Genomic DNA, 137,309 nt, shown 5'->3' on the forward strand with positions numbered 1-137,309 from the left:
CAGAGTCAGAGGAGGAAGAGGAGAAGGAGGAGGCTCTTGGATGGTTTCCTCCTGCCCTGAAGGCAAACCTTTCTCTTCAAGATGGAACACGCCGGAACCTGCAATAAGCCCTTGAGATTGCTTTCCCAAAAGAAGCAGAAAAGGGTGAGTGAGGAGACAGAGCTCTTCCCATGGGGATAAATACCCAGTTGAGTAACCCCCATTTGAGTAACCCTAATAACCCTCTTCCATTAACGCTCAGTTCGAGCTGAGTCATCAGCAGGAGAATGTTCCTGCATTTTCAGGAACAGCCTGGGATTTTAGAGCCCAACTGGATGATGGCACTTAGAAAGTAATCGGTTCCATATGCTCATCCTCCCAACCCCAGGGGGCTGGAAAAGGTCTTGAGATGGGCACCCCAAAAAGCCCTTCTGCTTTCAGCTGCCATGGAAAGGCTGATGGCAAATCCAAGGAACGTTCTCATGGAGCAATTGTGCAAGAGCAGGCTTGTCCATTAGCTGTCAGATCTACCCATGGTTATAAAGCCTGAGGTGAAAGGGCTGGGATGGAGCAGCCAGCTGAGGAAAAGGGGGGATGATAAACCTCACCAAACACCGCGGAGGAGAAAGGCTGCCCCGAGTATCAGATCGGGCATGATAAACTCAACCACCAAGGGAACCAACCAATTACTGGGAGAAAAAGGACATGATGTAGAAGGTTGGGGTGGATTGTCCTGCTGTGGATGTGCCAAGGTCAAGGAGAAGGAAAAACAAGCCCGACCAAGGCGTGGCGGCAGCGAAGGAGTCACCGGCCTCCCCTACTCCTCACATTCTTTGAATAGCTACAATAATAACAACAATAAAACCCAAACTCCACCGAAGACACTGATGTCATCTCTGAAAATATTTTAGAGACCTGCATTTTTTATACTAATAAAATAAAGGCAGTGATTAATCCAATCCCAGCAGGCCTTAAAAGGCATTGCTCTGGCCAGCGTGTCTGCTGCCCGTGAGGTGGTTTGTGTGACACAGCGGGCGGGAACTGGCTATTCCTGCACGGGAAAGGAGGTCACGGAGCTGCGGAAGGGCGAGCTCTGGGAAAGGGAGGTGAGAAACAGAGGCATGTCTGTGTCATGGAGGAGAAAGGGTGATGGGGGGAGGGCAGCAGAGCGTCATGGAGTTGTGGAATCATTTAGGTTGGAAGAGCCCTCTAAGATCATTGAGTCCCATGGTTGCCCAGCACTGCCAAGGTCACCACTAACCCATGTCCCCAGGTGCCACATCCACAAGATTTTTGGACTCTTTTAGGGATGGTGATTCTGCCGCTACCCTAGGCAGCCTGTGCCAGGGCTGGACAATCCTATCCATGAAGAAATTTTCTAAAACCCAACTTAAACCTCCCCGGCACAACTTAAGGCCATTTCTTCTTGTCCTGTCACTTATTACCTGGGAGAAGAGGCCAAAGCCCATCTGGCTCCACCCTCCTGTCAGGGAGTTGTAGAGGGTGAGAAGGTCCTGCCTGCACCCCCTTTTCTCCAGGATGAAATCCCCCAGCTCCCTGAGCCATGCCAGGAGTGGGATCTCAGTCAGTCTCAGCAGCCTGTAGAGACTGAGAGCCCAAAGTGAGCTGGGAGAAAACCAGCAGGGGAGACAACCCACCCTGCATGTGCAAAGTCAAGCAGGCAGGGAAGGTTCCTTTGTACCATCCTTCCAACCATGGGTCATGTTGAGAGAAGAGAGGAGCGTGGTTGGGCCACCCAGCGAAGCCCAGGCGGATGTGCTGGGACCACCACCAGGACCTGTCCCAGCCCTGTGAGGGTGGCTCTCACCGTGGGCTGTCCCCACACCTGCCCTCTGAAGGATGCACTCCAGCCCAGCAGCAGCAGAGGAGCCTCTGCCTAAATTGCTTCATTTAATCTATTGTTCAGCTGACTACATTGAAAATGGAGCATGTAATTGTTTCCCCGAATAGAGTCGAACACCATTAAACGTTGGTCTGAAGCTTTGCCATCCAGCAAATATTCCAGCTGGCTGGGGATCCTCGGGGATCGGCTCTGCGTCGCCATGGTTACGGACTGTCCACGGCTTTATCCCTACGGTTAATTAAAAAGCCCGTTTTACGAGGTGGCCGTGCCCGGGGGTTCGCTGGCACTCGGCCCCTCTGGTGCCCATCCACGAGCTCCACATGCACCACGCTCCCACTGACAGTGGGAGATGCTGCCAGGGCTGGACATCCCATCCACAGCTGTGGGCTTTCCAGGGGATTTGGTGTTTGTCAACAAAAGGTTTGTAACCTCAGGTGAGGGACTGCGTTGTCTCTCCTGTCTGCTTGTCCATCTTCCACGGGTGTGCCAGAAGTGGACCTGCAGCAGGAGTGGGAGAGAGCTGTGCCCATCGGGTGTGGGTAAAGGGAGAAAGTGGCTCTTGAAAGAACTTTGTGCCCTCAGAAAGCTGAGTGGGAAGCACAGCCCAGCTCCAGGAGGAGGTTGTGGTGTCCTTGGGCATGTTCTTAGCAGCAGAGTTGTAAGACCACCTTCCCAGGCAGGGAGATGAGTCCCAGGGAGGGTCTGGCTTTCATAGAGCCATGGAATAGTTTGGGTTGGAAGGGACCTTAAAGCCCATCTCATTCCACCCACTGCCATGGGCAGGGATACCTTCCACTGGACAAGGGAAGGGAAAGGAAGGGAAGGGAGCAAGAGAGAGTGAGGGAGGAAGGGAAGGAAGGAGAGGTGAGAACAGTGAAGGAAAAGCCTGCACACAAATGAGGCTTAATTATCCTAATGGCCTGTAGCTGATTATCAAAGCCAACATTTAGGGCTGGGTATTGGATCCCATCTGGTCTCTGCACAGCCTGGGGAGGGCCGGGAGAGAAGGAGCTCTGGTGAAATCCCTGTGAGTGCCAGCTGGGGGGGGGCTGTGCCGGGGGCTCAGCTCTCCCTGGGCCCCACAGAACATCTCCTGCACCCCAAAATCATCCTCCAGGGCTGGACCCTCAGGGGCTGAACCCCACCAGCCCCCCAAGCTCCCAGACACAGCTCTGGGGGCTGCATTTCATCCTCAGGTTGTTCCCAAAGCAGAATTCCTCATTGCATGAAGGAATTCAGCACTTGGATTCGGGGAGGGAACCGTCTGCTTTATGAAAGAGAATTTTTGAATCCTTTTGTCAACAGCTAAATGTTTCAGTTGACAGAGTCAATGCAAGATGCGATATTATAAATATTAGATTAATTGTATTGTATAGGATTTATATCACATAAAGATCCAAGGAGTTATTTTTACCTCTGTGAAAGATAAAGCAAGGGAGTTAAAGTGATTTGTTCAGACACATTCCTCTCAAAAACTTTGTCAAAAGCAGCAGATTCCCTGGGAACACTTTGATTTCGATAAAACTGCATTTCTCAGTAGGAAAACCAACCTGTCAACAACTCCAGGCTGAGCCCTTCCACAGAACCGAACTGGCTCCAGAGAGGCACTTCCATAACTCTGGAGGCTGTTTTCCTTCCGAGGGGCTGTGAGAGCTCAGTAGTCCCCCCAGGGCCATCCTGTCCCTCCAAGGGGCTGCACACCATGACAATTAGGGGGGTACTATGAATTCCATCACCCCACAATGCCATGTACATCCTGCCCCTGTGCAGGTGAAACCTCAGAGCTGGTGCTCCTTGCTGTGGACGCTCCCACTGGGATGGGACACAGCAGCCAAGGGCCTTCCCAAGCCCCAGTCCTGCCCCGGCCCAGCCCTCCAGGACCCCCAGGGATCTGTGCATACCCCAGGGGAGAGATGGTTTGTGAGGCCCTCCATGCACGGAATGGGCAGGAACCATCAGTGTGGCTCTGGCTCATCAGCTTTGCTTTCCCAACAATAAAAAATATCCAGCCTGCAATCCCTCACTGAGGAATCAGCTCCAGCCTGGAGGAGCCCACGTGCCCACCCTGGTGAGGTCAGGGTCCCGGTGTGCCAGGCTCCCCCAGCTGTCCCCACGCCCTCTGTCTCCTCTCCGACCCATCCCAGGTAGCACTCCTCGGATCCGAGGCATCCCGGGATGCACAGGGGGGTTGTGCCTGGCACTGCTGAGCTCCGCTCCAACCGGCACAGGGACGGGATGTGTCCTCCTGGGAACGCAGCATCCCTGCCCAGGGAACATGGTCCTGCCAGCTCCTGAGAGTCTCCACCCTCCACTTAAACCCTTCACAGGTGATGGACCTCAAACACTCGAGCCGTGTCCTTGTGTCCCTGGTGATGCTCTCAGCCGGATCCACATCCCCGGTGTGCACGTGCGTGTCCGGAGCGTCTCCAGCTGCTGATGGATGCACTTGGAGCAAAGATTATTGTGTGTTTGCTCTATTTCCAAGCAACCACTTTGCTCCTTGTGCTGAGTGTTGGGCTGGTGATCCAGCAGCTCCGTGGAGGGGGTGCCTCCCTGCCTCCTCTGCTCCCACCTCACCCCGGTTTCCCACAGCCCCTTCCCAGGGCTGCCTCCGCTGCCTCCCCTCCCATCCCAGCTCCGGTGGCTGCTGCTAAATTTAGTGAGGAGCTTCTGTCCATTCTAATACTAATAGGCCCATTTTTAATAATGATGTTTTCACAGCAATTTCAGCCCATCACGGTGTCACAGGGGTATTGATGAAAAAAAGCCTCTAATCCCTGTTAATAGATTCCATTTGACAGCGAACGTGTCTCAATGTTCATTCCCAAAGGCCCCAGTGGTTTCAGTGTCACTTAGGGCTGACCTTGGAGGGTAACGAGACCTTCTCCAGAAGAATGGCCCAGTGTCCATCTGGAATGGGGCTCCTGGCCCCCTGACTCCCTTTCCCCACTTCTCAGATGACAGGGCTTTCTCAGAAGGTCTGTTTTGGGAGGTCCCACGGGGTGGGTATTTTATTTGCTTTTTCTTCTCTCCTGGACATGAGCTGGGCACAAGGGTGGGTGCTCCTTCCTTCACAGCTCAGGAGATGGGGATTTTCTCCTCAGCCTGCCTGCTGGGAAGGGGAAAATCCTCCTTCTCCATGGTAAGAGATGGGGAAAGAGGAGATAAGGGGAGTGGAGCGGTGCCTGCTCTGTGGAGCCAATGGGAGCTGCCAATCCCTGTGGTCCCAACTCACCACTGGAGGGGCACAGGGTGGGTGTCCATGCCAAGGAACCATCCTGGAGCCTTGCAGCTCTTCCAGAGCCATTCTGTCTGACCTGTGTATGTAAATATCCCAGAAAACACCTGCTGGAAGGTGTCAGACAGCACCTAACGAAGCTGCGGGTCCAGAAAGCATTAAACAGGGAAGAATAATTGACAGTTCCTCTCCAAGTGTGGGGAGCTCAGACAGGGCCCTCCAGCTGGGAGTGGGTCTTACCCACTGTCCCACTTGGGGAGGGGGAGAGAATCCATCCCCCACACCTCACAGGATGGACACACAGGAGGACATGGTGTGATGGAAGTGCCCCGTGGCCAGACCCCCTCCTGCCGAGCTGCGATGGGCCGTGAAGGTGTGAGAGCTGCCCCCAACCCCTGCACAGCCCCCCACCAGTCTCCCCCAGCCCAGAGGTGGTCTGGAAACGGGCAGGTCATCCCTGCCTGGCTGTGAGCCCTGACCCTGCCAGCTCCCAGCCTCTGACCCCTGCTCCCCCTCCACGCTGTCCAGTTCCTTCCCCTCCTGTCCCCTCCTTTCATCCCCCTCGGATGCAGCAGCTCCATGTGTGTCCAGGGGCTGGAGGCATGAGCCAGGGGCCCCTGGCAGTGGTTTGGGGGGCAGGAGGAAGGGCAGAGCCCTGCTGTAGCTCACAGCTAAATGCTGCCTTTCACTCCAGCATTCCCGAGGAAAGTAATGAGAATAATTAAAGGTAATTTCATTTATTTCAGCTTCAGTGTGTAAAGCAGATGGGGGTGGGGGTTTTCAGCCTCTCACTGAAGGAGGGGAGGGCAGAAAGCAGAGCTCTAACACTGAACTGCCCACAGGGACTGCAGGGACCCCCTTTCCCTCTTGGGCCCACCTGGCTGTTTGTGGGGCTCACCTGAGAGAGGGGGACCCACAGTGGTGTGGGGGCACTCGGAGTCTGGTTCTGGGGGAGAAAGGTGGTCCCAGGGGGGAGCCTTCCCTTCGAGAGACCCGTGCTGGATACACCTGAGCCCTGTGCTAAAATTACCCTGGAGAAAGGTGTGGAGCAGGGAGAACTTCCCTGGAGCAGGGTGTTCCCAGCCCCTGCACAGGGAGCAGAGTGATGCTCGCTGAAGCAGTGCCAGCTCAGCTCAGCCTGGGGAGGTGGAGCTGTGCCTGAGAGCCCGTCTGAGGGTGGAGACAATGGTCCCGGGGAGCCAGACCCCCCAAAGTGGTGACAAGGGCACTACCAGCACCCTGCATCACTGCCTGACCCCAGGGAATCAGCCCCGGGATCCAGGAGCAGGACTTTAATGGGCTGTTAGTCACAGAAACACCCTGACTGAAGGGACCTAATTGGATGGTGACAATGCTGAGCTGGGTAATTAGGAGACCATAAACCACACAGGTCACAGCTCCTCTAGCAGCACATTCCATCACTGCTCCATGAGCAGGGTGATCCTCCCCGAGCCCTTCTGTGTCACACACAGACACTTTGTGGGGACTACAGAAGCTCCTCCTTCGTCCCAAGCCTTCACCTCTATCCTCAGCACCACAGCAGTGGCCCTGGGTGGCTCCTGGCGATGGGAGAGCTGACTAAACCCCGCTTTCCAAAATATGATCATTCCCTAACACATTCAAACGTAGGGAATCGCATCCCAGAGCAACCCAACCCACCTGCCTGCAAGAGGGGCTGGGTGGGGACAGGGTGGCAGCACTGCCAGGAGGTGATGGAGCAGCCTGAGCAGACACCCACGTCCCACAGTGCCAGCTGTGACGTGGGGACGCCTCGACTCACCTGAGCTCCTGACCCCATTGTGTCTCTTCCACATGAATTATGCCAGCGCTCGAACTTCCCCGGCACACACGCTCATTAAATATAAATTTTATCCTCAAATATTCAACAGCAGTGTTGTGAATGGCGTGTTTGGGTGCGTTTGAAATGTTCCCTGTGCCAGGAAGTGACAGGAGCTATCCAGCTGTGGGAGAGGAGGAACACCAGGAGCTGCCCGTGGCTGGGTGACACATGCAGGAGGTGCAGGATGAGCTTCTGAGCATCTGCTCTGCAGGGATTCATGGACAGGAGCAGATGTCAGGGAGAAATTTGTAAATTGTTCCTTACTCTAAATGTGATTCAGAAAAGTGTCCTGAATCATAGAATCACAGAGTGATTTGGTTTGGAAGGGATCTTAAATATCATCTCATTCCACCCCCTGCCATGGGCAGGGACACCTTCCACTAGCCCAGGTTGCTCCAAGCCCCATCCGACCTGGCCTTGGACACTTCAGGGATGGGGCAGCCACAGCTTCTCTGGACAACCTGTGCCAGGGCCTGCCCACCCTCATAGTCAAGAATTTCTTCCCAATATCTAATTCTGAAGTGCAATCAAAAAACAAAAGCAGGGAGAAAAGCAGGAATCCCAGCAGGAATGCTTTCTCTGCATTTTTCCCTGTCTTCACATCACCAAAATCACAGTGGCTTTCTGACATGAAGGCATCTGAATGTCCTGTGGGTGTATCCAGTACAAGAATGGGGTCTTGCCACTGATACCTGTCCTTGCTCATCCCAGGGGCTGTGAAGAAAAGCTCAGAGGGCACCACGTCACCCTCCTGCCCCGGTGCCTCTGGGGTGCTGCTCACCCTTCTCGCTGCTCCCGGCTCCCGAGGTGACTGTGTGAACCTGCTGCCCTTTCCCGGTGCCCCCAGCCCGGGGGGAAGGTGTGCGGGGGCCGAGGGCTGGCAGGGAGCCCGCGGGTCCCCTCGGTCCCAATCAGCTGTGATTGAACGCAGCCCCCAGCCCCCGGTTCCTCCGCACGTTTGACGACGAGCATCCGTGGAATCTGCAAGCCATTAGCTCTCTGTTATCTTTCTGGAGATGCTGAGGTGAGCCATATGGAAGCACTTACTCGTCAACAGCCTGGGACAGAGTTTGGTGGGGTGGCCAGGACTCAGCCCTTTGTGAACTGCAGAGAAGCTGGAACGCGTCCATTGACCCATTTAATGAGCTCCGGCAAGGGGAATTTCACACTGTGCCTGGAGCAGCAGTAACCTTATATGTAGAGAGAGGGGGAGATAATTTCTAATCTTGTCAATCACGCCGTTGTGAAATCCGCAGCAGGGTTTCTTGGAGCGGGAGGGCCAAGGAGAAGGCGGAGGGCCTGATCCAGGTTCTCGCAGAGCAGGGCTGCACAAGAAAGGCCTTTCATTATTTTTCTTTGCAGTCTCCTCATTTCCTCGCTGAAAAAAACAACAATATATTTATTAACTAGACAAATATTTGACTGGGACAACATGCTGAAATGACCTGCAAACGCCTCCTCGTTCCCACCAAGAGGGGTTCTTGCTCTCACCCGCAGCCCCAAACCCTGCAGGGCCTCCAGCAGCTCCGGCCACCCCCTCCTCCCCCTCATCCAAAGGAGGGGGAAGAGAGGAAAATGCCTCCCCCAGGTACCCCACTGGCTCAATCCCGCCTGCCACATGCCAGAGTTACTTGGAGGGGCTTGCAGGGGCTGCTGGGGGGCCATCCTTGTGATGGGGGCACAGCTGGTCCAAGCTCCATGGTCCTCAAGGGAGGACAGAGGGCACAAGGGTCTGTATTTAGGGGACAACGGTGTTACCCCAAGCCAGCCCTTCACACATCAAAGAATCACAGAATTATGGAGTCATTTAGATTGGAAAAGACCTCTGAGCTCATTGAGTCCAACCACTGACACCAGCAGGACCCTCTGATGCCACGGTGCTGCTGCTCCATCATCTCCACCGCAGGGAACCACGCCAAGACTGAGCTCCAAGCTAAAGAAACAAACAGAGCCTTTTTTCCCTGTTGTTTTTCCTGTTTGCCTAAGAAACATAATCTTTCCCCAAAATGAAAAAAATAATAATAACGCACAGGAAGGCCCCGAGCATGAGCCGGTTTGTGTGTGATTTCAATCAAAACAGGCTTTGAAAAACAAATTCCTTCGATATTCATCACATGTGTAAAACACATTAAAGGGGGACAGTGGACTGGGCTGGAGGACCCGAGCCCTCCGGCTCCTGCCCATGCTGGGAGATGTGGCCAAGCATCAGTGAGAGCTTCTCCAGCCTGGTGGGACCCTGTCATAGGTCTGTTTAGATTGGAAAAGCCCCCTGAGAACATTGAGTCCAATGATTCCCCCAGAACTGCCATGGCCACCACCAACCCATGTCCCCAGGTGCCACATCCACAGGTCTGTTAAATCCCTCCAGGGATGGGGATGTTCTGGACAAGGGGACAAGTTGCTGCTCCAGGAAAAACTGCTCACATTCTGTGTGAGCAGAGAGCAGGAGAGATCCATGTTTCCCTGGCCTAAATGGAGCCTCAGAGACGCAAGATTTTAGTTCTGCATCCTGGAGTTCATTTTACAGAATCAGTGCTATAATTCCCATCCTATGTTCTGCTTTGAAGCCCTGATGTCCACCACCCTTGTGGCCCCAGGGATTGCCATATTCCTGGGTTTGATCCTTGCAGATCGGCCAGACACCACAGTGCTGGGCTCTCCCTGCCCTTGGCAGCCACATCCTTGCAGATCCCAGCTCTGTGTGACCCCACAAGCCGCCTGCCTGGTGCCTCTCACACCTCTGTCCCACACCGGGGTACATTTGAATTCTGCTGTTATTTTTTCCTCTCATTACTCTGGATTCTGACTTATTTGCACATAAACTAACGCAAAGTGGTGGACACACAAACAAGCCCACACGTCCCCCACTGCCTCTGGCAGGGTCCCTGCTCTCTGCTGGAGCCCCAGCCCTCGCTGCTCCATGCCCTGATCATTATCCTGGAGCAACACAGCCCGTTTTCAGTGGGTTCCTCGTTTTTACAAGGTGTGATGGGGAAGGAATGCTGTGTACAGTTTAATTAGGGACTAAGTGCCTTGGGGGAGTGGGAAGCAGCAGATACCCCGTGCACCAGCCCCAGACACTCAGCCCCCCATTACAGCAGCCCCTTTGATGTCTCCAGTCCCAGTGTCCCACCTTGCAGCCGAGGGCGAGGGGAGGAACTGGGAGGCTGCAACGGCCTGGAAGCCCCTCAGTTGGTCCCTGCTCTGAGGGGCTGAAACTCCACTTTTCCCCAGCTCCAATTTCTGCCCTAGTATTCTGTCCAAACATCTCTGGGAGTAGGAACTGAGGGTGAGCACAGACAAGCTGCAGAACAGCCAAGGATAACAGGATGTCCTGGCCAGAGGTTTACCTCCATGGACAGGGCAGAGTCAAGGGCTTGACTGGCTTCTACTCTCCCAAGAACCTGGGGCTGGGTCCTGCTCTTCCCTGCCTAAGTGTCCCTATTGTCTCTCTGGATGCCCCTTTTCCCTGCCTGATGCAGAACAGTGACTCAGAAATGGGATATGGCCTCAGGAATATGTAAATTCCCAGCACCCTCCCCAGAGGATCCCTGGCCCCAGCAGGGAGGCTGTGGGCTGACCCCTTTTTCCCAGCTGTGGTCCCTGCAGTGAGGGGCAGCACCCAACGTTCATCCCACCCAGGGAGTGCCCGGGAGCCCAGCGGGTGCCAGGCAGGGATCCAGCCGGGCTGGGAGCTCTGCTCCCACATGCTGGGGAGGAGCTGCTCCTCACCCCGTGACTCACGGCTCGGTCCTGGGAGGCTGAATCAGCACCCCGAGGGCAGGAGGGGGGCCTTCCCTCCCCCTGCTCCGGGGAAGACGTGGTGACCTACCCCTGCTCCGTCTCCCGACTTGTTGCGGGCTGCAGGCACATGTTGTGGGAACTCGGGCTGTTGTGTCAGCGCTGGCTCATCCCGCCCGTCGCAGCCCCGCGGGGTCGGGGCTGGGGCGGCCCGGGGGGTCCCACACGGAGACACTGCGGAGCCGGAGCATCGCCCACGCCGGGGAGCCGCGGCCGTGCCGCGCCCTGCCCAGCGGAGCAGAGGGGCACCCAGCCCCGGCTCTGATCGGGGATCCGCGCCTCGGGGCGTTCCCGGGGTGCAGGGGGGCTGAGGACACGGCGGGAATGGGATGTTGCTGACGTTCCAGTGAGCTGGGACCCTCCTCCTCCGCGAGCCTTCCCCCAGCGCAGCCCTGACAGCTCCGCAGGGAGCGGCTGTCCCAGGCTGGGCTCAGCGGGAACCAGGGATGAATTCAAGGCTGAGTGAGACCCCTGTCCTCATCCTCATTGTTTCCCATCCCCACAGGGCTGTCACCGTGCAGGGCAGGACAGTGCCCTGCCTGCACAGACACCCAGCACCGCTCTCCTGCCTCCTCCTCCTCCTCTCCCACAATGTGACTCCTCCGTTCTGTAAATAATTTCCATTTTCATTTCTGAGCACCAGGGTGACACATGGAAGTGGAGATGTGAACTCGGCACACACACACACATGCCTCCCCTGATTAGGACAACTTTTAAGTAGGTCAGAGCCTGGACTGGAGATGCTTGACAGCTCCCCTGTAAAACATCCCGACTTTAATGCCCTGGATGTTTTTGTGATGTGAAATGGGAGCGGTTTATAGGGGCAATGTGGGGGAGCAGATGTTCCTCCCATGCTGGGGGAGGGCAGCGGTGGGGAAAGTGACTGCTGTAAGTGAACTGGTGATTAAGGTCATTAAAGAACCTTAACCCAGGGGCACTGGGGGGATGGGAAGGGGACAGCCGGGCTCCATCACCACTAACAAGGCACTAGCCAACCATCCCATCCCATCCTATCCCATCCCGTCCCATCCCTGTGCAATCCTGCTGGACAGCCCTGGCAGTCACAGCTTCCCAGAGTCTCCACACACCCCTCAGTTTAGGTGCCAGTGGGCACTTCTGACTATATTTCTGTATTTCCTTAAATCTCCAGCTCCCAGAGTCCTGTGATTTCAGGAGAAAGGTCATTTTTAGCATTGCATTTCCTTTTTATTTTTTTATTTTTTTGAGGAAAAATAGTAGGTCACCCACATTTGTGGCTGGGAGAAAACCACATTTTGAAGGAAGATCCTTCACCTGGCATCTCCCAGCTCATCCTGCAGTGCCCACAGGCAGCTGCCCGGGGGCTCATCTGCCAGTCCCCAGCCCCCACTCCCCCCACACATCTCCAGCCCCTCAGCGATGCATTTGCTGATGAGAAAGGAAAGAGGCACGATTTAAACCTGACCTCTCACCCCAAGCTGTGTCTGTAATCTGACGAGCAAACCTTAATAGGCCGAGCCAGGCAGCGGAGCCCAAAGCCCAGATAAAACCCAGCCCCAACGACAATTCAATTTCCTTCCATGAGATCAACTTGCAGCTTTAGCAAACCCGCTTGTGCGGGCGCTGGGCTGAAACAATCTGGGCTGGCAGGCACGGCCACGCTGCCTTTGGTGGGCACCACCTGAGCCCAGCACCCTCCTGGGGCTGTGCTTCACCCCCTCCAGCACCCTCCTGGGGCTGTGCTTCACCCCCCCAGCACCGTCCCAGGGCTGCCCACCCCCACCAGCACCCAGCACAGCCCAAGGACCCTGATCCTGTGCATGCCCTTGGACCAGGAGCACATGGAACTTGGTGCCTTCAGGGTTGGGGGTTATTTCCAGGGAAGGTTCTTCCAGGCACATGTAACCCAGGGGGGATTTTGGGCCACCTGGAGGATGCCAGGCTCGTCCCCCTCCCCAGGGCACCCATGGGCACCACGAGCCAGGTTGGCCGAGGTGTTGGGAGGGTCACAATGTGCTACTGGGGCCAGGACAGTCCTGCCTCCAGGCTGGCCATGCTGATCCCTCCACAGGCACAGAACCCTCCTCCTTCTCCTCCTCCTCCTCCTCCTGCTCAGCCTGGTGTGGAGGCTGGAGGCTGAAGTGCAGAGGGGGATGTGTTTTCTGTGCTGAGCAGCAAATAATGTCCGCATGAAAGGCATGATGCTTTTGCTTTCTCTCCTATTTTTTTTATTGCTGTTGCTAATCTTTGACCTAGATAGCAAAGGAACTTGCTGGGAGAGGAGGAGGGTGCTGGGCCTGGGGCTCAGGCAGGGCTGGAGCCAAAAGCCTCCTAGAAGGGCATGACGTGGGGGCTGCATGGGTGGGAAGGAAGGCCCCAAAAACAGGGCCCTTAGTGACAGCAGTGACAGCAATTTTTGAGAAAAAGCAAATTAAAAAAACCTATCAAGCCAAATGTTCCTGAAGAGCATTCACATGGATGGAGTCCATGGAGTATTGTTGCATTATATCACAGTAATGCCAAGTTTTCAGTGAGAATTGGAGTTTCTTAATGTCTTTGTGTGTGTTCATTGATGCAGTTCACATATATAGAATCAGAGTCACAGAAGGGTTTGGGCTGGGAGGGACCTTAAAGCCCACCCAGTTCCACCCCCTGCCAAGGGCAGGGACACCTTCCACTTGACCTGGTTGCTCCCAGACCTGTCCAGCCTGGCCTTGAACGCTACATATATATTTATTTTCATTTCACATTTCCATGTGATGCGGGCAGGAAGCAAATCTCTCCCAGGAACCAAACTCCACTTTATGTCAAGGGCAGGAGACCAGAGCATCCCCTTCCACTCCTTTCCCACCCCAGCTGCCTCCATCCACATCCAGTTCCCCCACTGCCAGGCAGAATTGCTTTTATTTCTGAAACAAGCCCTACTAGATGCCTCCAGTTTACAACCCTCTGCCACCCATTTCCATCCCACTGCCACCAGTTTGGTCCCCGCTCCTCTCGGCTGAGCGCACACAGAGATCCTTTATTAGCAAAGCAAATCTGCAGGAGGAGGCTTTTACTTTAAGCATGCCCCTCAATAACCACAGAAAGACCAAATGTAAAAATAATCATCCCGAGCCTCAGTCCTGCATCTCCTGCGTCGGCACTCGCTGGCTTTGCTCGGCGATCCCAAACTCCCCCGAGTGCCCCGTGCACAACTCCAGCAATCCCAGTCTCAGGGAAAAGATTAGCTCTTAATTCCCCGAAGCCAAATCAGGACACGACACAGCCCATATTGTTCCAATTTACACCTCCTTATGAGCTTCCTCAGCTCCCTTTATAGTCTCAGTCTCTGTGCTGTGAATCTTCCCCATTGCCAGTCGCTCCAGTCTGGGGGCCCAGCAGCCCTGGGGTCCCACGGTCCCACAGTGGGGCCTCTCTGGAGCCCGACGGCTTCCCCTCCGTGGGCTGCACTGATGGGACCCCCAACATCTCCTGGACAACTCCTGGGCTTCTCCCATCCCCTGCAGGAGGCTCTGGGCAGGATAACCATCCCGGTGCTGAGATGGGGTGACTGTGGCCATGCCACAGCTCCCGTGGGGACACAATAAGAGCAGTGTGGGGATCAGTGTCCCTCGGGAATCTCTCCGTGGTTCGGCACCCGGGGCCCTGTGGCTGAGCTGGGCTCAGGAGTGCCCTGGCCAAGAGCTGGGGCTCAGCCTCGCTGGGGATGCTCCACACTGGGAATCACAGCTTCAGGGGCGAAGGGGTTTTCATGCTACGGGCTCTTGCTATTCTGAATTGGAGGATTTCTTAATTTTTTTTAATGGAACATGAGGATCTGATGAACAAGGCAGCAGCCTCAAATAACCTCTAGCTTGGCGTGAAGGCAAGTCACGGCTGTTTGGGATAAACACAAACCCTTTCCCAAGGCCAAAGCAGGGATGTTGTGGGAGGGGCTGCAGGGGCGGTTGAGAGGGATCCATCCTGCTGTGGGCTGGGTGCCCTGAGCACCCATTTCTGCTCTCACAGCACTTTCCACCTCTGTACCTGTCAGCAGGTCAGGTCTCTGCTTCCCTGCACTTCCATGGTCCCCACACACAGTGCTCCCTGCCTGGAGCAAGCACCAGCACCAGCCCTCTGTGCTGAGGACCCTCCAGACAAACCCACCAGTGCTGAGCCACACACAGACACAGCGAAACCCCTCTTTGTGAGAGGCAATTTATTCCCAGACTCAATCTGCTGGCTTAAGGGATCTGATCTGGCACTTTCTGCTGTTAAACAATGGGATGAGAACCGGGAAATGGAGCAAAGACTGGGAGGCTTTGGTGAGCCTGGGCTGGGCTGAGGGCAGAGCCCTGTGCCCTCATCCATGGGAAGAAGCTGATGGTCTTCCCCACGTACAAGGCTCTGCTTCCCACAGCTGCCGAGTTCCCACGGGATGATTTTCCCTGTGTCCTTCCCCTCTCTCCATCTCCAGAAAGCCACCAGCTGCTTCCCACAGCTGCAGTGCCCTGGCCACAGCTCTCAGCAGAGCCTGGAGCTTGATGTGGCCGTGGTGGGGTTTCACCCTCTGTGGTGCATGAAGGAGTTAACGTGCTGAAAACCCCACATTCTCCTCGGGGGGGTTTCCAGGGATGTGGACCAAATCCTATTACAGCAACACTTACCTGGGGAGCCGTGGGGAGGGCAGCCATGCAGCAAACCTCAGTGGTTTGCTACTTGATTTGTTCCCCAGCAGCGGAGAGCTGATGGTGGAGCAGTCCAGGAGCAGCTGGAGAAAACCCTCACTGCCCAGGAGCTGCTTTTCTGCTCTAAATATCATAACAGGGGCCTTGGAGGTGGCACTTCCAAGAGGACATGGCTCCCCTTGAGCCAGCACCCTTCTGAGAGTGGGGACTATGACTTGACTAAGGCTGAAGCCACCCTTCAGCCTCAATTTTGGAGGGCTCTGGACATCAAACTCACCGATCTGGCTGGCACCTTGCCCAAGGGGCACCAACCTCATTGAGGAGCCACATCTCAGCCCAGCCGAGCAGAGAAGAATTTTAAAAAAAGGCAAAAAGAAGAAAAATGAGACCGATTGCCCCAAGCAGAGGAAGGGGGAGGCGAGAGCAGCCATTTGCCGCAGCCACGACCTGGATTCAGCCGGCACGTGGGAAAGCGCCTCGGCACGGCCGCGGCCGCCGGGCTGTCAGAGCAGGGGACGGCCGGGGCTTGTTTTGTGCAGGCTAATAGAGACCTAGCGGGATAATTGGCATGAGTGAGGGAATGACACAGCCCTCTTCCGGAGAACGGAGCCCTCCTAATGGGAGCCAGGTGGCAATGCCCCTGCAGCCCTGACCCCGGGCTCTCCGGAGCGGAGCCGCGAGCACGACCCCGTCTGCGGGATGAAAGCGGCCGTCCCGCACCCCCGCGTCACCCCGCGAGTGCAAACAGGTGTGGGAATGCTGCGTGTCCCCCGGGATGGCTCTGGCACAGGCAGCAGCTGTGTCCCCAGGCCGTGGCACGTTTCCTAATGGACGGCAGGACGAGCGAAATCGCCGGCGGGTCCCAGGCGGAGAGCGGCGGAGCGGCTCTGCTGGAATGTCAAGGACGGAGGGGACAGATGGTCTGTGTCCGTCAGGGAACGGAGCGGTCCTTGGCCCTTTCCCCCCACACTGCCTGCGGGAATTCGCTTTGTGCTCGGGGGCAGCTGCCGGGAAGAGGCAGGCGATGGGATCGGGGGATGTGCCGCACGCCGCGGACGTTGCCACCTCCGCCCCGGTGCCGGATGCAGCCAAGCCGTGCAGCTTCTCACATAGCACCAGCCAGAGGGGTCCTTTTTTGGGAAGGTGGGTTCTGGGATCAGGCTCACTGTCTGGACACCCCAGACAGCCCCACCGGGAGCTCCCTCCTGGCACTGAAGCCCATGAGATGGCACCAACCCAGCCCCTGTTCCGCTCCCCAGCCCTGGGAACAGTGGGTGACTGGAAAGTGCTTTTTCCTTTAACTGCTATTTCTGGAGGTACAGCGATCCAAGAATAGAGTTTATGCATAAAATTGGACTCCTCAGTCAGGGTATGTAACACCAGCCCAGCCACCGGCCCATAAATCATGGCTCATAAATCCCGATAATGCATAACCTGCGTGCTGGCTGCACAGCAGCTCCAGGTAACTCAGCTCCAAGAGGAACCAAACTTGGCAGCAACATGGAAATCAGAGACAGGGCAGACCTATGGAGTCCCCCCAGCCCCAGCATGTTCCACACTCTGTGCTGTTCTTCTCTGGGCTACCCCAAATGCAGATTTTAGGGATGGGGAGAGCGGAGGGGGCAAACCTCAACCTGCCTGGGCTCCAGCTGCTTTTCCAGTGAGAACCCAACACTGGCTGCAAAAGCAGGGAAGGGAAGGATAGTCTCCCACGGGCAGTCTGGCAGCTCATTAGGAAGAAATGCCTCCCTGTGAGGGTGGGGAGGCCCCAGCACAGGTTGCCCAGAGAAGCTGTGGCTGCCCCATCCCTGGAAATGTCCAAGGCTGGGCTGGACAGGGCTTGGAGCAACCTGGAATAGTGGGAGGTGTCCCTGCCCATGGCAGGGTGTAGAACAAGATCTTTAAGGTCCCTTCCAACCCAAACCATTCCAGGATTCTGTGATTCCTCCATCCAGGATCACCATTCCCAGACAATGAGCAACAGCGCCCTGTGTCAGGGGAGTCTCTCTGTGTTTGGTTAAAGCATTCAAATGCAAAAGTTTTTATCCAAAGCTTCTTCTAAGCCCATTTAAGCTTTCCAGCTGAGCTGGAAATCTTGTGAGATCCCCATTACACCCGATTCCCATGGGGGTATTTTCCTTCACAGGCATTTCCAGTTCTGCTCATGCTGCCATGCTGCAAACTGCTCAGAAAATAAAGGAGTCAGTTCATCCCTCTGTTTGGAAAAAACAAGACCCCTCTCCTGTCTGCTCATCTTAGCAGTATATAAAGAGCACCTCCTCTTTGATGCAGCCTCCCCTGTGGTCTGGTGCCACGCACAGGCAGGTTTCCTGCCAGGACGTGCCCGGAGCTGCTCTGGCAGCCTCGCACAGGGTGTGCAGCACAGGAGGCTTTGCATAAGCACCAGTTGTTATTTATGCTCAGATTTCAGCAGCTCAGCACAGCGCTTGCACTCCCAGGTCCAACGTGCCTCCCATGCACAGCAGCACGAGGGAGGAATCACCCTTTTCCAGCCTGAGATGCCTAAAGTATCCCTGTGAAAAATGGATGTGCCTCTTGCTATCCGATAGAAGGGAGGTGGTTGTCAATCCCTCTCAGTGGAGCACATCCCACCCAAACCAAGGATAACATCCCACCAGTTGTAGTGAGGAGAAGAATCCCAGACATTCCTTCTCTGCAATCGTGCAGGGGCAGAAGCTGACACCAGCCCCACCATCTCCATCAGGAAAGAGGAATCATCCCAAAAAACCATGTAATGCCAGGCTAAGGCTGTCTGAAGCCCGTGCATCCATGGCCATGCCATGAAGCTGGAGAGTGGAGCTCACAGCACCGACATCCCAGATGGAATTTCCTTCTCCCGCTGCCTTGCACGTATTTATTGTTTTTTATAATATGAGGTGAGACTGTTTCCATCCCGGCTTCCAAAAAAAATCCCATTAACATCGGTCCCGTCGCAGCAGGGATGAGTGGAGCGGCATAGCCAGCGAGCAGCTCAACTGGAGCTTCCCAGAGTGGGAATGGTCACGTGGGCAGGGCTGCAGCATGACTCCAGCTATGGCACCTCTTCCCAAGGCCCTGGAGCAGAAGGATTGGGGCAGCCAGGCATTAGTTAGATGCAAAACCGTGCCAACAGCACAGGAAGAGCACTGTGATGGGAACCTGCCACCCCGGGGTGCACCAGCAGGCCCAAGGAGGTGGATTTTATTCTCCCACCAGGAAAGTAAACGGACACTGGGAGTGCAAAAATCGCAGCTCCTTGGCCAGATGTGCCCCATTGCTGTTATCATGGAATATTAATCAGCAAGGCCTGCGTGTAATTTTGGAGTTTTGATTAGAGAAATCTCCCTTACAATAATAATCAGGTTGGGGCCTGTACAAATACCGGCGGCTCCGGGTTTGTTGGCGGGATAAAGTGGCATGTTGATTGCTCCGCTCGCCTGTTCATCAATCATTCAGCATTGCCCCCACCTTCACCGTCCTCCTGGACAGCCCCTTCTTCCCAGCTCCCCTGGTGCCTGTCCTTTCATTAAGAGCCACCTTCCTCCTCCCCTTTCTCCTCCGTCCCCGCCGCCGTCCCCTGCACTCACTCTCGGCCCCTTTCCTCCTCGCCTGCTCCCTGATCCCGGCATTCGTCTCAGATTATATAAAGTTTGGCTGCCTTGAGTAAAATAAATTGCAGGCTTTTGAAGGGCTGGGGCTCTGTATATTTTTACGGTTAATGAATCTTCCTGTTTGAGTTTGGGAGATGGGAACGTTGCTTTCCAGCTGCCACGGGCGGCTCTGGCCAACTGAGTCAGCGGGGGCTGGAAACTTCACCCCTGTGTGGGAGAGTTGGGTGGGAGAGGATTGAGTGGGAAGAGAGTTGGATGGGAGAGCACTGGGTAGGAGAATGGCCAGTGGGAGATCAATTGGTGGAAGAAGGGCAAATGGGAGAGAGTTGACTGAAGAGAGTTTGATGGGAGAGCATTGGGTGGGAGAGAGTTGGGTGGGAGAGTACTGGGAGCAGCTGGGTGGGAGAGCATCAGGTGGGAGAATGGCAGGTGGGAGGGAGATGAGTGGGAGACTGTTGGGTGGGAGATCACCTGATGCAACCTCTGCCTCCTTCCCCTTGTACCCTTGACCAGCACCCTCCATCAGCATGATCCAACCCACAGCCACACCAACCCCTCATCCCAAGCTGGACCCAGATTAAATGAGACCATCCAAAAAAAGGGGATAGGGAAGAGGCTGCTGACAGCCACAGGGATGCTGCCTGGGTGGCAGCCACCTGGGGTCCTGTGCATGGGGTGCAGCAGGTCCTCCTGTGCAGCTGCTGAGCACAAACTGCTTTTCTTCACCCACCCAAAGCCCTGAAGAGGCAGCACAAAGCCTGCCCAGCCCTCAGGGCCACAGGGAGAGGTTTGGCTCGGAGGAAAAGTGAGCTCTGGGCAAATAACTCGCAGCGAGCCGTGTGCGTGCTGCCTTTTTCCTCCTCGCCCTCCCCGAGCCGCCCATGGGCAAACTGTTACAGCCCCTAATTTATTCATCATTGCAACTGATTCATCATCTACTTTTTATGTCTGGTTTCTTGGCCTGTAGATTATCCGCCAGCAGTTTGTTGAGCATATTTGACATGTGAAACTCAAGCTGTGTTTACTTGTAGTTCATGTACCATGGCGTTTGGATTGGCCGCCTGCCATCAGGCACGTGGTGCCTGCGCGGGGCCGGGGTTGGCGGAGCGCGGCTCTCCGCGGATGCTCACACGCACCGGCCCGGCCCCGCGCATCCCCTGCTGCTGGTAGCGCTCGCTCCTCCCGGCCCTCCCCTGCGTCAGCCGCTCGCAGAGCGAGCACGGAAACCGTATTTCTGCGAACATTCGAACGCATGAAATCCCATCAAACCTGGGGGCAGCGCTGGAAGAGGAACCGGGGAGGGCTTGCCAAGCCTGGAACGGCTTCCTTCCTCCGAATTTTCCGAGCTACACGGAGCACGAGGGAGTCTCTAAACGTGAATTTCCACTCTTGTTGCATCTCCGTGACCTCAACTGAAGTAAAGGAAACCCTTCCCTGCCCCGGGTGCCAAGAAGGGCCGGAGGGGTGCCTTGCCCTGGGTGTGACCCCATGAGGGAGCGCTGGCGGGGGCGCGGGGGGATCCAGCCCCTGACACGGGCTGCGCTCGGCTGACCCAGACAGGGGAAGGCGACTCGGTCTCCTGCGAGCGCTGGAGTCACACCCCGACCACAATAACCCCATTAACGTCCGCACACATCAGAGACGGGCACACGCCGAGGGAGAGGTGGAAAAAAAAGAGCCTTTTCTGTCTTGATAGGCTTCAAAAATATGTATTTGATTTTCAGATGTGAGGCTGGAATTGCATCCAGATGGACTCGGGGTCACACTCCCTGACACTGGCTTCCCATTACACTGATATTGGATGCAGATATGTTTTATACAGATAGCTGACAAATATAGCATGGGGTTGTTTCAGCTGAGTTTTTTTAAGCCATTTCCCCCGCCGGTCCCTGTGGTGCCGTCACTCCCATGTCTCCAGTTCCCCGTTGCTGCCTGCTTGGTGTCCCCAAATCCATCCCAGCAGGACAAGGACATTTGGGAATGATTCCTTCCACCATCCATCTCTCGTGGTCTCGCTGTTTACACCCCCTTGAATACACAATATGCTCCCCTCCATCGCTGCCGGCGAGAGAACAGAATTTTTGGGGACAAATCAAACGTCCCATCCACCGACATCATCCTCCCATTGTCCTGAACAACATAGAAACGCAAACATAATGGAAGCAGGATAAAAAGCAGCATTTAATAATATGGCAAGATTTGTGGGGCTTAATGTATAGTGTTAAATGTGGCCATAAAAATGCACAACTATTAATTGGGTCGTTCCGGCGCTGAGGCCCTCGGGCGATTTCAAGCCTTGCTCCTCTGTTTTACGGTGTCACTGTGATCTGTTGATGGAATTACTGCCATCTTATAATAGCAATAGTAATAATAATAATAACAACAATAGCAGTAATAATATATTTTCTTGCCTCCCGACTCTCCCAGGGTACTTTGCAATTAGATCCTTGGAGAAGCCACAACACATAACCTTCTATTCAGCCTGATTTACTCGAGGAGGGATGAGCCAAGTGTCGGGGGGAGCAGTCAGCATGGGGGATTTGCCCTTTTCCTATCCATTTCCATGACCTGCTCTCACCAGGAGCCCCATGGGACCCTGTGGAAGGGGATGTGTGAGGCCAGGTTGGCGTTGTCCCCGCAGGAGGTGTCCCGTGTTGACCCTCATCCCCGTGAGAGCTGCAGCCATGGAGAAAGGGATGTTGTGCATCCCACAGCTCCCACCAGGTCTCTGGTGGCCGGGGAGGAGCAGATGCAGCGGGGGCGAGACACTCTCAGGTCGTTATTTACAGCCCGTGACTTCTCTCAGTGAAGTTTTGCTCCTTTTTTTCTGGTTGTTGAGTTATCTGGGAAAGGATCACTGTTTTCTCAAATGTATTCATTATCCAGAATTATTTGGGGCCTAACATAGGGGGATCTTTCCACTGACTTAGCTGGGTTTTGGATTAGGCCCTTAATGAATAATTTCTGCAAATAATTCTTGGCCTGTGTCTTGTTCACAGGCAGTTTACTGCAAGAATTCAAAAGTCAAGCTGCTTTATTGGCCGTATAGGTCATTGGGGATTGTTTCCGTTCCCTGAGTAGATGACTCTCTGCACCGGGGCTTCAGCACACACATTCTGTATTAATTCAAAATTTGCTTTCTATGAATATTTTACAAGAGAGCCTTAAAATTCACTGTTTCCATGGACATTCCTCCTTGTAACTCATTCTGTTTGCTTGAATATTAACTGAAGGCAAACAGAGCAGGGCCGTGCGGGGATTCCAGCCGAACGCACTGGAGGAACGGGCATGGAGGCTGGGGGGGAATTCCACTGAGGAGTGCTCCACAAATGTCAGTGCAGATGAAATAAATAATCCTGCTTGCTCCGGCCCTCGCCTCTGCTCCCTCCTGCCTCTGCATCCCACCGGCTGCCAGCGCTTACTCCAGAAGAAAGGGAAGCAATCCATTCTCACCTTGTGATCCGGGCTGTCCTTCCTCACCAGGATGGAAGGACTTGTGGTTGGAAGCATTAATGAAGTGTGGAAAGTGTGGAGTGGTGGTTGTATGTAGCTCACAAAGCACCTGTGAGCAGTCCTGCCCACACCACGTGCTCCGGGGGACCCTGGCTCTGGGACCCTGGGACCCTGGCTCCTGGGACACGTGTGCTGGCAGGGACGGACAGGGCGACCTGCTGAGCTGCTTCTGCTGGCAGCAGAGCCCCAGGCAAGGCAGTGATTCCCATCCATCTCCAGCTCCAAGGCTGGAAGACACCCCATCCCTGGAAATGTTCAAGGCCAGGTTGCACAGGGCTTGGAGTAACCTGGTCAGGGGAAGGTGTCCCTGCCTGTGGAAGGGGTTGGACTAGATGACTATTAAAGGTCCATTCCCACCCAAACCATTCTATAGCTCCATGATTCCACGTTTCTCAGATGTGTTACTGGGAGGTAGCAGGGAGAGGAGCCCCTGCCAAAGCCATGAACTCCCCTCAGCCTCAGGCCTCCCTCTCCTTTGAGCTGTTCCTGCAATCCCAAAAGGGCATCCTGGGACCTGAGTCCTGCACTAAGTTCTGGTGGAGGAAGACCAGTGGGAATGGAGTCTGCTGGTGTAGACTGGAGGGGACAGGTAGGATTTGACCTGGGCAAGTTGGTCCTGCTCCGGACCTGGAGGGAAAAACAGTTCCTGGGGGATTGCACTGCAGGACCAGGAGGTTTGCACCATCCCCTCCTCTGAGGGAGCCAGATCTGAAGGGTCACATTCATCTCCTAGTTAGAGAGAGGGAAAACCAGAACACCCTGGTTGACCTCAACCCCTCAAGTGCCTATTTCCACCAGTGCACTCCAAGGGGGAATCTGGCCGGCAGCTTCCAGGCTGTCAGATCCATCACCTTCCCAGGAAGCTGGAGAAGAAAGCACATGTTTCCTGGCTGTCATGTATCAAGGAGCTGAGGAACGGGGAGGGCTCTGCCTGGCGGAATGTGTGCTGCATTTGGGCTGAGATTCTAATGGATTCTGATGTGATTTTTTTCCTTATTTCTACCAGGCCATCTGGATTTGTTTCTGTGAGATGCTGGTTTAATACACTTAAAATTTCCCATTGAGTCTCATGCACCAAAGAGGGGGGAGGAGGCGAATGAAAAGCAAATTTAATAACAGAAAGACCTGAAATCTATTAAATATACATTAAAATACATTTGGTTTCCCAGTGGGTGCAAAGTGCCATAACGTTTTACTGGGTTTATGACGCTGGCAGAGGCTCTGAATGAAAATGGAGGAGAGAGTCCAGGGTCCCTGCTCAGTAGTTCACGGCGGAGAGAAAGAGTCGTCTGCAGTTTGCTAACGCAGCAAAAACGGAAAAGGCTTCTCGGGTAGATCCGCAGAGAGCGCGTTCCACATGTGTTTCCGTTAAGGATGTTCGCAAAACCTGAACAGCAAGAGACGTTCAGGTTCTCAAATTAGTTGGGACTCTCATTTTCCCTCTCGTGCTACAGCTCTGGCAGGGCCCCTCCACGCAGCCTCCCCCCGGCTCCCTCCTGCTGCTCCACAGCCACGGATTTGGAAAGCCGTGCAGAGGGGCTCTGAGGCTCCAGGCTGCTGCTCTGCCCAGGGAAAAGTGTCACGTCCAGAGGCAGGGCTGGATCCGTGGGCTCAGGTTTTCTCACCCCTGTCGTGAGCAGGGAGCGGGTCAGTGACACCGTGGCTCCTGCAGCCTGTCCCGATCCATCAGGCAGAGAGCACATGGCAGCCCTGTGGGATGGCACTGGGAACCCTGGGATTGTCACAGCTCTGTGCAGCACCTCTCATTTTCAGAAGATTAAATCCCCCTGTGTGTTGTCATGTGGTAAAACACCAGCACAGGCTGCCCAGAGGGGTGGGAAACATCCAAGGTCAGGCTGGACAGGGCTTGGAACAACCTGGTCTAGTGGAAGGTGTCCCTGCCCGTGGCAGGGGGGTGGATGAGATGGCCTTGCAAGCTTCCTTCCAGCTCAAACTGTTCTGTGATGGTGCCCTATGCACCCAATGCCCATTGGTCCCATTTCCACAGAATCCCATTTCCCTGCTCCTGCTCCCACCCCGTTCCCCCAGCACCCGACCATCCTCATGAGGTGGCACTGCTGGTTTATCTGGACCTGCTGGTCTGGCTGCTCCATGTCCCACCCTGTGCTGTGCCTCGCTGGTCAGGACCAGCTCAGGGGCTGAATTCCTCCCTTCACTGATTCAGGCTCTAGCACTTCCATCCAGAGAGGCCAGTCCTCACAGACCAATTTGCCAACGGGCTCAGATGAATCCCTGGATCCTTCCAAAAAGGACAAGGGGACATCCCAGGTGAATAACCTTCCCCTTGGTGAAGGCCATCCCGTGTAGGCTCAGTCCCTCTGCATTACAGGCATTTGCATCCAGCACAAGGGGCTTTTCTTGGCACATGTGTGTGCACATATGTGTGTGTGTGTGTCCGTGTGCATGTATGGGCTTATGGCTGCGTGTGTGTGTGTGTGTGTGTGTCTGTGCATGTCTGTGCTCCTGTGTGCACGTATGTGAGTGCACATATGTGCTCGTGTGTGTGAATGTGTGTGCACATGTGTGTGCTCCTATATGTGCACGTGTGTGTGTGCACATGTGTGTGCTCCTATATGTGCACGTGTGTGTGTGCACATGTGTGTGCTCCTGTGTGTGCACGTGTGTGTACATGTGTGTGTACATGTGTGTACTCCTGTGTGTGCATGTCTGTGCACTTGTGTGTACACATGTGTGTGCTCATCTGTGTGCATGTATGTACATGTGTGTGCACATGGGTGTGCACGTGTGTGCTCATGTCTGTGCATGTGTGTTCATGTCTGCACGTGTGTGTGTGTTCACGTGTGTGCATGTCTGTGCACATGTGTGCGTGTGCACATGTGTGTGCTCATGTGTTTTCATGTCTGTGCATGTGTGTGTACATGTGCGTGTTCATGTGTTTTCATGTCTGTGCATGTGTGTGTGTGTGTGTACATGTGTGTGTTCATGTGTTTTCATGTCTGTGCATGTGTGTGTGTGTGCACGCCCCTGAGCAGTGCCCGGACAGGGATGGCAGAAGGGATGTGGTGGGATGCAGAAGGGTCGGTGTGTGCCCATGGAGCGTGTGCTGGGGCCGGTGCCGGGATGGATTTCCCAGGGACTGTGGGGTCCTGGAGGTCCCCATCCCGGGCTCTGCCTGGTGCCCCAGCCCCAGGCATGGCACAGCACGGCACGGCTTGGCAGGGCTTGGCACAGCGTGGTGAGGCTGTGTGTGTTCCCGGCCCCCCATGTCCGTGCCAGCCCCGCTCCCCACCAGGCCGGCAGCAGACGTTTCGGGCAGAACGAGTCATCACCCGGCCAAATTTCTATGCTGGGAGGGAGACTCCTTCCTGTGCCAAAGGCAGGACGAAGCTCCCCCAGGCTGGGGTTAGCCAGCAGTCCGGAGATAATGGGAAGATGTTAAGGCAACACAGCTGGCAACCATCAGCACGCGGCTCCATTGTTCCAAGGGAAGAGGAATACCGACCTCTGGCCGGCAGTGGGTAGGGAACAGCAACAGGACAGGCTCTGGAAAGGAGACCAAGACACAGCCAGGATGGCTCACAGATGATTAATCTCGCAGGGAGCTGCTCCCACAGCTCCAACAGCTCCAAGAGTCCTGGCGCTAATGAGCCAGTGGATGAATCCCACCACGCCGACTTTTAACGATGAGCTGGACAAGATTCAGCCCTTCCTCTCCCCCTCCTCGTTCCCACAGCCACCCCTACCAAACCCCACCGAGTTCTGCTTGGCCCTTATAAATCCCTCCTCGTGTCAGCACCAAACTTGGGAAACTGGGTGAAAAGGACAGTGTTTGGAGGGAGTTATGGGGGTGGACATGGGTGGTTGGGTTCCCTCTGCTTGTCCTCTCCTGGGCAGCCCTCCAAGCCTCCAGCAGAGCCAGCGGTACAGCTCAGCCTGAGCATCTCTGGCTCGGTGGACCCGAAACAGTCGGGTCCTGCAGACCTGGCAAGTGCATCCACGGCCAATCCGCTGCGTCCTGCTCCCAGAGCTGGCAGCCACGAGGCCAGAGCTGGGCTCTGGCTCCCCATACCCTGCCAGCCAACACCACTGAGAGGCCCCGCAGCCCCAGGGACGCACTCCCGGGGTCGGGAGAGGAGTGTCACCCTTGGCTGCAGCCACAAAGGAGGAGGGAGAAACGCCATTCCCCGGCCACATGGCACAGGGAGCCGGCTGCAGGGATGCTGCCTTCAGTGCTCTCGTCTGCGCTTCCAACCGGAGCAGGGGAACTTGGAACGGGTTCAGAAAAGAGCTGGGAGTGAGTCAAGGCAGTGGAAAATATGCATTACAGTGACAGAGCGAAGAAGCTCCGGCTGTTTGGTTTATTGAGGAGACCAAGAGGTGGCTTGCTCACGGTCCACGAGCATATGCACGGCGAGGAGATTTCTGATAGCAGACGGCTCTTTAATCTAGCAGGAAAAGGCATTACTACATCCCTCACTGGAAGCCGAAACAAGACAAATCCAGATTAGAAATAAGAAGCACATTTTTAGCAGTTAGAGCAATTAAGCGTTGGAACGGATCCCCGGGGACAGAGTGGGATCTCCATCACTCAAAGTCCTTTAATGGAGACTGAGTATCTTTCTAAAAACTAAGTTCCAGTTTGAGCATAAGCGATGGGTTCTCTGCCAAGGCAGCGGCTGTGGAATGCTGGAGGTCAGCCTGGCTGGTCACAGTGGACCCTTCTGGCCTGGAAATCTATCGGCTGTGCTGTAATTTTCTGAAATGGGCAAAAAATAACCCAGGACCGGGTTGGTGCATTTCTCGCCCTGTGCACTGGGGTTAACATGGAAAGCTTCAGGGATGGGGTTCAGTCCCACTGCCCAGGGAAGAGCTGCACACACTGGGAAGGTGAGGATGAGTCAGGGCTGGAGTAACTGGTGCTCCAGAGTCACCACAGCAGATCCCTTCTGCTCCACTGCGTCCCCATGGCCAGCAGCCACGAGGAGTGTTGATGCTGGGGGACAACCACCATCCCCCAAGACATCCCTACACAAAGAAACTTCCCCTGGGCAGCTCTGGGAGATGCAGGTTCATGCCCAGCCCAAGGTGAAGCAAACACAGATGGGAAACCTGTCAGGGCTAGAAGGAAGCCAGCTTTGAATGGCTCCCTTTTAAATTAATTTAATTCCATTTTTAATGATTATTTTCAGGTGCTTTTAGTCCCTAACAAAAGGAGCTTTAAAGTCTCCAGGAGCAGTGAGTGTTGCAGAGGGGGCGAGGGAAGGTGGGAAGCCCCTGGGACTTCGTTAGGAACGCTGGTGCCGATCGGAAGCGGCCGCTCAGCACGACACACACCAGCCTGAGCAAAGCCTGGCAATTAGGACAAGTCCACCAAAACCCCCTTATCCCTGTCCTTGCCCCCTGGAAAGGCTCGAGGAGCAGATCCAGGCGATACAGCGTGGTCAGACACAGAGGCACCGTGCCCGAAGGCAGCGCTCCCATGCTGGGAAGCTGCCTGATCCTGAGGGGATCCTGCAAATCCAAGCTGCCCATCCCACAGCCATCCAGAAGCACCACTGATTCCCTTACGTGATGCTAACGCTGGCCCATCATTGCTCCAGCTGGGTACTGGGTGTCCTCAGCTCTTCCAGCTCCTGCAGCCCCGTGTGTTTGGCCATCGGTGCCATCACAGCCCTGGGACTGGGGGAGATGTTCTGTGAGCACCACAGGGAGTCACAGACCACGGAATCATAAAATGGTTTGGATGGGAGGGACCGTTAAAGACCATCTCGTCTGACCCCCTGCCATGGGCAGGGACACCTTCCACTATCCCAGGTTGCTCCAAGCCCTTGAGGGATGGGGCAGCCACAGAATCTCTGGGCAACTTGTGCCAGTGTTTTACCATCCTCATTGTAAAAAGTCTCTTCCAGCAAACCACTGGAGCTTCCCAGCTGTGGGATGATGCCCACAGTCAGCTACTGGATGTCTCATCACCAGGTGGGACGAGGCTCAGCCTGGCAGGGACAGCAGGGGGAGAACACATGTTGGATATCCCTCTCCAGAGGGATTGGAGGACTTGAGGTTACCTGGTGCTGCACCTCTGTGCTCGATGGAGGTGTGAAACAAGGTCAGGAATAGTCAATCCACACCAGAATAAGCAGCAGATGGACAGAAGGATGAAACAAGAGCTCTAGGGGTGGAAGACAATCCAGCAACACCTGCCACTTGCCTACAGAAACCCAAGAGATGGTTATGACCCCATCAGCTCAGAATCTTCGGGCTTTTGATACTTTATTTAATTTAAAGCTCCTCTCTCTCATCCTTAATTGCATTTATCGTCATTAAAATATCAACAGAAGATCCTGGCTCCGGCCCAGGCTCTCTGGTGCTCCCAGGAAGTTTCCCATTTATTTGATGGATTTAGCCAATGCCCTGCCACCTGCTCTTGGCTCTGCCCTGCTCTGTTTGCAGAGGGCAAAACATAGTCAGGGGTGAAGTGTGAGCCAAAAAATAAAAGCAAATCAATGTGGGCACAGAAATTAAGCTATTTTGGACCAGTTGGGGTGGAGGTGAGGCAAGATTCAACCCAGAATTCACAAACCCCACCCTGACAGGCTGAGGGATTTCTGGTGGCATCAGTCCATCTCTCTGAGCTGTGAGTGTTCAGTATTCATGGAGTATTCATGGAGCCGTTTCTCTCTTTCAAAAGGAGTAATAAATATGAATTAAGTCTCCCAACCACTTTGGCACGACTCAGATTCTACAAATGGCAGAAATTAAAGGCAGAGCAGAGAGTGGCTGATTGGTTGCTGATGAAGGCAGGGCTGAAAGGAGGGGGAGGTTGGTACCAGCACCTCCCAAAGCCAGTGCCTGGAGCTGCAAACCAGCCTTTGCCTCCTCTCTTCTGCCACCTCCTTCGGCCTCTGCCCCTCTCTGGATTCCCACAGATGGGCAGCAAGGGCTTTCCTGAGCCCAGGAGCCAGAAAATGATGGGAAACAACTGCCTTATGCTCCCTCTGGAACCCAGGAGGTGTCTATGTGTGTGTGTTCATGGTCCCTGAACTCATCTCACAGACCAGCCTCCATTGAGGCCAGGTTGGACAGGGCTCAGAGCGACCTGACCTAGTGGAAAGTGTCCCTGCCCATGGCAGGGGATGAAATGGGATGGGATTTATGGTCCCTTCCAAATCGAACCTTGGTGTGATTCCATGATTCTAAGGCTGTCCCCTCTCCAGTGGTGGGGAAGAAGCAGGAGGTCATGGGGAGGCTCTGCCTGCCCAGGAAAATGTGCTTTACACCACTGAAGTGACACAAACTGGAGCACCAGCTCTCCAAGAACACAGAGTAGATCATCAGCTGGTCACTGTGGGGAGACAGGAAAAATCCCATGGCAGTGGAAAAATCCCATGTCCTTTTTGGGGATGTCCTCGGGGGATAAGAGACCCAGAGATAATGCAGAGACTGACAAAAAGACAGCACAGCTCCCCCCTTCCCTTTGGGCAGGGCTTTGATTTCCTCCAAATCACAAGTCAGCTGCTCCCTCCTGTTTTCTTCCCAGAAGAAAGACAATACATGTCTTCAGCTTTCCAGCTCTGCCCAGGGCGGCTCTGTCAAACAGAAAATGGGAGGCACAGAGTGACTTTGGGATCCAAAATGGAAGCAAAACCCAGACACATTTGCATGTGAGCATTTTTGCCGTCTCTGGAGCAGCAGAATTGCCTCTCCGTGGACTTCTGTGGTTCCACTCCGGGTTTGTGATGAAATGTGTGGCACGGGGAGGGGTTCATTAGCAAAGCCTCGGGAAGGTCTTGCAAAGCCCTCAAGTTCTCCAGCATGTTACCACAGGGAGAGCCAAAGAAAGCTTCCTGGCTCCAGTTCAGGGCTGTCTTTATCACAGGAGGCCTTGGAACAGGGCAGGGAGGAGCAGAGCTCTGGGTGCTGCCCAAATGCACAGTTAGACGTATCCATCACGTCCTGCCCCACGGTGAGACACCCATGGGATGAGCCATGGACATCTCCCAGGGGCAGGAAGGTGTGGAATGATGCTCTCAGTATCCAGGCTCTGAGTGATGGAGTCAGACAGCCAGAGCACAGCTTTCCCTGGCCAGGGGAACCCACCAGTGCCCCACCAGTGCTCTTGGGTCACAGCTTCAGCCCCAGGCTGAGGGTGGGGTGTGGGCTGCACCCACCACATGACACACAGACCCTCTGGGTGCTGTTTGTCTTCACTGTGTCTTCCAAGCCCTTTTATTGCCCCTCTTGAAAGGAAAACTTTCAGACTTTGTACTGGTGATGTTTGTCAGACAAAACCCCTCCAGAGAAGTCCTCTGAGGGAAACAAGACTCTGGTTGTGGCTCCCCTCCCACTCCCTTGGTGCTCTCAGGTGTGTCACCAATTCCTCGTGTGTGTGGAAACATCCCAGCCTGCTGAGCAGGGAGCCCACCCTCCCCAGGCACTCACAGGGGCTGAGGGGAGGTGAGGTGGTTCCCCAGCCCAGGGAGGGGGACAGAGAGGATGGGGTTGGCAGTCACGTGCCTGATGGTATTTCTGGAGCGTGGAACAAGGTGAGTTTGAAGGTGCCTCCCAAACCAAACCCTTCTGGATACTCTGACTCTTCGTGCTCTGTGATAGCTCAGGTCGCTTTGCACCAAGGATGGGTCCATGGAAGAGCTTTCCCTCCACAGCCTGGAAAAAGGGATGAAGCAGCAAGTAGATGCTTCCATGCCTCCTTCTGCAGCCCAGAGAGTGAGAGGTGCCCGGGGCGAGATGCCAGAGGAGTTCTGGGCTCCAGTGAGGGCCTCTACCAGCGGCACAGGGCAGCTGGCTGGTGGGGGACACCCAGCAGACAGTCGTGTGCCACACAGGCAGATTCAGCACTCCAGATGGCACAGAGATAACTAATTACTTGCTAATTAATAATCAGTTCCCTGTGATTTTATCTTAATTGGGCTCTTTGCTATCCAGCCTTCTACAGCATCTCCCTGGTTTGGAGTGAGCGGTGCTGGGCTGTGGCCCCCTGGCCGCTGGAGTCCCCATTCCCTGGCTGGGAATGAAGGGAATGTCCCCATTCCCTTCCCAGTGTGGGAAGGGGGTGAGTGGGACAGCCCTGGGAAGCCCTGGGAGCTGTCAGAGCTGTTGATGGGAATGCTGCACCTCGGGGCATCACCACAGGCTTTGTTTGCCTATAAAACCCAGAGCACTTATGGTGGAGTATGAATAATAAATACATTAAAATAATCGATAGCAGGAGAAAAGCTGGGTCAGGGCTGCCAGGGGTGTGCAGTGACATCCTGCCTTTCCTATCCATGCCTTTCCTATCCAAGCCAAGGCAGGACATTTCCTTGCCATCCCCAGTGGAGCTGACACCACTCCACCCCCCCTGCCTCCCTCTTACCAGACCCCAGACTCCCCCAGATCCACAGGCCCCCATTCCCTGAGATCCCAGCTGGCACAGGCTGGTCCAAGCAGTCCTTGCCAGCCTGGCATATGGTGACTGTCCCCCTGGACCCGCTGCTCTCCTGTCAGCCCTGGCCTTCCCCAGGGGAAGCAGCATCACTGCCCCGGATCCCTGACTTGGAAAGTTCAACCACATCCGCATGGATCGTGAGGGGAAGAGACACAAATCATGGACCACTGCTGGGATTTCCTCCTGGGAAAGGAGCTCCTGCACAGTTAGCACACACGGGCTGTAACGATCCCTTGCAATAATTGTGGGTGGGAAGGAGGCGTGTGAAGGCAGGTGCTGAGTGATCCAGGCTGGGGGGTGTCCTGTGCCAGAGGGGTTTGTCCCCCAGCCCTGGGTGCCAGCAGCTGGAGGGGATGGAGGGGCTGGGAAGAGGAGCACTGGCTTCCAGAAAACACGGATTGTGTTCAGTCTTGCCACTGCCTCCGGGCACAACCGAGGGGCAGGGGATGGTGAAGCATCACACCACAGCAACTCTGGGCTGGTAAGGGTTGACAAGTTCCCCCCCAGGTCCTCCCTAACAAACAGCCCAACATCTCCAGGACCTGTCCAGCTCATGGCTCAGTGGTATGTCTGAGATGTGCCGGCACCCTCGGGGCTGAGCTGGGTCCCCACAGGGACCCCCGTGTGTGGCATCGAGGTGGGGAGAGCTCGGGGCACCGAGAAGCCCTGGGAGAAGATTTTACATGATTTATTCATATTCCAGGTATTTTGGTGCTTTGGCTGTAATTAAAGTTCAACATCTGAGGCAAAACAAGAGCAAAAACCTTCCAACCACTTTAAAGAGCGACTTTGAGTGAGGAAAGTAATAAAACACACCGTGCTTAAACAAATCCTTCCGACCTTTCATCATTCCCCTTCCCAGCCCTGGCTAATTATCAAAGCTATCTGTGTTCGAGAATGGGCCCCTTTCCCCCTCCACCCTGCCTTGCAGCCCCAGTCCTTCCTCCACTGTATCCCAGTTCTTCCCAGTAAGCACCAGCAATGCCAGGCTCTGGCTGGAAGGAGCTGGGGGGCTCCCAGCCCCGGTGGTGCTGCCTGGGGTCCCCCCAGCAGTGGAGGGGAGGTGACAGCATCCCCCAAGGAGGGGACATCCTTTTGGGGCAGGACAGGGTGCTCAGCATCCCGGGAGCTGCTTTGCCTGTGGCTGCCCCTCATCCCCATGGAATAACGGAGCCCTTATATCCCAGTCATGGTCGGGCTGGCATTGTTCACTGGCATGGAATTCACCCCAAAAATGATTTATTTTAAAGAAGGGAACAAAGGGGGGGTTCTGACTTGGCTGCGGGGCAGGGCGAGGAGGGTCGGGGCGGGAGGGACTGAAAGCTCCCATTGAGAGCTCTGGCCCCGGGCCGTGGCTCGGCCGTGGGGACGCTCTGGGTGCACGGCTGGGCTCTCTGTGCCCGCCCCTGCCCGCCTGCTTCCCAGGCCAGAGGGCTGCCTGCCCCCCACACCAGCTGCATTTTCCCAGGAGAGCAGCATCCAGACAATGTAACGTCCCACGGCAGCCCTTGGGGAGATCCCACTGCTCCCACCCACCCCAGGACCACCACGCTCCTGCTGTGGGCCCCGGGGAGGGAGAGGCAGCCCTGCCCCACAGTGGGAGCTCAGCCCCGGTCCCTGCCCCACACAGGCTGGTTGTGGTGGTGGGATAGAGCAGCAGGAGAGCAGCTCTAGGGATGACAGAGGGAATGCCCATCCCTCTGGGGATCCATGCAGGTGTTGCTGGATCCAGTGGTCTGTGCTTCAAAGCATCCATCTGATCCCAGCAGCACAGGAAAAGCTGCTCCCACACCTGCTCACAGCACTGATTTATCTGCTGAGGTTTCCCCTAAAGCCTGGCAGGAAAACAAAGAGGGAAACATGAGCACGATCGCTAAAATAACAATCGCTTTAATGCATTATCAGGCAGAATGATTTCCTGGTGGCAAAAGGATGATGGAGTGAAGCCGTCAGGGCTTGTGGGAAGGCAGCACACAGCACTCCAAGAGGCAACAGCAGAGCCAGAGCAGCTTTAGGAAGACCCATGGAAATGGGAACTACCTTGGGAAGAACTCTGGGCAGTGTGCTGCAGGAGGGGCTGAACCAGCTTTTGGGAAAGAAACACCAGGAGAGGCAGTAAAGTGAATTTTCTCTTCCATTTGGGAACACAGGCAGAGAGGGAGACCTACTCCTCCATGGAAGGAAAAACAGCCTTCCTCTCCACACAGAAGGTTCCCAGAGCCAGCTGTGTCCTCTAGAGCAGCGGCTGCTCGCCAGCAGATGAAGGCAAAAACATGGAAAGAAGAGAAAACTCCGCGAAAGCCCTGGAGTGCAGAGCTCACAGTGTTCCGGCAGCATCCACACAGCCTGCCAGAGTCCGGGGATTTCCCTTCCCAGCTCCGAGCCAGCTCCTCAAAGAGCTGATCCCGGCTCAAGCAGCTGCTCCTGAGGGAAAGCTGGATGTTCTCCACTTGAGTGCTTGTTGGCAAGAGGGATGTGCAGCAGGGGAAGGGCAGAGCACATGAAGGGAACCTGCCAGTGCCCTTCCCGCTCCTTACCGGGACCAGCAGCACGAAGAGGATGGAGCAGGGATCAGAGCTGCTGGCACTGGCCTGTGTGTGGCCTCTGTCCCAGTTCTGGTGGCTTGTTCAGCCCCCAGAGGCCCTTGGACCTGCCGGGAGCCAGGATGGGAACTGGAGAGGTAAAGCAGGAGGGGAGAGAGGGCAGGCACGGAGAGGGCACCCAGTGCTCTCCAAGCCAGCACGTTTTTGGTCTGGGTTTTCTCCCTTCAGTGCAGCCCTGGGAGGCTGTTGGCAGGTCAGGCCTGGGCCGTGCCAGCCGTGCCAGCCGCCTGCCAGCTGCCTGTGTGCCACCAGCTGCCTTCTGGTTCCAGTTACCCGGCTGGGCACATTCCAGTGGAAAGTGCATTTTTTGCCTCTCTCCCTCTTCCCCCTTCCAGGAGCCCCCTTTGATTTAGTACTTGTGAAAAGCTGCAGGACACGGCCCCGAGCTGCGGTTCAGGTACAGAGCAGTGGAGTGGAGCACAAATTGCTCGGGATTAACCTGCCTGGGAATGGGGCCCGACAGCCAGGCTGGGAGCAAGAACACCTGCTTCAGATCCTATGCAAAAGGGTTGGACACCCCAAATTCCAGCGGGGATGTGCTGAGAGTGGTGTGGGAAAAGTCACCAGCAAAGCCTGTGCCAGGAACCCCAAATCCCAGTGAGGAGAGAGGCTGTCCCAGTGCCGCTGTTGGAGTTGGACCACGAGCACCAGGGAACATTTCCCCCAGGTTCAGACCTAATTTTTCCAAGTTCCCAAAGTTTTCTCTTTGTTAAAAACCTTCACAGAGCTCATGCACATGCAGAAAGGCAATAAAATAAAATCAGCTACACCTGCACCAAGGGAGGAGGGGATGGACCGCCTGGCCTTACACAGCCTCCCCTGCAGCAAGTGGAATTGAACGGGATCGGGTCTGGATTTGGAATTCAACTCAGGAAAGCTGGTGGTAACAGTGCTCTGAATGTGTCCCCCACCTCACTGGGGCTGCAAAAAGTCAGATGCCTGAGATCCAGGAGCTCCCAGATCCCACAGTGCTGTCGGGATGGACAGGCAGCAGAGCAGGGAAGGATGTAGTGCAGGAGCACTCCTGCTGCTCCATCCCTGTTGCTTCATTCCTGGGCTCCATCCCTGTCTCTCCATTCCTGCAGCTCCATCCCTGGGCCTCCATCCTTGATGCTCCATTCCATTCCATTCCATTCCATGATGCTCTCATCCCTGCAGCTCCATCCCTGCCTCTCCACCCCTGTGGCTTCATCCCTGCACAATCTCCAGCCCAGCTCTGCAGCTCAGAGGGGTCGGGATACTCCTGGGATGAAGCCACACATCAGGATGATGCTTCGGAGCGTTTGAAATTTGACCACCGCTAAGGAAAAGATGAGGAAACTGAAAAAAAGGAGGAGGGTTAATGTGAAAATAATAAATTGCAAACATTCCTGTGGTGGAAGTGGATTCTCTTCTCCTTTTATCCCTGTACATTGTCCTCGCAGCAGCCGTCTGTGAAATTGCACTGTTATTGAAGTAATTCTGGGGGTAATTAGAGTTAATAATTCAGTATTTTATTTCTATTCTCCAGTTACTGCAGGGGGAAAAACACACATATATATAATCCAGGGAGCAAAGGCGCAGTTTTCCTTTTCATGGCAAAAAATAGCTTTGGCTGGGTCCAAGCCTTCCCTGCGCCCACCCACATCCCACAAAGCCACCTCCTGCCTGTTCCCTGCCCGGGGAACCCCCGTCCCATGGACATTCCACAGCCTTTGCACCGTCCCCAGGTGGGACTTGGATTACTGGAGCAGGGAGAGAGGGTGATTCAAGTGCTCATCCTGGGGCATCGGGGTCCCTGTGAGGGGCTGCCCGACCCCAGTGGGCACCCACGGGGTGCCAGGGGCCGTCACCAGCTCCTCACATTTACCCCTCTGAAACATTAAAGGACTTTCCTGTTCAATTATTTGGAATGAAGTTTGGCAGTGGAGCCCTTTGGGAGGGATCAGGTTGATTTCCTCAGTGAAATGAGTTTGGAGAGGGCTCGGGCTGGTTCCTCGTGCTAATTATCCCAGGCAATAATTAAGCCGTCAGCAGTTTGGGGGCTGGAGGTTTATCTGGGGAGGGAAGGGGAAGGTGAGCCCACCCCAGGGGCTCTGCTCGGGCCCAGGGCTGGGCTCAGCCTCTCCAAACAGGATTAGGGCAAGAGACAGACCCAGCGCAGGAGTTATTAGAGCAGGAAATTTCAAATTATATGGAAATAATCTTCTGAGTGAGAGTTTATTTTGGAACTTTAGACTTAATAATTCAGCACTTCTGGGATTTGGCATGTGAAGTGACAAAGATTAAAGGCGTATTGTCAGGTTCACAATTCGGTGTTTTCAAACACCACGGGCCTTACCTGGGTTACAGACCCAGCGGGACGTGGCTGATCCTCACGGATTCCCACGCTCCCTGTGTGTGGAGCCTCCTCTGCTCCCCGTGGAGCCACGGGGATTTCAGAGCCCGGACAGTGCTGGAGCGAGGTTTCAGATTACCAAGACTAAAATATTCCTCAGAACATGTGCGAGCACATTATGAAGTATAATCATAAATAATTAAAACTTAGCTACACTTGTCAAATAAATGAACAAAGTACAGTTTGTGCTGCATTATCCTCGCCTTCCCCCGCCGCTGTTTGTCACCAGCTCCTCGAACCGGGCAAACTATTTATAGCAAACAACTTATTCAAAGCATTTTGCCCTTTTTTTCTTTCTTCCTGCCTGGGAATTGTTCAGGAACAGACTCTGATTCTTTACTAATTTCTTCGCTCTCCATAATTGCTCAAAATACGTTTCATGTGCATCGGCTCCAGCGCTTGGGCTGATTGCAAACAGCTCCCAGCTCATCCCAGTGCTGGCTTTGCTGCTTCCAGCCTTGGAATTGCTCTTTCAGCCCCCGATGCCACAGGCAGGGACCAGAGCCAGGGTTTACCTGGAAAATTGGAGTGTGCTGGGGGGAATTAAACTGTTTAGCCTTATAGAGGTTTTCCATTTTCATACCTGACCCTAATGACCCCACAAATTTTATAGATGGGAAGGAGTGGACTCACATAGGTGAGAGATGATATTAAGAGGTATCGTGGTTTATATCATAGGTGTGTGAGGGAAGAGAGATGTAAATTCATGTATTTATTTTTTAATAGTTGTGAGGATTGGGAGGACTAATTCCCACTTTGTGTGGTGTTTTATAACAGGGAGGTATGAGAGGAGGGCTCGGGAGAAACATAATTCATATTTTTGTGGTTTTTACGGAGGAGGAGTTGGAGGGTAAATAAGTCTGTTGATATTTTAGACTTTGGGAGGAAGATTTCAGAAGGGCTTGCTTATATAGAACCATGGAATCATAAAATGAATCAGAGTGAATCACAGAGTGGTTTGGGTTGAAAAGGACCTTAAAGACCATCCAATCCCTCCCCCTGCCACGGGCAGGGACACTTTCCACCATCCCAGGTTGCTCCAAGCCCTGTCCAACCTGATCTTGAACACTTCCAGAGTGTATAACCTGTATCTTACAGGTTATATTTGTCCATATTTGCTGCTGGGGGGACGGATGGGGGTCCCCATTCCCACCAGCAGGATGGGCAAGGACCCAACCTCAATGGAAATCCCTGTTCCATCTGCACCAAGCTCAGCCTTTACATGAGAAGAAGTGTTTTCACTGGCCTCAAAGGATGGGTGCCCCTTGTCCACCACCCAGGAGCCAGGGGTTCAGCTCTCCCAGCCCACTCCCCACCCCTCCAGGCAGCTCTGGGCTCTGAGGAAGGTCCAGCCTGCGACATGTCCCGGGAAGCACGTCTGGGATAACACAGCTCTGGCCACTGGTGCAGGATTTTACATGAGCCAACAGCTCTTTGTGGCTGCATCCATGGCAAATATGCAGAAAAAGCTACTCAGGTGGGGAAAAAAGGAGTTCAGAGCAAGCCTGAGCCTTCAGGTGGTTCCTTGTTCCTGGGATGGGTTATTTTCCTACAGAATTGCTTTGCTTTGGTGGGGGATTTTTTAATAAAGGAGAAATCACCTTCAAAGCAGTGTTTCCGTTAACCCCTTGCTGTCTGTGAGCCCAGAGCTGCTGGTAATTCCAGCCTGGAACAAGGCAGTGGGGCAGCAGGGGTGGCTTGTGCAGGAAAAGATAAGGGAAAATCCCCTCAAGAATTCTCCTGACCCCCAAAATTCAAGGGAATCCCCCAGCCCCCACACTGGCTTCTGCTGCTGGGAGACCAAGACAGGGACAAGGAGGGTCCTGGCCACACAAGGCGAGATGGGGCCATGGGGAGCTGCTGCAGTTTTACTGTCAATTTTAGTCACAATAAAACGTTGTATATAACATTTAGTAAAAGAAAATAAAATATTAAACCAATCAACAGACACTTCTGAGAAGGCAGAAGAGGAACAAACCAGTGGCCAGGGAAGAAAGCTTTGCCATTGCCACGTTCCAGGTGCTGGATGCTTCCCTGGTGGCAGGACGGGCCGGTGCCAGCGGCGACGTTGGGTGTGGTGGCAGTGCCAGCACTGCCCTCACTGCTGCCAGTCCTGGGGTGACTCAGGGGGTGGGAGACAGCCGGGACCCCCTTGGCCAGGGGGAATGTCTGGCACCTCACCTCCTACGGGCGGTGCTGAGCCCATCAACCCCCAGCCAGAGGCCCTGAGAGCGGAGCTGGGGCGGGGGAGATGAAAGTGGGATGACGGGAGGCACCCACAGACGGCGGGATCCGGACACACCCCATGGCTTCCTGTCCAATCCTGTCCCCACCCAGGTGAGCACAAAGAGCCTGAGCAGGAATTTGACCGTGGGCTGGTGTCTCGTCAGGGCATCGTCATGCCGGCCTTGTCTGGGATGTGCACAGCTCATGGGAAATCTCCACCTGGATCACCAGAAGCACGTGGCACCTCACATGTTCCCACCCGGGGGGCAGCTGCCCTACACCTCCCTCACCCTCCAGGATGCTCCGTGCTGGCTCTGCATCCTCTGTTACCCCTCCTTGGCAGCTTTCCCCGCACCTTTCCCCTCTCCCCAGCTCCAGACAGGCAGCTCCCCGGTGCAGCCGTAATTCTCCTGGTATTTCTGATGCGTCCTTGCCCCGAGGGAGCTGGGGACCTTCCAGCTCTGCTGCTCCCGATGTGGTTAGTCAGGAATCGCAGCCCCGTCATCGCGCCGGAGTCACGAACCAGCTCCCGGGAGCAGCAGCGCCCGGCCCGGCCCCGCTCCGGGATGCAGCAATGCCAGGGGATTTGGGAGGATTTTAGGCCTTTCTGTGTCTTTCCTAAACGCAGAAAATGAAGAGGCACTTAAGAATCTGCTGTTTATATTGAAAGCCAAAATCCCTTTAGAATTTAATCTCCCGGTGATGGATTTAATACTGTTACAGACAGTCGGGTTCTTTTTATATCTCGGGAGTGGTGGTAGCTCTTTGAAGCAGGATTTTGTTGCAAGCAGGGTATTTGTCCTCGAGGCCTCTCACTGCGATGGGCAGATCTGAGGGTGACAGAGTGGCCGGGGAGGGGAGGTCCCACAGGGGACATTCCTGTGCTGTGGCATATGGAGGTCACGAGATGTCACCTCAGGGTGCATGGTGGCACCTCAGGATGCACAGTGGCACCTCTGGGTGCACTTCAGAGAGCATTGCTGCCAGGCCCAGACCTTTGCTCTGCCCGAGGCCTCGGGAAATGCCAGTTTTCCAAGGAGATGGGTGATGCTCTGGGCTCAGCACTGGCACAGGTTGCTGCCCAGCACTCACAGGGATGTGCTGAATGTCTGGCTGCCACTTTGGGATTCTCACTCCCTCTCTAACATAAAAGCAATCCTTTAAATTGCAAAAGATACCCCATCCTTTATTTTTCCAAGGAGAAGGGGATGGCCCAAGGGCTGGGCCTGCAGCAGCAGAGCACCCCGGCCCTGCTGAATCAGCCGTGGCTCGGCGGGAGCAGCCGTCACCCTCTGAATCACCGGCCGGTGCTGTGAGTGCCGGCACCCGGCTCCCAGCGCTCCCACCGCTCCCAGCGCTCCCAGCGCTCCCACCGCTCCAGCTGACCCAGTTCCCACCCACACGGAGGAGCTGGGGAGATGATCCACCGTTGCCATCGCTGCCGACACCACGCGCCCGCGGGCGAGGAAAGGCTGAGATCATCCCGAAGTAATGGGAGGAGAAGGATGAGGGAGAGGGAAGGGGAAGGACCCACGGGGGGTCACTGACCCCACCGTACCCACCGTGTCACCCCTCGCTGGGCTGGAGGCAGGCGATGGTGCTCCCTCTCACCACCACGGGGTCCCACCTCTCTCGCGGGTCCCTGTGTGGAGGAAAGCCCAGCGATATGGAGGGATGGAGGGAATAAAGACATATCCAGCCCTCCATCCCAAACCAGCCCCATCCCTCTGCAGTGAAACACTGCTCCCCCTCATCCTAGAGCTGTGGGGAGGTGCAGGGGTGTTTCTGTGTGTGCTGTTGGAACCTCGGTGAGTGTCCCCGGCAGCGCTGGCAGCTGAACCTGGGGCCGAGCTCCCTCCCCTCCTCAGCAATAAACCTGCCGGCAGGAGTCACTGACCTTGTCCCCATCTTTCAGCTGCTGTTTCAGGAGACCGAGAGGGGACACACAAGGTCACTGTCTCTCGCCCGGCACCGGCTGAGTGGCCGTTTCATCACCGAGGAATAGGCTGGTGCTGAAGAACGCCTGGGCCGGGGAGAGGAGCTGACAGACGGGCGGGGGCCGGGACAGCGGGGAGGGGGGGCTGCGGGGGCTGCGGGAAAGCTGAGACCCTTTGTCCTTATCAAAAGACCACGTTTAAGTTCCTGCCCTGTGGGGGGGCTCTGACACAGCCCGGCCGTGGGGCACAGGGGGTCCATGCCCGCACAGCTCCTTCCCTTGCATTGAAAAAGCAGTTTTAGCCTCAAATCCCTCCCGACGTTTCCCTGAGCACTGGAGCTTCCCATCGGAAGCTGCTTCGCTACCAGGCGTCTGCCTCGCTGGAGACTTGCTGGAATGACGTGCTCGAGAGAGCTGTCAGATTCGGTTAAAATTAGGCAGCAGACTCCAAGTTATTACTGGAGGACAGATGGACACTCTGGGGGTGCGGCGTGTTCCCAGCAGCGCTGGAAAACCGAGCCCCAGCCACCGCGGAGAGGCTGGGCTGGGAGGGGACGCGGGAGCGGAGGCTGAGCGGGGCCGTGAGACGCGCCGGGCCGGGCTTGGCAGATGGTGTCTGTGGCAGAGGGGCTGGAAATTGGGCTAAAACTTGTCCTGGGGGGAGCTGGCCCCGAGCCGGCCCGGCGGAGCGTGGGGCTGCTGCTTTCCGCAGCCGGAGGAGTTTGGCTCCAGCACACAGGATGCTCCTGAGATCCGTCAGAGAGGAGCGGGAGAGGGAGAGTGGCCACCACCCAGCCTGGCAGCCCTTTAGCAGCCGTCATCGAGGAGAGAACAAAACGCTCAGCAGAAAAGCCTGTCATTTGAGAACGAGATGATAACCTTCTCCTGTTCCCCCGCGGCTGCAGGACCAGGAAGGACAAATCCCGTGTCCGGGCAATGCCCTTGGACAGGCAGCATGTCCTGACCAACCTCCTCTCCAGGGACTGAGAAAAGCTGCTCGGGAGGCACAAGGGAAGAACCAGGGGAGAGCCAGAGCTGACAACCCACCCCAAGGCTGCCCCTCCCTGCACTGGGGCTGTCAAAGATCCCAAAAGTCCCCCCAGCATGAGCTGCAGGGGTTCTGGGTGCTGGGTGCAGCTCAGGCTCCTTCTCAGGGGGTCAGTTCTCCCCTTTCCCAGACCCTGAGGTCTGTCTCTGCACTGGCTTGCCCCTGAGCCTGTATCCATCCCAGCAACCATCCCTGGTACTGGTGAATCCCTGCAACCCGGAGCCCATCAGCCAGTGCTGCTCTCCTGGCAGGTCCTACCCCTGTTCCCTCACAGCCAGGTAATTACCATCTCCTCGTTGTAATGAGCCCAGGTGCTCACTTTGCATCCAAGCAATTTACTCAGCAGATCCTGCAGCAGGAGCCGAGTCCCAGCGAAGGGCCCAGAGCGCGGCTGGGCCTGTGATGGATGCGCAGGACACGGCAGCAAAATTACCTCCTTGAGCAGGGAGGGAAACAGAAGGGAAGGAAAAGGGTGGGGAGTGAGGGGAAGGAAGAGACAAAGGAAAGAAGGGTAGTGAAGGGGACAGAGAGTAGTGAAGGAGTAGTGAGGGTCGGGGACCATAACTGGGGGCTCTGAGAGAGGAAAAGGAGAACCAGTACCTGCAGCTGGGGCACTGATGCTCCACATGCTTTGACTGAGGGATGCGATGACATTCCTGTGGGTGACATTCCTGTGGGTGACATTCCCTGTAGATGACATTCCCTGCAGGTGACATTCCCTGCTGCCCCACAGAGACAGCACAGCCCAGCTCCCAGCCTGGATGCTCAGTGCACAGATAGCACTGGTGGAGCAATAAAAAACCCACCATAATTCACACAAACAGTGAATCACCTCCCTCCAGATCCTTCACTCTGGCTCAAATTCCAGTTAAACTTCTCCACGTTTGTGGGTTTAATGCCCAGCATCACAAACCCCTCTGTAAAATGACAACCCTTAAATAAGGGGGGCCTATGAGAAAGATGGGGACAGGGATTTTGGCATGAACTGTTGCAATAGGACAAGGAGTGATGGTTTTAAACAAAGAAGGGAAGATTTAGATTAGATATAAGGAATGATTTTTTATGATGAGTGGTGAGGCCCTGGCACAGGTTGCCCAGAGAAGCTGTGGCTGCTCCATCCCTGGAAGTGTCCAAGGCCAGGTTGGACAGGGCTTGGAGCAACCTGGGCTAGTGGAAGGTGTCCCTGTCCAAGGCAGGGGAGTGGACCAGATGACCTTTAAAGGTCCATTCCAGCCCAAACCAGTCTATGATTCCATTCTTTGAAACCATCTGAGCTCCCCACTGGACCCAGCCAGGCTCCTGGTCCCCAGCTGGCACATCCCTTTCCCCAGGGGCTGCTCCAGACTTTCACTCAGCTGGTCAGAACTTTTCCCTGCTTTCCACCTTAAATTAATCCTTCACTAATTGACAATCATTTGATCTTACACTGATACAATCTCTGGAGTTAAACACCCTCCCTCCCTCCTTGGCTCCTTCTCCCTCAAACATGTTTACAGGGAGTCATTACATCCTCTCCCAACCTCCGTTCGGTGGAGCTGAGCAAACCTCTCTCCCTCCGTCTCCGGTCATGCAGCAGATCCGGGGATACAGAGCCTGGAATCAGCTCCCTCAGCCACAGGCAGGCGCCTGCAGCCGCCCAGGCTGAGCAAGGTCGGGTCCGACGTTGCTCTGAGCGTCGCGCTGCCCTAGTTCTGCTCTGCACATTTATCTCATTTGCAACCGGGCAGCTGATCCAAATGTGAATGTGCCCAAAACGGCCAGTTCAGCATTCCCAGTCCCTGAAACGGGGCTGTTCCTCGTGACTGTGCTGCAGAATGAGCAACTGGGGTTAACAGGGGGGAGGGGGAGGCCCAGGCAGAGATAAAACACTATTAAAAAAACCAAATTATCTAAATGTTAAGGGAGGAAAAACTTAATAAATTAAATGTAAATCTATTTTTGTTACATCTGTTCAGATCCTTTAAGGAGCTTTAGGACAGCTGTTCCTATATCCCATTTAATCTTGATGTTATTGTAATGTGCTAAGGCTTGGGGGCTGAGCTGATTGTCTCTCCAGGCAAATTCTTGAGCACCAGTGAAAACGCTGCTCCCAGCCTGGAGCGACATCCCCAGCTCCTGTCCTCGTGATGGGGGCAGTGGGGGTCCCACAGTGCCCCCTTGGCACAAGACCTTGGCAAACAGTGGTGCTGAGCACTGCTGAGACCCTGAGCTGGGTTTCCTGGGCAGGGAGGGGGTTGAGTGGGCAGCGGCCCCCAAGCACAAGGGTCCAGTGGGAACACACCGTGCCAAGCTGCTGGAAGTAGGGACCCCCCGGCACTGCCCCCTCCCACCCCTGCAGCCCCCCCCAGTGCCCGGGGCTGAGCTCCTGCCCCCTCCCGCTCCTCACAGACAGGGAGGGAAGGCAGAGCTGCACCCAGGTGCCTGTCCCAGCCTGCACACCCCACACACCCCGGGGGGGCCGGGCTGAGCCCCCTGCCCGCCAGGCCCCCTCCCTCCCTCCCTCCCTCCCTCCATAGTCCCCCCCGGCCTGAGCTCGGCCGCTCCTCTGATTTCCTCGCCCCAAGTTGTCACGTCCCCCTTTGCTCTTCATCTCTTCCCCCTGTTTGCTGGCAGAGTTATTCCTCTGACATTAGAGGCTTTGTTTTTAATTTCCTAAATTACAGCATAATTTAGGCTAATTATTGCTTTGTCCCTCTGATCTTATTAAACCTTTAATCCCTCGGTGATTCCCCACCCAGAGCAAAGTCTGCTTTTCTCACATTCATTCCTGCTCTGGGTCTACTCTTGCCTCTTGCCCGGGGCAGCCTCACCTCCCAAACCGGCTGCCGATGCCCTGGATGTTCTCTCCTCAGCTCCCGTTCCCTCCAGTGCCTTGGGATGCTTTTCCATAGGTGGAGAGGGGCTTGGCATGAGGGCCTGAACCCCTGGAGGGAGACATGCCACCCTCCTGGGCCAGGCAACATTCCTGTCACCAGTCCTTAAACCTTCCTGGCTTTTATCCTGCACGATGATGTCCAGTTTCTTTTGATCCTGGGCTCTTTGGAGTTGCACATCCCACAGAGCATCATGGTGCCCTTGCTTCTCCCATCTCCAGCTGGTCAGGACCAGCTTGGACTTTAAGGTCCCTTCCAACCCAAATCATTCTGAGATTCTATGATGGGCAACCTGTGACAGGAATCAGACCTGTTCTCTCCTTGCCAAGCCTACTGATGACTTTTAATTATCCTTTCCTTTCCCCCACTCAATTATTATTGACTTCCCAAGGCCTGAAAGGCTCCTGTGGGCACCATCTCCCCAAGAAACCCAACATTCCCTGTGCCGGGATGTGCAGGGAGTGTCACCCATCCCTGGGCACTCGGCAGCCCCCTGAGCCACCGCTCCTGTGGAGAGCCCTTGGCACATCCCAGCATGTGGGTAAGGACCTCACCTCAGCATCCAGAAGAATCCTGCCTCCCTGAACCAGGGGACAAACTGGCAGGAGTTTGGAGCCAGGTAGGGATCGGTCTCTTCTCCCAGGTAACAAGTGACAGGACAAGAGGAAACAGCCTCAAGTTGCACCAGGGGAGGTTAAATTGGATTTTGGGAAACTTTCTTCCTAGAAAGGGTTGTCCAGCCCTAGCACAGCTGCCCAGGGCAGAGGTGGAGCCCCCACCCCTGGAGGGGTCTAAAAGCCCTGTGGATGTGGCACTTGAGGACATGGGTGAGGGGTGGCCTGGGCAGTGCTGGGGAATAGTTGGACTCGATGACCTCAGAGGGCTTTTCCCTCAGGTGACCCACGTTTGGATGCAGCCAAGGCACCAGCCCTGGAACACTCACCTTCATTTGCTTGGGCAAAACAGATTATGGAAATTTACTTTTTATAGCTACAAAGTTGAAGGATTTTCTGACCACAGGCAGCAAAAATCCCCTTAATGAAGCCCCAGAGCTCTCCAGGGCTTTGGGAAGAGCTCTGGCCCCCGGCCCCCCTTCTCCACTTGAAGCATTGTTTCTGTCTTCAGTCTCCTGCCAAGAATCTCTTCAGCTCTGCAGCTGGATTTGATACAGGGGTGGGGAGAGGAGCTTAATCACAGCAATAAAGAGAGAAGCTGTTCTGGGGGAGTCTTTCAAGAAGCCGGGTTGAAAGAGTCCCCGAGAGTGAAGGGGCTCCCAGTTGCACTGCCCAAGCTGGGGGAAAAAGAAACCACCACAGAAAGGCCAAACAAAACCTCTCCCAGGCCTTTGCTGCCTCTAATTTATCCCAGTCCCTGGATTAAAAGTAGGTCATTAAAGCGGCTGCGGGAAGGGGTGAGGGCAGCCCTGCCCGTGGCACTGAGAGGGTGGTAAATCACAGCCCTGGCCCCACCAAGGCTCCTGCTGCCTGGAGAGGAGCCCAATTCCCAGCCGGATCTCAGGGGCACCAAAGCAGCCCTGAGCCCTGGGAGAAGGGACAGAGCAGGCACAGCAAACCCAACCCCCAGCACCCACTGCAGAGGATCAGGAGGAGGATGGGGAGACAGAGGGATCAGCTGGAATTGAGCTAGGGAAGCAGGACAAGGATGCCTCTTAATGATTTCCAGCTCAAATTAACTCCTGCTGTTCAGCTTCAGAGCTGCCAGGCAGGTGGAACATCATCCAGGACCAGCAGGACCCAAATCTTGCAGCATCTGGATGGGACCCTCTCTCCTGTCCCCAAAAGTGCTGGGGCACCAGGGCTGCTCTCCCTGCAGCCTCCAGTCCCTCTCTCCCAGCTCTGTGCAGCCTCTCCTGAGTTTTGCCTGTGTCCATCCTGCCCGGAGGGTACCAGGAGGGACCCATGCCAGCATCCTGCTCTGCTGCCACCCATCCTGGGAGCAGGACCCCGGTGCCAGCAGGAGAGAGGGACCAAGGGTGACAATAGAGCAGCACGTGGCTGTACCTTGTTCATTATTGCCACCAGAATTCTTGTGCTCCGGGAAGGATTGTGACACCTCTGCAGCTTGAAAAAGCCAAGAAGGGATATATTCCCCGTGGTCCCTGTGATGGGGAATGGCACCTTCCCTGCAGGTGGCTGTCCAGGAGCAGAGAGCAGTGCCAGGGGCTTGGTGGCCACACACAGAGCAAGTCACAGCTCTGCTTCTCCCGTGATGAGCAGCATCCCAGAAAGCCCTGAAGGGAGAGGAGAGTGGGGGGAGCTCAGCCCCAGCTCCCTGCTAGTAGTAATAATAATAATAATAATAAAAGACCTGTTTGCCTCAGCCACAGAAGGAAGTGCCTGTTGGATGTTGCTGGCTGCAGCTCCCAGAGCCCAGCCTCTCTCTGTGGAGCCGTGGGGAGCGCGGGAGAGGCTGAGATTCCCCGTAACACTAATTCCAGTGAGCACAAAGCTGGGTGAGGTGCAGGAGCTGTCACATCCTCCAGGGCTGCTCCAGGTCTCTCAGCCTCGTCACCGCACACTCTGGCCTCAAACTCCCGGTGAGCTCCAAGATTTTTGGGGTTGCTGGATCTCAGCAGGGAATTGGGGACCTGTGGCGGTGGCACATCTTCAAGGCTCAGCCTCAGGATCAGACCCACCAGTAGAAGGACTGAGGTTCCACAGTACGGATGGGGACCATGGAACGGGGTGTCCCCGCAGGAACATCCTGCTCGTCACCTCACACAGGGATGTGAGGGGGCTGCCACTATGTGCACTGGTTCATTGAGGTCCTGAGCTCCTGGGACGTGGGACAATGGGGGACACAGTGGGGGCAACGTCGCCTCACCAGCCTCCAGAATCCTCTGCCAAGGGGAGAATCGGCCAGGCTGCAGCAGGACTGAGTCCTTCCCACACTGCTCTGCCTTCTCTCTCCCCCTTGAAGAGGGGCCTGAGCAGGGAGGAGAGTGCCCAACAAAGCTGGGGTCACCCTGTCCTGGGGCACAATCACCCCCGAATTCCTCCCCAGCAATGGCAAGAGGACCCAGCCCCATGCTCTATCCTGGTGCACGTGCAAGACATTCTAGGTGGGGAGATGGGGTCCCACCCACTCCAAACCAGGCTGAATCCTGTCGGCTTCCAGGTGGCCGAGCTGCCAGCCAAGGAGGATGCTGAGAGCTGCAGGACCCTTCTGCTCTTCCCGGAAGGAACCCACAGCCTCCCACCAGGCACGAGCATTTGGAGGCCGAGGAGGAGGAGAGCTGTGGGGGCTCTCCATGCCCACAGCACCCGCTGCCATCCCCCTGTCCCTGCCGTGGGGGATGCAGCTCCTTCCCACTGCCTTTCCCGTCCCCTGCCAGCTGATGGCTTGTCCTGTGGCCAGCGGGATGGAGCTGCCTCCAATGCATGTTTTATGCCAGCACTGTGGTCAAGTCCAGCCTGGCACTGGAGATCTTCAGCTGGCCACGAGCATCCCTGCACTGCTCCAGCTCCTGCCACCCGCTTGGGGCTGGAGGATGTGGGGACAGGGAGGATGGAAATGGCTACAAACGCTCTCCTGCACCTCGAACAGTTTGGAGGTGTCCCTACCCCAATCTGGGGGGCTGATCTCCGCCTTGTTCTGGGGTCTCTCTGGCCCAGAGCCATACCAGGCTCTCCAGGCCCCAACGCTCTGGCAGTGCCAACAAGAGCAAGGCAGAGCCGGCTCCGCTGGCGCCGCGGATCCTGGGCAGCCGGACTTGTCACCCACGGCACAAAAGCAATTAAAAGTTGCACACAGAGGCCACAGTGAAGAATGAGGGCATGCAGCCGTGTCACCACTGCGCGTTCACGCCTGTCACACCAACCCAGCCGGTCCCGGGGATGCAGCCAGCACAGGGATGCTGGGGAGGTGCTGGTCCGGCAGGGCCCGGGCCTGGGAAGCAGTCAGGAGCAGGGAAAAGGAGGCCTTGGACAGGCAGAGCTTCCTCTCCCACCATCCTCTCCCTCAGCCACGGCTCGGTGCTCCCAGCACATCAGGCCAGTGACCGGCAGAGCATCCGCGATGACCGTCACAGCGAACCCCTGGAAAACCCCGTGGAGCGGAGCGGGACGCGGAGCAGCCGGGCAGGGCGATGCACACCCCTGTCCTGCCGGGCCGCACACGCGGGGGGTGTCCACGGGGGGGGCTCAGTCCCTGCAGCGGCACAGCCCATTGTATAACATGGCCGGGCCGTCAGGACACATCTCATCATCCACACGGCCGCTTTCCCGCGGGAGCCGCCGGCTCCAGCTGCCAGGACACATTAGGCAGCTCTGCCCGCCCCGCCGAGCCGGGCTCGGGGTGGGCAGAGACAGAGCAGGGGGGGGAAGAGGGCAGGGGGAAGGGCTCAGCTCACACGGAACCCCCTGTTTGCTCCCCGTGGAGCATCACCCGCATCCAGCCCAGAATCAGCATGGAATCCTGGAATCATTTAGATTGGAAAAGACCTGTAAGATCATCAAGATCTGAGCAGCCCCCTGAGGAGAGGGTGGGTTGGGGTGGAGTGGGATGCATCCCTAGGGATCCCCATCCCCATGACCCCACGGCCTGCCCCCAGCTTCACTGCTACAAAATACTCCCAGACAGGACACACCCACACTAAAAAGCCTAAAACACACATCCAAAAAAAACAACCGACCCCCTCCCAAGGATCCATCCATGGAAGTGAGACCCCAAAACCCTTTTCCTGTTGGTGCAGAATGGGACAGTGCTAGAGAAAACCCACCACAACAAAACCTGTGAAAATAATGGATTTGGGGTTTCCTTCAGACAGCAAATAATAACAAAATCAAGTCATTTCAAGGATCCTGGAGCAAACAAGAAACACCACAAAAGCAAACGCCGTGGTCTGCAGGAGGGTAAACAAACAATCCCATGTTAAACAGAGCCAGAGGAAAGGCCAAGTTTGTTTGGGAGTGGAGAATTAGGTTGGAAAAAATATTTTTAAAATTGTTCCCTATAGTTTCACCTGATCTCACAGCTCTGACTCCAAAGGCAAAGTCAAAATATTTGATTTAAAAAATGTCAAAGTGAGACATTTTTATATTTTTAAAAATCCATTCTTTTGGCCCCGAACCCAGAATGAATGAATAGTTCAGGCTGGTCCAAAACTGCATATTTTTGTCGAGCACAGCATTAATCGGACACGTTTCACCCCACTCTGGTAGAAACAAAGGGGCTGCGTTGGAGCTGCTTCCAACTTTGGCGCTGGAAAAGGGAGCCGGACACAGGACACCGGGCAGGACACTGGCCACGTCCCTCGGCAGGGAGGTGGGTGGGGACACGGTGAAGAGGGAAATGTTAATATACGTGACTTATAGGGCAAAAACATTCCTTTAAAAACCTCCCCCGGTGGGGAAGGGATCCTTTCGCAGATGGAGGGTAAGAGCCAAACATCCCCAGATCCCCCACTAGGGCTGCCCCAGCACCTCCCAGCTCTGGAGTGATGCTGGAGCATTCCCAGCTGCCTGGTCCTGCTGGGGAGAGTGGCAGGATGAATCCCACATGGCTGAAGAGCCTCTTGCTCCCGCCGGAATCCCACCTGCAGCACACGATGCTGGAGACAGGAGGGAGCGGGGCTCCACCGCCGAGGTGCCCACCCTGGCTGGGACCACCCCATCCCCAGCGGGAACGGCCCCGGTGCAGTCAGGATGGTCCAAAGCATCCAGCTGCAAGCCGTGGGTCTCCAGCTTCCCTTGCTCCACAGGTTTCGCTCTCCCTGGGCTCGCAGGACCCCTCCACGCCCCAGCAGGATGGCGAGGACACGGCCAGTGCCACCTCCCGCCCGTCCCGCGGGGGCACGGGGCCTCCCCCGGCTCCGGCCGCCTCCGCGCATGGCTGCACTCCCTGAAAGGGCCTTTCTCTCCCATTCAGGGCAGGATTCTCCCGGCCGTCCCTCCCGCAGCCGGGCGTGCCCCGGGATGAGCGCAGGGGGCGCGGAGAGCATCTCGGGGCAGCGCAGGGCTGAGACCCGTCGCCGGTGCTCGGGAGCCTTTTGGGCTCCTGATGAGCCTTTTGGGCTCCTGATGAGCCTTTTGGGCTCCCGCCGAGCCCCCCGGCCCAGCCCAGGCTTATCTTCGCCGTTTATTAGGAGCTAATTACCCCTCTATTGGTTTGGGGAAGGATAGCGGGATTTCTGGAGGCTCAGCCTTCATTAACCCTTTTCCCCCGGGCCGGGACAATTTCCGGGTGACCCGCGGGGCCGCAGACACTGGGGCTTTGTTCGGCTGCACGGCTGCCGGGATATCGCCGGGATATCGCCGGGATATCGCCTTACGCGCCACGCTCCGGCCCCTCTCCAGCGTCCAAGAGCAGCAAAGCCCAGCAGGCACCGGGATTATTGTTGGAAGTCCGGGGAGGGCGAGGAGAGGTGTCAGGCTCTGGCAGGGCTGTGGTCAGAGGTTCATGGGGGGGACCTCGCCGGGCGGAGGTGGGAGGGCCACCCCCGTGGAGACCCAGCAATGTGCCTCTGCCTGCCCAGGGCTGCCTTCTCCCGCCAGGATGAAGCTCGGCCCTTCCCATCCATCCCCTGGGAAACCTCTTCCCCTCGACGTGCCCCCCCCTCCCCAGCCTGGCCTGTTAAGCCCATAATTAATGGCCGATCCTGATTTACATTAAACAGTGGGAAGCCACAGTTCATCCTGCATCCTCCTCACGAGCTGCTCTCTCATTTACAGCCAGTCCAAAGTCATGGATGCTGGGATGGATGCTGCCATCCTTCCAAGTTCCTGCAGCCCCAGGCACTGGGGGGGGACTGGGCATTGGCACATCTGCAGCTGCTGGAACACCAGGGGTTCCCACAGGGGACAGCGGCCATGGGAGCCCAACACTCCTTCAGCTCCAAGGGCCATTTTTCCAGTGGCTGGGGCTGGGGTGGCAGGAAAGCTCCTGGAGCTTTCCTCTCATTGATGCAAAGGGAAATAACCTCACAGGCAGCTGCTCTGTGATCCCAGCTGCCATTTCACCCACCCGTTCATCTCCCCAGATGTTCCCTGTGCCCCCCCCCACCTCCATCTGCCCCGGGAGAAGCCCACTCCAGCTGGGACACCTCCTGGGCACCTGGAGAAGTCCTTGGCCTCCTGCTGCCGGCCAGGTCTGGCACCCCATGGCACCCTATTCCCTGGCCCAGGCCTCAGGAAGGATCCCACCCAGCTCCCAGCAGGATTCAGGGCTTTTTCCCAGCCACCAGACACCAGCTGGGCCACGACCCACCTGAGCTCCCCCTGCCCGGGGTGGAGGAGAGCAAAGCCCCCCCAGCCCCTGCCCTTTGGAGTCACAGGCTCGCTTTTCCTCCTGGCTCAGCTTCCTTACAAAGAGCTCAGAGCCACAGCAAGAGCCAATTTCCAGCAGGAACCTGGCTCTGGGCTCACTCGGGAGGATTACACCAGGCTGCAGGAATTAGGGGGGGAGCTCGGCTGAAACCGAAGCCTCACTTGGCCCTTCCCAGCTGGGGCAGCTCCAAGGCTGGAGGTGATTCCTGGGATGGGGAGAGGAGCTGCAGGAGACCCAGCAGGATCACCCCAATGCACAGCTTTGTCCCAGCTGTGCCCAAATCCCATCCCTGCACTCCCATCCATGGCCCTGAGGACACGGAATGGGCAGGAAGGCTCAAGCACATCCCTCCATGGGATAGGATGAAGTGATGGGTGCCCGGATCACACCATCCCCAGGACATGTCCACCCTGCAGTCACAGTGTCCTCATTACCCTGTGCTCCCAGGGACAGGGGAGAGGCACAGAGCAACCAAAGAAATGGGGTAACCCCCCAGTGGGATTCTGAGCTGGCTCAGAGGCAGGAGAAACCCCTGTCGGTGTCCCAGGATTGCTGAGAGCCAGGACACCCCAATCCCTGTGGGGTCACAGGCTGGCTCAGAGGCAGGACCCCCCCAGCTCGGCTCCTGGGGTGGCCCCTGCACCAATATTTCCCATTTTCCTCTCACCAAGAAGGAAAATCTCTGTTTTTCCTTCAGACCCCATTCCAGCAGCCAGGGGACCCTCTCCAAGGGTTGTGTTTCAGGAACATTAAAACCTTGCACATAATTAACTGATGTTTGCTGTAGAGCTGTACTTGTGTTCATTCCTTCTTAACGAACAGAAAAACTACTGGATTTATCCTGAAGGTCCCTGTTTTGCTGGGAGAAAGCTTCCTCCTCATCCCTCCATGGCTTCCCAGCACGCTCCCAAGGGTCCCTTGACTTTCCCAGCCCTGCAACCTCTCCAGCCCAGCCCTTTCCTTGTGGTTATCCCACCAGGATACCCAAGGAGGTTGTTCATGGGCTGTGTGTGTCCCAGCTGGCTGACCAGGGAAGAGCCTTTTCAGGATGCTGGAAGCCCTGCCAGGGGAACAAGGCTGCATCCATCCCCCTGGCTCTGGGCCTGCCTGAGGAAAAACCTTGGCAGCACGTGAGTCCTTTCTGCGAGCACTTGAGCTCCGCCAGGTCGAGCTCCAGGGAACTGCGGGGCCTTTGTGCGAGCGGGGCTCAGCCCGGCTCTGCTCTGCCTCGGGCACAGATGGCTGCCCTGGCACAGAGATGGGGCTGGCAGCGGCACAGGAACACAGGGAGAGCGCTGGAGCCCGACCTGCTGCCGTGACAGCACCAGCCATGCTCTCTTCCTCCTCTTCCTCCTCCTCCTTCCATCCCTTCCAGCCCCCAGCGCCGAGAGAGACCACCATCCGCATTCCCATCCCCATCCCATCCCCATCCCCATCCCATCCCCATCCCTGTGACAAACAGCCCCCCAGTGCATTCCCGTTATTGCTCTCATTACGGAGCCCGCGGGACTCGTTGCATTCCACGACAGCCTAATGGATCTTCCAGGCTCCTCTCCGTGGAAACCAGGTGCAGGCGAGCGGGTGGATGCGGCAGAAAGCCTGGCTGTGGGAAAAGCCCAGCGCCTCGACCAGGGGAACCTGTTAGTTATTTTGGATATACTGTGGGGAAAACAAGGATAAACTTCCCAATCCTGGCTGCCGCAGCTGGCCCAGCCAAGGTGATTTGAAGGAATTGCTGTTATTCAGCCCCTTACAGGCTGGGGGGGTTCAGATGCTCCCCTTGGAGCAGAAATGCTGGAGGAGGAGGCTGAGTGGGCTGGGAAGGGTGGCTGGGTCTGGGAATGAGCTGCAGTGACGGGGAAACGGGGTGTGATATTGGAAGGGGAACTTGGGGTATGTTGCCCTGCTCACCCTCAGCCCAGCCGAGATCCAGGGAATCACAGTCAAGGCAGGGAGGAACAGGGGCTGGAGGCACTGGTGCTCCAGCTCTATCCCTGCTGCCTCCCAGGGCTGGTTTATCCCATGGATGGGCAGCAGCAACCACTGCTCAGGGCAGGGAGGGAAGCTCCAGGGATGGCAATACCTCGGCAGTGCTGGGAATAGGAGGGCAAGGGCAGGTGGAACTCCAGAGCACCCTGCCAGCACCAGTGCCCCCAGCACGGCCCCGGCACATGGAGCCAATGATCCGGGAACCCTGGGGGTGCCCCTGCCCTGTGCTCCCCACACTAGGGCTCATCCTGAGCCCCACAGCGGCCCTGGGTGGCCTGATGTCCCAGCTCCAGTCGAGCCTGGTCTCAAAGCAGAGCTGGGAGTGCTGTGGATCTGTCATTCCCTGCCACCTCCAAGGTGCTTTGAGTTTCCCATCACTTAACCAGGTCATAAAGGTGCTTCCCATATGAGCTCCCCTTCCATGTGGGTGCCACCCTGGCCATGGCATGTGGCAGTAGCACCACTCCCAGTATCCCACTCCCTCAAAACGCTCCAGCTCTGCTGACCTGGCAGCTGCCCCACTCCCGAGCGGGATCCGGCCAAGGGTGAGTTAATAAACTCGACAGAAAGCTCCTTTATGTGAAATAATTAAAATAACTCCTCCATTCCTGATGGACATCCAAAACCATCAGCAGCTCTGCAGCTTTAATGAACTTTCCAGATCTGGAGGCTCCGGGGTAAGATCCTGCTGATCCCTCCCTGCCAGCCGGCCCTCAGGAGCGGAGCCACCGCATGCCCTCGGCTCCCGTGTCCCCACGGGCACAGGCACTGCGGCCTGACATCCCCTCCCACCACAGCCACAGCTGAGGGTGCTCCCAAGCAAACCCTTCCCAGTCCAGGGGCTTCCACAGGACCTTGCACCAGGGTGGGATCACGGGGAGTGCAGAGGCTCCCAAAACTCCGTGTTTTGGGATGATGCAGCTCCGTTGCACCCCTGCCCTATGGAACCCCCCCTGCAGCAGCCTCAGGACACACGTGGAGCACCAGGAGCAATCCTGTGGGTCTGGCAGGGTCCACACCCCTGAGTCCATGTTGATCCCACCTGGAGCAGCCCCGGAGCAGGGGGGACCTGCCACGTTCCTGCTCCTCAGCCGGGTGTGGGCTCCGGGAACCTGTTAAAGCACTTCTCCCTCCTCTGGCAGGTCCCGGCACGTTTGGCACTTACAGTTCTCCCTTCGGGCATCAGGGACCAGTGAAGCTGTTTAAAATTAAAAATGTTATTTCATTCCCACTGGGATCAAAGCACGAAGAGAGGGAGGATTTTCAAACCAGTAAACCACATTTGAGCACTGCTGGTGCACCCAGGGCCCCCCCAGCCCGACCCCCATCCCGGCAGTCCCTGCTCGCTCCAGCAGACTCTTGGCATGGTCCCAGTGGCTCTGGCTGTGCCCAAGAACCAGCCCCTTGAGCCCAGGGTTTGTGTCCAAGGGGAGCTGGTGGCCTCAGAGGAGCCTCTGTCTCCTCAGGGACAGAGACATGGAATCAGAGTCATTTGGGCTAGAAAAGACCTTTAAGATCACTGAGTCCAACCATATCCACTGAGTACCCAACCATATCCATCCACATCCAATCCTAAAACCATTGAGTCCATCCAACCCTGAGTCCATGCTGCAAATATTGGACAAAAAACTCCAAGCTTTGCTGCTGACCAAACCAAACCCAACAGATCCCTCCAGGACATGCCAGTGAGGATCTGCACCAGCCAACTCTTCCCAGTTCTCTTCAGCCCAGGCTGTGGCTGTTCAAAACACAACCTGGGGCAGGAAAAAAGCACACAGGAGACAGCCAAGATTCCATAGGAAAAAAACCCTTTTATTTAACAATATATCAGGTTCCATCACGGCTCCATGGAGTTCAGCTGCCACAGAGCTGGTTACCGATGCCGATGATATGCTACTGGGAGGGAGAGCTGGGAGAAGGTGAAAGGAATCAAACCGAGGAACATGACACGAAGAAAGAAAATCTGCGGTGCCAGGGAGCACGGCCGAGGGGATCCCGGCACCACCGGAGCCCCACCGGGAGCCCAGGAGGATCAACCAGCGCGGGGATGCCGAGGCCTGATCCGGGATGTGCCCCTGCCCAGGAGCAGCCGCTCCCTGAGGAGGTGCTGGCACAGAGGGGCCTCGTTCCCTCCGTGCCCAGCATCCCAAACCATTCCCGCATGACCAAAGCCCCATCCCGTGTGCCCCACACAGGCACCGGCCGCATCCGGGCTCCAAGCCCACATCCACCTCTCGGCTAACGGCAGCGGAGGATGGACAAGGGAACTGGCAGCCCGGATGCTCCGGTGAGGCCGTGGCACAGGGCTGGGCAGCAGCCCCGTGGCTGGTTGATCGTGGGGACAGTCCCCCCTCGGGACACGGGACGGATGTGACGCTGTGGGATGTGGACGTGGTCACAGCTCTGAAATGTGGGAGCGTGGTGCGGATGTGCTGGTGTGAGGCACTGCTGGGATGCAGGGAGGGACGTCCATCCCTGCTCCAGTGCCTCTGGATCCTCCAAGGACCCCTCTGTCAATATAATGCAGATCCCAGTCCAGCTCCTGTGAGCCACTGGGAGGACTGGGAACTCTCAGCTGCCTTCCGGCTGCCCACAGGGAAGTGCCAGGCATGCCGGTGACACCAGAGGTGGCTCTGGTGGGCACGGCCACCTCCCTGTGGGCAGGGACCCAAGGTGGGCAGGGCTGAGGAGGAACAACCCGGCCCAGGCACCAAGCAGAGACAGGCAGTTGGCAGACGGAAAACAGGGATAGCTGGGAAAGGAATCTGCACCAGGAGCAGCTCCACAGGCCTGGAAAAGCAGAGCAGGATCTCAGGATGTTGCACTGAGTTCTGCATCCCCAGGTTGGGTTTTTTTTTGGTTAAAGATAAATAAGGAGATAAATTTGATGCTCCTTTAGGTCACCGTGTGTCATCGAGTCTCTGCCCGTGCCCAGGTTGGGGCTCAAAGCTCTGCCCGGAACCAGGGCAGCCAGAAACTCACTGGGAATGAGCCAGGTCTGACCTGGAATCAATGGAATAGAATCCCAGACTCCCAGTTTCCCTCTCTGCTTGGAGCCCATCCGTTCCTGCATTATATTGAAGGCACAGCCCCCCAGTGCCACCCCCCAGCAGCCCCCACACCAGCACAGCCCGTGGGCTCCAGCGCTGAGCACTATGACAATGTTTTACACCCGTTCTCGTGGTTAAAATTTCTTTTTTTTTCTTTTTTTTTTTTTTTTTTAAGTTCTCATTTTGTTTTTCTAAGAAAAAGCAACCAGAAAATAATTCGGAGTTTATACAAAACATCTTTACATTATTTCTTCCAAAAAAGACTAGTATTTACACAAACAAAACGGGGAGGAAACAAAAAAAAAAATTAAAAAAAAAAAAAAAAAAAAAAAAAAAAAGAAAAAAGAAAAAATCAACCAAACTTCAATACTTTCCATGAAAAGAACCCGAGGGACACACTCCGATCCAGGACCCAGCAGCCTGAGGTGCTCGACAAAAACCAAGAGTTCTGATTTCACCCTTTCTTCACATATTTACAAGGTTTTCCAGCTGTTCCCAGCAGGAGCTGGACTGATGGGGATGTCAGCTGGGGATGGCCACTGTGGGAAGCCACCAGCACTGTCAGATCACTTTTGGTACAACCCGTGGCCAGATTCCCTCCCATCGTCTGCAAAACCAAACCAAAACTACATTGTCCCTCTCCTGCCCCTCCGCTCCGGCCGCTGCTCCCAAGGGATTCCACTGTCACTGTCACCACTGCCACCACCGCCCAGCCAGGGCTCTGCCACTTGGGGAACCACAGGCCGAGGTTTGGCACACAGGAGAAGGAAAGGGGGATTTTTTAAGACACAATTTTCTGGGATTTCCAAGAGCAGATCCCATTCCCCAGCGGGGAATGAATGGAGTGTCCTGGTGGGGATGGTTCCCGGGCCAGGGTGGGCAGCACTGGCACGGATGCCATGGAAAAGAGAGGGACGGAAGGTGCTACGTGGGGAAAAGCAGTGGAGGGACGGGGGAACAGGGAGAGGGGCAGGGCAGGGAGGAGCACCCACTGCAGCTCATCCCTCCCTAGGGAAGCAGCTGGTTCGGGGCCCTGGAAACCAAATCACCTCGGGATGCTGAGGGGAGGAGGGGAGCTGGGACACCCTGCTCCGCTCCGGCCCGAATTCCTGCCTTAGAACACCACAAACCCAACAATGTGACACCCCAGGATGCTCCCATCCCGCTGGGGGTCAAACCCCAGCACAGCACCCGAGCCACCAGAACCCCCGAGTCACCGGACACCCCGAGCATCGGGACCCCCGTCCCTGCTCTGCCCCCCCACCCCTGCCCACTCCTCGTCAAGGCACTTTAGCAGAGCAGCTCCCTCGCTCTTTGGGCACTTCCTAACACGGGATTCGGGGCCCTGGGGACAGGCGGGAACAGCCCAGGCGGAGCAGCCCTGCTGGCCCCACTCCTGCTCCCTGAGCAAAAGCAGCTACTGCTGGAAGGAAAAGAAAGTGAGGAAAGGGGGACAGCCAGAGGACAGGTGGGTGACAGGGCACAGCCAGCTCCACCATGCCCACTGGCATTGGCCACAGCGCCAGCAGGTCCTCCCAGGAAGAGGAAGCAGGGAATGATCCCACCAGAAAAGCTCAACCCTGTCCAGTGTTAGGCAGGAGATGGGCAAGGCAAGGGTCGGGGAGCCCAGGCTGTGGGACCCCGAGGAGGTGGCAGGACAAGGACACTCCTGTGCCAGGAGCAGGGTGGGGGGACAGGCATGGCAAAGGCTGGTCCCCAAAGCAGGTCTCACCAAGGGGCATGGAAAAGCCTTTGGCTCAGCTCCCAACCAAGCCAAGCCCAGTACTCCAGCCTCCTGGGGGGCTTCCAGCCCCAAGCGCCGGCCTCCTCCTGATACCTCCGGCATGAGCTGTGGGTCGGGAACATTTGTTTTCCAGTTTTCCCTTCCAAGGACAACCTCCCACAGCATGCCCAGCTTGGGGGTTCTGCAGCTACCCCTGCCACCCCCTACTTTGCTTCCAGCAGGCTCAGCTCCAGCCCAATGGAAACCCAAAGGCTTTTCTCCACAGTGGGATGCTCCAGAGGGGTCGGGAAGGGCTGCCGGGCCACAGCTGCTCCGCACGGGGCAGGAGGAGCCCCGGCCCCTCACGCACTGAATGCTTGAGACAGGGTGTAGATAGAATATTTTTTTTTCTTTCTTTCTTTTTATAAAGAGACTAAAACAAGAGTCAACAGCTACGAACACAAAGGTTTCCAGGGGCAGCGGCGGGAGCGGGACGTGCCCCGGGGCTGGGGGGACGGGCGTGCTGGAAGGAGGCGATGGCGTGTGCCCGAAGGCGGCGGGCCGGAGTCCCGCCCGGAATTCACAAAAATAAAAATGTTACAAAAAAATTAAAATAATTATAATAATAATAATAGTAGTAGTAGTAAATCGGGTTTGCCAGCTTCCTCCCTGCACAGTTGTCTGCATCTTGGCACCGTGGCAAAGCTTCCTCCTCCTCTTCATCCCCCCGCGGCCGCTTGCTGCTCCTCGGACACGGCCCCGGCGTCGCTCCAGGCTCCTGGACCCCCGCAGCGCCGGCACATGGGCACTTCAGCAAGGACGGAGGGAAAATCCCAGAACGAAAAGGGGAGGTGGAGTCTCCGGGTTTGCCAGCGGTGTCCCGAGCACGGAAAGGCACGGCGCCCGCCCCCACGGCCAGCCACAGTCTGGAGAAGAGGAGGAGGCTGAAGGCTCACCCTCGAGTCTCGGGATTACAAAAGCTGAGAACTACAAAACTAAATACAAAGGGGAGAATCAGCACGTGAGCGTGAGCCATCCGCTCCCCGGCGCAGCCCCGGCGCTGCCCCGCCGTGCCGGGGGGTCGTTTCGCTTCCTCCCTCCGGCGCCAGCCCGGGGCGGGCGGCCCCCGCGCCCGGTGCTCCCGCGCTCCTGCATCGGCCGTTCCCAGGCTGCTCCTCACACCTTGTAGTAAATGTTGGCTGGGCTCTGCGGGGGCATCTCCTGCACGATGTAGACGGGGTGCCCGTAGTCCCCGCTCACCTTCTCGTAGTGCGGGCAGTAGTTGTTCTCTGTAGTCCGTAAGGGGATGATGATGTCGCTGGGCTCCGAGCCCGCGTTCCCACTGCATTTCGGGCTGGCCAAGGTGCTGAGGGACAAGGCTGCGGCTCGCTGCTGCGTGTGCTTCCGGTGCCGCTTGCGGATCTTGATCAGGAGCACGACGAGGAAGATGATGATGAGGATGAAGATGACGCAGCCGGCACCGATGGCCGCGAACACGGCCACCTTGGAGCTCAGGAAGCCGTCGCTGGGACCTTGGGTCTCCTGGCCATCCTGGTTGACAGAGCCTGCAAGGCAAAGGGAGAGGGGATTCAGACCCTGCCAGGCAGCCAGTTCCGTGCTCTGTCCGTGTGTGGATCACATATGTGGAGCAGGTGGACGAGTCATCCATTGGACCCCTCTCTGCCCCCCAAACTTAGCACAACATCCGTGGCTCCAGGGAGGGGAGCAGACCCCTCACCACCTTCCCACCCCAGTCAGACCAACACATCCCTGGGAAGGACTGGGCAGGACCCTGAGTATCCGCAGGGAGGGGAATCCTGTGTCCTCTCCCTCACTCCACATCACTGCTCCCCCTTTCCATCTGCCAGCCTATGGAGCAGAGCATTGCTTGTGTCCAGGTGACCATCAGCCTGCACCGTGGGAGCCCTTGCTCTCCAAAACCAACGTGGATGTCCTGGTGAAAGTGGGCCCTGACACCCGGAGCCCCCCAATATCTGATTACTGACCCACGGGCCAGGGAAGCCACAGCTCCCAAGGAGGGAGCGCTCAGCAGTTGATCCAGGTGGGAAGAAAAAAACAACTCTTCCCTGCTCTGTCTGATTTCATTTTGTTCTCAGCGGGGTCAGGAACTCAGGAAACCATCTTCAAAGGGCTCTCACATGGGCTCGGCTCACAAACCCAAGGACCTTGCCTCCTCCAAGCACTCTCAGATGTACAGTGAGGAACAGATGGGCAGCGAGGAGGAGGAGGAGGAAGAAGAGTGCTGAAACAGCACTTCCCTGCAAAGCTCCTGCCAGGAGCTGGGAAAACAAACCCAAGCTGCTCCTCACCACAGTCAGGCTGTGCCAGGCCTGAGGGTCCCTGGGCTGGGGCAGGAGCTGCTGTGAGCAGCAGAGATGGCAGAGATGGGCACAATGCTCATGGGAAACCCATCCAGATCCTTGATCCAGAGAGCCTGGTATCCCTGGGATCCATGCAACAAGGCCAGCATCCTCCAGCTGTAAGACAGAGCCCCATCCCTCTGCAGGGGTCCCTGGGAAACCCACCCGGCTTGCCGGGCTCCTCCACCGCCGGGATCTTGCTGCGCGGGCTCTGCGTGACCATCTTCACCGTGTCGTCAGACTCCTTGCTCGGCCGACTCGTCGTCAGCTGCTCTGGGATCACCGCGTTCGGATCTGGGAAAGGGGAGGGATGGATGAGAAACCTCAATTCCACCTGAATGGCAGCAGCTTGTTCTGCCCCTAAATCCCAGCTGCTCCCATGGGGCACAGGAGTGATGGGAGATGCTGAGAGCAACCGAGCAAAGCTGAGCTGCTCCAGGGCTTGTGGGAAGCAGGTCCCCACCCTAATTCCCTGGTTTTCTCTTTTCGGAGCTCCTGTGCGTGGGTTGGGGCAGGTTTCTTGCTCGGGCAGGGGGAGGAAGGGAAGGGCAGGCAGGAGGCCAAGGCTGCAGCACAGCTTTGCCTGTTTATTATAAATATTGGCCCCAACGTGCAAACACAATAATGAGAAGCAGAATCGGGAGCTGCGCATCTGAGTCGGGGCCGAAACGAGCCCGGGGCATGGCTGGGGCTGGGAGGCAGCTCAGCATGGGGAGCAGGAGCTCCAGGAGAAGAGCCCATGGTGATACCCCTGGTGTCCCACTGCCACCAGTGACAGCTGAGAGCTGCCAAGCCCAGTCCCTGACCCCTGCCCAGCTCCAACCCCTCCTCGGATACCCGGGAAGTCACGAGGGCACTGCCTGTGCCAGCCCTTCCCCAAGGCACTCGCACAGCTCATGGGTTCCATGCCAAGTTCGCTTCCCACTGGGACACGGACCACGAGGTGACCGGGAACAATCACTCCCTTTGAATCCCAGTGCTCTGCACATGTGTGATATTGGCAAGAGAAAAAAGGGAGGAGAAAAGATCCTAAAAATGGAATTCTGCTCAACTAACCCGGGCTCCCGGGAGCAGCTGGTGTGGCCTCAGCTTCCCTGGAATCCTGAACCACCCCCAGAGCAGCACAGGGACCCCAGCTGAGGGGCAGCAGGAGACCCCAGGGCACGGCAGGACTCACCCTGCCCCACTTTCATGACAATCTTCATGGAGCGCGTCTGGCAGACCCCTCCTTCCCGGTTCTCCAGGCCATCCAGCGTCCCGTTGGAAGTGGCTGCAAGAAAAGAGAGGGAATGTTATACAAGGTTCCTGGGAGAACAGGCGGGCAGGCACCCACTGTCCCCTGGCACCACTGTGCAGGTCCGATTCTCCATGGGCACCACCAGGCAGGTCCCCACTGTCCCCTGGCACTGCCAGGCAGGTCCCTGCTGTCCCCAGTCAGGTCCCCGCTGTCCCCTGGCACTGCCAGGTCCCAGCTCTCCCCCAGCACCTCCCACCTGAGCCCACATTACAGCCACATTTTCACACCCCCGTCCGGAGCCCACTGAATTCCCAGCTCCTGCCCCTTCAAAGCTGCCTGCAGCAGTGAGGACGTGATCCCTCCAGCTTCCCCTCACTGCCACATCCACACAAGTGAGCCATTCTCCCTGCCTGCACCCTCCTCCCCCTTTAATTCCTGGATAATTTCCTTTGCTCCTGGTGCAGAATGGGAACACTTGCATATGCACAGTTTAAATTATACATCTCTAATTACACCCTGTGCCTCGGTGAAGAATGTAAACTCAGAGCCCCAGTGGGCTCCAGGGGCTCTAATTGCAGGGCAGAAGTCACTTAAATTCACATTAACTTTTCGCTGTAGCCGGCACAGATTTTGAAGCCTTTGGATCCTGCGGGAGCGCAGGGAACCGCACAGCTCCTGCTGCCATCCCGCAGGGAACAGCCCCACCCTCCAGCCCTCTCCCCACAGTGGGGAAAGCTCAGGGCAGGGGGGACAGGAGAGATCAAAAACCCAAACCAGGAGACTGTAGAATTAAGCACCTAAAGGGCAGATTCTGCTGACCACACTCAAAAATCTGGTTTTTGACCCCAAAAGGGCCCTGGACATGGATGCTGTGCCAGGTGTGGAGCAGCGCTGGCACACAGCCAGCCCTGCCCAGGGATCACAATGGTTCCCAAACTGGCACCTCCATCCATCGTGGCATCCCAGTGCTCCACCAAATCCAAGCACAGGGATTTATTCACCCAGGGAAGCAACAGAACCCAGGCAGAGCTCAGCAACGGCATCGGGAATGTGATGCGACGGAGAATCACGGAGCTACAGGGATAGTTTTCCAGACACAAGGCAGGACTTGGCCGGCACGGCGCAGCCAACACCTACCCAAGCCTCAACACCAAAGCTCAGCCCCGGGGTTTCAGGTTCCCTGCACAGCCCAATTCCTGCCTCCATCCTGCAAAAACGGGGGTGTGGGAGGGCAGGTGTCCAGTGGAAATTTGGGATGAATCCATTGGACCCTGCTGGGTGTCAGTGAGGGGGTAGGAAGAGGCTGGAGTACAGAGCAAGGTCGTCCTTCCGCACTCCCCTTCCCACAACAGGACCCTCGGGTGCCTCCATGAGCCTCCACGCTGGGTTACTCCAGAAAGCACATCCAGATCCCGCTGGGAAGCAGTTCCAAGTCCATCAGCTCTTTCCAAACACCTCTGTGCAATCCAGGCTCTCGTCTGAAGCACCAGCAAATGTTTTACTGATCACAAAGTCCTTGGGCCGAGTTCTCTCCTCTCCCACGGCCCCTGGGATGGAGCTGTGCATCCAGGCAGCTGGGATCCGCTGGCGGGTGATCCGACAGGAGCACTGTCAGCACAAATCCCCACACAAACGCCTGGGAATGTGGAGGAAGGCCCCCAGCAGCCCGCTCAGGCTCTTCAGAATCCAGCCAGGAGGGGCCTGAGCTCATACTCCCCATAAAAACATCTCGAGGAGAGAACTCCAGCAGAGAGTACAGCAGCTCAGTTGTCCCAGGCCAGAGGCACTGGTTTGGGGGTGAAATAAGTGGATACATCCCAGCTCACGGCACTGAAGCTGCTCCATGAACAGCTTCCCACCTTCCCAGCTCCATGCCACAGGTTGCTCCACGTCAAAGAGGTTCATCCATTCGGGGAGAACAGGGCAGTCTGTAAAAACCAGGCTCTGTGAGGCCTCGTGAGTCTTGTTTATAAATAATTACCTAATTATATCAAAACGAGGTACAGACAAATCGTGGCTCAAGTGTGGAAGCCAGGAGATCCCACAAAGGGAGCAGTGACAGGAGACAGCAGTTCCTCCAAATAACTACAGAGACGCTGTGTCTGGATACAACAAAAACATTAAAGGTCCAAAGAGGACAGAGGGAGCAGCTGGAGTCACAGGGACGGAAGCTGAAGCCACAGGGATGGCAGCTGGAGCCACAGGGATGGACAAAGGGACACAGCTGAGCATCTTCCTTCCCGCCCCACACACAGGACTTGGGCACAAAGGTTCTTCTTGTTCTGCTCGTGTTAATGATGAGGGAGAAAGTAGCTTTGAGAGGGAACCACCTGGAAAAACTAAGCAGTTGCTTGAGGTAATGTAAAAAGGAGCAGCTAGAAGGGCAAAACACTTGTAAAACCCACAGTGATGGTCTTGGAATGGCCTCTGGAAACAAGGACATGCTGCCACGCTCCGTATAAATCCACAATGGGGCAGAGCAAAGCTGGATGCTCCACACGGTTGGTTGGGCTTTCAAAAGTCAAAATTCCAAAATCCATCCCAATGGTGAAGAGTCCAATGGCTGGTGAGTTTGATATGAACACGTAGGACAGAGGGATGTGCTGAGCAGCAGGTCCAGCAGGGCAGGGGCTGTGGCTGGGGGTCCCCAAGGACCCACAGGTGAAGGCTCCTCCAGCGTGGTTCCCTGTGAAGTTCAGCCATGGAGAGCTGGTCCTCCCACTCTGTTTCCTGCTCTCCCAGTGGAAGAAGCCCGAGCAGAAGGCTCCAGGATCAGGTCAGCCCAGGTCCAGTGAAGACATGGGATCCAGGAGGCACTCGATGGATTCCCGTAGCGCCTGTGCCACTCGTTCAGGGTGAGCGCAGGTGACACCCCCAGTCCTCAGCTGCCGATGGAATCCAGCGTCAGCAAACCCACAGGAACACTGGAGGAAAAGGTTAAATCCACAGGCACAGCAGCAGCTGCAGGAGAGGTGGGAGAGCCCTGAGCTGGAGAGAGGAGCTGCAGGGAGGCAGCAGGAGGCAGAGCTGTGACACCACGGAGGGACCAGGCAGGGAGTTGGGAATACCCAGGCAATAGGAAATGGCAGGTCTCAAACAACACTGTCACCTCCACTCACCACAGGAGCGAGGCTCGATCCAGCTCCAGCGACAACGAGTGTACAGGAGCATTTTCCAGCCCTGTTCCACTCTGGAGGGATTCGTGGGTTGGCTGTAGGGCTGGGAGAGCAAAAACAACCTCTGGCCAGGTGACTTCCACTGAGAGCAAGGCCTCTCCCAGCCCCCAGAGCCATCAGATGCCTTTCCCTAATGGAGCATTAAGCCCCTCCGGAGAGTGATGAGGATTTACCAGTGATACCATTAACCATGTAATTGCTTGTCAATTTAGAGATGCTCAGCCACCACGGAAGCACAGACAGGACCTCCACTCCTGGCATTCCTCACACCAAGTCCAGCCTCATGACACACACCAGGAGCCAGGATAGATGACTGAGAGCCCCCACAACCTCTTAGTCCCATCTCCAAGCAGGTGATGGCATGTGCTCTCGCATCTCAATGCTCCCCCACACCAGCACTCAGTGTTACCAAAGCTTTTCTTCTTCCCCTCAAAATATTTCAGAGGAGAACTCGGGTTTTGGCAGATGGGAGACGCTGGAAGTAATACCTGGCAGGAGATGAAGGCAAGGGTCTCTTAAATGGTCAGCCTTGGACAGAGCGAGATGTTTGGTTTCTCTCCTGGATTCCCTCTAGCAGGGCTGCGTTATGATTTGGGCCCCAAAGCACAATTAATGTGCTGAGACTGTAGCGAATCCAAGTCTCTTTCCTTTTATTGCTCTTAATCACTCTTCCATCTGTGCACCACAGCCCTGCTCCAGACCCAGCCAGGCACGGTGTGGCCGCAGCCCGGACGCCTCCCCCAAGCCCCCCTTACCCCCAGACCTGCATAAGGTTCGTGTTTCCATCACTTTAGGTGAGGTGACTGCATCCCACCGGCACCCACCGGTGCCCCGCAGCCTGACCCCAATCCCAACAGAGCTGAGGGACCAATCCTGGCAAGGGGCAGCTGGTGCAGAGCAGCCTTGACTCAGCCAAGACACTCATGCTAGGCTGAAAGACCCTCCTGGCACAGGTGAAGACCTTATGGGTCACCCTGGAGATGTGTCTCACACATCTCCAGTGTGCTCCAACACCGCCACAGATCCTTGCAGGAATCCACAAACACTCTACTTAAAATAAAAATCCATCTCCTGCCACTTCCCCTCTCCTCCAGGTCCTTCAAGTTGTTTTATGTCCCTTGGTGCTGACACAGAGGTGCTGCACTGGCGCCCAATCCATCACGGGCACCGAGCTCCCTCCTCCCCCATCCCAGCCAGGGCTGGCACCCCAGGGGACACGGAGCCACTTCCAGGTCACCGAGCAGAGGCACCCGCCTGCTCCCCGCCTGCTCCGCTGCACACAAACTGCTCGGGGCCTCCAGAGAGCACAGCTTGGTTACAGCCCCTTCTCCTCCTCCTCCTCCTCCCTGGCAGCAGGGACACGCAGCCCCCACTCACGGCATCCCGTTATTATTTGTATTAATATCACTATCACTGCTACTTCCTCACTGCCCTGCTGTGGGGAGATGAGCCCCCCATTTCATGCACATCCCCCCACCCTGCACACCTCCCCCCGCCCTGCACACATCTCCCCAACCCTTTCCATGAGCTCCAGCACATTGGCTGGGGTGTTTGCCAGGCCTGGGGCAGGGGCTGTGTGGGGGGAGCCCACCCCACGCTGTCAAGCTGCCAGCGGGGCCGGCAGCAGCTTTCCAGCCTTCCAGCCTTCCCGAGGCAGCTGCGCCGGGAAGGGGCCCTCCGGCCCCCGAAACGTGTGTTTGAGCCAGCCCGGCCCTGTCCTGTCCCCGCTCGGCACAGAAGGTGCAAGGCTTGGGTTTCACACACCCTCCTGCCAGCTCCAGAGCCGCTCCAGAGCTGCTCCAGCCACCCGGTCCAGCATGGAAAGAGGAGGCTGCTCCTCGAGCACCGCTGACCCCAGGAGTGGCCCCATTGCTCACTGACCTGGCATCAGGGGCACTGCCAGCCCATGCAGCCAGCACCAGTGCCATGGAGCCAACTGGGATCGTTCTGTCCCTCCCTATCTGTACTGGGAAGGTGAGGGAGCCCATCCCTGCAGTCACTCTGCAGACAGCCAGTGGAGCCCTGGGAATCTGGACATCCCAGCCCACACTCCTGCTCCAGCAAACACAGTGGGAAAATCCCCAGTTCAAATGCACTGCTGGAAATGGGAATCAAAATCGTCGCAGAGGGTCTGGCAGGGATGGGGTTCATCTCTCCCTGGCCAAGGCCAGCACCCCCAAAATCAAATTAAAAGGTTAAATTTTTATAGGGAGTGGAGGGACACGCACAGTGCAGGGCTGGCAGTGTCAGCCAGTGACAGGGGAAAGAAGAAGGGAGGAGAACACACACCACACTCATCCTCACCTGCTACAGCTCCACTCTCTCAACATGCTTTCCTGGGGCAAAGGGAGAACAACAGCAAACACTTTCACTTAAGTGAAAACCTAATTTCCCATTAAATCAGCTTTCTGGTGGAAAATTATAACCAACCCTAATTAGTATCATAATTAAGAGTCACTGTTATATTGCAGGGAACCTCATCCAGGCTGAAAAGCACATCTTGGTTGCAAGACCACAGCTTGCTGACTCTCTCACAGGCCCTTTAGCAGCAGCACTGCAAGCTGTCCATGTGGATGAGCCGTGGAAGCACCATCCATTTCTGCCCTGCTCCCTGCCCAGCACAGGGGGAACACGGCACTAAATAAACCCTTTGTCTCCAGGTCTATCCACCCCTTCCACAAAAACTACATGTTGCTGGAAGAGGAAGATGATTTGTGCAGACTTTGTGGTCGCCCCAAGCAACTGGTTACAGGTCAGGAAGAAAGTGCCACGTAATTCCCCACCTGATGCTCTGCCAGAGTCATTTGTGGGCCCCGCTGGGAGCAGGAGGGGAGGAAAGCGCTTATTGCCTTTTAACAGGGTGTAAATCTCTCCTGTTAGGTAGGAAAACATCTGCAAGATGACTCAGAAATCCCTTGGGAAGGGGATGGGGATGGACAGTGCCATCCTCAACGCCAGCTCCTCCCCACATGGAGCCAACACTGCTCCCAAGACCACTAAGGGCTCCATCCTCGCTCCAGTGGCTCAGAGAAAACTCCAGGTTATCAGGGATGGAGAGGCTGATTCATGTGCAAATATTCTGGAAGCTCCAGCTGCCTGGAGGAGGTGCCCTGCAGCGGGCAGGGACAGGGGCAGGGACAGGAGCTCCGGGAGGAAACCCCACTGCAATTAAAGGCAAACTTTGCATAAGCATCAGGAACCTGCTGGAAGTGGGGAGGTGACATGGGTGCAACTCCTGGCCCAGAGATGCAAATAATCCCATGGCTGGGAGAGGAGCCAGCCCAGGCACTGCTTCTGCTGTGGCCGTGCACCCACAGGAGCCCAGCTTGGAGCAGGATCACCCTTGGCTCCCAGTGCTTCACCCCACAACAGCTGGAGCAGGAGCTCACTGATCCACTGCTCCCAGGGAGCACATGGCAGGACCCCAGGCTGGTCTCAGCCCTCTGCTCCAGGACACCAGCACGGCACCAAACGGTCTCCAGCAACACCCTGAGCTGCAGGATTTAGACATTTCCAGTACATGCCAAGTAAGCCCCTGATTATCCAGACAAGGACTTGCCCTCTTGCTGAGTAATGGTGGAGGAAGGGGCCTCTCTGGCCCCCAACTTAAGGAAGATCCCACTGCAGAGGGGGGAGCAGCTGTGCCCCGATCCTGCTGCTCCCGCAGCCGCCTCTCCCTGAGCTGTGTAACCCCTGCTCTGCACTGCCAGGGGGGATCAAAGAGCACAGCCATTACACAGAGCAAGAAAACCAGCAGTCTCAGGGCAAAGAGGCTTGGAATGGAGAGTGACACCAATCCACTCTGGAAAGGTGAGATGCCAGAGGTGCCTCACACCGCTGGGCAGCCCTGCCTGCATGGCTGGTCTGGTCCAGAGGTGGACAAACACAGATCTTTAGAAATTAGGCATGGAAAAGGACCCAGCACACACTGTCATGGACCCTTCCACACCAGGTCAGAGCTGTAGTGGTCCCTACAAGCCTCTTCCCTGCACTTTGGCAGCTACGGGAGCAGTCGAGTGCAATGGGGATCCCAGGGGAAAAGCCCGGGGAGAGGGTCTGGATGAAGAAGTGGTTATTTTAAAAAACATGCCAAGGAAGTAGCTGCCTGCACTTATCCATGCACAAATCTCCTGGATGCACCAGTATGCCAGGATTTGTTTCAATTCCTTGTCGAGTTGATGGCTGCTTCTGCCTTGAGAGTCTCTTAATTAAAGTTTAATCCAAAAGGAGCCACGTTATCTCTCTTTCGTGTCATGGAGGAAGCCCTCAGAAGTGACCACTGATGAAGAGCCAGATCCACCAAGGTCTGTGCAGCTGCAGCTCCAGGAGAAGCCCTGGGATCTCCATGTCCTCCTGCTGCAGATGTGCTGGGGGAGCAGGGGCTGCAAGGGGAGGATGAGGAAGGGGAAGAGAGGATGCACCACAAAAACTACAGGGCTGCTTTGCTGTGGGCCCCCCACCACAGCTGCTGAGGGAGCACTTCTGGGGGGACAGGCAGATTCCCAATGTCCCAGGAGTGGGGGCAGAGCAGGATCAGGCAGGTGATGCAGGGGGAGATGTCACTTCTTCACTGCCATCACCCCTGCACTTCACTACTGCTTGTCACTCTGTTTTCAGGAGCACTGAGGAGTTAAACACGTTTTATTTTCTACTAATGGGTCGTGACAGTGCCAAAGAGATACTCTTGAAAATCGTTTCTGGTGGGGAACAGCATTCTGGGATGCAGGGAGCCCAATTTCCCGGGCAGACACAACCCAGAGGCCATCTCCAAAACCCTTGGCTGTGCCAGGGCTGCGGGCAGGGCCAGGCTGCCCAGCAGCCAGGGAGTTAAGCGGGCACCGGGACCCCCGGCCGGGTGTTTGTGGCAGGCAGGGCCCCCCGGCCCCAGAGCAGATCAAAGCACAGGGAATTTACCTCCCGGCCGGGTGCAGGACACCGGCCCTTTTGGAGGGGGCTTTTCATCCCTATTAGGGCCATGAAAGGCTGAGCCATGAGATCAGCTGCCAGGGGCTGTCCGGGGACAGTGCTGAGCCGAAAAGGTCAGGAGGGAGGAGGAGAAGAGAAAAGAGGCAGAGGCTTAAGGAACAGGGCTCAACAAAATCGCATTTACTGTGGTCACGGTCTTCAGACAAGGCTCCAAGACAAGGAACCGCGTGTTGTCTAAGGGCCATTATTTGGGTTTGACATGTCCAGAGCCCGGCTTTGAAGTCAGGAGTGGGACACGTTAGAGATCCACCGGCTCCCACGCGGCATCTCACGCAGGAGAGGGTCCCACCCACCCTCTGCCATCAGCTCTCAGCAGGACAGGGACAGAGAGCAAAGCCCCAAAATCAGATGGATACCACCAGCCTTTGCTTGGCCCAGGTATGTGACAGGTATAGCCAAGGACTTGGCATGCATTTGGGGGAAGAATGAGGAAACCGGTTAATTGGGTTTTTATCAGCAGGAGTTCACAGCTCCCATCATGGCATCAAACGGCACTTGGGCTTTCAACTCATCCCCACCAAACAAGTTGTGGGATGGAAGATGAGGAGCACATGAAAGTGGCCACATTCAAATGCAATCAGCAAAGAGCTGGCGGGCTGACAAACCCCCCAGGCACGGCCCCCATCCCAAGGAACCAGGGAGGAAATTATCAAATCCCAAGGAAGGAGCTCCAGCGGCCCCACAGACACACGCTGGCACCAGCTAAAGGCTTCCCAAACCAATGGAAGCTGGAGGAGCACAGCCAGAAAGGCAAGTATGGCAACGTGTCCCAAAAAATTCCAAGGGAGGAAGGATGATCCTGGCAGCTGGAGTCCATAGGTGACCCCTCTCTCCACACTGAAAACGCTGACGTAGCGCGGCCCAGGGACGAAGCCGCGTTGCAGCGGCAGCGCTGGTTTACAACAAATAACTCTTGCCAGGTTAAGACTAATTGCATCTAAAAACAGAAATGAAAGACAAGGGGTTTAACGCAACCCTCGGTAATACATCCGCTCCCGCCGGATCCCGCTGCCAAAAAGCGTTAGATTGGATTACGGATGTTATTACATCAAAAATGGATTGAAGGGCTTAAAGACTCCCAATAAACAGCAAACGCATTGGATTTATGGGGAAACATCTACCACGGCCTCGCTTTTACTTCAGCATTGTCATCAAACAAGGCCTTTGTGCTTTAAAGAGGCTCAGGGGAGAGGTGAGACACTGCAGCCGTGCCAGGGGCTTGCCAGAGGGACAAGTGAGAGATCCAACCTGGAAGAACACCTTGGCACTGCTCACCACATCTGCAAACAGCTGCCTGGAGAGCACCAAAAGGCTGATCAAGGTTTGTCTGGCGGTCTCCATCATCCCACACCCCACTGAACACAGAAGGGGCTTCCAGGACCACCAACAACCCCAAAACCAAACAGAGAACGAACTGGGGGACCGTTCGAGGATGGAGTAAGTGCAAGGCTGAAGAACACACCACCAGGCACGTCCCTGCCAGAGCACAGAGGCACCAGCACAGCTGGGCACCACCAACACCCCTCACAGACCTGACTGAGCTGAAGATCATGGAATCATGAAATGGTTTGCATTGGAAGGGACCTTAAAGATCATTCAGTTCCATCCCCCTGCCATGGGCAAGGACACCTCCCACTAGACCAGGTTGCTTCAAGCCCCGTCCAATCTGGCCTTGGACACTTCCAGGATGGGGCATTCCAGAGATGGGCTCAGTGACCTTTAAAAGTTCCTTCCAATCCAAACTATTCTTTGATTCTCTGATCCAGAGCTCTGACATGGCAGGGAGCCACACCGGGAGCTCCTTCTCACACCGCCCTGCTGCCAGGACATGGGGATTAATGGATCTCTATCCAGGCACCTCATTACCAGAGATAGTGAAACTGGAGCAAGTTCAAAGAGGAGCAGCAAACGCAATTAGGAGCCGGAGTGAATTAGGAGGGGAGGTGCAGGGAGCTGAACCTGCAGGGCTGGCTGAGCCCTGGCGGGGCCGGAGCTGCCCACGAGCATCCTGGGAGCACAGGCACCAGGGAGAGGGAGGGCCACTCCAGTGGGACACAGACTGCCATGGAAACAAGGAAAATCACCAGAAATCCACAAAACCAAGGTTGAGGAGAAAGGTTGGTATGGCCACACTCTCACACATGTGGCAGGGGACCTGCAGGCCCAAAGCAGGACCCCCACCCAAACTCTGGACAATATCTTCCCAGAAGAGTCCTCAGTTTCCCCTTTCCTGTGTCCTTTTGCTCCTGCCAGCCCAAAATGCAATTGAACAGATAATTTTGAAGCACTGGGATACATTCCTCCCATTTCAGCCATTCACAAGCCACCAGCCTCTCCACCAGCTCCGCAGGGACAGAAGGCAGAGGAATCACGTGCCTGCCTTGATCAGGATGCTGTGAATGATCCAAACCTCACTGCTGGCCAGGGAATGGCAGGAGAACCTGCATCTACACACCAGTCTGCAAGTACAAACCACCCCGGAGTCCCCATGGATGCTCCCAGCAGCCTGCCCATGGCTTTGTGTTTGGCCCAGGAACCAGGGAAAAGACTTCCCTTTGGGGAAAAAAGCAAAACTTCCTTCCTGTTGGACCTTGCCTTCCTACCTCCCACACAGCACAGCAGGAGCAACTGCCCGGAGAGCCACCAGCACACACTTCCCTCTGTCTGCCCATGGTGCAGGACGGTTTTGTAGGGAGGGGATGGGATGCCAGGGACAGGGAATCCCACCCAGGCACCAAAAGCAGGCAGGGAAGCACCTGGGAGACCAGGGATCGAAGAAATCACAGCCTGTCATGGAGAAGAACACTCAATTCCCAAATTCCCAGCTCCTCTGCCCTCTCAGCACCCCACCCTGGGGATGGTGCCTAGATCCTGCTGGAGCCTCACGGTCCCCCCGAGCCTCTGCATTCACCATGGACCTGCAGGCAGGAGATGCCACATCTTGTTCTTTATGGAAAGGCTTAGGAAGAAGCATCACCTTCCCCTGCCCAGCCTCTGGACCAAAGATGCTTCCAAGGAAAGCCTGGAGCTGGCGTGGAGGGGGCCGGTGTGAGGCTCCGGAGAGGACAGGGACAGGGAATGTCGGCTTTCAAAAGCCTTTTCATTGCTAAGCCCAGGGCTGGGGCCGTGTCCCTCCATGATAAAAGTGTCCCTAAACAAGGCTTGGCATATCCAAAGCGAGGGCGAGGAGCAGCCCTGAATGGGAGGGACCCCGGGAAGCCCCCAGCTCCTGTGGGCAGGTTTTCCAGCGGCACACGTCCTGCTCCCCTCGGCTTCAGTGGCGCTTCCCCGGCTTAGAAATGAAAAGGAAGGAAAAAAACCCTTTGTGTGTCCAGGCAAAGCTTGGGGAGAGGGAGGGGGGAAAAAATGGGGGACAAAAAAAAGACAACACGTGGGTGGTCTGCTCGGGAGACTTTTGACTTTGTTTTTTTGGCTATTTTATTTCTTGGCAGAAAGAACTCCTGGGGCTGCTCGGCAGAGGGTATGGCCAGATCACAGGAGCATCCTCAGCCCACCCAGGGGCCAAAGTTCAGCTGGCAGCTCCCGGCTCCGAGGGGTTTCGCATCAAAGCACGGAGGAGTCAAGAGAAATTAAAGTCAGAAACGGTCCAAGGAAGGGGCAGAGGGCAGTGCCAGCCCCCCGAGGGGAGGGGGGACACCCCACAGGGATGCTCCGAGCACCCCGCTCGCTGCTTCCCTAGACAGCCCGAAACTGGGAAATAGAGGATAAATAGGATTTTATGTTAAAAAAATGAGCTTAAAAGGCTCAGCCAAACATCCGACAGGACGCACAGCCAGGATTTTGTAAACTGTGCTATGCCGGCTTTACAAAATCCGGGCTGTGCATCCCGTCGGATCCACAGCGAGCCAGAGCCGGAGCCGGTCACCTGCAGTGCCCCAGGTGTGCCGGCAGCGTTGGAGGGGAGCTGGCACCGACCCAAAGCCACGGGGGCCCTTGGGGAGCCACGTTTGGAGTCGGCAACACACTGTCAGCTGCTTGTGAAAACGCCTCCAAAAGCTCCAGGAGGTTGATTTTCACTTGAGTTTTTGTGTGAAATGAAAAATAGCTCCTTAAAATTTGGCTAATTCAGAGGCTGGTAAATCCCTCTGCCCCCACTTTCCTGGACTTGGATGACACATGAGGGATCTCACGTTTCTTCTTCCCAGTGCTTTGCTCCACTTCTGAGCTTGTTTTGGGGAACATATTTGTCTTTGAGGGCTCTTTACAGCCTGAAGGTCCCATGGGATGTAGCTCAGAGGACCCCTTCTTTCAGCCCTCGTTAGTTTGATGACCCTATCAATGCTTGAACTTGACCTCCAAACACAGAGAAGCCACTGACCAAGTGCTTCAAGATGTTTGCCTGACCCAAGGCTGTGATTTTGGCCCCTCTTTGCCCTCTTTGCCCACTGCGAGCAAAGCTTGTGTTGAATCAAGCCTTTCATCAGCTGAGGGACCACAAAGGGCTGAACTTTGGCATCCCAGGGCCATCAGGCTGGTGCCAAATATGGGAAGGAGATGGGAGTCTGCATGGGAGTTGTGCCAGGGCTTTTGGCATCCCAAACCCATCTCTGCGGTGCCCGGGCTGGAATCAGGGCTTCCTGCATCCCTGATGGCTGCAGAGCTGGTGTTCCCTGAGTGACAGGTGATAGATGTCCCCAGGCTGGCACAGGGACGGTGACCATCACTCCAGGAGAGTCCGGCCCGGCAGTGACTCAGCCCATGGTCGCTGCCAGCACCGCGTTGTGCCAAGCCGGCTCAGCGGGTTGTTGTGCCAGGTCCTCCCCCCTGTCACCTCTCCTGTTAGCAACACCTTCCTGTCTGACCATCCAGGAGCCACTCTGGCATCTCCATGGCCACGCAGGGAGCAGAACCACCACTCCCGACCCACTCAGTCACACGTCAGGAAGCACTAAGAACCATTTCCCATGACAGAACTGAGGGGGGCTCAGGGCTGTCCTGCCAGAGCTGGGCCTGGCTGCTTCCTCTGCATCAGGTTTATTCCCAGCTATTCTGCAGCACAACTCCAGCCCCGGCCGGGCTGGCGGGGGATGTCCACACCGGCAGCCTCACCACGACACTGCGCTACGGCAGAGCCCCTCCTGCCCCCAGCTCTGCCACGGCCTCGCCGCCCCCTCCCGCAGATTCCAGGCTAAAAATACCCTGTTTACGGAGGGGAAAGCGGCGGCTCCCCCGGCCGGCGCTCGCCTCCCACGCGGGCGGCTGACCCCTGTGCCGGCTGCTCGCCGGTGAGCCCATGGCACGTGACGGCGAGGGAGCCGAGCCACGGCCACCGTGCCCTTTGCATGCACGGAGCCAGGCGGGAACAGCCAGGCTGAGCAGGACGGGAGGGGAGGAAGAGCGAGCTGGCAGCACTGCCTGGACATGGCTGAGCTCCCCAGCGTCCTCCTCCACCCACACCAGAGCCAGCACAGGCGGATACACCCCTGTGCAATGGTCCCCTGCATGCACAAACAACAGGCCCCAAGAAAATTCCAATGTCCTTCACTCTTCCCTCCATAAAAAGCACTAAGACACAAAAGGGACTTCTGCAGCCATCTGGATCACAGTACACACTGCGCACCACTGGCACTTCCCGCTGCCGGAGCTGCTCTTGGAGGCAGCACCCACAGACAAGGACAAGCATCTCCTTGGACACCATTCCTCTTTCTCCCAAGCAAAGTCCTGCAAATGACCTGTAATGCCTCCAGCAAAGATGGCAGCAAAATATAAGCTCCAGGCATGACAGTGCTCCGGACACACAGAGCCAACCCTGCCTGGGGACATGCTCCTGCTCCTGGCCCCAAGCGGGGCAGGGACAGCAGAGCAGCCAGACACAGACCGGTGACCCCACTCAGCCAGTGACACATTCCTCCCCCTGCTCCCATCCAGAGGGACATATTTTCCGTACGTGTCAGCTCTTTGCACCGGCCAAGTCACACACAAGTGCCTGGCGACACTGTCCAGGCGCCCGCAGCCCTCCCGAGCCAGGGCCAGTGGCGAGGAGGAGGAGGGCGACTCACATGTGATGAAGTAATCCTGCTGCCGCTTGAACTCCAGGCCCATGTAGTTGGGGCTGAACTCCTGGAACTTGATGGTGAAGCGGATCTCCTGCTCGGGCCGGTTGCACGTCACCAGCACGTTGGGGTCCATGACGGTGCTGCAGGCATCTGCCTGCTCCTTCCTCACCAGGTACAGCTTGTAGTACTCGTAAGGCTTGGACGGCTCCGCCTTGGGGCAGATAATGTCCAGTTTATCCCCAATCTCCGGGTAGATGACCAGCCCCTTCCCAGTCATGAATCTGAAAGAGAGGAGGGTGAGAGGTTACTACATGCTGGAGCAGGAGCCACACCAGCCCATCCCACCCCACTCACAACATTTATTTTGTGCTTCAACTCTGCTGCTTCCCCTCTACAAGATAGTTGACACCAGAATTAAGTTCTCCTCTTCCCTCCCCATCCCAGCATATAACAGAGCCAGTGTGGGCTCCCTCCAACAAAACCAGGGCTGGCTTGGGTCAGTCCTGCTTGCCAGCCATGAAAGGGCGGGCACCCTTCCCAGCCCCAAGCCTGGCATTCAACAGGGAATGGAGTCTTCCCACAAAGGGCTGAGGAGCAAGCGGGCTGGAGACGCCGTGGCTCTGCCCGACGGCCAGGCAAGGAGCTTCCTGCAGGGACAGGCAATAATTAGACACAGGGAGAAGTCCTGACAATGGGGCGCAGGGAGGGATCCCTTCCACGCCCCAGCTCCCCAAGGAATTCCTGTCCTTAAATGGAAGGGAGGGAAGCATCCTGCAGGACAACTTCTGCCTCACCAGGCTCAACGGCGTGCCCAGGAGCGTGGGAGGACCGGATGGAGAGGAGCAAGGAGGGAGGAAAGCTATTCGGGGCTGGAAGGCAGGGCATTGGGAAGGGAAGGAAGGCAAGATGCTGATAATTAGCATTCGGATCTCGTTATGGTGGGGCAAGGCTCTGATTAGGTTTTTCCAGCATGAAGGAGAGGATTAGGGCAGCAAGGAGGGAAGCAGCAGATCATCTACTTTGATGTAGGCAACAAGCGTTCCTGATGGGAGATAAGGTGGGAATGGATGTTCCTGCAGAGTTATCTCTGCTGCAACTCCCTCATGTAATCTGGGCATGGCAAAAACCAAAGCATTTTGGCTGCACGGTCACGCTTCCCCTTCCGCTCTCGGACACAGCCCATCCTTGTCCCAGTCCATCCTGGGGGTTGGATGGGGTCCGGGACACCTTCTGCCCCCAGCCAGCTGCTCCAGTTGAAGCTGCAGGCTCCATGGAAGGAAGATCAAACACACAAAACCAACCTGCTCCGTGGCTCCAGTACAAGTCTTAGCAAGAAGCCACGGAGCTGGAACCAGCAGCAGGCCTCTGGCTGCGGGAGCCCCACAGATCCACATGCCAGGCTGGGAGCTGGCAGGCGGAGCCAGAGCCCACGCACCCCCTGATGCCCTTGGCACGGCTCCGGAGCTCGGTGCCAGCTCGGTAGCAGCGGGACAGACACACAGACATCATGTGCACCTTGCTGCCAGATCAGACGGGCAGCCGGGGTGCCCGCCCTTTCCCAGCCCAGGAGAGTTGGCACAGGGATGGTGGGTACAGTTCCATGGAGCTGGATTCAGGCAGGTTATCCGCCCATCCTCCCTGCGTGGCTGCAGCTCTGCCTCCACCATATCAGCTCCAGCAGTATCCAAAGCAGCTGCACAATGGGGCATCAGGCACAGGGAGATGGTCGGGATCATCCCAACCCTGGCACCAGCAGTACAGCAGGGTTTTGGCCACAGTAGGTTTGGGAAGTGATTAAGTTTTACACAAGTCATGATTCTGGCAGAAGGTGACCATGAGAGAGTTGGGAAGTCGACCCCTGAAGGGCTTTCAGGGATGCAGGTGGGATGCTGACCGTGGTGCCAGCACGGCACAGTCCGGCTCCATCTGCGGCACTACCGGCAGGTAAGCCAGGCTTCGCTTCACACTACCAAGTAGGTCACCTGGCCGGTGGCCAGCACGGGCTTCCAAAGCCTCGGGAGCGATAAAGGCTTCCCCACCCACGGCCGGAGCCCTGACGCAAGGCCGGAGCCGGGCAGGAGCAGGGGAGCAGCCCCTGCCCCTCCCTCCCGGCCGCAGACACGCAGTGCAAGTGAACACTTGCACGCTCGCCCTGGGTTCCCACCCCGAGAGGCAGCTGGATCCCACACTCCACGGCTGGGCTGAGTCAGAGGCTTCCTGGCACAGGATTCTGGAGTGACTCAAGCTCCCTCCTCCAGCCCCTGCCAGCTCCCTCCTGCCCAGAAGATGCCAAACAGGAAGCCACAAACAAGTCAAGCAGATGTCTTGCACCGCCGGAGCAGGAGGAGAAAGCTGCTATCCACCCTCATCTCCATACCAGGAGGACCTATTAAACCTCCATGGCCAAAACCTTGGCCAACACCTGCAAACTAACCGGTCCCCACGACACCAGCCTATTGGGATGGGGCCAAGCAGATTTTTAAACAGGGGAGGGGCCATAGAGCAGCTGGGGCAGCTGAGAACATCCCAGCACCACATCCTGCTGGCACCTCCTCATCTGAGGAACTCCAGGATCAGGGCCTATGTTTGGTTTATTTGTTTAAAGGATAAAACAACAAGGCGAGTCCCTGCCATGACCGCTCAGTCCCAGCTCCAGAAGCACATGGCTTCGGCCTGGAAATTAGCCCAGGAACATCTTCCAGATCTCCTACACCAAGCAAGACAGAGCCATCTCACCATGCATTGGGCTTTTGAGGTGCTCCCTCTGACTGTTTCTCTCTGCCAGCCACATTCCCCCCCCAACACGTTTCCCTTTGTCCTCCAATTTCCCTGTTTTTTTCTCCTCCATTTCCCCCTTAGTGTCCTCTCTCTTCTCCAAAAGCAGGGCTGTTCCCAAAAAATTTTGCTTTGTCACAAGAACAGCTTGTAATGACCATCCTAGAGAAGACCAACAGCTCCTGCCACGCAAGAGGCCAGTTCTACAGGAAATTCTCCTTTAAAATACTCAGTAAAAAGCTACATTTATCACAAGAAAAAGAGAGGAAAAAAGGAGAGTCCAAAAATTGTTGCGTGTTGCCTGAACGCAGGATTGCAGCCAGTTCTGGGGACAAGGAAATTTAGTTCAGAGGGATGGCTGAAGACAAAAAGGAATTACACTCTTGACTTGTCTTCACAAGGACACGTCTTCAGATTTATCTTAACCGGGAGAAACGAACAGAGCAACTTCTAAATTAATAGGGAAATTCATCGTGCCCTCAGAGCACCCGCTGTAATGTCAGGGAGGGAGGGAGGGGGAAATCTGCTGTTCCTCCATAAAATACAGTTTGATTTCCCTGTTTTAAGGTGGGGAGGAAAAAAATACAAGGAAAACTAAAATTTAACTCAAACTTAATGCTGAAAAACAGCTTCCACCTTGTATGACTCTCCTTTACCTCGCCCATCACTCACAAGAATGGTCCAGCTTTATTCCTACCCCACCTCTGGAAGTGTTCAAGGCCAGGTTGGATGGGGCTTGGAGCAACCTGGGAGGTGTCCCTGCCCATGGCAGGGGGTGGAACAGAATGATCTTTAAGGTCCCTTCCAACCCAAACCATTCTGGGAGTCTGTGAGTGGCACCGTCACCAGTTCACAGGTAACATCCTTCCTCCTGGAGTCCAAGGGCGTGGGAATGATTAACTACAGCCATTACAGCTTAAAACAAGTACTTTTTGCCAGCTGAGCAGGTGGGGAGCACTGGCCATCACTCCACTTATCGGCAGCTCCATCCATTAAAGCCCCTGGAGGTGGTTTTTGGGTGGCACCCACGGCTGCCCACCCGCAGAGCCGTGCTGGGACCATCCCGGCCATCCCAGCCAGGCATCCCCCCACAGCCTCCCGGCCCCCAGCTCCTGGCCCTGCAGGTTCCCTGGGACCGATCAGGTGGCGGCATCCAATTTCCTCATTGTTTCAGGAGGTGTTTTCTGATGGGAAAGGTGAAAAGGGTATTTGTGAGCCTTGTAAACCGATTCCTCCGAGTTGGGTAAACAACGGGAGCTCTGTTGGCAGCGGGATGTTGGGATGCTGGAGCAGAGAGACGGGATTAAAGGGCAGCCTCTCCCCTGCCCTGAGTTGGGGGGCCACTGCTGGGGACCCCCAGCCCTTGCAGAGCTCCCCCCTCAGCAGCACGGAGGGCTATGCTCCCTTCAGGGCTCCAAACCGTGGGACCCGATGGACTGAGCGGGGTCTATAGGTGGGACCTGCTGGAAGAGCAGCGGACTCAGTGCCTGTGGAGGCAGCACCCCGACATCACAGAGGAGGGTTGCTGGGAGAGGAGGAACGGGGCAGTAAGAGATGAGAATCCCTTGGAACACAGCGTGGGCCCAGGAGGGAATGCAGCCCCTGTGCCCCTGGCTGTGCCTCGGCAGGAGCTCCAACACACCGCGGCAGCAGTGCTGCCCAGGCAGGCACAGACCAGCCCCGCCGTGCCCGCTGCTCCTTCCGTTCGATCCCAATGCAGCCGGGCACGGATCCACACACAGGGATGAGCAGACCCCATGCAACCACAGGCAGGGCAATACCATCTTCCAGCAGCGGCTGGAAGCTCACACCTTGTCTTCCAGGAGGAGCAGCCCCGTGAGGGGGTGGGGCTCCCAATAAACCACCTGATGGATCAAAATCCCATGGCTTCCCGGGATGGCTAGTAGGACACCAGCCACACCGAGCAGCTCCAGTAGCACCAGGGTTCCTGGAACTGCCACACCACAGGGATGACCTGCTCCTTCCCACCACTGTCAGAGGCTCTGCAAGCCCAGGAACACAGGGTGAGGAGGAAAACCTTTGGTGGGACAAGCTCTGAATTTGTGTTGGGCGTGAAACCTCCCTCCTCCACACACCCACCCCGTGCAGGCTCCTCTCCTCCATGTGGGAACACATGGATAGATATGGATAAGCCAACACGTTCACAGCAACAGCTGCAGACACAAGTGTCCTGCAGACAAGTCATCTGGAATCTTAAAATCCAGCAGTCCTTCAGATCTTCCTTAGGGGAGATCAGTGAATTGCTTAAAAACATATTTTTTTAAAAAATGTGTTGACACACTTTCCAACCTCTCCTCTCCCCCTGATCCAGGCATTCCTTCCACCATGTCAACTACCAAATCTCCAGGGCAGCATCACCTTTCCCCACATCCACAACACACAATGCCCCTCACCTGACATCAGGCTTTGCAGCAACAGAACAACATTTACCAAGAACCTGCTCCTCGCAGAAGACGCTCTAAAGCCGATGCTGACATACATACAAGATGACATATGCTAAATGCTGTTTGCTTCAAAGAAATCCAAAAATAACTGTATCTTACATGCAGGACATGTACGTCTGGCAGGGAAGGCTGACAGTGCCCGGCAGAGCGAGGCCTGCAGGAGCTCTGTGGTTTTCCTGGTGTCTGGGCAGCTGAAGACCCCGTGGGCCCAGCTCTCCACACCAACAGGTCCTTCCAGCCAGATCACAGCTCCCACGAGCCACCACGGCTCACACCCACTGGGAACCACCTCACAAAGGGATGGGAAAGGGCCAGATCCAGTAAAAAAGCCAAAACTCCCTGTATGAACTGGGTGTGTGCTCCTGAAAAGCACTCCTGAACCCTGCGAGAGCTTTGCTGGTGCCCAGACACACCAGGTTCAGCCCCACCCCTCTGCCTCGCTCTCCCTCACTTCCCTGGGACATGGCAGCCATGTCCAGGCACTGGGTACTCTCTCCTGGGACCCTTGGCTACCAGCCAGAGAAATCAATGCTGTCCCCAGAGGAGTCCTCCAGACCCCAATATCACAGAGTTCCAGCCACTGGAGGGGCACTGCACAGCTCGCGCTCCCACCATCGCTCCAAAGCTCCCCTGCTGACACCCAGGCACCGCTGCCCTTGCCAAGGTCTGTGTTTTCACCAAGAAAGAGACATCGAGGGGTTGGTAGCAAACACTGGGATGTCTCTTGGGTGGTACCATCACAGCTGGAGTCAAACAGCATCACTAGAGAGGGATGAGTACACAGTCCCAGCTTGAGTCAAGAGCATCGGACACCCCATGTCACAGGGACAGCCCCCCCTCAACTCACTTCACCTCTCAAGAGCTGAGGACAACCAAACCAGAGGAATTATACACTAATCCCAATGGCCCACCTTATTCCAGTACACCAACAGCATCTACAGCCCTTTCCCGGAGCGGTGCCAGCAGCTGGAGGCACAGGACCCATTCTCCTTTTTGACTCCCATTCAACTCTTGGGAACAAAGAAACCCCGTGGAAGGAAGTTAATTACAAGTGGAATGAAAAGGTTCCACACTCTCCTCTGCCTCCCTCTGTATCTGTCGCCTTCTCGCTCGTCCATCGCGCTCCCCGTCGCCGTAAGAGGGTAAATCGGAGCACACGAACCCCCATGCTCTCAGATCCCACTTCTTTCATGTGCTCCTCTATTATCAGTCTCCTTTAGAAGAGCCTTCCATCTTTTTTCCCCCTGCTAATCTATGTATAATTATTTTCCTTGCCCTCGGCGGACCTCTGCTATTTCTGCTCTGTCCTTCGGAGCCGAGGTGGCCACACAGACCCAACAGTTCCAGGTAATTCTAAAAGCAGCATCATATCTCCCCCATTCTCTTGGTCTCTGGTGCTCAGAGAGAGATTTTCCACCTTCCAGCCCCCCCCAGCTCCTCGTTGTCCCCGGGAGGGGGAACAGCCTCTGCGGAGCCCCCACAGGCTGTCCTGTCCCGTCCCCCTCCCAGACACACTTTAAGGCCCTTTTTTTTTCCACAACTCGGGTTTAATGAGGCCCATTCAACCCTCCCAAAGACAAAAGGCCCTTCTCGTTTCCAAACGGATTTACACGACGCATCAGTGAGGCATAAACGAGTCACCATGGCAACGCACACCGGGCCCCCCCAGCACCGGGATGCCATTTTCCAACTCCACTGCTCCCCAAAACCCCTTTGTTGCTTTAATGCAGCTAGGAGGCTCCTCACCGGCTGGGAAAATCCCCCACCCACCCCAAAGTGACCCCCGGGGCCAAGGATGACATTTTTGAGGTGAAGCTAAAAGAAGTCCCCAGTGCAGACACCCCAGAGAGCTCCGCGCCGTGACCGACTCTGGGTCATGGCCAAGCCAGGGTCTGGATTGAGCAGAAGGGACAGAAACACCAATTGCAGGGGGAAATGAAACCAAGCTGCCCCTCTGCCTAGAAATGGGGGTGATGCCCACGGCAGCACAGTCTGTCCACACTCAAACACCAGCCCCAGCCACAACCCTGCTCCCAGCACCTTTCCACAGGGAAGCCGGTGGCTTTGGGGATTCCCATAGCTTTGGCAATGATCAAGAGGCCACTCCAATGCTTCATATGGAGGTTTGGCAACCATGAGCCTCATGTTTGTACCATAACCCTCCCCAGCCAGCCTCTCATTGAAGCTCAAGAGAGCACCTTGCTTGCTCCATGCAGGGAAGACGGGACACAGGGAATGTGGGAAGCAGCGACATCCCACCACAGCTCCTCAAGCTTTTTTCAGATGTTGCACAGTCGCTGCCATATCTCTGAAGACCAAGCCCTTACCCAACATCAAGGGGACAGCCCAGCTGTACCTGATTAGACAACAGAGAAAGACCAGAAAGAATCCATTTTCCATGGAAACACCTCCGGGGTTTCTGCAAGGGGAAAGGAAGCAGGACCCTGGTTACAGCTGCAAACCTGCAGCTTACAGATGGGTCTCCCCTCCTCCAGTCCAGACCCCTTCTCCTAAGGGAGAGAGATCCAGAGCAACAGCCAGCAAGGTGACTGAAGACATCACTTGTCACAGGGTCCAGCACGTTCCCACTCGTGGAGATGCTCTTCAGCCAAAAGAGCCACCTCAGAGCAGCACTGCCACCCTTCTGCATGGGTTTGGCTTTTCCTGTCCCTGTGCCAGATGCCAAGGTAGAGGAAGTCTAGAGGAGGGACAGCTAGCAGAGGTCACCAGGGACAAGGGATGATCCCCACAGATCCTCTCTGTCCCTGTGCCAGTTTTCCTGCCGCTGGGCTCAGGAGCCCAAGGGCTTTTGGAACAGGTGGCTCAGCAGTGGTCACACCAAGGTTATCACCAACCAAGAGCAGAGGAGGTCTCCAGCCATCAGGATGCTGTGGAGAACAGGTCACCAGGCTCAGGAAAGCCAGCACAGATGCTGCCCACACCTCAGCACCCACAGCCAGCAGGGGCCACAGTGGCCAGTGATGCCCCTGGCCCCACGGCCGCTGGTAGCCAGGGCTGGCCTCGGTGACTCAGAGCCCTCCTGCACCATGGCATGCCCAAGGAAAGCATCTGAGTCCCAGATTCTCCATCAGCTCCAAGGAGGATAATGGTGGCCCCCATTCCATCGCCACACTGAGCACAGCCAAAGGCAGTGCCCACAAAAGAGGAATGTTCTCCTTTGTCCCATCGTGTGCTCAGCCAGGATGGTTCCCAATGCTAGTCCACCATCTACAGGGATGGCTGCTGCTCACCCCAATGCTCTGAGGAGGAAGAAGAGAAGGGGCAGGAGGAGAAGGCTCACAGTCCTCGCAGGAGCCAGGCCTGACATGAGCCGCCACGTGCTGCTCCATCTTCCCACCCCGTGCACTCAGACACTGCTCCCAAATGATCCCAATCCAAACCCTGTGAGGGCGGGAAACAAAAAGTGCTGGTAATTGAGGGAGTTTGGAGGAGATTTAATTGGGGCCAGAGCAGTGGCGCAGGCTGCTGCTGCCACCTGCAGCCGGTGGCGTGGGCTCGGGGGACCCCAGGCTCCCACTCGCGCCGGTCTGGGGTGCAGATGCAGAATGAGGAGCGCCAGGGGTCCCCTGGGCTTGTCCCCACCCCCCACACCCCCCTGCAAACTCCTTATTTTCAGCACAATAAGCAGCTCCAGCAGCGACAGAACCATGGGCTTGGCCAAGAAATGCAGAGAAAAAAAAGCCATATTTTCTCCCTCGAGTTGTATCGTCCCGATCTCCCCGCGGAGGAATCTGGAGGAGCCGAGTTATCTAATTAATGCTGGCAGAAGCGGGAGGCGAGGGCCGGGGGGCGGCGGGGCCCACAAAGCCGGCGTGGGGAGCGGTCTCCCCGCCGCCGGCATCCCCCGGCAAAGGGGCCCCTCGCTGGGAGTGAGGTAAGAGGGGATTCAAAGGGGGGTTTGTCAGGGGTTTTGTTTTTGAAAACGGGGGAGGGGAACGGGACAGGGCTTGACAAGAGCTGACAGACAACTGAACAAAACCATAAGGGCCATGAATGGCAACACGGCGCTTTAATTGGCGTAGGAATGGAGAGAGAAGTGAGACAATGAGGCCGGGCAGTGGCAGTGGGGCCGAGGTGTGGGCAGCGGGCACTCACCTTCTCCTGCCCACACTGCAAACCCCATCCCGACAGAGGTTGGCAGCTGGATGGCCTCCATCCTGAAAAATAGCACCCAAAAACCCCAGGGAAAACATGGACGCCAGAACGACAGAGCCCAGCACCCATCAGGCATCACAAAACCCTGACAGCACCAGAAGCAGCACAGTCCCAGCCCTGGGACGCTGCAGATATTAAATGATCCATCGGAAGCAGCTCAGGTTCCCGCTCGGCTCCGTGTGTTTTCCGGCCTCGGTTTGGCCGCCCGTGCCCTGGCTGCAGCCCCGCTCATCCGGAGGACGGGGGGCCGGGAGGGGGAGAGAGGGAGAGGCAGGTTAAAAGGGAACACGGTTGGATCAGCAGGGTTCCCACTCCTTCCCTGACCCCTCCGAAATAAAACGGAGGAGATTTCGCCTCCCGGTTCCAAAGCAAAGAATTACTTTGGCAGGGCCCGCGGCGGCGGCCGGGCGCCCACTTGGAAGGGAAAGCGGCAGGAATATGCCCAAGGAACCCAAGAGTAGGCCCTCCCCGCCAGGGCCTGCTCATTCTCATGCAGATCCATCCCCAGCCAGGACAGATCGGAGGCAAATTGCAGCCCACCCTCCCCAGACCAGGGGAAGGCAGGCAAGGGGCTCAGCCCACCAGACCTGACACGAACCCCACTGTTTTCCAAGATCCCCCCCTCTTCCCACCTCTCACTTTTCCGGCTCAGTTGGAAAAATGAAGGGCTGAAAGCCAAGAGCTGAAGTTACAGCCAGTGGTTGGGTCCTGGGAGAGAGAGAGCCCCTCCCTCCCTTCCTCCCTGCACCCCAGAACCCGGCACCCCAGAATCCAACACCTCACTGACCCTGCACCCCAAAATCCCAGGCTGCAGCCAGGAGCCTCAAACCAGCCCAAACCTCCCAACAGGACAGTGGAGACCCTCTACCCTGAACCAGACAACACTGAGTGCTGAAAGTCACTGGTGCTGCATTCCCAGGGGTACAGAACGGGTCCCCAAATCCCTCAGCACCCCCCTTCACACTCTACTGGCCACCTCCAAAGCAAGGGAGAGGAGCCACCAGCCTCCCCCAGTTTTCTGAGGACTACCACAAAAATAAAGCCCACACATGCCCTGGGGCATACACCAGCAGCTGTGGGGTCCTCCTGGACTTCCCCTGGCTCCCATGGTGTCCCAGGGCTTGTGTCTCCACCCCCAGAGATCCCACTGCTCTGGGTGACAGCCCCAGAGCACCCACCCAGGTCCCTGGGAGGGCTGGGGCTCTGGTTCACCCCAAGGATGCAATGCTGCGGTTTGAAGGATTAATCCCAACATCAGGAACCGGGCAGGGAGGAGCAATCCCTGCAGAGGGTTCCCCACAGCCCGGCTGTGGGATGGCCTGCCCTGCCCCGACAGGTCTCCCGGGTTTCGCCAGCCCTGCCAGCCCCTGGCCCAGGAGCAGCGTCACCCCCCTGACTCACCGCCAGGCCCTTTGATCCCTCGGCTCCCAGAGGTGGCCAAACGAGTTCTGTCATTCCAGCTCTGTCTGGAAGCGCCATCTTCCCAGGCAGCTGCAAATCACCAGCCCTCAGCCCTCGTGTCATTACCGGGAACTCGCTCGGCTGCCACTGGCCTTGGAACTTACTGAGAGCTTCTCAACCCCTGTCCTAATGCAGGGCACGTCCACATCTGCCCACAGCTGTCCACCCCAGCTGTGGTTGGAAGGGACCTTAAAGCTCATCTCATTCCACCCCCTTCCACTAGCCCAGGTTGCTCCAAGCCCCGTCCAACCTGGCCTTGGACACTTTCAGGGATCCAGGGGCAGCCACAGCTTCTCTGGGCAACCTGTGCCAGGGCCTCCCCACCCTCACAGCCAAGAATTCCTTCCCAATATCCCATCTCACCCTGCCCTCTGGCAGTGGGAAGCCATTCCCCCTTGTTCTGTCCCTCCATCCCTTGTCCAAAGTCCCTCTCCAGCTCTCCTGGAGCCCCTTTAGGCCCCGGAAGGAACTCTAAGGTCTCCCCAGAGCCTTTTCTTCTCCAGGCTGAAGCAGGAACCAGGTCACAGAGTTCCTCACTCCCACGTCAGCCCCACCACCGGCACGTCGTGCTCGGCCGGCCAGGACCTTCGGCCCCACTCCATCGGGGTGGATGGGGCTGGGTTAGGTCTGGGAGAAGAAACTAAAGATGAGTCACAAGACCTCAAAAGATTATTTGTTTTCTCCCCTCTTGTCCTCCTGCACACACAAACTGAGCCATCACCAAAGCCTGGAGAGCCAGCTCCACAGGAAAGCCTGAATCCAGTCTCCACCTTCGGCCCTGGATGTCACTCAGCAGGGAAGAAACTGCCCCTTTCTCCCCAAAACCTCTTGCCAGTGCTGCCCACTGTGCTCTTTACTGTGAGGCCCCATTCAAGTGCAAAAGCCCCAATTTTCTCTGTATCTACAGCAAAAAGACAAACCTTCCTAAAGGTTTCAGCACTGGGAGGGGCTGGGACACCCTCTGCTCTCCCTCTTCTCTGCTCCCAGTTTACCCAGTTCAGGGCTGATTGGAACAGCAGCAGCTGAAGGGGGGGGGCAGGAGAGAGGCCAGCACAGCACAGGAGTGTCAGGTTTAAACCTCTCCTCCTGCCCAAAGAGATCTGGTTCAGACTTGCTTTTATTTTTAGGCCAGATACACGTACAGCTGAACTTTAATACAGTGTACAACATCCAGCTGGGAGCGGGCGAGGGAGAGGAACCAGAACCCAGCACTGGCTCGGGTGTCACGGGAGCTGCCAGAGCCGGAGATCTCAGGACTCGTGCTCCTCTCTGTCCCCAAGGATGTCACTAGACATTGTTGGGACACACAGCTCCCACTCCCAGCGGGACCTTTCACAAAGCAGTAAGGAAAGCTTGAGTTTAAACCTAAAAATAACTCAGCCCTTGGGCCTGAGGGGGAGGGGGCAGAGCACCCAGCCTGCCATCCCGCTCCAGCACCAGCAGTTTCCAATTGCCTGCGGACAGGGAGCGTTCCCAGTTCTCCCCCCGAGACAAAAACCTCCGCCTTGCCACCCACACTCATGGAATAAAGCTGGCAAGAGCCGCAGGAGAGACCAAAGTCTCCCCCAACCACATCCTGCCCCCCCCCCCCCCCCTTTGCTGCCAGATGCGATTCCCCAGAGCCTTGTCCCAAAATCCCGCCAGCTCAGGCATTCCTGGTGGCAGTCCTCGTCCCACCGCCTGTGTGCCACCACGCTGGGGACACATTCCAGCGACGCCACCACACCAGGAGCCTGACAAGGCTGATGCCACCAGCCTAACGGGGAGTTTATTCCCAGGCTGGTGACTTGTCTGCCCCGCTGATCCCCCTTCCCTGTGTTCCACAGGCAGAACCAGTTCCCAACATGGAGCACAAGCATCAAACTCACCAGAGCTGGGAGAGCAAACAAGGACCAACCCGCACCTTGCAGCGACGGTTTCAGGGTGCCCCCCAGGAAAGGGGATGATTTACCAAGGCTTAGGAAAACCCCAAGTGAGCACCAGTGCTGCTGCAGGAACACTCCATCCCGCCCTTTGGCTCCTGGCCCCTGGCAGGACTCACCCCCACAAACCCCTTACTGGACCCCAAATCTTCTCTCCGACCCCCAGGACCCTCAGCTCCCCCATCCCTTCCGGCCTCCCTATCCCAGAAAAGCCATTCACGAGGCTCCAGTCTCTGACCATCCAACTCCCTAAATCCACTTCAGTCTTTCTTTGCACTCAAGGTGCTTTTTTCCTTTCCTTTCTCTTTTTTAAACTTATTAAGGAGAAAGTTCAAACCACTGGCAGCGACTGAGACGCACTAATTTGGAACTTAGTGTGGAGTCGACATTGCATTAAGTATTTCTGTCAACCGTGAGGACACACCATGTCTGTGTAAGAAATTACACCAGCAATTATAGCTAAAGAGGCATGTAAAATTTAAAAAAAAAAAAATTTAATGTATTCAGAAATGATAACTGACATTCTTATTAGGATTAATCTAATTTTAGTAGACTCATTTATATCCTGCCTCTGGATAAAAAATGAGTTTCAATTTTAAAACCTGGATAAAAACTGGCATTTTTTAAGAAAGTACTTTTAAAAGTCACCCTGCATGATTAAGCGGGATGATAATGTGAGGAAGCTTAACAAAAAGCTGTGCCATTAAAGAAGATATTTGTTAAACAAAACAGAAGCAGAGATATTTATCAACCCCAGCAAACTGTTCCAGGGTAACTCCGGACCTGGCGCTGCCGGGTGTTGCTTGTGGTTGCAGGTTAATGGAGAGAAAATTGGGAACAGTGGATAACGGGGAAGGGGCAGGACGATGCTCAGGGCTGGGTCGGAGTTTTGCCGGGATGTCAGGAGCACGGGATGCATCCTGCACCCGTGAGCAGGGAATGGCAGGCATCAGTGAGAGCCATATGGTGCATCTATAGCCCGGATGAGCAACGCTGCCCAGTGTAGCCTGGACAGTCCCATGAGGCAGGGATGGGGGCAAGGCAAAGCACGGGAGTCACTCACAGACTGGGAAAAAAAATTCCAAAGGTTGAGTTAGTTTAACTTACCCAAAACCTGAGATTTTACAGCGAGGTCCTTCGCAAGGAGCAGCCTCGGGGTGCCGAGGTTTGCCGGAACACCGAGCGGGGCTGGGCACAGCTCCGCACTGCCCACCCTCTGTGGCACCACCACAGGCTGGTTACCTGGTACAAACACGTGCCCTTGGCCCATTGCTCTGGTCTCCACACACTGTAACCCCACAGAAGTGGATTGTTTAAATGGCACAGGTTCTGGCAGAAGCAGGTACAGGAGCATCTCTTCTCCCTGTCCCGACCCACCACGGAGGACGCCTTTCCCCAGCACACGCTTCCTGCTACGGACACCTCTAACAACTAAATAACCCCAAATCACATCACTCATCAAACCCAGCCACCCCAGGAAAGGAACCAGCCGAGATGCCTCCTCCAGTCATGCCTGTTGCTCCATGTCCCCACATTCAAATCCCCCACGGCAGCGGGGCTGCCATGGACATGTCCCTGACCACCATACACCATGGGATACCAAGGAGATGTTCAGCCATCCCAGGGTGGGAAGATGGGAAGGCAGGAGGGCACATGGAGCTTGCACCCCCAGGATGGGAGCCAGGCACCCACCAGGGCTTGGCCCTCTCCTCTCACCCACATCCCCCCATTCGAAGGGAATTAAGCACGGAAGCAAAGCACCAAATGATTTAAGGATACATGGAAGGAGTCAAAAGCCAATGAGGAAAAAAAAGTCCCAGGCTGATTATTTTATTTTCTCTTGACAGTTTGAGCCACAATGGCCAATAAATCCCAATTACGGATTTTAAAAATGCTTCCTGCAGACACTTGGACCATCAAGGCAATTCTGGGTTCCCATAACTCCTGCTTTATGATGGTCATACATGTCAGCTCTCCGCAGAGCCTAGCATTTCAATAAAATGACCATAAACCTAGATTAGAGATTAAAGGACTGACTCAGAAGTTGTCAGAGGAAGAAACAAGTTTCCCTGCAATTGCTTTGCCATTTTTACCGACCAACAGTTTGGCTTTTGGATGGTTTTATGCCAGCAGTAAATCCTGGCTGCTGACAGCTCGGTGTGGAGAGGCTGAGGCAGTGGGGAGGTGCGGGGAGGACGCGAGCGCAGCCCCGGGCTCAGCGACAGCTCCGCGATCAGAAGTGACAGGTCTCCTCCTGGGCTCCCCAGCGCCTGCGACGGCACAGGGACGTGGATGCCAGCTCCGACCGACCTTCCCAGCCCCCCCTCCCAGCCCCCCAACCTGTCAGACTGCTCTCCAGGGAGCAGCTTTGTCCTCGTTTCTCCTCCTTTCGTTTTGGCAGGGTCAGGAGCTGCCAAGCACGCCAGGACATGGGAAGGTGACAGCGGAGTGGTGACCCCCCCCCACCCGCGGGCTCCCTGTGGCCAGACAGGACCAGGGACCCCCAAACGATGCTCTGGGGGAGCAACCCCGGCCCCCCATCAGCAGCTGCCTCTGTCCCCCAGCCTGTCACAGCAGCAGTGACAACTCAGCGGAGACGCCTTTGGAAGGATAAACGCCGAGCGTTTGTTGTGCTCGTGTTTCCTGGATGAATGCGCCGCTTCCTTTTACTAAATGCTCTCCTAGGAGAAGGGAAAGGGAAAAATAAAACAGCAGCAGAAAGAAAGGGGGATGACTCATGGCGAGGCCACATCTCCACCGACACGCGAGAGCTGCGAGACAGTGCCAAGGACAAGGGCTGGGATCAAAAGCATAAGAGCGGATCAAACGCACGCCCTCCCCGGGGAGGGGGAAGGTTTGCAGGAGCTGCCAGGGGAGGAAGGTGGGATGGAGCCGGGCCCATCTCCCTTTCCTGAGGTTCAGCCACTGCTTTCACATTCTGAACAGGATCTCTGCTCGTTTGAGTTCATTGAGACACGCACACAGTGCTCCACACCAGGACACAGGCAGGGATGGGGACGGGGAGGACCAGGAGGAACCGTGGCTGCACCCAACAGGAGGTGAAAAAATGCCCTTTTCCCGAGGAAATGAAAGAGCAGAGCCCGGAGTTCAGCACGCCAAAGGGGGCCGGTGCCCTTTCTGCCGGTGCCTCTCAAAGTCTATCAAAAAGTCCCATTTACATCAAAATGCCCTTCCAGACATGCTTCGATTTTACTTTTCCCCTTTCATCTCGCCCCCCTCCCGCCCCACCTCGCAGCCCCATTGTCCTCGCAGCACCGCGCGCGGGGGAGAGGGCCGAGCGCGCTGCCAGCGGGGAAGGAACGGGAGAGAAAGAAAAGAGCTTTAAACTAAGAGAGAAGCCGGAATCGCTCCTGGTCCCGCTCCAGCGGGAGCTGTGACCCCATCTCCTCCCGCCTGCTGCTTGGCGGCCGCCCCGGGGGCCAGCGCTGGCCGTGTCCCCACGCGGGGACAGGGACTCGGGCTGCCCCAGCCTCCTGCCACCCGGGGCTTGGGTCAGGCGCCGGTGGCCACAGATGGCTCAATGAGCTTTAACAAAAGCCTCGGGCACGGGCTGCAGGATCCATGATCCTGCACGGGCAGCACCCTGCACACCCGCTCCCAGCAAGGTGGCTACTGGTGGCACTGGGAGAGCCTGACAAAGCACTTTAGGTACCAACAAGCTGGCAATGAAGTGGCTCAAGTTTGTGTCCTTCACTCTGCAGATGAATCCTAAAATATGCCAGGGGAGCTGGAACACTTCCACCGGTGCCAGTGCCAGGCTCTGCTCTGCCCCAGCCCTGTCCCACCTGTCCTTCTCCAGCAATTCGGATTTATGGAGCTGTTTTCTCCGCCAGCCTTGGCCTCGGCAGCACCACATCCTCCCTAACAAACTCTTCCAAGACCCTTATGCAGAGGTGCTTTCCCCGGGGTGCCAGATGGACACCCAAGCCCCAACTGAAATCCACTCCAGGTTCCATGTGCAAATGCTGTTTAATTCCAGTCTAACTCAGTAAAGCCCAGCTCTAGCAGCTCACAACCCCGATGCCATTCACCAGGCTCTGTCCACCTCCTCTGACACTGAGCTTGTCCAGTCCTCCCTTCCTATTGTCAGCATCTATTTTTAACCCCCAGCATTATTTCTCCCTGCGTGACTTCAGACATTCTCCGGGGACGAGGTGGAATTGCTGAGCTGGTTCCAGGCAAAGTGACTCAACTCTCACCTTCACAAGCCACACAGGAATCACAGAAGGAGTAAATTTTCCTCCGTTCACATTTTCCTTTCTCCTGCCCACCAAGCTCTAAAAGCAGGGAAAACTGCAGGGAGGTAAAGCCCATGTCCATCAGCAAGAACACACAGCAAAGCCATTTCCCTCCTGTTCCTTCCCTGGCACCTTTATCATCAGCTGGATTTACCTCTGTGGCAGTTACCTCGGGAAAAATCCTGCATCAACACCCACTGCCGGTGTAAATGAAGGTCAGAACCACAACCTTCAAACGGGTGTTATGAGTGGATGCTCCAACCTGCCAGGCACGGGGAAGCTTGTGAGAGGCCCATCCCGGAGGAAGGGAGGGAGCAGCGTTCCCCTCGCAGCGTTCCCCTCGCGGGGCCCTGGGCTGAGCGCTGGTGCCGACGCTTCATTACTCCCTTTGAGCTGGTCCTCCCGGCGCCGCCGAGCAGTAATTAAGGAGAAGGTCAGCAGTGAAGCCCTTCAAAAATCTGTCCCTTTAGGGGAGTATCCAAACAACCCACCATTTGCCGCCTTCTAATTCCTAAAGCGCGCAAACCCAACGCCAACCCAACGCCGACCCAACGCCGAGCGCTCAGAGGTGCCTCGTGGTGCAGGAAGGCGTGCGCCGCGTGAGCCAGATGCTGGCATTAGGGGGCATTAAGAACCAATAAATAATCATTAATGCTGCTCCAGGAATGCGGCGCTCTGTGAGAAAGCCCTGGTGCCAAAACACGGTGTTTACGGCACCGGGGGAGCCGGGCTCCTCCGGTGCGGATCCGGGACAGCCGCCTACCGCGCACAATGCAGCCGGCGCTGCCAATTCCGGATCACATCCCAGTCCCCAGCACTCAGCATTCCTCATGAAGCCCCAGCTCAGGGGCTGGCTCGGAGAGCTCCCACGAGCCGAACTGCTCCCATGGCCACATAGGACCGTGCTGGCCAACAGAAGCTGCGGTGACATGGAGAGCTGTCTCGCTCCGAGCTGTCGGACACCGCTCCGGCCAGCCCTGTCTTCTGGGATGACTTTTGCTTGCTGGAGCTGGCGGGATGCTGGAACACTTACAGCCCCGGAGACAAGGGGAGGCAGCATCTGGAAGCAATTATCCCAACGCTCTTGTATCTGTCACCCACTCCCCGGCCTTCTGCAAGGAACCACTCGCACCATCAGCAATCTCTCTCTCAGAAACCAGGAGAGGGATTCTTCCCCCTCTCCCTGACAAGGCAGCAGAAACTTTCCCAATGGAGGGCATAGGGTGGGCAAGGTCCCTCCTGCCAGGTCACACAGGTGAACTGGGCACACCAGGAACAGGCCCCTGTAGGTAACTGAAGGAGGAAGAGCTCCCAGATAAGGAATACAACAATTTCTCTGCTCCATCCGTATCCTACAAACCTCCAACTGCTTTACAGGCATGGGTGAACTCCTGGGAGTTCTGCGGGATGGTCCACATGCCTCCAACACAAGTCATGCATCTCCATCCTCAAACCATGTGCCTCAGTCCTCAACCCACACGTCTCCAACCTCAAACCATGTGTTTCCATCCTCAACCCACGTGCCTCCATCCTCAAAGAGGAAAAGCAAGGAGGAAAGGGCCTTGTCTAGGAGAGCAGGAGCCAGGAGGATCCCACAGCCTTTCCCCAGGCTGAGGACAGCAGCAGGAGTCCCTCTACTCTCCCTGGCATTGTCCACATCCCACAATGTTCCCAGGCACAACATACAGCCTGCATCCCAAAAGGAAAACCCAGCCAAGAAGGAATGGCTGATGGGCCCCAGGGCTTTTCCAGCTGGCTGGCACGTCCAGCAAACCCCCAGAACTCTAAAAGGGTGGCACTCCCACCCACCTCCCCAAGCCCACGGGCTCCACACGTAGTGGAGGGAGGTGGCTCAGGAAGACTTTCGTGCCTCTCCTGGATGTTATGAAACCAGGCAGGGAGCATGAAACTGCCTGCCGTGGGTGGGAGCACCCAGGGCTATGTGAAGAGAGCCGTAGGATTCCTCCGTGGTCTGGGAAAGCACGCGGGCTCCCCCGCCCCGCACACGCCCTCACAGGGTGGGTTTTTCTTCTGGAGAGACCGGGTGAGCACAAACACCCAGCACAGCCCCACATGAAGGGGGTAATTAGGGAACAGCACCCAGCACTAACCAAGTCAGGGCAGAGATCAAAAGCAGCATCAAGCATTAAACCTCCCCGGGATTGGGAACTGCTCCTGGGAAGGGACTCGTGTGGGACCCCTCCTCGCCCCTCTCCTCCCCCACACCCTGGCACCCCTCACTGCAGGGAGGGAACACCAGGACAAGCCAAGCCAGTGCCGTCATCCCCAACACCCCACACGCACGCTTTCCTCCATCCCCTACTCCCATCAAGTCTTCCTGTAGCTCAGGCTCAAAAAAAAGAAGGAAAACAGGAAAAACTTCTCCTACTGCCATAAAACCAGCAAGAGACACGAAGCTGCAAGGATGGACGGCTGGGGGGTCCAGGAGACACAGCTGCACAAGGGACCCTCCTCTCCTCTTCCCTCCCTCCACTGCTTTGCTGGGTTGTTGCTGCCCTAATTATTTCAGCAATTAGGAGAGCTGAGGTGCTGCTAATGGGGGGCAGGGGAAGGGGGACACAGGGAAAGGGAAGGACAGGGAAAGGGGGGAGCACACCAGCAGGGATGCAAAACAAGTCCACAGCCTCACAAAATTTCCATGAAAGAAGAAGAATACAAATCTTAAACCCAAACACAGATGACGGGGAAATTCCAGCTGCCTCCAGCCCTTCACACCTCCAAGTGCCTTCCTGAAATCCCAATCCAGCCAAGCCCCCCACTCCCCTTGGCCCAGTGAGAGGGAAGGGGTTGTGCATCCCCCCAGTAGCACCAGGACAGCCCTTCCCACCTCCTGGGGAAGCATCTCCTCCTCCTCCTCCTGCTGCAAAGGAAGCCAGGAACAATGGGATGCACCAGTGCCAGCTCTGGCTGGGATGGACGCTCATGGACCACCCGTCTGGGCTGCCCAGGGATGAGGAGCAGGCTGGGGGGGGCAGTCAAGGGCAGAGGGCACAGGCAGCTGCCAAGACTCCCTCCCTTCCTTGGGGCAAGGGGCAGCTCCCTGTCCTGCCAACATGGCGTGGGGGCATGGGAGGGATATGGGGGGTCGCGGGGGTTCGGTGACTGCAGGCAGTGGTCACAGTGACAGGGCTGTGCAGAGCCCCCCCAGCTCACCCCCACCCCAGCTCTTCCCACAGCAGAGGGGATGCCAGCTGATCCACCAGCCAGACCTTCCCTTACAAAAATAACATTTAATCTTTTTTTTTTTTTTAATTTCTTCTCTTAAAATAATTGACTAATTGGCCGAGTCCCAGGTCCGTGCTGGGAGTGGATCCCAGGTCTGCTCTTGCATGAAGGGTTTATTAAAGACATCAGAGGATGACAGGACAGGAGGGGGGCAGGCAGAGCCGGGGCGGTGCCCACAGCACGCTGGAAATTTCCCATCGCACCCAGAGGGAGGAAGCCCAAAAATTAATCCCGGCCATCCCCCGCAGCTCAGCTCTGCCCCGAGCAGGGCCTGAGTCACCCAGGGCGGCATCACCCAGGGTGGCATCACCCAGGATGGCATCCGGGCCCAGCACCCTCAGAGCAGGAGCAGGGCTGTGAGCACATGCAAGAGAGGGGGTCCCCCTCCTCTCCTCCCTTTAATCCCCAGCCCCAAAGCAGAGCCCTTTTAGGGGAAAGTGTAACGCAATACCTGGAAAATTTCTCCCACCCGCTCTCCGCTGTCGGCTGCCAAATTTAAAACATATTTGCTGCTTGGCCTTGAAGAAACGTAACCTGCTGCCTAATTCCGACACGTTTATTCTTCGGGGGGCAACGAAAAAATTCGCACAGCCGCTGGTGGCTCCTCTCCTTACACCCCGCAGCCCTCGGGCTGGGAGCTGCCAAAAAGCTGCCTGGGAGCCGTCCACCGGCACGCACCGGAACGCTGGGAAGGAACAGGAGGGAGGGAGCTCTGCCTGTCCTGCAGCACCAGGACAAGAGGTTTTTGACAGATGAGCCCAGAGCCTCAGCCTGGGGTGCCATCGGCCGAAAGCCCCTGGAATATGCAATGTCCAGAGCAACGCAAAGCTCCAGAGCATGGGAATGGGTGGGAATCACCACCCGCCTACAGTGAGAACTTGTAAGCAGGGCCACCCCATCTCCCCTCACCACACAGAGACCCAGGACAACAAGTGGGTGCCCATGCAGCCCCCATCCCTCATCCCACCACCCCAGCTCCTCACCAGGTGGAATTTTCCAGCAGGGCTGGGGTTGCAGTGGGAAGGGGTTGGGGAAGGGCACAATGTGTTTAGCAGACTGAGCAATCCGACAGGGCCCATTAAAGGAAACAATTTGTAATACAATAATTATTATGTCGTTCCTCTGGCCTCTTTCCTAAGCCACTCTTTAAACAGTTTGAGGCTTGAGGGGCCTCTAGAAAGCAGATGGGATCTGTGGGGCTGAGGGTGCTTCAGTGTCCACGTGTGCCGGGATGAGGCAGATGGGACGGACACACAGGGTGGATGCACATCTGGAGCTCTCCAGTGCAACGGGAGCTCATCCCAGTTTGGTCACGGTCCTTGAGGGATCACCGGGAACACACCGGGAAGGGGAACTGCTGCTCCCCAACACTCACCAGCTGAGGGTCCTCTCCTTGTGCACCGCTGGCTCTGGATCCATGCTCGCCCCAGGATCCACGGCCTGGCAGCACGGCCGGGCCCCGCGGCGGCTCCAGCTCAGCTTTTCTGCTCTGAAGTTCTCGGCCACACATCTGAAGAAAGCGGCGGTAGCGAACAACAGAGCGAGAGCAAGCAACACAAATCCCCGGGATAATGAGCCCGGAGGAGGGAGACGGTGGGCTCTGTCTGAGGAGGGAGCCGTGCTTTTATTGGAGAGGCCTAAAAGGGCTATAAATCCTCAGATTCAAAGGCGAACTCGAGCTCTTTCAAGTCGGAGGAAGGCCTGGGATGTGTCAGCCGGGAGGACTAACCACGCCGCGTCCCCTGCTGAAGTGGCCTCTTCAGCAAAGCCGCGGAGCAGCCCGGGATATTACACCCAGATCCTTTCCATATGCTGCCCGCCCGGCCGCAGGCAGGGCACGCCGGCATCCCTGCCGGCACCGGGAGCCACCCGACCCCCCGCACGGGAAAAACCGGCCACCCTGCTTTAACGGGGAAGTGCCTCTGTGCCCATTCCCCTTCCCAATGCCCACGGATGATTTGCCCCTCGAAATCCTGGTGGGAGCAGGGGGCTGTGTCCCTCCCTCTCGCGTTTGGCTGCGATACTGCAGCGAGCCCAGACAAAGACGCTGGAGCCCAGCACCAGCACATCCCTGAGCATCCCTCCCCATCCCTGCATCCCTGACCATCCCTGCCAGATCTAGGGCTGCTGGCCCCGCCTGCCAACCCACACACCAGGCCCATGCTCCCAGGTTCCAGGAATCCATGAAAAGGATAAAAACGGTGGCAAAGAGGAGACAGCGCCGAGCCCCAGCCCTGCACAGGCAACTGCAGACACTTCCCAGCTCTAATGAGAAGGAAAACATGGACATGCTCCGGGATCAATGGAATGATATGAGGGCATTTACAGCTCTTAAGCCATGAAAATGCACTTTGCTTTCCCTAAAGTACCTACTCAGAAGAGGTTGAATGGTAGGAGCCAGCCAGAGCAGCCAGTCCCCAACGCTGGGCTCATCCTGCACACCAGGATGCCAGGGGCAAAGAAAGGGATTGCTGGGAAGTTGGATGCTCCTGTCCCATCACCAGTGGTGAGGCAGGTGCCACCAAAAGCAGTCAGAAAACCCATCCAGAGAAGGCACCCACCCCAGCTGGCCCTTTGCACGTCCCAAACTCCAGCATGAAGGTGCTGGGACAAAGAGCTGGTGCGGCATCCCCTCCTGGCACCTCCGTGTTGGCACAAGCAAGAGCCAACCCATGCCAAAGCAGGTAACTCTAAGCCTCTCACCACAGCCCAGCCCTGGCAGACACGACACACGTGGATCCCTGTGCAGGCACAGCACCGCGGTGGGATGGAGCCATTGGAAAACACCAAGGGGAGCTCACAGCTGGACACCAAACACCCCCTGCCCCGGCTCCTCACACAGCCCCCCCGGCAAAGCCTGGTCCCACAGCCTTGGAAAGGGCGAGCAGCCCACCTGGGAAGGGCCGGCTGCGGGGAAGAAAAGGTTATTCCCGAGCAGCCGAGCCAGGGTTATAAATAGCTGGCATTTTTGAAGTGCAGCTGCTCGGCTCAGCCTGGCCGGGGCGGCACTGCCACGCCGGCACCTGAGCCGGCTCGGATCCCGCCCGGGGGCTCCGGCAGGGAGAGCTCACACAGGAGAAGTCACTGCTCACTGGAACACCAGGAGTAACCCCCCAAACCTGTCCCCCACCATCCTCCAGCCCTCCCCAGGGAGGAGGGGCCTGGAGGCCCCAGAGTCCTGCTCCAGGCATCGCCCACAGCCTCTGCAGGCTTTGGCTCCAGCTCCAGAAGAACCTGCTCCACAAAAACACAGGGGCCAGGAAAATCCCACCGTGTGCACAGATCCAGCCTCACCGAGCAGGACGTTTAGCCCTGGCTTGTCCGACTCATCTGGGACCAAGCCTGGACAGGCCGAGGCAGCCAGGAGTGCCAGGATCCCAAGGCTCTGGCACAGCCAGGAGCAGAGCACTGGGGCTCTGACTGCAGATGGGATCCTGAGACTCCAGTACAGCCACGAGCTGAGCACCAGTGCTCCAATCAAGACATGGGATCCTGAGAATACGACAAAGCCAGGAGCAGAACATCAGTGCTCCAACCAGAGATAGGATTCCAAGACTCCTGCACAGCCGTGAGCTGGTGTTCCAACAAGAGACAACACACCAGGAGCAAGAAAACCCTTCCCAAAGGATGGCGGGTGTGCACCAAACCTCTCCACGAGCAGGAGAACCACCACCACTACAACCACCATCCCTCCTGCTCTCCGGAGGAGGATCCTCTGTCATACCACCCACCCCAAAACAAGGGATGGGAAGGAGAAAAGCGTCAGGAAGCAACAGCAAAGACCTGTGCTCTCTCTCAGCCCAGCACAACAAAAGCCCGGCCGCGCATTCCTGCCCAGATGTGACGCTGCGATAGCGCCGAGCGAGTCCTTCTCCTGCTCCCCATCCCAGCAATCATTAATTAGAGACAGAACGGAATCAGCTTTGTTTCTCCCCACCCTGTTCCAGCTGCCAGACTCCAAGTAGCATGTGCTACTGATCGCTCCAAGATGTTTTCCCACTGGAGCCCAGTGCTCTTCGGGCAGAGAGGCTTCCCGGCAGCACGGCCACCGCTGGGCCAGGAATAGGGTGCCCTGCCAGAGGGGCAGGGACGTGGAGCCACGGGGAAGCCAGGGGCAGGTGGGACCCACAAATCCTACATGGAAAAAGGGATCATGCCCTGCTTTACAGGGGTAACCCAAACAGCTACAGCTCCTGACGTGCATCACGCGAGCGGCTGCACGAGCACCCCGACTCTTGGGGCCCCATGATCCCGACAAACATGGGCAGGGCTCGGGGGGACCCTGAGCACTCAGTCAAGCTGTTTAGGGGGACCCCCAAGCACCCAGAGAAGCTGTTTGGGGGGACCCCCAGCACTCAGTAAAGCTGCTTCAGGAGACCCCAGTCTACAAGGGACCGCTGAGCACTCAGCAAAGCTGTTTGGGGGGACCCCATAGCACCCAGCAAAGCTGCTCAGAGGGACCCCCAGCCCAGCGAGGGCACAGGCTTATCCCACCCTGCTAGACACAGCCCATTAGGGATAAGGATCCCAGGAGCACCTCAGACCCCCAGAGCGGTGCAGGGGCTCATGTGCAGCGGTGGCACAGGGAAGCAACCCCCCCTAGCCCCTGCCAGCCCTTCCTGGTCCGAAGTGGCACGGAAGGCCCGTCCGGCCCCGCTGCCAGGCGGCTCCGAGGAGCTGCAGCAGCTGTTTTGCTCCGAGAAAGCTCCGGCTCCTTTTACAATCAATCAGCCACCCCATCATGGCTCTTTTTTTCTTTTAAAGGAAGCAGTTAAATCCATTTTATGGAATCCAGCGGTATTTACCCGGCTACTGCAAGAGCCGCAGCCCTGCCTTCCCTTTTTCTTAATTTAAGTTAATGAAGTCATTCCCAAACGACCCACAAGGAGCCCTGGGTGCTCCTTCCCCTGGGCACTGGGAGAGAGGGAATCTCACTGGTGAAACCTGGGCTGGGCACAGGGGTTCTGCCTTGGGGGAGTGGGAGCACAAACTCCCCATGCTGGGAGAGCTCCCAACAGCCTGGGACCCAGGAAAGGGTCCCCCCAGCCCCCTCGGGAAGGGCTCCACCATTCCAGAGGGAAACTTCAACCAGGATGCAGGCCATCCAGGCTTGCTTTGTCCAAGCCTTCAGAGATGAAGCAAAGCCCTGGGGAGGCCTAGTTTCGTACAGGGGCCATTGGATTCCTGATGGGACCACAGAATCAAAAATCCTGGAATAGTTTGGGTTGGAAGGGACCTTAAAGCTCATCCAGTTCCACTCCTTGCCATGGGCAGGGACACCTTCCACTAGCCCAGGTTGCTCCAAGCCCCATTCAACCCAGCCTTGGACACTTCCAGGGATGGAGCAGCCACAGCTTCTCTGGGCAGCCTGGGCCAGGGCCTCCCCACCCTCACAGGGAAGAATTCCTTCCCAATATCCAATCTAAACTTCCCATGTTTTTAGTTTAAAGCCATTCCCTTGGGGATCCCCCACCTCTCAGGCCTGGGAAGGGGGAGTCTCCGAAGGCTCCATGAGCCATAAATGACTCTTAATTAAAAATAACCAGCGTGTTCTCCCTATTTCCCAACTCCCGACACCCCGGAGCGTGCCCACCGCTCCGGTAATTCCATTACATCTGCTCCGACAAGTGTGAGCCCCCCGCTCCGGAGCTCCAGGCCAGCCATTCCCCTCGGAAACAGCCTTCCCGCAAGCACTTTGTCCCTCGTAAAACGGCATTAAAAAAGGCAAAGATACGCCAGGCTTCAAACCCGGCGCTTATGGAATCCAACGGGACACCAGCATGCCATTAAAGGCAGAATAAAAATACCATGAAAGATTAGACTTTTGTCTGGGGTTTTTTTTTTTTTTTTCCCCTGTTCCCTTCACCTTTTTCTTCTTAAATAAATAAATTCACTTTGTTTTGAGCAAGTTGCTGGATTGCTCCGTGGAGCGAACAGAGCCGAGTGAAACTTTCTGTAAGAGGAAGAGGGAAAAGCAGAGGCAAAAGGAGCCGTTCTCCGGAGCCGCGGATGATGTGTCCCATTTCCCCCACCTCCTTATTAAAATACTTTCTGGAGAGGCGAATTCCAGCCTGAAATGAATTTTCCAAACCATATTTTATTAGGAATGCTTCCTTTTAACGGTCGGTACAGGAGCCCACCAGGGTCAGTATTTCTCCAAAATTACAGCCAAGGGAGTTGAGAAAGGATTTAGTCAGAATTTCTCGGGCAATTCCCGGCTGTTCAAGGAGAGCACGCTCCCACTGCCCCCCAGCTGGGCAGCAAAGGGGCCAAGTAAATCCCAAAAGCACTTTCTGCCCCCCTCAAAGCCCGTGTTGGACTCCGTGGAAAAATTAAAGCCGTATTGGCTCCCCAGGACCCCTTCCAAGGGGCTCCACAGGCATCCCAGGAGAAGCTTGCTCAGAGAGGTGAGCTCATCCCAGTCACAGGTTTGAGACAATTACCACCTTTTTTCCAACAAAACCATTCCTAGGCCCATTTTTTCCCCTTTAAAGACCCAGAATTATTCACAATGGGAAGACAGTGATGATTTCACCGCTGGCTTTGGGACACACACCCAGGAGCCGAAGGGAAATGCTTCCCAACGCGGCGCTGCAGCTTAAGCCTGTCTTAACTCGATTAGGAAATGGTTCCGTCTATCGGATGTGTTATCAGAGTCCCTCCGATAACACCAGCAGCCCCGGACCTGCCAGAGCTTGGAGCCCACAGCCCTCAGCTGCCCAGAAAGGGCAGGAAAATATTTTCCTTATTTACAGCGATCGCTCCAAGGCCGGCCGGGCCCAGCGGGCCATGCTTGCTCCTCCGATCCGTTGGAAAATTCCACTTAGCCGTATTATTTTTAAAGGCTTTAGCTCTCTTTACTCTAAAAACAAGAGTTAAAGCTCGGCCGAGTGGGATGGGGGACTGGCACAGCCCCGGCGTCGCCCGAGGAAGGGGTCTGGAAGCCCAAAGTACGGTGGGGAGAGGGTTCAGTGGATCTATCCGGAAGAGTAATCCCAGTCAAACCAAGAGCACGGCTTTTCCTCAAGCTGGAGCCGGACTTTGCCCAGCACACTGATCTCAGACTGGTTTCCTCAGCTGGGTTTGCTGGGAGCAGTTGTGGAGAGGCTCTGCCCGACACCACACAACCGGCACAAATCGGAGGTGGGAGCACCAAGGGGTAAAAGGAAGCGACGGATCCCGGAGATGGATCCCGGAGATCAGGGTCCAGGGTCACTTCACGGGGGCACAGACCGGGATCATGGGATCACAGCCTGGCCCTGACAGCCCCCACCAAGGCAAAACCCTTACATGGGCTTTGCCCACACATGTCCCAGCATGTTCCCAGTTGGCAACGCCAACGTTTCGGGTTCTTCCCACCCTCTCCCGTCCCTGTGGGGATATGGGGATGGGGAAGCACCGGGGCTGCTGCCCCACGGCAGGCACCCACGGGAGCAGCCCCACAATGGCACGTGCCCAGAACACTGTGCTGAGGGCAGACAACCTCTGAGCCCCAAACTGGGGGAGAACCAAGGGCAGACTGAGATCCAAATTCAGGGAGAATTGAGAGTGGCCAACCACCAAGCTCCAGGGAGAACCAAGGGGACACAACCTCCGAGCCCCGAATTCAGGGGAACCAAGAGTAGGCAACCACTGCACTCCAAACTGGGGGAGAAACAAGGGCAGACAAACACTGAGACTCAAATTCCAGGAGAACCGAGAGTGGGCAACCACTGAGCTCTAGACTGGAAAAGAACCGGGAGCAGACAATCTCTGAGCTCTAAACTGGGGGAGAACCAAGGGTGGATGACCACCAAGTTCCAAATTCAGGGAGAAATCAGAGTGGGCAACCACCGAATCCAAACTGAGGGAGAACCAGAGGTAGACAACCACAAAGCTTCAAGGTGGGGGAGAACTGAGGGCAGACAAGCACCGAGCTCCAAAACTGGGGAGAAACATTTGTGGACCATCTCCGAGCTCCCACACTGGGAGGAGAACTGAGGGTGGACGATCTCCGAGCTCTGAATTTGGGGAAAACTGGGAGCGGGCAACCACCGAGCTCCCAACCGGGGGAGAACTGGGAGCGGACAACCACCAGGCTCCCAGTGAGGAAACCCAGGAAGCCCTCGAGCTCTCCCTGGACACCCCACTTGGAGGGACATCTCCGAGTGCTCCGCACCAGGGGTCGGTGCCGGTGGGAACCTCCCGGTGTGCCACCCTGTGCCGGCTGATTGCCACCACCTTCTCCAACTTCCAGGCCTCGGCAGCTTAAGGAAAGCCCAGGATAGCGAAGGGGACCAGGGAGACATGGCGTCCCCCACCACCAAGCCAGAGCCGCCTCTACCTCCTCCAGCTCTTTTTCCCAAATAAAACTGTATTTTCTGGAACTTATTTGCCTGTCCCTCGCCAACACCACGGGCTCACGAACACAGCAGGACAATTCCCGAGGGAGAAGGCTCTCTCTGCTCCCAGCCAACTGACACAACTCCGAAAGGAAGGAGAGGAAAACCACATCGAGGAGGAGAACGGAGCGCCGGAGCCGCCGTCCCGGCGCTTCCAGAGCTGGGCACATGCGTGTGCCGGCAAAGTTCCTTTTTCCCAACGAAATAAAGGAAATAAACGTTTGGCTGGAATACGTGTCGAAGCAGGAAGGTTGTCCAAATTGTTTCACTTCTTTCCAACCCTCAAAAACTCTTTGGATTATTTTACGGGATTTTTTTTTTTTTTTGCCTTGAGAAATGTGGTGGGGAGAAAAAAAAAAAAATCAGGCTAAAAGCAGGATTTTTTTTTTTTTTTTTTAAGCGAGAACGGGGTAAGATAAATAAACATTCCGTGATCTACAAGATAAAGCTCAGCAAGGGCCACCAAACCATCCCGACCACCAGCCACGGGGCAGGGGCGACCAAACACCCTACACTCCTCCTCGTCCTCGCCCTTCATCCCGGCCCTTCGCATTGTTCCTGCACGGCAGCCGCGTCCACATCCACAGATACATAAATAAATATATAAAAATATATATAATTTGGGTGTCTGCACAGACGGAGCAGCCCCGCCGCCCGCTTTGTTCGGACCCAGCCCGGCTGGTGGGGGTCCCCCGCCTTCCTCCACGGCCGATTTCGGATGAGAAAACCCAGAAAAAAAAAAAAAAAAAAAAAACAAAAAGAAAAAGGTAATAAATCCAAGTGGTGGAAGGGAGCGGCGATCCGGAGGGAGAAAAAAAAAACCCACAATTTAAGCGTGAAAAATTTTTTAAAAATAAAAAAAAAAAAAAACAAAAGGCGTTCTTAAAAAATAAAAACGGATTCAAAGAGAGGAAAAGCTGCGCGAAGTAAAAGCATCGTTAAAAACGAGGGGGGAAAAGGAGAGGAGGCGTTGGGGTTTTTTTTGGTACAAAAAGCAGCGCGGCATCGCCGCGGGTCCGTCCTCAGCCGGGGGTCGCTCCGTCCGCCGCCCGCAGCCTCCGGGTGCGATTTTCCCTTGAAAACCTCGCCGTTTCCGTTAAATTCATACGGCTACCGCGGTTTCGGTACATTTTTGCCCGCGGGGGGGGTGCGAGGCGCGTTTTCACCCCCTCCCCCTTGCTCCCGCCCCCCTTCTCGCCGCACGTACTTGGGGTTCGCGGAGCTCCACGACACCGGCTCCAGGCTCTTGGCGAGCGGCGCGGCGAGGCGGCACAGGGCCAGCAGGACACCCAGCAGCCACCGCCCGCCGCGGGGCCGCGCCATCGTCCCTCGGCGGCGGGACGGGCCGGGCGTCAGGCGCCCATCGCGCTCCGCCGCCTCCTCCTCCACCTCCTGCCGCTCCTCTCCCGACCCGCCGCCTCCGCCCGCCCCGCACCGACTGAGGCGCCGCCCGCCGCGGCAGCCGCTCTACCCCTCCGCGCAGGCAGCGGCGCGGGCAGCCTGGAGCGGCGGCCAATGGGCGAGCGGAGCGGGGGGGGCCTTGCGGGCGGGCACGCCCATTGTGGGTTCTTAAGGGGAGCGCGGAGATTTTGGGGGTTTTTTTTATGACACCCCCTCACCCCCCAGTTGGTGTCGGTTACTGTCGAGTTAACGGAGCGAGAGGGGGCTACGGGATGGGGACGGGCCGGCGGGGCGCCGGTACCGGCGCCCCGCCGGCCCGTCCCCATCCCGTCGCCCCTCCACCCCCCCGCTGCGCGCCCCGCTTGGCCTCGCCCGCCCATTCAGCCGCGGTCCTACAGCGCCCCCTAGCGGCCGCCGCCGGCCACGCCCCGAACGGGACCCGAAATATTCCAAAAAAACATTCCAGGATTCGGAGCGGGTTAAAGGGTTTAAACGGGGGGGGTTTTTTCCCAGTTTTTTTAAAGATCTGTTGTTTTTTTTTCCCCCCGCTTTTCTTAAATATTCGTTGTTTTTTTCTTACTCTTTTCCAGGGTTTTTAAAAAGATTTTAAAAAAGATTTTTGGACTTTTCCCCATGTTTTTAGTTGTGGGGTTTTTTAAAGTCACTTGAAGTATTTTGAAGGGTTTTTTTCTTTCTTTTATATATTTTTTTTTCCAGGTTTTTGCGATTCTGGAGTTTTTTGGAATTTTGGGAGGGTTTTTAAAGTATTTTTGACGAGTCTTTTTTCCACAGGTTTTTAAATTTTTTTAAGTCCTCTGATTTTTGATTTTTTTAATTCTATTTTTTTTTTTGCTTTCAGACTTTTTAGACTTTTTTATTTTATTAGGGTTTTTATTTTTCATTTTTTTGAGAGTTTTTGACCTTCTTAAAAGTTTTATTTAAAAGTTTTCTGATGGAATTTTTTTTAATTGTGTAGGATTTTTTAATATTTCTGGAGCTCTGGGAGTTTTTTGCCATTTTTTAATTTTTTTGGTTGTTGTTGTTTTAGTTGGGCCATGGGGAGGGAAAACCCAAACCCCAGAATTAATTTTCTTCCTGTTAAGAAAATTATTGGAGTCAATTCACTTTCTATTAGAAAACCAGTAATAAACCCCTTTGGAGTTGGTTTAATTTCTATTAATAAAGTTTAAAAATAAAGTAAAAAGCCCTCCCGAGTCTGTTCACTTTTTATTAAGGAGATTAAAAAAACCCCTCAAGTCAGTTTCTTTCTATTTCAAAAATAAACCAACAAACTTTGGCGTCACTTTCGTTTTTACTGAGAAAATTGAAAAACAAACAAAAAGTCACTTTCGAGTACAAAAATAAACCAAAACCTCCCCAGTCAGTTCCGTTTCCATTAAAAAATTGAAATTTAAGCTCAAATCCCTTCACTTTCCATGACAAAAAAACTACAAAACCTTTGGGTTGGTTCAGTATCTATTAAGGAAATTATCAAAAAAAAAAAAAAAAATCCGGAGTCAATTTGCTTCTTATTAATAAAAATTTTTAACAGCTAAAGATTTAAATGTGATTTTTCTGCCTTTTCAAGGAAAACCCCGATCTGGGGGCATGGGGGGTCCCTGGGAGCAGGTGGGCAGCAGGATTTGGGCTGTTCCAGAGACCCAAATGATGGAATACCAATTTAAAATAGGGGAAAAAATTTAGAAATTAGGAAAAATATTCAAAACTGTTATTTTTATATATTTGGGTGCCTAGCCAGGTTCAGGTGGGTCCCAGGGGTCTCCTCCTTGCTTATTCCCTGCCCATTCCCTGCCTGTTCCCTGCCCGTTCCCTGCCTAATTCTGCTTTTCCTGCCTGCTCCCTGCCCATTCCCTGCCCTCTCCCTGCCCATTCCCTGCCCTCTCCCTGCCCATTCCCCCTCTCCTGCCCCTCCATCCCTGCGCTGACATCAGGGCCCGTTGCCATGGCGATGCCGATCTCCCGGCACAGGCTCAGGTGGGATCCAGAGCCCTGGAATCCTTCAGAAGGAGGATCTTGTCCCCACAGGTTCCCTGTGTCCGAACCACCCCGCTGCCAGGATCCCCTCGGGATCACTTTGGGATCAGATCCCGTCTCCTCAAACCAGTGGGCACCAGTTTGGTGGTGCTGGAGGATCCTCAGGATGAGGGGAAGGAGCAGGTGATCCAGGCACGGGGGGGGCAGAGCCTGATGAGGATCCAAAGGTCATCAGGAGCCACTTTATGGAGGGTTCAAAGGCACAGCCACACCTGGCACTCCGGGATGGCTGCGTGCCGGGAAAAACCCGGATCATGGGCTCTGCCCACTCTGGAATGTCTCAGCAACACCAAACCAAACACTCATAAGGTGGGAGAGGCCCCGTGGAATGGGGCCAGGCCTCATCCGGGGCAGTGGGACACCTTGGAGAGGTGAGCATCACTCCGGGAGAACGGGATACTCTTTCCCAACCCTTCCCAGTCCTGTCCCACAGCGGGAAACACCTGCCTGGTAAAGTCACTCAAGGACAAAATCCTGCTTCCCCCAGCCAGCCATGGTAAGGGAATCAGCAGTGCCAAACCAGGGCAATTCTTCCAATGGTTCTGGGAAAAAAACCCAATAAATTAATTGGAAAAGGATTCCCAGGCTCAGCTGCCCCAGTGACACCAGGAAGTGGGCTGAGCTCCCGGCGGGAGCAGAGCCAGCAGCAGCAGGAAGGGATCGATACCCCGGAGGGTCTGAGCAGCTGGGGGACAATGACACCCCATCCTTGTCCAAAATCCCAGGTGTGGCAGGTGATCCTTGTGCTTTCACCAGGAGCGACTGGGATTCCCATCTCCCCTCCCTTTTCCTGCCCTTCTCTTTCCCCAGCACTCCCAGGGCTGACCCGGATGTCCCTGTGTGTGGGTGTCACGAGTTTTGGGGACTCTGCTCCCACACAGGCTCCATCCCCAGTGTCCCAGAGGATGGCACTTCTCCAGGCTCCCATTCCATGAGGGATCCAGGATTCTCCAGCTACCCATAGATCTGGTGCTCCCTGGAGTCCTTGCCTACAACCGGTGAGGGATAAGAAAGGGAATCACTGAATTTCCAAATCTTCATCTTTTTGGGATCCAGGAGCTGCCTCATGCCACATCCATGTGCCCTTCCCGCACATCCCACGGTCCCATTCCCACACTGATTCTCTGGTCTCTTGGCTTCCCTCTCCTCCCTCTTCACCTGCCTTGAAACCTCATTTAAAACAATAATGACATTTTGGGGGATGATCCGGGGAATTCACCTCACCTGCTCCATTCTAAAGGGACAAAGTGGGACAGAACTGACTGGAAATCCTTTGGCATTGCTCCCAAAATTCTCAGCTCTCCATCCCCCCCAGCTGGCACCGTCTCTCTGTGCCAGTCACACCCTCATCAGATAATGAGCTGCAGCCCTGAATGTGTTCCACAGCCACTTCACATTTAAACTACCTGAGACATTTCCTCGTGGAAAGAGAAATGGGATAAAACAGAGCAAAAAAAAGAAAATTTAGGCTGAACACCAGTGAAAAGTGCTTAGTGCAGAAATCCGGGGGATGGTTCCCCCAGGAAAGCACTGGAGTTATTTAAAACTCACCTAAATAAAACATCGGTGGGGAATAAACTTCTCTCATCCCAAAGGCACCGTGGGGCCAGGGAGATGTTTTCTGGGATGAAAGGGATGAGATCCCATTGGGCTGGATCCCAAATGACTTGGCACTTGAAAAGTGCTTTTCCAAGGAGCCCTGCACAGATGGGGCCAAAATTCATGATTAACCCAAATCTTTGTAAAAAAAAAGACCCACAGGGATTTTTTTTTTTAAGGGCATGGGATACACGGAGGGGTCCAACAAGCCCTGTACCCATGGAATAGCAGCCAGCAGGGCAGGATGGCTGCCAGGGAGGCAGCAAAATCAGAGCATCAAATCCAGCAATGAAGGTGATGTCAAGGATTTGCCTTTCCCGGGATTTATTCCATCATTCCTGCGCTCAGGCTCCGGGAAACTTGCACCTTCTGCAGATGTGCTGCCTGATTAAAATGATGCAACATATTTGCTGGCTGTGTCATAGGATTTAAATTAAAAAGCCCATATTCCACCTGAAAATCTGGCGCTTCCCACCTGCCCGGGGGGCCGGGGGAGCGGAAAAGGGGGAGCTGAGGGTGTTTAATCCATCTGGGAAGGACAGAGCAGGGAAATGCAGCAGCACGAGGCCATCGGGCTCCAGAGGCACATTTTATGGGGTTGAGAAGTTGCTGTATAATGGGCCAGGGAAGGAAGTATTAAAATCTTTAACCAGTTTTCAGAGACGCGATAATTAAGGTGTTGCAAGCTACAATTGCCTGGAAAAAAAATCCAAAGGCAGGGAATAAGATTTTTATCACTTTCAGAAGTGGCCACTCATGAATTTGGTTTTTTAAAAAAAAAAAAAAAAATAAATAAGAATAATAAAACCCTGCAAGAAAGAGAAAATTTAAAAGGTGGTTGAAAAGGGGTTGGGCTGCGGGGAAGGGGAGAGAAAGCGGGAGCTGGGAGAGCAGCGGCCGGCACTGGGAAGTCGGGGAACCTGATTCAGGAAAGCACTTAGCATTGTCCGGGGTCCAGCACTTTAATCAGGAGCTTTAATGGAACTGGAGTAGAGGTTTAATGCTTAAACATCTTCAGTGGAGCTGCTCCCTTTCATCCGGAGCTCTGGGCAGGAAGGAATATGGGCCTTAATTAATGAGGCTGCAGAAATGGGTGAGAGGCTCAACTCCCGCCAGGCTCGACCCTCCCGCTCCTGCTGGGGGCAGGACACATCCCTGCCCAGCTCTGAGGAAATCCACGTCTTTGGCTGTGCCCTGGATAAGGGCAGAGTGCAGCTGGGGGGATGACAGAGGGAGAGGGAAGGGACATGGAAAACCACAGGGCAAATCCCTGGCAGGCAGTTGGTGCCTCCCTAAACATGGAGCGAGGGCAGCTGAGGGGAGACAGGTGTGAACATCTAGAAATGCCCAAAAATCCAAGCTCTTCACGCTACAATCCCACCAGAAGTGGATCACCTTGCTCTTGTAAGAGTAATGGTGAGGGGTGAGACGTACTGGGGAGCTGCTTTTAACTCTTCAAACAATATTGTTGAAAATATAATGAAAATGCCTCAAATTGGCTGGAGTGGGAGCACTGGCAACTACACAGTGGTAGATTCCAACAGAAATATGGGGGGGAATATTTACATATACTCATTTATATAAATAGTTGGATATATATGTGTTCTTATATTTATGTATACAGATTTATATGTATTTATCACAGGATCACAGAATATTCTGAATTGGAAGGGACCCACAAAGATCATCGAGTATAGGGATGATGTGTATTTATCTATATTTATATATGTATACATATATATTTATATATGTGTATAAATGTATTTTATATATTTATATATGGCTATACATGTATTTGTATATATAAATATATAATTTATACTAATAATAAATACAGTGTCCCCACTTGTGCAGAGCTTGTTGGAGGAGGCAGGAGATGCATGCAGGAGTATCCAAGGGGACGCTGCCGAGGTCATTCCTTGGCATCTCCTTTAATGACCCGGCAAAAGGCACAACCACACGTTAATGACCTGGCAGAGAAGATAAGCAGCTTGTCGCTGAAATTCCCACCACTATCCTGGTGTGCCGGGAGCCCTTCCACAGGCAGGGAAACATGAAAGGGGCCTAAACGGCTGGAAAGGAGCACAGGAAACTCCATGGTTTTGTTAGTGGGGGGAAAAAAAATAAATCTAATCAGATCTATCTGGGGCGAGTGATTAAAAACTTGTCGGAGGGGGAGAGCGGCAGCGGCACCTCGGGAAAATCCGCGGGGCAGGTCGGGTTTAATATGCAGCTATGCCAGAGCTCCTCTCATCCACCTCTCCCAGGGAAAACACAGAGTGCAGTTTCAGGTCACTGATCCAGCGAAAGAAGGAAAAGCCCCAAAAAGGAGCAGAAGCCGGAGGAATGGTATGTAAGCCGAGATCTGCAAACACATGGATCTGTTTTCTTTGGAGCGGGAGCGGCGAGGGGAAGTCACCGCTGCATGCAAATGTCCCGCAAGGTTTGAACACCGAAGGGGAAGTGGTGGAGGGTGGCAGAGGAACAGGAGGTGACCTCGGGCTGTGTCCTGCCCGGGGGAAGCTGCCGGGAGCCCGGAGGCTGTGCCGGTGTCGTGCTGCCGTGGGGTGCTCGCAGGATCAGGCTCGTGGCTCCTGGGGCTGCTTCCCTGCTGGCCACAGCCTTGGTTCCTTGGATTCGGTGGAAAACAAATGTGTTCCTGCCCCCAGGGCCAGATATTCTGTCCCCAGGGCCACATCTGCCACTCCCAGTGCCAGGCCTTCCATTGCCAACATCAGACCTTCCATCCTCAGGATCAGGCCTGAACCCCAGTGCCAGACCTGCCATTCCTAGTGTCACACATTCCATTCCCAGTGCCAGACTGCCATCCCCAGGATGAAACCTTCCACCTCCAGTGTCACATCTTCCATCCCCAGGACCTGATCCTCAGTGCCAGACCTTCCATCCCCAGTGCCAGACCTGCCATCTCCAGGATCAGATCTCCTATCCCCAGGATCACAGCTTCTATCCCCAGGGTCAGACCTGATCCCCAGTGCCCCCCTCCCATCCCCAGGGCCAGAGCCCATGTCTGGGCAGCAGGGTGGGTTCCTGCTGGCTGGAGGAGGTTGAGGAATGCTGGATGTGGTCATATAGTCACGATGCCACTGTAAGAGGGACCTGGAGGGAGAGGGGCTGGATGGGCTGAGCCCTTCTCCCAGTTCCCAGCTGGCGGGCAGCCCCTCGGGGCAGGGTCCCACAGAGATCCCAGCACGTCCCCACCCGCGGTGCCCCGACCAAGACGGTGATCTCACGTGAATGAGCTCAGAGCTGGCTGGGTCCTGCCAGGATTTACATGGGAGGCTCCAGAGAGTCTGTGTGTACTCACAACCCTCCTGCCGAGAGCCACAGCTCTCCCCGAGGGGAGGAGGAGCGGGGCTCCCTTTCCTGCCTCCCCACCCTGCCCTGCCAGCTCCGGCTCCTGGCAGCCGGGCTGTGCCGGGCAGCCCACGCTGCCTTTGGGACAGCGAGACCCGGCACCCTGTGCCCCACACTGCTGCACCCTTGCACCCCTACACCCTCCTACCCCTGCACCCCTGCAATCCTGTATGTGTGGCCCTGCATCCCTGTGCCCCTGTGTCCCTACTCCTCTGCATCCCTGCATTCCTACACCCCTGCATCCCTACAATCCTGCATTCCTCCATCTCCACATTCCTGCATCCCTACATCTCTGCATTCCCTGTGCCCTGCACGCCTGTGTCTCTACCTTGCTGCACCCCTACACCCCTCATCCCATCATCCCCACAGCCTTGGATCCCCGAATCCCTAGATCCCATCATCCCCATACCTTTGCATCCCTGCATCCCCACACCCCAGATTCCCCACACCTCCCAACCCATCCCCATCCACCCTGGGCTTTGGGAGGAGACCCCATTTTCCCACAGGGCTCAACACCCTAAAATCCACTCTTCAGGTGGATCGAGGTGCCATGGTGCCCAGGGACAGTGCAGGTTTGGGGGATACACCCCAGGGAGCTGGAGATAGTGCCGTTGCTTTTCCAGCCCTGCTGGCTCCTGGTGAGGAGCAGGACAGGGTGAAAGGCAGGAGAGGAAAGCGGAGAAATTCAGCTTTATCTCAGCAATCGGGATAAACTGACATCCTGAGCAGTTGCAATGTATCCTTTGTGGGGCTGGTAATTTGTGACAGTGAACATCACTGGAAATATCTTAATTAATGTTTATTTTGATGGCTGGGTAGGTTTGGGGTGACGTGTCCCTGAGTCTGGAATGGGAGGGGGGCAGGGTGGCAGGGAAAAAAAAAAGCTTTTTTTTTTTTTTGACTTGTTGCCCAAAACCACAAAAATGCCTTTTAAAGACTCCCTCCCTCGCCTGAACAGGCTCGTCGGGAGCAGAGCAGAGCTCATGGAAAGCAGAGAGATAGAAAAGATAGAGATTCAGAGGAAGGAGGTGAGGGGCAAAGACATGGGAAGGAGACAGACAAACACACACGGAGCAATTTGCATGGTTTATGAGTCTTTGATTTCAGCCTATTTACAACCTCAGCGCTCACACCCCGGTGGGAAGTTGGGAGATTACTGTACTTACCCGCGATTTCGCTTCACATCTTTATCGAGGGATCTCTCTCGCCTCCAGCCAGAGTTTAACGAGCTGCAGCTACGGCACGGACCGGCCCAGTGCGGCCGAGCCCATTCCCCGCCAGCCTCCAGCAGCAATTCCCAGCTCCAGCAGCCCTGCGAGTCCACAGGGACACCCCTGAGAGAAAGGCAGACCCCTGAGAACAGAGGGACACCCTTGAGAGCCCAGGGACATCCCTCCTCTCCTTGTTTTTGCCCAGCTTCAGACATGGACAACAGCATTTCTGGGGTCAGACTGGATGGTTTTGGGTTCAGTGAAGGGGAAGGAGACCCTGAGCCCAGAGCATTTGGTTCCAAAGGTGCAAGAATTCCTGCCCTGCCAGCATCTCATTCTTCTCCCATTTCTTTCCCATTTACCATCCCATTCTTCTCCCATTTTTTCCCATTTTCCTCCTCTTTGAGCCATTTGCTCCCTGCATTTCCACCAAAAAAACTGAGTTTCCTGCTTCCATCAGGCACTCCAGAGAAAGGAGATGGCTGGTAGGGTTATCAGATACAGTAGGAAGAAACACATGACCCATGGCTTTGTGTTCACTTGATATTTGAAATCTCCACATCAGCTCCAGAGCAACTTCCAGAAACCTCACCGAGGAAAGGTCTGTTCTACCAAGAAAAGGAGAGGCAAGTTTTGGCAAATTCCAGTCCCTGGGTGAATCCCTCATCCCACTGAGAGCCCCCAGCACCTGGACACACCAAGAACAACCGTCTCACTCTGGATTTTGCGGCCCCATCTTCCCAGCTCACCCCAATCAGCACCGAGGAGAAGCACGGGAGTCGTTCTCCTAAAGCCCTTTCCAGCATGTTTTCTTGGGATGAACCTCATGATCTGCCTCCATCACTCAGGACACACCCAGAATTCATCTCCCGTTCCCCGACCCCCCGAACACGCCAAAGGGGGACCAAGGGAAGTTTTTTCCGAGGGGTTTTGGCTTCTTTTCGCTCTTGGATTTCCCCCAGGTAAATCATGATGGTTTCTCTCGCTCCCATTTAGACACCCACGCGCACAGAGCCATGAGGGCTGTGCCAGGAGCGGGGCAGGGGCAGCTCTCCCTGCCTGGCAGGGGGTTGTGCCCGGGCTCGGCCGCCGGAGCCGCGGGAGCCGCTCCCTCCCCTTGGCTGCGACCCCCCGGTACCGTTTCCATTCCATAATTGGGCAAACGCTGCTTTTCCTATCAGATCTCAGCACAAGCACTAACTAGTGTCTGCAAGTCTTCCCCGAATAATAAGGAATATTCAAGGAAAACCGGGTGCTTTTTCTCATCTCCCCTCTGCCAGGAAGCTCATTTTTTGGGATGCAGGCTGGAGCACAGGCACGGGCAGCTCCCGCATGACTATTCATGGGCAATCTTCGGGGATTTGCTTAAACTCAAAGCAGATTTGGAGGCAAAATAGGAAACCTGGAAGCTGATGACTCCTCGCCGTAACTCCACTCAGCACCACGGGAAGCTTCTCTGCTCCCTCTTCAGCTCGTTTTTATTGAGCTTTTTTTTTTCCCTCCCCCTGACGTTATTTAAATCTTGTTCTTTAATAAGTCTACAACTAAAAGCAATTAAGGAGCTCAGTGAGCAGCATCCATTTCAGCTCTGCCTCCAAGGCATGTCCAGCCTCGATAAGCGCTGCCTGGAGGCAGGGAAGGGAGAGCGTTTGGAGCCCGGTGTGTGCCCAGCTGTGCGAAGCCCCACGCCAAGGTGGGCACGGAGGGTTCCTGCCACCCCCACCTCGAGCCCTCCCACCCTCCTGGATGCCTGGATGCCACCAGGCTCATGGGGTGGGTGGTTTGGGGGGCACTGCCCACACGCCCCTTCCCCCAAAGGTGCTGCTGCGCTGATAAACGATGCTTAAAATAAAATAAAGAGAGAGAAAATCCGTGTTTTCTTTTCCCACGAGCAACAGATCAAAGCAATTCTGCGGTAGATGATAATTCCTGGCAACAACCCGCCCACAGGAGATACGGGGGGCGAAGGGGTCCTTGGAGAGATGAGCTCAGAAATGCAGGTGACAGACAAGGACAGGGCTTTGGCCACGAAAAGAGACATCGAGCTTCGCCGTCGGGGCAGCCCAGATCGAACCCACACATCCAAAAGTGCCCTGCCCCGTCTTCCCTCGCCAAAGCCTCGGTACCTCCGTGGGCAGCCGGCACGGCCACGGCCGGATGCCCACGTGTCCTCACCAGCCCACGGAAAGCCCTTCCAGCCAAAACTCCTTCACATTGCCTCTGACAAAGGGCTCCTGCTTCCATCTGAGCAGCAACAAACACGGAGGCAGGCGAGGTAACCTCTTCCCACAGCATTTTAATGAAGAAAACACCCACTGAGATGCAAACGCAGCCGCCGCTCGCTGCCTGCCCATCCTCCTTCCACCTGGCCCGGTGCAGGGATGCGGATAACCAGGGATGCCTCCGCCCCAGCATCCCGCCGGCCGGTGCTGGCGATGCCGAAGGGGCTCCCCAAATTCCACGGCACGGGGCTCTCGATGCCAGGGAAATGGGCATCCCCAAGGCAGGGCACTACCAAGGGTGGGCAGAGGGCTGGGGGCCGGCAGCAGGAGCAGCCGGGAGGGAAACGGGCAGAGGCACCCAGCAAAAGGGGAGGAAATCTGCATAAATTAGCAGGAGGCAATTTTACACTCATCTCCTAATCACCCGCACTCGCTCCGCGAGGCGAACAACAAAGCGGGGCGGTTTTAGTCCATCAGCAGGCGTGAACAGAGGAGTGAGAGCGGGCTCTGAGTGTCAACACAGCCCTAATTACCGGCAGCAGGTCCTGGATCCGGATGAGCCAATGCCAATTTTCCGGCAACAGGGATGCCCACACTTTGGCACGACCAGCCCAGAGACCCCCCGGGTACCCCAGAACCCCCCGTGCCCTGGGCTGATCCCACAGGGATCGTGGGCAGCAGGGCAGGGGGGGATTCTGCCCCCTCAGGTGAGACCCCCCTGCAGAGCTGCCTCCAGCCCTGGGAACAGCAGCCCAAGGACGTGGAGCTTCTGGAGAGAGTCCAGAGGAGGCCCCGGAGATGCTGCCAGGGCTGGAGCCCCTCTGCTCTGGAGCCAGGCTGGGAGAGCTGGGGGGGTTCCCCTGGAGAAGAGAAGGCTCCAGGGAGAGCTGAGAGCCCCTTCCAGTGCCTAAAGGGGTTCCAGGAGAGCTGGAGAGGGACTGGGGACAAGGGATGGAGGGACAGGACACAGGGAATGGCTTCCCACTGCCAGAGGACAGGGTCATACGGGATACTGGGAGGAAGTTCCTCCCTGGGTGGGGAGGCCCTGGCACAGGCTGCCCAGAGAAGCTGTGGCTGCCCCATCCCTGGAAGTGTCCAAGGCCAGCAACCACTGATCCCCAGGAAACACTCTCATCTCCCAGCAGCTCCCTTGGCCTTGGCAGAGCCCAGCACAGCTCATCCCTTGTCCCTGTGAATGGGCACATCTGACCTGTCTCCAAATCCAGCCAGCAGATCCAAGTATTGTCCGACAAAAGAATTAAATAAAACCGAGAACGATTTATTGGAACATTCCCATTTCCACTGCAAACACAAAGGAATTATCCTCCCAGAAATATGGTTTGCAGCTGTTTTTTTTTTTAACTAAGGGTGTGAAACATGTGCAAACAAAAGACACTTTTGGGGGGAAAAAATAAAAACCCAACTTGAAAACCCAAACATCTGCTGGAAAACCATTCCCAAAGTTTGGAAAGCCCCACAACCAACAAGCACCATGAAGCCAAATGCTACAAACACTTGGAGAAGACAAAGGGCCCTGAGCAAGGCAAGTCCTCCCAGGTGAATGTGGTTCCAGCATCCTCAGGGCTGGCACCATCTCCCCCACAACTCCCTCTGCATTGTGCCTTTTTTATGGAAAATCCGGGCGGTGGGAGCACTTTCCCAGCCTCGGATGGGGAGCGTGGTCCCGGACTCCCCGTGGAGGGGGGATGCAGAGGAGCTCAGAGGGGTGAGGCCTGTGCCTGTCAAAACATTTCAGAATAATAGTCATAAAGCACAGCCAGATCAAAACAAGTTAAAACGGAGCCGCCAAGGTCTGGTCACCTCATAAAGCACAGATAAAGCCAGAAAGGCCTCGCTAGAGCAGGTTTGATCTTCCTCCCTTCCTGTATCTCTTCCATAAACATTTTGGGGAGCCGCAGGAGAAGAGTCTTATTGATGAAGTCCGAAAACTAACATCCTATGGATGCTGGGAACTATCCCACGCCTCATCCTCCCTGTCTGCGGCAGCGCCAACCTCAGCAGCTCCTGCCAGCCCTGCCCAGTCCATCCTAAGGACTTCTCTGTTTATTTTAAGCCAATTCTTGTCAAGCTCCTCACTCAAGAAGGGAGAAAAATTGGATAAAAAGAAGCCCTTTGGCCGCCCCCTCCCTCCCGGCTGTCCGACCTCGGGGGGTGTTGGCTGAAGGAGTGGGGAGCATCAGCAGCATCTCAGAGCCTTTGTCAAGCCCAAGGAGCTTTTCCCAAATCCCCCTTTACCTTCCTCTAGCTTCTGCTATTCTTGTGCTGCTGCATTGAGAGGCTGGAGTGTGTTCAGAGAAGTGAAGGGAGCTGGGAAGGGTCTGGAGCACCAGGAGGGGCTGAGGGAGCTGGGGGGGCTCAGCCTGGAGAAAAGGAGGCTCAGGGGGGACTTTCTGGATCTGCAACTCCCTGACAGGAGGGGGGAGCCAGATGGGGGTTTTCTCCCAGGTAACAAGTGACAGATGAGAGGAAACAGCCTCAAGTTGTGCCAGGGATGGTTTAGGCTGGATATTGGGAAAATATCTCATGGAAAGGGCTGTCTGGTCCTGGGACAGATGCCCAAGGCAGTGGTGAAGTCCCCAGCCCTGGAGGGATTTAAAAGCCATGTGGATGTGGCACCTGGGGACATGTGTTAGTGCTGGCCTTGGCAGTGCTGGGGGAATGGTTGGTCTCCATGATCCTGGAGGGCTTTTCCAACCTCAGCAGTTCCACGATTCTAAGGATCATCCATCCCGGACAACCCAACTCCTCATGGCTAGGTTGAAGCTGTACATGATTTTCCAGGTCACTCAGCTCATGCACTGGCTGGGACAGAGACCTGCTGAGCCTCCAGGTTTGGATGTTCCAGGAGGATCATCCAGTGGGATGAGCACCAGGCACAGGCAGTCCCGGGGCCAGGGCTGGGGCCAGGGCTGGTCTGCCCACACCGGCCCTGCTGGAACATGAGCTCAATTACTCTAACTGAGCTTTTGGAAGAGGCTTTGAGCACAGAAGTTGCAACATTTGGGGTTTCTGAAAGTCCTCTACAAGGTTGTTCAGGTGAGTCTGATGAGGCAAGAGAGCTGCCCAGGTCAAATGGGAAGGTCTTGCATGTTCATCACCGGTTAATGATGGCAGGATTTGGAGTGAACAGCCTGTTTCCACAACAGAGAGGACTTTCGACAAGGTCCCACAGCAGTCTGGCCAGGGACCTCCTCTGGTGCCCCCAAAAGGATTCCAGAGAGGGAAGAGACAACCCAGCACCGAGCTCCGACCTGACTCCAAACGACTCAAGCAGCCGACCTGGCACTGAGGAACTGCAGGGGAATGTAAGTGCTGGTGCAGAACAGAGCAATAAGATGGCAGATGAACTTCCCTGCTCACAATTGCGCAGTAATGAACATGAAAAGCGTTCGGCTCTGTGTCGGCAATTACTGCTCGTTAAAGGGATCCCGGAGCCGCTGCTGAGAGCTCTTTGAAGGCATCCCTTCAACCATTAGTGGGAGTCAAAGAAGGCAAGTGGAATATTAAGAACTCTTAGAGCCAGAAGAGAGAACAAAAGAGAAGATGTCCTTTTTTTTCCTTCATCTGTTGCTGTGGTGCTTCTGCCCCTTGGCTCCGACAGATTGACACCATGAAAGAGGAGATGGTGGGGGTAACATTGGTCCGAGGTTTGGGATAGTGCTTGTACAGAGGGAGCTAAAATAGGGCAGGACCCACAGCCTGGAAAAGGGGATGAAGAGACAAACAAGTTAAAATTATAGAGGTTTACAGAGTGAGTGGAAAAATTGACAATGCAATTCTTGTAAAACAGCTGGGATGCTTTCCCCACAAAGTGGGAAATGGTTTCAGTGACTCTTGGGACTCTCCAACCCCAATATCAACTCACTGGGTCAGCTCAGCACCCAAGAGCAAAACCAGGATCAGCTCCAGGTAAATCCTGCCAGGACTCAGGCTGTGCTGCTGAGCCCAGCCCAGAGATGAGCCCGGCCCAGGGATGAGTCTGGCCCAGCAGTTTTCCCAGCTCTTGGGAGCAGCAGATGTTGCAGCCCCAGCAGAGCCCTTTAAAGTGCCATGTGGTGTTTGCCCATCGCCATCAAACAACACGTTGAGGTCCCTGAGACAGCACAGTCACATCCCACAAGTCCTCTGCAGCTTTCCATGAGGAAAAGTGGAGTAAAGAGGATCAGGATGGGCACTGAGTCTGGGTCCTTCACCTGGAACCTCCTGGGAAATTTCTGGAGCTTCCCAGGAATCCCCATGACAACAGTTCCTATAGGTTTTTTCCTATGAATTTGGGGATAAATCATAAATCCTTCATCTTGATCCTTTCTTGCAATGCCAAAGTTTCCTAGGAATTTTCTATACCCTGGGAAATCCAGTCTAAAGCCTTTCTACATTTTTCACAGGTCTTCCTATGACTTGTGTCTAGAACATTTCCAGGAATGTCCAAGGGCTTCATAAGACTTCTCCAATCTGAAACCTTTTCAAGGAATGCCCTAGAGCTTCATTGACTGTCCTCCATCTAGAAACTTCCCTAGAATTTTCCATTTTTCCAGTGAGTTTTCTGTCTCTTGGGAGTTTTCTGGCATTTCCTTATTGACAACTTGCCTGGGAGCATCCCAGTGAATTCCAAGATTCCCACAAGGGCTCTCAAGAAATTCCTCTGTGTAGAATAGATATGAAATTCTGCAAATACTTTGAATAAACTTTCCCACCCAGGAAATCCTCAGTGTAGGACTTTTCTCAGACTTTTCCACCATTTTCTAGAAATTCCTCAGACAAGGGTCTTTCTAGGAATTTTCCTGGTGTTTCCTAAAAATTTTCTTTGTGCTTTCCAGGACTTTTCCATTTGCACTGCATGATGTTTCAAGGGATTTCCCAAATGCTTTTGTAGGAACTCAGCCCTGCTCGGTGGGAGTTTTCCTGAGCGCTTTGGGCTCTGCAGTGTGCCTGTGGGATACCAGCCTCTCTGGACAGCCCAAGTCAGGATGAAGGAAGGTCAGGATGGGAGTCAGGATGCTCTTCCTTTGCCATCCCACCCCTCTGAGCCATCCCGATGTCTGGATGGAGAGCAGAGGTGTGGGACACCTCCCAGCCACACCGGCTGCTCTCGCTGCTCCTGGTGCTGTGGGACCACCATGGACAGCCCCACTGAGATCCCTGGAGCTGCTCTGGGCTCCTCACAAACCCCTTGGATGCCCTGGAAACTGAGTTCCTGGTTCAAAGAACTCAGCACCATCAAACCAAGCATCACCTCGCACTGGGGGAGCATCTGGAAGTGTTCAAGGCCAGGTTGGAGCAACCTGGTCTAGTGAAAGGTGTCCCGGCTCGTGGCAGGGGGTTGGAACTGAGTCATCTTTAAGGTCCTTTCCAACCCAAACCATTCCACAGTTCTGTGATCTCCCAGGGAATTCTCAGGGTGCTGGGGGACCACCCAAGGCTCGTGACACCCACCCGGGCCCCGGGATGACCCACAGAAAAGAGGAGCAGGGTCTGCTGAGGGGGCAATTCTCCCTCTGAACGGATCCATGGGTGCCCACCATGGGGCAGAAGGGACCAGGTGCCCCTTTACAGGCACAGAGGAGCAGAGTTGGTGACAAGCAGGCACTACAGCCCCAGTGCCAGCTTTGGGGAGCTGCCCTGGGCACCATTCCCCGTGGCCCAGCCCCACCCTGCCCAGGCACTGACTCAGCCCAGGCAGGAGGGACCCACCTGCTCAGCAAACACCGGCTGAAGTGCAGCAGCGAGGCCGTGTTTGCTCGCTTTATCTCTCCAACATTATTTATTTCCTACCTGTCGATGGGCTGGGGGGGAATGTCAGCACCAGGACCGGCTGGGCAGGGGCCCTGTTGACTTTGGCACAGGGAAGGAGAGCCCTGGCCAAGCTGGGCAGCGGCGTGTGCCGAGGGAGAAGCCAGGGAATCCAGGGCAGGGAATGCTGGGGCTGGGGCTGCTGGTAGTGGGGAGAGCACATGGGCACGAGCAAGGGGCATGATGTGGAAACTGGTCCTGGGCAAGATGTGGAAACTGGTCCTGCAGCTCCATCTTGCAGGAATTTTGGTTGTGATGCCCCAGGAGCACGAGCAGAACCAAGGGCTGCAGCAGCAGAAAGTGCTTCTCCTCCTGTCCCGGGCTAATTCTGCAGCCAAGAGGGTCACAGCAGTCCCAAAGGCTGGATGGGTCAAACATGGTGATTTCTCTGGGCAAAGCAGCCCCAGTTCCCACCTTCCTCCTCCCTATCCTGCTCCTCCTCCTTCTCCTCTTCTTCTCCTGCTGCTGGACCTGCAGTCTGGGCTTTCTGCAGCCAATAACCACTTGGACTATAAAAAAGCCCGAAGGACCCCAAAACAGCATCATCTCTCTGATCCCAGAAAAGAGCCACCCTGCTGATCTGAGCTGTCATCTGACACAGGGACAGGGGTGGGGTGTGACCCCCCCGGCTGGGGACAGGCCAGGTCAGGCACGGGGACCGACCTGGAGGCACCCGATGGTATAAGAGGCGGCTTAGAGAGGAACTGGAGGATTTGGATCCTGTTTCTTGCTTAATTCCCCTGACATCCGATCCCTGGGGAGGAAGAGAGGATTCCTCTGCCCCTGTCAGAGGGGACTTAAGATGGGCCACTAAGAAAAGCTGAAACAACTGTGTGAGGAGCTCTGAGCCCTGCCTGGAGCCCCACACTGTGGCTGATGCCTCGGGTGGCGGGTGCAGGATGAGGGGGGTCCCAGGGCTGAGCATGGTCCCAACGCTGCCTGGAAGAGCAGGGACAGGGGGACAGTTCCTGATAGTCACCTAGCCCTGCTGCTGTGAGAAATCACTGGCCCTTTACGGAGTGGATTTCTAACAAAGCTGAGATCATGTTGCTGTTTAACCTAATCTCAGGCCATTTTGTCTCCAAATCCGTCCTAATTCCTCACTGATATTAATTACAGCGTATCACACCCTGGTCTGGGGAACAGTAGCTCTTCCCAAGATCTCATGCCGAGTGCTTCCCTGGGATCCTGTTTGCAGCCAACACTCCCTGAGCCAAATAATCCCCTGGCCTAATGTGCTGACTTAAATTAGATTTGGACCCTCCGTCCCTTCTCCACCACTGCTCATTCCCTACAGCTGTAGCACAGACAAAACAGGAGGGATTTGGAGGGAGGACTTGGCTGCCTCCTCCAGCCCACTTGGACCACGGGATTTGGGATTTACCCAGGCTCCCTCTCCCAGGACCAGCCACTTTTTGGCCGCAGAAGAGCATGGTGGATGCAGCTCTGGTGTCACCACTGTCACCCTGGTGGCTCACACAGACTCTTTGGTCCTTGTTGCAAGGCTGGGGATGCAGCAGCTGAGACCCAGAGTTAAGCTGGGGTTTTGTGCTGACCTTTGAGCTGAAAACTGCTGTAATGAAATCACAGATTCAAGGGAGAAACAGGAGTCTGTGATCGGCCTCTACACAAACAGCTCGTGTCCCACAAGCCCTGCTTGGCAGGCAGGGAGCATCCCACGCAGGCAGGGAGCACCCCATGCAGGCAGGCTGCATCCCATGCAGGCAGGGAGCATCCCACATGGGCAGGAGAACGTTCCTGCAGGGAGAGCATCCCACACCTTCAGCAGAGCATCCCATGCCAACAGCCCACGGGTAGGGAAGCCCTCACCGGCTGGTCCATGGCTCCTGTGATGGGAAGGGCAGCACCTGCACCCAGGGGGCTGGAAAGGCCTCACAGCACAAGTGGCACCCAGCTGGTCCAACTGCAGGGGTGGGAGGTGCAGGGCTGTCATCACCTCTGCATCCCCCACACGGACACCCCACAGGTGGGCTGAGAGGGTGAGCCGGGCAGGGACTGTTATTCCAGAGCCACTTCCCAGAGCAAACACAAAGCCCCCGGGCAGTGCCCTTTGCCCACAGCCAGTGACCTGTGGGCAGCACATGGCCCAGGCTCTGCCGAGCTGCAGAGCCCCCCTTGGGCACTGATTGATGGTGGTCCCTGACCCCGGGGGCACAGACCATCCACCCCCCTGCCCAAGGAGCCCGGACTCTGTTGGTCACCTTCTGGGCCAGGCTGGGCTGAGGGGCTGCTCCAGGCAGGAATCAAAGCTTTGGAAACAGCCGTTGAATGAGGGGAGCCCCAGAAGACCCCAGATAAGCAGGCAGATCCACGGGCCTGCAGGAGGGCTGGGGTCAGGCAGGGGCTGCTTGGCCCCGCTCCTGCTCTGGGTTTGGCAGGGATTTGGGATGCTCCAGGCACCAAGCAAGGATCAGCATGGGTGCATATCCCCAGGGCGAGGGTGCAGGCACAGCCATTCCCTGTGGCACCTTCCCAGGGCGCTGCCAAGAGGCACTGCCAGCCTGGTTCACCTTTCCATTCCTCTCCCTCCTTCCCCTGGGGTTTAGTTGTGGGGGGTTTAAATCTGTTAATGTTTACACTGCACTGTGCCCGATTTGGGAAGGGCAGGTCAGAGGCAGCTCCCAGCAGGCAAAGCCCTGAGGCCACAGGGTGCAGAGAGTCCTCTTCTTCCACCCTAACTGCTCCAGCACCCAGATTTGGAGGGAGACCCCTCCCCAGGCAGAAGTAACCGGGTGTTTGGGAACATGGAGCTAAGCAGAACTGCTCCCCTCTCACCCAGGTTCTGCCATAGTGCAGCTGGTTTAGGTCAGCTTTGGGGAGGGGAGTGTCTCTTTCCCCATGTCCACCCCATTCCAAATAAATTGGTGGAGTCAGCAGAATGGGAAGTGTTATCACTTACAACAAAAGCATGAGATAAATCCAGATCCCACATTGTCGGATAAACGGGCTGGTGATGACTGGCGTGACTGGAAAGTGGTGGAAGAACAGCTAGAGGTGGCAGAGGCTGTATCAAGGATGGAAAAGGTCCAGGAGTTATTTCCCCTGTCTCTGTGTTGAGGGGGCTGGGAATGGCCTTTCCAGGCCTTCCCAGGGCTGCCTGCCCGCTCCTGTCCCGGGCAGTTGCCAGGCTGAGCTGGGGGAGAATCCCCTTCCCCATGGGCGCGCCCCGCCTGCCTCCCCCCAGCCCCCCGCCTGCCCAAGCCCTCATTGCTCATTAACCAGCTCTTGCACTAGAGAATAATGAGTCGTAAATCACCCAGCCATTGCCTGGACTTTAAACGCCAGCCCTCCTGGAGTGCTCGGCCATCCCGCCGTGGGAAGGGGGAGAGGCCCCCGATCATCCCGACCCAGCCCTGGTTTTCCTTGGACTTTCGCATCTTGCAGGTCTGGTTAATCTTGGAGCAAACAGTGCGGGAGATAAGGAGCCGGGTGACCCTCCAAACCCCTCGCCCTCCATCCCACCCCTCACCTTTGTGTTCCCTGTGCCTGGCCCCGCAGGTGTTTGCTCCCAGAGCAGCCCCATCGCCCCAGGATGCCAGAATCTCCACCAGGCAAGTGAGACCAGCACCATCCAGCCGCACCCCAAATCCTCCCTGGTTATCGACACTATCCTCCTGGCAGTTCTGGACTCTTTTTTCCGGGGTCGGGGGCTCTTTTCCCCGGGGGGAGATAAAATGAGTTTCATCTCCTCCTTTTTCTCACATTTGGTGTGAGTTCTGCCACCTCATGCCGGTGCCACCGCCCTGGGACACGGGGAACACTCTCAGTCACGATAACGCCGTGGCACCACATCCACCCCGGTGCTGGCAGAGTTCCACGGGCACTGTGACTCAGGCAAATAACCAGGGTGAGGTAAAACGGGCAGTGGCACGGGTCAGAAAACGGCCAACACCTCCCCCACACGTAAAAAAATATGGAAAACCTCGTGTTTTGAGAGTATTCCATCAAAATTGGGAGGGCAGGGAACAGGACATTGTTGTTGGAGTGAAATAGGGGAAAGTAAAAACGCCTCAAAAATATCCATATTTGAATTTTTCTCCACCCAAACTTTTCCATGCCAGGACTGACAAATAGGAGGTTTCAACATCAGCCTTTGGCTGGCACAAGGAGGGGGGGCTGCGTGTGGCAGCCCCGCGGGGCGTGGACTCCTCTCACATCGCCCTTTCCCCGTCCAGCCACCGGAGCCCCCCACCCCATCTCCCCACAGCCCCCCGGCCCTGCCGCACCCCCGGGAGTGTCACCCTGGCTCGGGGAGCCCCCGCTCTCCCTTTGAACCTCTCCCTTTGAACCTCCCCCTGACCCCCTTCTGGGACACCTGAAAGCCATTACTGAGCAGTTCGGGGAGTGCTGGGGGGGCTCGGATGTGTTTGCAGAGTGACCCGTCTTTGATCAAGACCTCTGCTCCTCCCAGCCCCACTCGCAGCCTCCCCGGGTCAGTGCACGAGGGCAGTGCCCAGCACAACTGTCCAAACCCAGAGGTATGTGGGGACATCCCACACCCCCAGAGCCACCTTAGTGTGGGACCATCCAACCCCCTAAAGACACCTCCATACAGGGACATCCCATATCCCAGAGCCACCTCAGTGTAGGGACATCTCACCCCTCCATAAATTCAGGGCATCCCACACGGTCCTTAACTCAGATCCTCTCCTGGGACATCCTACAGGATTTTTCCAAGGCACCGGAGTCCCAGAAGCCACTGGACGGAGTGGTCACATCCTGCCCAGCAGCATCCAGCAGCTCAGGAGCAAAGTGTGGCCATGTAAAGATCCCACAGCTCTGCACCAAAATAAACCCAGTGCCACGCGAGCTCTGCACGGGTTCCTGGGGCCAGGGCATGGCCACCCCAGTCACCGAGTGCCTGCAGTTGTGGGGGATCTTTGATGGGCTTTGCAGCCGCAGGACTGTCCCGGACTGCAGGGACTGCAGGCTCTCCCCGTGTCAGCACAGGAAGGGTGGCTGTGCTAAATCGTGCGTCCCCACCACACAACCTGCTCCGCTCTCACCCCGGCCCTCCCCAGCCCCCATCCTCCAGCCCCGGCTGAGCAAGTGCTTCCAGACACGGGTCAGAGCAGGGGGGGCTTCCCTGGGCCCCGCTGGACGCGGAGATGGGAAAACAAGACCCCAGCCAGGTCTGCTCCAGTGTCCGGTCAGTGCTGCCAAGAGAGTGGGCTGGGGAGGAAGGACGATGCCCACAGCCCTGCCAGCCCTGCCTGTCTTGCCATTCCTGCCTGTCCTGCCACTCCTGCCTGCCCTTCCAGCCCTGCCAGTCCTTCCAGGCCTGCCAACCCTGCCATTCCAGCCTGTCCTGCCATTCCTGCCAGCCCTTCCAACACATTCCTGTTGTCCAACCACAGGCTCACAGTGCCTGGGGGTGCCCATTCTGCACCCCAGGTCTCCAGGCACCCACAGCTGCACCCACAGCTCCCAGGAGAGGCTGATTTGGCAGTGCCAGGTTAAAGGTTGGACTCAGAGGTCCTTTCCAAACTAAATGACTCTGTGATTTCCCAGCAGGTTCCCACCAGAGTTCCCCTACCCACCTCCCTGCTGCCCTCATCCCCCCAGCACATTCTTCCCAGTACCCTTGGTGGATCCTGGTGTTGCACCCAGCTGAGGTCCTGCAGCCACGTGCCCTCCCTCTAAGGGACAGCAGGGATGAGGGACTTCTGTCCCACTGTCAGGGATGTCCCACAGCCCCACAGTCACCCTGCACAGCCAGTGGTGCATTCACCAACTCCCTGAATCCTGCCTCCACTGCTCCAGCCCCCTGGATGACGAGCTGCATCAGGGCTCTTCCCTTTGGAGCAGCACATCCCTGGTGCCACAGCAGCCAGGAAATGCCACCACCGCCCTTCCTTGGGGCCAGCGTGGTCACCCAGAGCAGTCACTGCTGGGAGCTGCTCAAACCCCTCACTCAGCTTCCTCTCCTCCACTAAAATCCCTTTTCCAGAGGAGCCTCCAGTCTTTGGGTTCACCCCTCTTTGTTTATAATGAATTTGTCCCAAGATTAATCACTCTGAGAATCCCTTGCGGATCCTCTTCACACTGGGGAGGGGACATTGTGCCTATTGCTCTAAATTCCTCTGGATTACCAATTAAGACATCTTTTCTCACTTTCTATCCAAGGGAGAGCCCTTCTGCTAGAGCCATTACAGGTCTCACACAGCCTCACTCTTTGTAGGGCAGAGATTCCCTCCGCGGGATTTTCTCCCATCTTTCACCAAGGTATTTTTTGGGGACCACAAGCTTAATTAAAAAGTTATTCATTATAACTTTAGCACCCAGTTACGCCTCAAGGACTTTGTAATCCCTCTCTGGAAAGTCATGGGAGCAAAATAACAAACGGGTTCAACGTTGGAGTGCAGTTAGCAGGAGGTGCAGGTAAAATTCCCAGCTCACAGCTCCATCCACCCCAGCATGCCAGGGTCCTTTGTGGGTGCCTGCCACTCCAGCCCCATCCTCATCATCCTCTTGGATGGGCTCTTCTCACCCCTCTCCATCCGAATCCATCCTCAGCAATGGCTATTGAGGAAGTCACATCTTAAATAACAACCAAAAAAAGACACGGGGGAAGGGAAAATATCTGCACAGTGGAGCTCAGGACAACCCCAATGTGCTCTCCCCAGATTTTCACAAGCTTTTGTTTTGGTCATGACTATCATTTATTTTTAATATGTTTTCCTATCATTAACTGTAATTTCAGGATTTTCGAAACAGAAGAGAATTAAACATTCAGTAATTTGGGGAGTTTTTCTCTTTTTTTTGCAGTGAAAAGGCAAAAAGTGCTGATCTGCTCCTGACAAAGTTGATGAATCGGCACTTTTAATAGTAATTTTTTTCCTTGGCCAGTTCCCAGCCCGATCTTTAGTCTGGCAGCTGAGCTGCTTCCCCCTGCAGCAGTCCTGGAGGAGGCTAGTGGTCCTCAGGAATCGCTGTGTGCTGGTGATTTCGGGGCCCTCCTCAGCAGTGCCAGCCCCTTGCCCCTGGCATTGCCATCACAGGGACGTTGGCTCTGAAGGAGTCTGGGGCAGAGAACCCTCCCCCTCCTCCACAGTGTCCTTCCCACCTTCACTTCCCTGTTATTGCCTGTGGGTTTCTCATGGAGGCACAAATTCCCTGGCACAGTTTCTGCCTCTGAAGTGCTGAAGGACTTTGTTCCCTACCTTTGCCTCAGTCTCACCCCCCTAAGCCACATCTTACACCTGACCTACCCTATTTTCTGCTCTTTTCTCTTGCCTCCAGGCAAACTCAGCTCCTCCAGGCTGAAAAAAAGCCTTTTGAGCTCCCATTCCACAGGCTCCTGCCCTCAGCCTCGCCTTTCCCATTCCCACTCACATCCCCTCTCTCCTGGAAGAGCTCCAGGGCTGTGCCTGCTGCTCTCCAGCAGGGCTCGGGCTTCCCATGTCCTTTCCAAAGGAAGGACTCTGCCTTTCCCAAAGCCTTGTGGCTCTTGTCATCTCTGCCTGCTCCCTGCCTGCTCCTGCGACGCCCTGCTGAGCTCCAGGAAGGTGTCCCCATCCCATTCCCAGATGGAGAGGGGCTGCCACTAAACAGCATCTGAGCACAGAGCCTCAATTTATCAGGAGAAGCCATGAGATCCCCAGGGCCCCCGACCTTTCAACAGCCAGATGCAAAACACCCTCTCCTGTTCCGCAGGTACTCCCTCCTTTCCAGTCCATTGAAACCCAAATACATGTCCTCAGCCTGATGGATCACTGCTGCTCACAGCCTTCGCCTTCCAGGGGGAGTGGGAAGGAGAGGAAATGGCTCCTGTGAGCTTTCCCCCAGCCCACTGCACGGAGAGAGCACAAAGCACACGGAAAACATCACTGCTCTGTGGATGAGACACCAATTCACCTTCTAGACCTGCTGGAACAGCCTTAGGAAAGTCATTCATCTCATCCCTCCCCACCTCAGCTCCCCTGTTCACCGTTTGTCCTTTCTGTTCAAACTTTGAACACTCGTGGCTGGCTTTAGCCGTTTCTTGCTGGTTGGAGCGTCGTTAAACAGCCCTTGTGCCAAAGAGGCAGTGAAGACACTGCAGGAAAAGCCTGTTGGGAAGCAAATCCTCCAGGACACTCATCCAGGGCCACTGCCCTCCCCATTTCCCCACGTGCTCCTGTCTCAAAGCTGTCCCACCCCTCGGTGTTCCCAGGGAGGGAGGCGACGAGCCTGGAGTGCAGTGGGGTGATGAGAGGGATCCTGGCAGGGGAGGGCACAACTGCCACAATGCTTGGCCCTTCCCAGGGTCAGGATAACAGATTCCCAGATAACCCCCGGCAGATATACAGCTGCTGCCAGGCCCTGCCCTCCCTCCCCCAGTGAATTAAGGCAGCACTGGCAGCCCAAGCCCTGGGACATAAATTAGTGATGGGATCAGTGATAGGAGCCAGCCCCTGGCTCAGAGGGTCCCTGGAGCTGCAGTGCCCATCCCGGGATGCTCTTTGCCTCCCTGAAGGCAGCGCATTCCTGGCTGGGCTGGGGGCTTGTTTTCCCCCAGGAATGGAGTGGGTTGTTAATACCTGCTGACCCCGAGGACACGGGTCAGGCACAACCATCCCATGGAGCCGAGGGAAGTGGCCTCTGCAGTGACACATGGCTGCTCCAGGCACTGCCACCATTCCCGGGATGAGGCCCCAGCTCCCCATGGCACTGTGACTGGGGAGCCCCTGGGTGCCAGGCAGGCTCCAGAGAAGGGATGGGACCCATGGGAACAGGGAACTGCAAACCTGTGGCTGCCTTTTCGTAGATGACAGGCAGGAGGGAAAGATTTCCTGTACACTTTCTTTTTTTCATTCTTTCCTTGCTCACACATGTCCTTCACTTGCAAAACCCCTCAACCTTCCACCCCAAAATTCCATACCACAAGAAACTGTATGAAAAAGAAATCCCCAAAACCACTAAAAAAGCATTTACATGCTCGGCCCAGCCGTGGGGAGCACAGGTGCCCCAGGGATGTCACCTGGGGCCACCCACAAGTGCTGCTTCCCTGAAGGTTTTGGGGCACTTCTGCACCGAGATCCAGGCAGAGACCCCACAGGCAAAGGCAGCCTCATGGCCTGGGACAAGGCAAGTGCAAAGCTCCTGGACAGCTGGTCTGTGAACCCCCCTCCCACCAGCAGGACCCCCCCACACCCCTGGCTGGCAGTGCTTTAATAACCCCTGGCGCCAAGAGCCCGGCCCTGAGCACGTGGGTCACTAATTAGCCCCTGCTCATTAGTCCAGTCACGGGGTCGGGGCTGTCAGCGGATGGGGGGTGTGTGATTAGTGCCCCACGGGGCTGGAACCCCCATTTCCACCCACCACCCCAAAGAGATGATGAGCCAGTGCTTTGGGCCCCTCCGGGGAGGCAGGAGCCCAGTGTTACCCATCAGCATCCCCAGTGCTCCCAGTGCCACGCTGGGTGACAGCAGGGACCTGAATTATTCACCTGGCCTGAGTGATGGATGTCCCTGTAATGAACCCAAAATGGAAGGGACCAGAGATTAAAACCAGCCCCCTCCCAACCCGGAGCGTTCACGTTTGGTTGAGTGCAAGGAGCCCAGATAAGAACAAGTTAAATTTATCTTCAAAGAACCCCCAAAAGTGGCTCTCGCTTGACACCCCACCCCCCCCCCCCCGCCAGTATAAATCTTCCCCTTATCTGAACTTCCAAGGAGCGAGGCTGGGCGGGGGATGGAGCGGGAAGGCTGCAGACTGGTTTAAGCCAAGCCCCTCTCTGGTTCGGATTAAAGGGGAGGATAAAAGAGCGCGCGGGGTCCCTCCGGGAGCATAAATAACGCGGGACGGGCCCTGCGCAGGGATTTACACCCGGGAGCGCTCGGAGCCCAGAACAACAGCGAGGGGGGCACCAGGGGGGTCTGGGCCCTGCCAAGGGGTGAACGTGGCTGTGGAGAGGGCAGAGAGGGCAGCAGGCACCGGGTGGGCAGCGGGGAAGAGGTGGGATGATGGTGGGATGGGACCCTGCGGCGCTGGAGCAGCACCACGTGCAGATCCTGTCCTGTGCAAGGAGGGAGGGGAAAAGGAGAAGGAGAAGAGGAAGGGAGAAGGGAAAGGAAAATGGAAAGGGGAATGGAAAGGGGAATGAGGAGAGGAATGGGGAGGGGAAGGGGAAAGGGGAAGGAAAAGAGAAAAAGAAAAGAGGAAATAAAAAGAGGAAAGGGAGGGGAAGTGGAAAAGAGAAAAGGGGAAAGGAAAAGGAGAATAGGAAGCAGAAGGGAAGGGAAAAGGGGAAAGGGAAAAACAAGGGGAAAGGAAAAAGGAAAAGAAAAGGTGAAGGAAAGGGGGAAGGGAAAGCGAAAAAAAAAAGGGAAAAGGGGAAGAGGAAGCAGAAGGGGAAGGGAAAAGGAGAAGGGGTTGCAGTACCCTGCAGCATCCACGCTGCAGTGACCCACGTCTCATGTGCCGGCACATCCGTGTCCCTGCGGATCGGACAGAGGAAACCAGGCAGACACAGCCAAATTCCAGAAAATTATTTTTTCATTTTCTCCTTTATTAGCTTTTTATTAGAGGAAAAAATAAACGTGGTCTGACTCTGCCCCAGCACAACCTCTGCCAGCCAAGCTCCTGCCTGCACAGAGGCCCCACTCGGGCTCCGAGCCCTGCCCTGGGTGCCCGGGCAGAGCCCAGATTTAGGGGCTGTTGGGACCCCCCGGCACTGGTGCGTGGGCAGGGGGTGGGGGGAGCTCCACCACTCACCCACACCCCGTGGGTGCTCAGGCCAGAGGTGTCCTGGAGGGCAGATCCAAAGGCAAATCGCCCAGGATCTGTGTGCTGTGGGACCGGCAGATGGGTGAATAAATCCAACTGGGATGGGAACATCCTGGCCAAGGAATGAGCTCAGCACGGGGTCAGATGCAGTGGATAACACAGAGCTTCTTGCCTCAATGCGACTGTGGGGAAGACGCAGCCCAGCGAGAACCATCGGAAAAAGCCTTTGACCTCCCTGAACTCTTGGAGAGGCTGAAGCAGCACCTCCGGCCCGGAGAGCCGGGGGGAGGGAAGAGCAGGAGCAGATGTCTGTGGTGGGGGACATGTGCAGCAGCCAGGGAGGAGGGTGAGATGAGCTGGGGGGGCACCCAGGGGCACCACGGGTGGATCAGGAGGTGGGATGTGACGGCCACCCATGGCCATTCCAGCTTGGCAAATCTGAGCCCTGCAGCACCCTGGGGAGCTGATGCCCTTCCCAGCACCCTCCCTCCCACAGCAGGAGCCGTGCCATGCTCCCACTGCAGCTGCAGGTTCCCTGTGCTGGATGTGGGGAGGGCTGCCAAGATCCATCACCCTCCTGCACAACCGCTCTGGGATCTGGAATCACTTATTCTCCGGGCCCAGGAATTAGCACATTACAAAGGCACAGTGACTCCAAGAACCTGGAATGGGATCAGTTTTTGCTCAAATTGTCACCTGCTGACCCTGTCCCTACCCTGGGTGTGGGGAGGGGCACGGACACAGGTCCCTGGGAGGGCAGGAATCCTCAGCTCCAGCCCCCAGCTGAGGAGGTGTTGGGACTCACTCCTCACGTCACATGGATTTTTCTCATTCCTGGTTGAAGTTCTCCAGAGCTCAGCCCAAGGTGAGAAGTGACCCTGGGGCTGCCACGTGTGCCCTCTGCAGTGTGGGATGGATGATCCCGTCACCTCCCACCCAAAGCATCTCCCAGTTATCAGCAATGCCTCCCCCCTGAGCCTGGCCAGCAGGAAACATCCCACCGGGATTAGGGGAGAGTAACTCAGGGGATATCACCCGGGACACTCACGGGGCCATGGGATTAATCTGTTTGTTTGGAAAAGCAGATCCTGCCTCGAGTGGCTGAGGGTGCTTGTGATGAGCTGCCCACGCCAATGCTTGAGGCTTCCCTTCAGGAATCATTGACTGTCCCATATTCCTACTTAAAACCGCAAGGAAAGAGCTCTTTTAAGAACAGTAAATAGAGCAGGGCCCTGTGAAGGGAGCAGGTGCCCTGGGGGGACACACCTCACAGATCCTCCCTCGGGCACAGCCTGAGCTCAGGCAGCGCTGACTCTTTCTCGGGGCACGGGGAGGGTGTCACAGCAACTGCCAGCAATTTTGGGAATATAATCCTAAAAGCCCAGAGGGATGTCCAGGGGCCATGAGGAGATCCCAGTGGGTTCCTCCCTGCAGTGCCCAGTGTCGTGTCTCAAGCTGGGGAGGACTTTGACACCCCAATGCCCTCGTGGCCCCCTTGTCCTCCTCCTCCTTTTCCTCCTCCTTCTCCTCTTTCTCCTCCTCCTCCTCCTCCTCCGCCCTGGCTGCTGGCTCCAGCTGGAGAGAAATCCTGCTTTTTTGCCTTGTGACCATGCTAAGCGAGCTGGAGAAAATCAACACGGGATTTGCATTAACAGCAGTCGCTACAACAAGATCCCGGCCAAACACAATACTGGAAACTCAGCTTTCCCCCCATCCTTAGTGCTTCCAGATGGAGCCCCTCACACAGACCAAAGGGTAGGGGCCAACCCCCCCTTCTGCTCTCAGCACAGACCTTTCCTTCGGCCCCAGGCTCCGGAGGGGGCGAGGAGGGACAGATCTGCCCTTTGTCCGAGCTCCTGCCCGGTGCCGGAGCAGCGGCAGGACCGGCAGTTTTCCCTGTTTCCAAAGCAGCGGATTTATTTCCGCTTACATCAGAGAAAGCTGGAAAAAAATAATAAAAGAGAAAGAGATCAGGATATTCTGTAAGTCCCTTGGGATCTGTATAGGGGAAGACATCCTTGGAATAACATCAGCAGCCTCAGCACCGCCTTCGGAGGCCGGCCAGGAACCGGCCTCTCCGGGCACTGAGAGCACTATAGCAGAGTGCTAAAAATATTCATTATCCAGCAGGGAATCCTCACAACTGCACAGGCCCCAGGTATTAAGTAGGTAGCAGGACCTGGCACAGGCTCCTTGGCTTACACCTACTCACACACATTTGGGTTTGCTATTAAAGCCTCCAGGCAAGGATGTTCCCAAGGAAGGGCCAAGAGGGAGCAGTTGGCTTGTCCCCCACTGTCCTCTGCCAGGAGACCCCCATCCCATGGAGCTGGCAGCTCCTTTATTGGAGTTGGAGCAGCTGGGGCTTTGCCAGGTTCTTTCTGATAAGAAACCCAGTTGCCTTGGGCTTGTGGGCATTTTGAGGAGCACCCAGAGCCCCTGCACCCACTGGTGCTGCTGTGTCACCTTCCACGGACTGGAAATCCTCTGCTCATGTGCTCATCCTGTGGGAAGCTCATTAAACAAGCAGGCTAATTTTTGGCCAGACATTGCATGAGCCCAGCATTGCTTTGCACAAGGACTCTTGCTCTTCCCAGCCATTACGACATGAAATGGGTTCCACTGCTTCCTCCAGGTGGGAGTTTTTTTCTTCCTCCCCCTTTTTGGGACAAAACCTCATGCACAACTGCCACTGAATCCTCCCAGAATTGCAGCAGCTCCCATCAACGCTCCCACAGGGTCTCCAGCTCCAAGACTGCACAAAGAACCTTCACACAGATATGAAAATCAAATTTAAGTCACAGTTTCTTGTTTTTCACCAGCACTTTTGCAGCTGCTGCTTCCCAGCCTTCCTTTGCAATTGTGAGGAAATGGAGGCAAAGCATCCCAGCTGCATGTGGACTGAACATGGAGCATCTGCATATGGAACTAGGGAATCCCAGAATGGTTTGGGTTGGAAGCAACTGTACAGATCATCCCATTCCAACCCTCTGCCATGGGCAGGGATACCTCCCACTAGCCCAGGTTGCTCCAAGTGCCTGGAACATTTTCAGGGATAGGGCAGCCACAGCTTCTCTGGACAACCTGTGCCAGGGCCTCCCCACCCTCACAGCCAAGAATTCCTTCCCAATATCCCATCTATCCCTGCCCTCTGGCAGTGGGAAGCCATTCCCTGTGTCCTATCCCTCCATCTCTTGTCCCAAGTCCCTCTCCAGCTCTCCTGGAGCCCCTTTAGGCACTGGAAGGGGCTCTGAGGTCTCCCTGGAGCCTTCCCTTCTCCAGACTGGGACCCCCCAGCTCTCCCAGCCCATCCCGCCATCCGGCTGTGCAGGGGGCACTTGGAGGGTGTGGGATTGCAGGAGCAGGATGTCATGGCTGGATGTTCTGT

General features: G+C 56.0%; 1 protein-coding gene and 2 long non-coding RNA genes across 5 annotated transcripts in view; 2 read left to right on the top strand and 1 right to left on the bottom strand.

Moving 5' to 3' along the window:
- The window catches only part of LOC135421252 (uncharacterized), a 3,970-nt gene extending 3,032 nt beyond the window's left edge, over positions 1–938 (top strand). Inside the window, exon 2 of the long non-coding RNA XR_010433941.1 lies at positions 1–938. This exon is cut by the window's left edge and continues 61 nt beyond it. This is a non-coding gene — a long non-coding RNA (uncharacterized LOC135421252).
- A 55,114-nt stretch (positions 939–56,052) lies between these two features.
- Positions 56,053–106,956, bottom strand: EFNB1 (ephrin B1). Of its 2 annotated transcripts, XM_064669528.1 has the most exons (6): positions 106,724–106,956; positions 76,835–77,112; positions 62,593–62,685; positions 61,581–61,709; positions 60,295–60,599; positions 56,053–59,960 (listed from the first exon to the last, which is right to left on the bottom strand). In XM_064669528.1, exons 1-6 carry the CDS (start codon positions 106,837–106,839, stop codon positions 59,754–59,756), a joined length of 1,128 nt encoding a protein of 375 aa, XP_064525598.1. In that variant the 5' UTR covers positions 106,840–106,956; the 3' UTR covers positions 56,053–59,753. The 2 variants fall into 2 exon arrangements, with proteins under 2 accessions (XP_064525598.1, XP_064525599.1); XM_064669529.1 differs by having other exon boundaries at positions 59,827–60,599; positions 106,724–106,955.
- Positions 106,957–108,924: 1,968 nt separating this feature from the next.
- LOC135421188 (uncharacterized) lies at positions 108,925–110,977 on the top strand. Of its 2 annotated transcripts, XR_010433889.1 has the most exons (3): positions 108,926–109,343; positions 109,783–109,970; positions 110,751–110,977. It is a non-coding gene; the product is annotated as an uncharacterized LOC135421188 (long non-coding RNA). The 2 variants fall into 2 exon arrangements; XR_010433890.1 differs by lacking the exon at positions 109,783–109,970 and having other exon boundaries at positions 108,925–109,468.
- The last annotated feature ends 26,332 nt before the right edge of the window (positions 110,978–137,309 follow it).

Source organism: Pseudopipra pipra, chromosome 13 (genome assembly GCF_036250125.1).
Source record: "Pseudopipra pipra isolate bDixPip1 chromosome 13, bDixPip1.hap1, whole genome shotgun sequence".
NCBI classification, from domain to species: Eukaryota; Metazoa; Chordata; class Aves; order Passeriformes; family Pipridae; genus Pseudopipra; species Pseudopipra pipra.

Bases quoted from the DNA above. Each gene is read 5' to 3' on its own strand.
- EFNB1 (XM_064669528.1), bottom strand. From the start codon at position 106,839: ATGGCGCGGCCCCGCGGCGGGCGGTGGCTGCTGGGTGTCCTGCTGGCC. The intron at 60,600-61,580 runs GTGGGTTTCCCA...TTTGCCTTGCAG, and splicing joins GGAGGAGCCCGGCAAGCCGG to GCTCTGTCAACCAGGATGGC. The intron at 59,961-60,294 runs GTGAGCGGGGAC...CCTCTTCTCCAG, and splicing joins ACTGCCCGCACTACGAGAAG to ACTGTGGCTGGCCGTGGGGG.